The sequence below is a fragment of the Callorhinchus milii genome, unplaced genomic scaffold (genome assembly GCF_018977255.1).
Source record: "Callorhinchus milii isolate IMCB2004 unplaced genomic scaffold, IMCB_Cmil_1.0 Scaffold3, whole genome shotgun sequence".
In the NCBI taxonomy this organism is placed as follows: domain Eukaryota; kingdom Metazoa; phylum Chordata; class Chondrichthyes; order Chimaeriformes; family Callorhinchidae; genus Callorhinchus; species Callorhinchus milii.
In genome coordinates this window covers 61,070,008-61,196,784 of record NW_024704744.1, presented here as the reverse complement: position 1 = coordinate 61,196,784, position 126,777 = coordinate 61,070,008, and the positions used below count along the sequence as shown (strand labels likewise).

At 40.7% G+C, this 126,777-nt stretch overlaps 3 protein-coding genes across 5 annotated transcripts in view; all 3 read right to left on the bottom strand.

Annotated features, from left to right (window-relative positions):
- Positions 1-6,304: 6,304 nt before the first annotated feature.
- On the bottom strand, positions 6,305-80,527 carry fez2b (fasciculation and elongation protein zeta 2b). 3 transcript variants are annotated; one of them, XM_007898432.2, is made up of 9 exons: positions 80,147-80,527; positions 40,055-40,163; positions 33,223-33,339; positions 31,618-31,762; positions 24,005-24,273; positions 20,762-20,842; positions 15,704-15,779; positions 13,635-13,700; positions 6,305-8,857 (listed from the first exon to the last, which is right to left on the bottom strand). In XM_007898432.2, exons 1-9 carry the CDS (start codon positions 80,470-80,472, stop codon positions 8,841-8,843), a joined length of 1,206 nt encoding a protein of 401 aa, XP_007896623.1. In that variant the 5' UTR covers positions 80,473-80,527; the 3' UTR covers positions 6,305-8,840. The 3 variants fall into 3 exon arrangements, with proteins under 3 accessions (XP_007896623.1, XP_042188629.1, XP_007896624.1); XM_042332695.1 differs by having other exon boundaries at positions 40,058-40,163; XM_007898433.2 differs by lacking the exon at positions 20,762-20,842.
- A 21,001-nt stretch (positions 80,528-101,528) lies between these two features.
- Positions 101,529-115,288, bottom strand: LOC103181755 (sulfotransferase 6B1). Its single transcript, XM_007898429.2, has 7 exons — positions 115,014-115,288; positions 111,460-111,581; positions 109,095-109,184; positions 107,289-107,415; positions 106,864-106,958; positions 103,202-103,358; positions 101,529-101,615 (listed from the first exon to the last, which is right to left on the bottom strand). Exons 1-7 carry the CDS (start codon positions 115,195-115,197, stop codon positions 101,557-101,559), a joined length of 834 nt encoding a protein of 277 aa, XP_007896620.2. The 5' UTR covers positions 115,198-115,288; the 3' UTR covers positions 101,529-101,556.
- Positions 115,289-122,560: 7,272 nt separating this feature from the next.
- Positions 122,561-126,777, bottom strand: part of LOC103181756 (sulfotransferase 6B1-like) — an 8,178-nt gene continuing 3,961 nt past the window's right edge. The window contains exons 3-7 of the mRNA XM_007898431.2: positions 126,747-126,777; positions 126,258-126,384; positions 125,840-125,934; positions 124,705-124,861; positions 122,561-122,755 (exon numbers count right to left, since the gene is read on the bottom strand). The exon at positions 126,747-126,777 is cut by the window's right edge and continues 59 nt beyond it. Coding sequence (XP_007896622.2) covers positions 122,625-122,755; positions 124,705-124,861; positions 125,840-125,934; positions 126,258-126,384; positions 126,747-126,777 — 541 coding nt within the window. The 3' untranslated portion in view covers positions 122,561-122,624. The remainder of the gene's footprint in view (positions 122,756-124,704; positions 124,862-125,839; positions 125,935-126,257; positions 126,385-126,746) is intronic.

Sequence of the window (126,777 nt, the reverse complement as noted above, 5' to 3'; positions counted from 1 at the left end):
TTGCCTCTAGCTAACATGACTAAGCTATCCAAATAATTTGAAATCTTTCCAGAAAAACTGGAGCTGCCTCAGACTTACGTGAAATAGTAGAATTCCAGCTCCTCTACAGACATTTGGTTCAAATCTACATCTCCCAGGTGGTGTTTCAACTCCTCTTGAAGGTGACTAGGAAAATAAATGTTATGTTAATATATGAAAATTAACTAAATATTACTTAGGACAACAATTGTAGATTTCCCCTATCCTGAAGGCAATGATTTATATTGGGGGCAATTGTATGAGTTTTGGGAACCCGTCAGAACTCGAATGTTTAGTTGCCCATCTGGTATTAGTCCAGACTGACAAATGGGGCAGCCAATTGCACACAGCAGTGTCCCACATAAGCTTGTAGTGAAATCTTGTATGTTAAATTCCTGCCATTGCAGATTTTCGACCCCCTCAGCCCAATTATGTCCAATCCAGCCACGCCTGGGCACTTCCCATCAATGGGATCACGATTGGGAACGTGAGTTGATTTATTTCCTTCCTCAGTCTGTGGCCGACGCTACATGCAAGGATTCTTATTATGTGACACGGTTCCACGCAGAATAGCGTATTTACCCACTGAGCTACTGAAGGAGTCCAGACGATAATAATAATAAACCTTACATTTATACATATTTAACATAACAAAGAGCTTGGTAGTATGTTTGGTTATGTACAAATGTGCGTATATTTAATGTGCGAGACTTACTGATGATTGGTGATAATACTTTGATTGTGAAACGCATCCAAAAACGCATCCTCTTTGGGAACTGCAGGCTGTTGAGGTTCCTCACACTTGGCTACAGGCAAAAAACTCAAGACAGACAGACAGAATACTGTAGAGGAAAACATCTCAGTCTTTCTCCTCGTGTCCCAGCTCCACTGTGCTTCAGTGTTGTGCTGAGCTGTCCTTAGCACTTGCAAAAATTCCCACATTAATCTTTACTTACAATGGGCTGCATGTTTTTAACACTTGAAATTCCACCTAGTCTTAGCTTATAACATTTTCAATCATGTAGAAATGTGGAAAAGTCTTAAAGTTCAATCTTCATTTAAAACCTTTTTTTTAAAAAAATGAATAAATCTGACTTTCTAAATTAGGTTTGAAGGATTTTCCACAATTGTGTAGTATGTTAGATTTTAAGACAAAATGATCTTACAATCCTACACTAGGTGGAATTTTGGGCCTTTAGTGTTGAAAATATTATAAACTAAGACTAGGTGGAATTTCAAGTCTTAAAAACATGAAACAGGCTACAATCCTTTAGTGTGGAAGTGAGACAGACAGAGCTTCATTTGTAGTCTGTGCTGAGGTAACATGTCAGCTGGCCTGTGCAATAATTGTTTGCAGATACTGTGGACTTAAGAAACATAAGAGCTAATTTCTCCTTCCACCACTGAACCCCCCAAAGCATCAACAGTATAGGCAGAGCTGAAAGCCTAAATTTCAAGCTAGTGTACATTTTCAAGGCCGCCAGCAGTTGTCCAGTATGCACTCTCTAATACCTCACCCAAGTGGCCATTCTTTATCCATGAACCTAGAACCATTTTATGGGCTCCAGAGTTGTCCAGTAGCTGCTCTCCAGACCCTCACCCAAGTGGCCAGTCTTTGTGAGTTTAAACAATATGTGTTGAGAGACAATTCAATCATAGGGGGAATTGCAGTCAAGCTTGATCCTGCCCTTATCTGATTGCACACAAACACACATAACAACAACCACAAAATTACATTTGTAAAGCGCCTTTCACGTTGGGAGGACGTCCCAAGGCGCTGACATACACAAACATTCCATCAGTCAAAGCCTAAAATCCACACAAGCAGTTTAAGGAAAAATTTGCTTGTGTTGTTGCAGGAATTTGAAGCGCTAAGATTTTCTGGTGATAATAAAAAGTATAGCGTCTTTAAGTCAACCGGATAATTATACATCTCAAGTGATCTCACTGGTTCCACACTTGACTCAGACTGGAGCAGTGCTGCAGCTGCACTCAACTCACCATCTGCCAGTTGCCTGAGCCCAGGAGCGGCTGCCAGACAGCAATTATAATTGAAGTTCACAGAAATTTTAATTGAACTGGAATAATTCAGTGTCTGAGTCGTAAATGCAGACCTTTCATTTACAACTTGTGATGTATTACAATGGTATAATTCCTGCAAAGTTAATTGGACTTAATTTAGTAAAAGGAATTTGGGCAACATGGAAATTAGATTATGTAGCAAAGTGGGTTCACCTTTCTCCTAGTCATGGCTAGTGACTAGTTTTTGTCTGTGATCTTAAACAATATGTATTGGGAGACTATTCAATCGAGTCTGATCCGGTCTTCACATGTATGCAGATGACACAGAAATCTACTTTGCCTCCTCTAGTACCAACTCCAGGTCCGCTGACGTTCTCTCAGCTTGTCTGGCAGACATCAGGGCCTGGAAGAGTGTAAACTTCTTGCAGCTGAATGTGGACAAGATGGAAGCCATACCTTTGGCTCCCTTCAACGTCTTCACTCTTACGGATCTAAACTCCTCAACTTCCCTGGACTCTCCCTCAGACACACCAAACCAGTGCGGAACCTAGGCATCCGGTTCAAGCTATCCTTCCTTCCCCACATCCAGTCTCTGACCAGGACCGCCTTCCTCCACCTCCGCCACATTGCCCGCCTTCGACCGTACCTTACCCCAAATGCAGCCAAACTCTCGTGCATGTGTTTGTCACCTCCTGCCTGGATTACCTCAATGAACTCCTCGCTGGTCTCCTCAGCTCCACTATTCACAAGATCCAGCTCATTCAGACCTCTGCTGCCCGCATACTGACCCCGGACCAAACCCCGTACCCACATCTCACCAGTTCTGCTCAGGCTCCAGTGGCTCCCCATCACTGAATGGATCGACTTCAAGACCCTCACACTCGTGTTCAAATCCCTTCAGCTCCTGGCACCTCCCTACCTCTCCGTCCTCCTCATTCCCCAATCCACCACCCAGCACCTCGGCTTGACTGGCACTGGCCTCCTGCTCCTCCCTCGCACCCTCCGCCCGACCATTGGAGGTCGCGCTTTCAGTCACTACGCCCCCAAACTCTGGTACACTCTCCCTCAATCCGTCTGCCTTTGTTCCCTCTCTCTCTTCTTTCAAGTCCCGCCTGAAAACTTTCCTCTTCGACTATGCTTACAGCCACCTCCCGTCTCCCCCCGGCTTGGAGTCATGCTCTGCCACTGTTAAGCGTTCTGAGACGCTACCCTGGGTGGAGGGTGCTATATAAGTGCAAGTTGTTGTTCACTTGATGTGCCCAGACCAACACACTCACAAACAGTCAGCAGTGGTCACTGGATAGTGATCAGGAACAGGTATACATTAATCTTTTGTTTCTGTGGACCAGCGACACTGAGGGTAACTTTACCTCCACCCTTGCCCAGTCATCAGTTAATTGATTACAGACGAAAGATTGAACCTGTGTGTTGCTCAGTGCTGCACTAAATGGTGTATTTAAATACCAAGCCTCCAGGCAACCACAACTTTTAAAGCATTTTCCATTAGCCTCTAGGTTATTTTTGACCTCACATTATGTTAACAAGCCATTGCTTGTATTTCAAGGACACTGTGCTTTGTGCTATCAGGCCTGTTGTCTCTGGTCTGTTTACTTCACCTCAGGATATTCTAATCTCCCACAGTTATCATATTACAATTCCCTGCACTCTCTGCCAAATGAGGTATCTATGTCTTCACCTTGACCTGGTGCTCTGTAACAGATGCCAGTTATCACTGTTGTGGTTTTAGTGGTTCTACATTTTCCCCCATGTTGCTCTTTCCACTCAAAAAACAAAGGTTAGAAAATGAATGGCAAACACTGTGCCAACAATAAATTGTACTCAGCCAGCAACAGCAACAGTATGAGGAATCTATTTCTAACACTACATCTGTTTGAGGAGTTGAAACACTCACCTGGAAGAATTCAAAATTAGAATTGTATTAGCACCTTTCACGTTGGGAGGATGTCCCAAGGCGCTGGACAGTCATGATTTGGGGGACGGGGGGTGGAGGGTAGGAGGGTGGCTTAAGGCACGGTCGAAGAGGAGGATCTTGAGGTGTGCCTTGAAGGAGGCAAGGAAGGAAGTGAGGCAAAGGGAATGTGGGATGGAGTTCCAACGAGTGGGGGCAGAGCTGCTGAAGGCCCAACCACTGAGGGTGGAGCAGGCCACAGCCTGTTGAGTGGAGAGGTTCATATGGGGTGAGCAGGTCACAGGTAGGAAGGAGCAAGGCTGTGGAGGTCCCTGAAGGCGAGACGAGGATTTTGAACTGTATCCTCCCGGGGATGGAGAGCCAGTGGAGCCTGGCGAGGTGAGGGCGAGGGTTCTGGATGATCTGCAGGGAAGAGTTGGGAAGCAGGGAGTTGGCGTTGGCGAGCCTAGATGTGATGAAAGTGTGGATGAGAGTTTCAGCAGCCTGAGGGGTGAAACAGTGGCGGAGTCGGGTGATGTTGCGGAGGTGTTGGAAGACAGAGCGGGTCATGGCACGGATGTTGGGTAGAAACGACAGTTGAGGGGCAAATAAGACAAGGTTCCAGACTGGCTCAGTAAAGTGGAGTGTGCATCCATGGATGGTGATGCTGTCAACGCCTGAGGTGTGGAGGTGCTGACAGGAGCCAATCAGGAGGATGATGTCACCGAGAGGGAGAGGGAGCATATGGTTGTTGAAGAGGAGGGGACCAAGGACAGAGCCCTAAGGAATACCACACGAGACAGTGCGGGGAGAAATCATTTGTGGAAACAAAGTCTAATCTGATCAAGCTACAATTCAAAAGCTACCATTTTCTGATGCTCTGCTGGGTAGTTCAGTTATGTATTCATACAATTCACTAGCTCTGCCAAGCACTCTGACCAATGCTACCCTGCATGGAGGGAGCTATATAAGTGCAAGTTGGTGTTGTTGTTGAGATGGTTTAAGAGGTAGTATCTGACCACTCAAGGACAGAAGAAATATCATATTAGAGCAAAATCAATAAAATAAGTGTTTAAGAAAGTCAGAAGTAGGAGGGAAAGTAATGTAAATATTAATTTGTGTGAATGCAAGTTGCTATAAAAACATGAGAAGATCTTTTCAATAGCTGGAAAACGTCACTTTATCAATTGTTCCAAGGTTCTACCAAGCACAGTAGATCCAGCTTTGCATATTCAACCAGTTTATCTGCTCGCCTCATAAATCTCAATTCCTCTCTGTATGTGTTCTGATCCAAAAGGTTAGCTCTGCCAATCGACTAACAACCAGGTTCCTACTTACTGCTAGGTAAATTGGGGAAAAATACCTGAAGCCGCATACTGATGTTGTTGCTATTAAGAGCAATTGCAACAGCCAATCTCTACATTGCAACTTCTCCCGAACAGTTTTGAAGTGGATGACCAATGTATTGTGAGGAATGCTGGCTGGGACACTCCTTCCTCTTTCAGATAATGCCATAGGATCTTTAACATCTACCTGAACAACCAAACGAGACAGGTTTAATGTCTGATCTGAAAGTTGACACCTCTGACAATACAATGCTCCCCTAGTACTGCACTGGCATGTTAGCCTGGACTGGGCTCAAGTTCCAAATGTGGGATGTGAAGCCACTCTTCTGGTGTAAGTTTTGAGTGTTGATATTGACAAGTTTAATGGAGGGTGGCATGAATGTCAATTCTGTTCTTACTGAATATCTATGTAAACATACTTTTCACTGGGGTGGGGGTCACTGAACTGTGATCATTAACAACAGCCCAGTCTTAAATCATCAAGTCAATTGCACAGCCACCAAACACTGCCTAAACTGAATAGTCTTCTTCACCTTTAAACCACAATACTCTCTTCAGCAGCTGCTGCTCTCACCACAAGAACCAGATTAAAACATTACAATCAACAGGACTCGACAGAAAGCACAAAGGGAAGCAGCTTCATTTTCTTTGAAAGAGGTTCTGACAGCAAGATTGCTTTCATTAATAATGGAGGTATATACACAGAGTCCTGTCAACCTGAGTAAAGCTTTTGCTCTGGGTTTTTAATCTTCTGATTAGTGTCATTTGAAAACTTGCAAAATGCAAATGCATGGATTATTAAAATAAGCACCCACACAAATTGAATTTTGCATATTTACCCTGGAGTACAGAAACAAAAATCTTAGGAAGTATAAGTACAGCATGACTACATGTCTGAAAGATCCCCTTGGCTGTGGATTCTCAGAGGTTTGACATTTAGGTAATTTATCACAAGCCATCATTGTTTCACGATCACGCTGTTCATAATGCATACTCATCACAACATCAATGTGTAAATCAAGTTTATTTGTTCTCAAAGGGTTCAGTTACAAAATAAAATTACTGCCACAAACATTACAATCTGCCAAACATACAGAAATAATAAATTAAGACTACTGCAGCTCCTTAAAAAAACATAAAAATTAAAAAGAAAAAATCCCTCTCCACAGGGCCAGTTATTTTCCAACAGTAAAGTAAACCCATTCTTTATTACAGGACCATTATTACTATATCGAATACACAGGCATGCTTGGTTTAACAGATTCTGCAGGTACTGTTAGAGGCGATATGTTTTGATTAAGTACAAGAAATGATTGCTCATGCAGTCTATCTAGTAATTTAAACATGTGTGTTTTGTGCAGGCCTATATTTATTACTCGCTCCATATGACTGTATAGTACATTGATGAGGCTCTGCTTTTCACATAGTTAATGGCATTTTGGGTCGAACCTGCAAGCTAATTTTACTCTCTTTAAGCTGCACTTCAATTGAAAACATGTTCTAAGGAGCTATGGCGTGCGCTGGAGTCCACTGCAGTGTGCATGAGCTCGGTCAGATTTGAATGTTTGTTACCATGAACTTGGCAGTGTGTTACAAGATGGCAAAAATTAATGAAAAAAAGGAACGAAAAGATCTGCAACTTAAAAAAAATCCTATTTTTTGTCTTGCTGCAACCACAGTACATACACGGTTTACAATAATGGTTAGCATGCTGCCTAGAATACACATATGGGCTAAAAAACACTCACAATAACAAACTCGTACTTCCACAAAGAAGAAATACAATTCTTAATGATAAACCTATAACATTCATTGCACATGATTAGCATCCATTTGTGTGGCATGGTGAATTCAGGTCAGATACAGGATGAATCACATAACATTCCACAAAGAGCTCCATCAAACAGAAACCTGCGTAGTCTGCCAGCCAGTTCAAATCTTTTCTATTGAGTCCTAAGAGGAGAGTTCCCTAATAGGTGAAAAATTTGTGTTAAACAAGCGGTGGACTCAGGGATGTAGGTCTGCAAGAGCACCATCTGAGTGGCAGTCTTCCAGGAATGTAGATATCAGTATGCCACGTGAAGGTCAATGGAATATTGGTCTAAGAAATTGAAACCCATCATCTTTAAAAGCGATTAAAAAGGTTATTGGGGAGAAATCCTCAATGAGGTGGAAACTTACCAGACCCTGCATTTTGGGTGGAAAATTAGGATTTTTAAGATCACGTGACTATTGCTTATTCCTGTTTCTCTGCTTTTAATTTACTGTATACAACACCAGCAAACTGCATTCATACAGAACCTTTCACGTTAGGAGGTTGTCCCAGACGCTGGACACTCCGAGTTGTTGGGGGGGATTATAATTCATCATTTTGCCTCAAGCTGTCCTAATGCAACACTGAAATATGAATGTCCAATGTGTTTGCTCTAGTGTGGTAGACATGCTTGTCCTGTGTATGGTAAGTTAATACTTGATCTCAGTTGAGAGGCAGAACCTCCTCCATTTTTATTAGCTTTAATTTAACACTGATGAAAGTAATCAGAATACTTACCTTTAATAAGTTCCATTTTTTCAAACACAGAAGCAACAAAAAAAAGGAGGCCTATTTCTGTAGCTATGAAAATACTGTAAAAATACACTGAGTTTTAATACACATCTAATCAAATCTAATAAAAGTATTTATTTTTTGAGAGGAGCAAAATTAAATGTCAGTCTTTGCAGGCCAGCAACGGGAATTTTATCTAAATTTAATATGTTCAAACTAATGTTGCGTAATGCAATACTGTACACCAATCTGGTTGACAAATTGTCAGACTCGAATATCAATGGTTTACACTGTTGATATCGACAGAGTTCTTCCCTGCAATGATTTATCTGAAAACTATTATGACATTTGCAAAGTTCGATTAGATTTGCACTCCTGTTGTAGCTGAAGATTTGTGCTTTTTACATACTCAAGCGATGCTATTATTTAGCCCCCACCCCAAGGCTATTTGTGATCATTGTGATAAGAGCCTTTTTGCAACAGAATGCCTCATTAGTGCAGTTAAACCATTTGTTCCCTTTTTCAAAACTATTATAGCTGAAATAAATAATAAAATAATACAGGTTGCTGCTTGTTGGCTGGTTAAAACCGCTGAGCCTATTTACATTCACTTATGATAAAAAGGTCACTTCTCTAGGTGCTACACATTGTAAAAATAGATATTATGCCGCTAAAACAATACTCATGGTTGAAACTGTACAACTGTTCTTTTGTTCTATGCTCGGTTTGAAACGACCAGGTGAGTTTGCACTGGGTCATGTTAACACTTGCACCTGATCCAGTCTGCCACGAAAGGAAATAGAGATAAAATCTTCACAGCCACACGATAGAACTACTCTCCGAGTGCTAGTGGGATTAAATGAAGACAAGCTAAGCAATACGCTCTAGAAGAGAAGTTAGTTCACTAGGATCCATGGAGGAACAAAGATGTTTTCTTCTTCGTGTTCATTAGCAGAACATGGTGTCAATGTCCCTCTGTCACGAAGACCTAATGCTGACTTTAGGTTGGGCACAGAACTGCAAGAAAATCAACAATATATTTGTGACCATACTCTCACCATTATTGATATCAACATATATATATTTTTAAAAAACACTGCATATTGGATCCTTTGGTTGCAAGTATAGCTGCAATGGGTACAGCTATAATAATAATAATAATAAGGCTAATAATAATGGAAGGAAAGGATGGCTGTGGGATAGGCTGCTGGTCTGAATAATTCTCCATGCCCCGATTATCACTAAGGTCTTGGGCAGAAATGACACAGGGTCCAGTGAAATACTATAATCACACATAAGACACAGAACACGGGACAGTGTATATGCAGAGTACTTGGTTCTTACAGAAACAATTTGACTTTTTAAAGTATTTTGTTAAGATTCCCTGAAAATCGAGTTCAGCATTCTGCCTCCTTTCCATATCGACTCATTTTAAATACTTTTTTGCTTGCTAACCCTTCGGATACAAACCACACCCTTCTGTATTTGGCAGTAATTCCCATAATTGGTGAAAAGCTCCAGTTATTATTGTAGATATTAAATCTATACACTCTCTTTGGCCATTCTGAAAACTGGACACAGTTTGAGGTTGACGTGTACATGTACAATACAGAGAATACCTGTATTGGGACCCTGAAAACCTTAAGACCTTCTCTTCGACCCTGCCTACAGTCACTTTCCCACTCCTCCCTGCTCAGCATCAAGCTCCATCACTGTTAAGCACTCTGAGATGCTACCCTGCGTGAAGGGTGCTATATAAAATGCAAGTTATTGTTAATTAACCCAGATCCAACTGGGGGAAAATGTTTATTAGTCACATAATTGTTGATTTTGGGTGAAGAATGCTCTGTGAGTCTCAAGATAAATATTAGGGCATGAAAGTCTTAGGTGGGAAAATCAAGATCAGATTTATCTGATACAGCTATTGTCCAGTTATTTCACAACTTTAACTTACCAGTGGTTATGGTGGTGGAGGGGGAAGTTTTGTACGTTTTGTTATATCCAAGAGATGAGGTCAGGTCAGGCGGCGGAATTAAACAGGTCAAAAAAGCACCACTTTCTGCAGCTAACCACCCATAAAACTATACTCGTGCTTGTTGCACAGCCTTGGGATGTCCTCCAGACATGAAAGGCACTATATAAATGTAAATTTATATTGTATTCTATCCTCTGCCTAACAAGTACTGAAAGTGCAAGGGCACTTTTCGGTAAAGGAAGGGGGGCAAACAAAGATATTCCTTTAAAATTTGTCCACAAATAGGGAGTTGGGGGAGGGAAGAAAGAGTGATTGTGACTGAAAAACAATTTTGTTCACATCGCAGTCATAATCAACCTTAACATAACATAACCCGACTCTCAAAAACTAGACAAATATGGAACACTCGTTGAATCAAATATAACGGAGCCCCCTGTTTCCATACAATAAACACAAACCTCAGAGCAATCCAGCCTTTATACGAGTGCTAGCACAACACAAAAGCAAACAAAGAAAAGTCAGGTGAAAGAGCGAAGGAAAAAAAAGTAAATTCAACAGAAAGAAAAAAAATCAAGAAACACAACAAAAACTGGAGAGGATTAAATAAAACAGCATTCTGATCAGAATTCAAATACAGTGCTGCTTCAGACTCAACATTAAGATCATTAGCCCATCATTTCCCCCTGGTGCTGATGTACCTCGATGCAGTTAGTTTGTCCTTAACCAAAGAATGAAAGTAATTAAGAGTGAAATAAGGCTCCTGCATCAACTGAACTGTGCAATGGATTCTGAATTCTCATACATTTGAAACTAATAATCCAGTTAAATCTGATTAAGGTTTTAAATAATGAGGCAACAACACTTGCAATTACATTAGTTACAAACTGAGCCAACAGTAAAGTGCGACCGCACTTGTTCTGCAGAATCCGCTACAAACGCCCTCGTCCACTACAAACGTGCTACAAAAACATCCCCCTCAACTACAAACTTGTACACACAGTGTGCTGGGCCCCGGCCTCTGTGCTCTGTTTCCTCTGCACAAAATTTGGCAAATGTCCTGCAATTTAGGCAAATATTTCCACACTTTTCTATTTCGCCCACAAATATACAGTCAATTAACTTTACAGGATATTCTGTGAAGCTCTTTGAGACGTTAGAAGACGTGAAAAGTGCTATATCAAATGCAAGGATAATAATAATAAAAAATGTAATATTAGCCCAGGTCATGAATTGAATTAAGAAACTCGACCTGACCCCACATCAGATCATCTAGACAGCAGGCACCAGTGGGAACATTGGGTCATTCCATCATATTTGTGTGTGCATCAACAACATTTGTAAATATGCAGGTCAATATTTTCATTTATAAATATTGAAACTTACATTTTATCAACATGCAACTTTCATGGCATTAAAAAGGATAACAATTTATTTGAATACTTAATATACTTTATTTGGCGTTCAGTGCTATTCTTGACAATCACTCTACAATTAATGACCTGACAATACTCCTGACCACTGCTGAGGCAAGACAGATTTCATTCATAAGCAAGGTGATCTCACACATCCTTAGTAGTGTTAGTTTACAACAAACACAGACTGAAAAAGCCAACAAAAAGTAAAGAATGAGGTAATCCTTTTTATCAAAGGAATCAGGTATTTTTTATGAATCCAATGAAAGTCATAGCAAACAATTTGCTTCGCAATCTGAAAGTCATATTGCACACTCCAGATGCTAAAGTACCAGGGTATAATTATGTAGATCTGGAATATTTCCAGGGACCAGCTGAATAAATAGAGCTGGTTAGTGATTAAATAATCTACTCCCACATACCCATAGCAACAAGAAAAATAAATCTGTCTGCAGAGTGAGTTTCAAATAAAATGCCTCTTGTCACTTACTCTGCTGTTTTAATTTGCCATTTTCCTTTTATCTTCTTCGACAGACATTTTAATATTTAGCACTTGCTTTCTGCAACTGCCCAAAGGTATATTTACATTTAGTAAGCTAACACTGTAATCATAGCTTTTTTTGTTTTACAGCTACAAGGAGTCACAGTTACTGAGCAACGCATTACAGCTTCCAAAAAATTCTCATTCTGCATGAAGGGTACAGGGAAAAAATTTGCACTTGAAGCAGCATTATGGAAATTTTGCAAATTAAACATCACCTCTGCAGTCGTGTCACTTTGAAAGAAGATAAGTGACTTTGTTTGAAAGAATCACAGCTTTCATGATATTGTGTTTAACAAACCTTTTTTTTTGCATGGACCAAGGTTTTTCTAACATGATGTTGCTATTTACAAACAAGGTGATGATGTGATTTACCACAACACATTGTGCATGGCTTCATGAATCAAAGAAAATTCAACACAGATTTGTATGATTCAATTCCCCTGAATGCAGTGCCCGTGTAACCATGTGAGTGTTACTATTCTGAAACTGTAATATGCAGCCTGCTTGAGCCATCAGGATGTTCAGTTTAGGTTTTATAACAGGAGGTTGACTGGAGAGTAGTACGAGAATCAAAAGCGGCCAAAGTGTGTCTGGATTGTCAGGCAGCCCTGAGACCCATCATTGTGACAACCCGCATGGCACCCTGTGCTCTCTGACAGCAATTAGAATGACTTTGATGGTATTAACCAAGAGTTCCCCAGTGAACAGAAGATTACAATGGAAGCCTGTCCTCAGCAATGGGTAAGGAGGGGCACAGGGAAATTAAATGTCATAATGCTCCAGAAGAATTATTTCTTCCACAGCTAGAAAGAATGAGACATTGTAGATAAGATTTTTTTTTAAAAAAGGAGGAATTAAATTAATGGAGTAAAATGTCACCTGAGCCTAGATATACTCCATCAATGTTCTAATCCAGAATTTGACAAAATCTAAAATCTTTAAAGTTTGAAGCTGGTTTTCTATAAATTCTTGTAAGCCAGAGGAGCTGGATGTTGGTACAAAATGCAAAACTGTGTCTTTCAATCTTCAATAATACAGCAACTCACTGTCTATGTCTACAAATTCTATATAATGATTTTACCATTGAAACAAGATACACGGCCACTTAAGTACATTTCAATCATAAAATATTCAAGTATTCTTAAGACTTTGTGTGGGCATATATTATATGCTTATAGCTGCTACGATTCATTAGCAACACAAGGTCAGAAGGACACAATGCTATGTACCCTGTGCTGTTGATCACATACTGTACTGCATATTATCCAAAATGTACAATTTCATTATAAAAAAGAATTCTGCTTTATTAAAATGAGATATTTTCTGCAAGGCTTACTTTTAATGTTTTGGTAAAACTAGATTTTAGAAGGGTTTAATTTCAGCAGAGCTATTAATTTTAGGCATGTTAAACTTATACTTCATGCATTAAATTCACTTTACAAACACTGCTGAAGATGGAAATTCCTCTCGACAAACACAACACAAATACAAAAACACTCACTCAGTGACAGATGTATTCCCATGGATATTACTTTTGTAGTTGGAAGAAGCAACATTGCCAAAAAAATAGCTGATTCTAGTTGAGGTATTCACCAGCAGTTGTCACTATACATTATGTCAAAGAATATTTTTGTATTCCCAATTCTATACCGGCTAAGTCTATGGAAGTGAGTGAATAATCTACAAGAACCATCAGAACACGTGAAAAAACTAATAATCTAATGAAATATGAATCAGCAGAATTCTATTGTAGGCAACAATCAAGCAAAGCATTAAAACATGCCAACGTAAAGCAAAATGTTCATCAGCATTTATTAATGAACCAGTGAAAAAATGTTCAATTGGAAAGTAATTTGCACTCACCTTTCAGAATGTAGTCTGTCAGCAAACTTGGCACTTTCTCACTATCCTCCCTCATTGCCTGAAGGACTGAATGGGTTTGGAGTAAATTAGGGGTTGGAAATCAAGAGATGCTTTACAACAACAAATTACAATTGTATAGCTCCTTTCACACCAGAAGGATGTCCCAAAGTGCTGGACAGTCAGGGATTTGCACCAGATGGGTGTCAGGAGGGGTGGAGTAGGATGGTGACTAAAGGTGCGGTCAAAGAGGATGGTCTTGAGATGGGCGTTGAAGGAGGCCAGGGACAGATGAGGCAAAGTGACCGTGGGATAGAATTCAAAAGGCTGAAGGTCTGACCACCGATGGTGGGGGAGGCCAGGTGGGGGACGTGGAGCATGTCTTTACAGTTTGTTAATTAATTGAAGCACATTGAGATTTGTGTTTGGCATTTGATTTAATCTTGCAGTTTGGAATTTTATTTGAAAATTAGTTCTCTTTTCCTACTTGAAAGTGCTATTTGATGTGAGTTGGTGATGAGTTTGTAGCAACCATTTCCTCTCCTATAGCTGATGTTTATCAAATCGATTAATTTGTAAACGTTAATTCTTTACAGTTCAGAAAAGAAGAAACTAATCTAACTAAAAAAAGAAGAAATGCAGGTAAGCTAAAATCACAATCTGTAACTGAAGTTTGTGGAAGTGGTGATGAAAAAAAGGTCCAAATCAATAATAACTGTGCAGCCATTTCTCTAGCAACATAAACAAACTGAAAATAATTAATCATTGGTTAATATTCTGGGAGATACTTTGCCACTTTTAAAAGATGAGATTACAGCACCCCAGCTACAGACATTAGATATTTGCATGGTTTAGTGCAGCACAGATCAAAGAATGGAAGTACCAAATTGCAAAACAAAGGAGACACAGACCAAGTGTAATATGTTGCATAATAAGTGCATGAACTGAATGATCTTTTTTCTCCAGGCTGGGAGGAAGAACTGTTTTAGGTTGCTTGATAAACATCAGCTATGGGAGAGGAAATGGCTGCTACAAACTCATCATCAACTTATATAAAATAGAGTTTTTACATTACATTAGAATGAATATACAGCACAGAAACAGGCCATTCGGCCCAACTGGTCTACGCTGGTATTTATGCTCCACATGAACCTCTTCCTGCCCTTCCTCAAGTAAGCCTTCAAAGCATAACCTTCTATTCCTTTCTCCCTCATGGATCTATCTAGCTTTCCCTTAAATACATCTTTTCAAGAAGAGTACTAATTTCAAATCAAATTCAAAACCTCAGGATTGAATCAAATTCCAAATTCCACATCTCAAAGCGCATCACAGGGATGGAGTACTAGCCTGAGCCAGGAGGGAGACGGGTGGGCTAGAAGACAGGTGGCTAAAGGTGGTCAAAGAGATAGGTATTCAGCAGATTTTTGAAAGCAGATAGAGAGCGTATAAGGTGGAGGGATTTAAGGACAGTTCCAGAGAGAATGGGAAGGTAGGACTGCAAGAGATAATGGTGTGGAGTAACAATCAAGAAATAGTTTTAATAGCCTATAATCTCCACCCTGCTCAGATTACGAGGACACCCCAAAATGTTAGAAAGCTACCCCAAATCCATCTAACAACTGCTGAGAAGAAAACTAAGCAGCGTATGTTTTCCTTTTAACCAGTAATGCAATAATGAATCATCAATTGGCATTCAGATCTCACATTTTCCAAAGTAATTTTTTCTTAGGATCTCACAATTAATGATTATAAGATTTAAAAAACAATGCTTAAATTGCGAGAGGCACAACTCTCGAAATAGTTAAGTCTTCCAATTTCAGATGAATTATTTGAATAGTATGTTGAAAAACTCAGTCATTTTTTTAATTAATGTCTGACTTACTGTCTGTCATGAATGAACAAAAAATATGATTTGGGAATTAAGGCAGCCTGCGGATTCAAGGAACATGTGCTGTGTAACTCCCCTACTGGAGTGATCCACTCTAATCCCATTCCTCTACTCTCCTCAATTAAGGATGAATTCAAATTTTAGAACAAAATTAAAAACAGTTTCTAAAGTGGTTGATACTTACTTTTAGTCAAGATCTGAAGATCTTCTACAGATGGAGGGCCACCTTTCCTCTCGTACGGAATAACTGTTGTCAAATACTGTCATAGAAAGAGAACAAGGCTTAAAAGTCATAGAAAGAGAAAAGTAACAATAATTCCAGCCTGCTGGATGTTAATCCCCAGTTCGTAATATGAAGTAAAGGCTGCTTTATTAAACACTACTTCACTAAAGCCAAGTTCACTATTTGCTGGGAAGAGCACCACATACCTCCTAGTAAAGATCACTCAAGGCACATGAGTGACTTGAATGCCAATGGAATGTCAAATTATCACCCACCCTACTCAAGGAAAAAAGAAGTACAAGCACTATAATTTTACCTGAAGAGCATTTAACACTTATCCCATAAAACCTCACATCTGAAGCAAGCCAAACATAAAGAGAATGGTCAAGCTTTACAAATGGTATTCTTTAACATTTGCATGTTGTGGTGACGAGCTACATTGGAGATTAGATTTGTTTTCTGCACAACATTCTAGATACGTTCTTATACAAACTGACTCACTGGGGAAGCTTAACTAAAGCTGGTTTAAATCCCACAAAATGTTATTACTGTATTGGTTATTTGGTGCAAGAGGAATTGGGAAATTAAGGTTTTATTGTACTTGCCCTCAAAATTAATGGTGAAGCGAATTGCTACAGAGCTTAATGAAATTTCTGAAGAATTATACAAGAAAGCTAATTGAACGTGCTGTCAGATAAGATTAACTAGAAAACAAAGAACTAATTGAACTCTGAGTTCCTTGACATCACATTAATTAACTGCTATGTCAGAAAGGTGACTTCAGTTTTATTTAATAACATAACCAAGGCTAGCAGGCAGGGGATAAGTCGCTAGCAGTCAGGGGTAAGTAACTATCAGCAGAATGCTACACTGTTACTTCACAAAAATATGCAACAAAATTTGCCTGACAGGTAACACTTTCCATCATGTGGTTAATGTGGTGTTTAGATAACACAGTACATTTTTTCTATAAGTTCTCCTTGCAGTCAATTTATGCCAACACTTATTAAAAATCTGATGAATTAATCCATTATTAGATATTAGTTTATGATTGATAAAGAGATATCTGAGAGGATGCAGCTCAAAAACATAGCAGAAACATATAAATCACTAAAGGAAAAATATGCAGATGCTAGAAATCTGAAATAAAAACCGAAGTCGTTGGGAACACGCAGCAGGGCAGGAAGCATCTATGGAGAGAGGAAAGTGAGTTAACGGTTCGGGTTAATGACCTTTTCATAGAATCATAGAATTATACAGGAGGCCATTCGGCCCATTGTGTCTGTTCCGGCTCTTTGAGAAGAGTTATCCAATTCAATCCCACTCCCCCGCTCTCTCCCCATAGCCCTGCAAACTTGCCCTCCCCAAATAATTATCTTTTGTGATCGACCTGAAACATTAACTCACTTAAATCACTATATCTTTTCAGAAAACATTGACTGCGTATTTCCATTTAATAAAGAGTTATAAAGCAAAAGACAGTTGAATGGGCAGAGTATGTTAAAAATAGATGTACTACAGTAGTAGGTTATTTTTGTGGTAGACCAGCAACCCTGGTGATACTTTGAATTATATTCTCTCGGTTATTATTATTTAGTAAGTAATTATTTAGTGCCTTTCCTGTTGGGAAGATGCCCCAAAGGATGCTCCAAAGCACCTTCACAGTGCTGCATGGGCACCTGAGCTGGGAATGGGAGCTGAGAAGAAGGGTCAGATGACCAAAAGTGTGGTCAAAACAGATAGATTTTGAGATGTGGCATGGAAGAGGGGAGGGAGAGAGCAAGTCAGAGGGACACCGACCGGGGTGGGAGTTTCAGAGAGTGGGTACAGAAAAGTTGAAAGTCCGCCCATAGATTGAGGCAGCAGGCTGGTGTTCTCTGAGCAAAGGGTGCGACCGGGTTGGTAGCGTTGAGACATGCTCCCAGGTCTCGGCCAATGAACCCGAACCAGCAGCAGGGAGATTTACAAGAGAGCTAGGATGATGCACTATCCAGCATTTCTAATGGTATCATATGCCACAGAAAAATGACTGTTTTAAGAATATTAACCCTCTGGGGTAGACCCACCATGTTGAATTCATAGTCAGTAATTTGCAGTTCTTTAGAAGATTAAAAAACTTTTTTTTATGCTGTAGAAGTTTTGCAATTTGGTTGATAAACATAATAACATAGAAACTGGATGGGCCACTACCTCCTAAATAAACACATGTTTATTTGGGGCAGCTGGGAATGCTGTGGAAAATTATGCATCACTTAAGTAAACATGATTCCATTTCTACTTCCTTTTGTGAGCATCGTCTTTGAACTTGGAAACACAGGACAGCGAGATCATAACTGATATTTCAATTAGAGATTTCCTCTATGCTAAAGTAACACATAGCAACAACAACAAACAACAAATTTCATTTACATAGCTCCTTTCACATCAGGAGAACGTATCAAGGCACTGGAAAACATTGATTTAATAATGTTTTGCTTTTGAAGGGTCCTGTTTTACCACATTGCTTTCCCATCAACAATGAAACTTCTTTACCTTCATTTCCTTTAGGGTACTGCGAGGAAGAGGATTCTGAACCACACCTTACATAGACACATAAAAACCCTGTGCAACAATATCAAAACAAATAATGCATCTTTTATTTGGGCAATAACCACTGAGTCCTGTAGCTCAGTGGCTAGAGCACTCGCCTCGCAAGCGAGAGACCTGGGTTCGATTCCTGGCAGGGCGAAATGTTGGGCAAGTTTCCTTACTCCACACACCTCTGTTTACCTAGCAGTATGTAGGAACCTGATTGTTAGTCGATTGGCGGATCGCTTTTCCAGGGGTAATAATTCCTTCAAAAGAAATGATAATAAATTGGTCACTTCAATCCATGACTGTTTGTGGGACACAGTTGTGCGCAACTGGCTGCCGCGTTTTGCCCACCAAATATGCAGTCAATTCACTTTACAGTATATTCACTTTAGGTGCTATATCAAATGCAAGGATTATTATTATTAGCTTGATACATCGTGAGCTGTAAGTCTCCTGGGGCACACCTGATGGAACACAAAACTATTCAAACCCAGTTTCTGATTTACCAGATCACTTCACACTCATTCCCATTATGTTGAGTGTAATGGGAATGAAAAAAATCATGATCAAAGCACAGCATTTTTACAGTGTGGGTGTTTTCATTGTTATTCATGCTGAATACTGTTTTACCTAAACTTAAGACAAGAACATTAGTTCTAATACTGTCGTGTGAAAAAGAAAAAAAATTGTGCACCACCAGAAATTAACGCAGTCCTGTCACTCAAAGGCAGGTTCCAGACTTAAACCTCCAAATTTACAAAGAACAAGTATCTGATATTAGATGTGTCACTGGTTAGAGGTGTCAAGGCCAGTTGTTTCCGTACAGGAAATGAAAAATAAACTATAGGATCTCCCAGTGAAACAGGAACCTAATCTCTCTCTCCCTCCTCCAGCGCTTATGAACATACAACATGATTTTTGCTGATGCTCCTAATGTAACTGCTGGGAATGCAACCTATAGGCTTCAGAGATCTAATATATGTGGTGCAATTTGGCTTCAGTCCACAGACTTCAAAGGAACTTTAGATCCTGGCCAGATTCCCAAACTGCAAATCGTAAATTATGATATATCAGGAGCAGAAACCCTTTTCAAGTCAGCACTTCCTATTTTAGTGCTGTACAGAACAGGTCTCCTTCCTTGACAAAAGCTTTAGAAGTCTGTACTTTCAAGACGATGATGTTAAACTACTTCTAGAAAGAATGATCAACAATCTTTATCAATAACATTTTGCTGATGGTTGACACTTCAATTCTGAAAAATTCATCCATCCTCCTTCAAACCATTAGATATGATTCCTTGGGATCAGATGAAGGAAGTAACTTTAACAAGAGGTCTGAAATTCCATGGCAGAAAAGAGGTTTGCTGGATTTTCACTGAGGACGTGGACTCCACTGGCCAATTTCACACCCAGCCCAGTAGGATGCACGACTTGGAAGTTAAGATCTAATTCCTAATGGAAACAATAACTACTTTAAATGGAGACAATGATACTAGCGCTGTGGCACAGTGTAACAGAGTGTGGGAGTGAGGGAAGATACAGGTTTAATCCTTATACTGATAAATTGTTGATATTGCAACATTAAGTAGAATGATATGGCGTGGAAGCAGACCATTAAGCCCAACAACCTGTGCCGTTGTTTACACTCCACCGAGTCTCCAATCCACCTATTCCCCTCTCCCATACTCTTTTATTCCCTTTTATCTGACGTATGCATCAACTATCCTATTAAATACATTGATGCTTTTTGCTTCAGAAACAAACATCTCTTTGTGTGTCACTAGGTGGCACCATTTCAAACCAACAACCCTGCAAGTGACCATCTCCAAAACACATTTCTGACCTACTTTAAAATGATCTACATGCACCTCAATTAATTGGCGATTGTAGATTTAGTTCCTATATCTTCTACATATCTTACCAACTTGTTCAGAACAACAATGGCTGATTTGTTAGAATGTACAGAAATGTTTTCTGCCTCAATACAAAAATGCAGATTTATCCCAAACACAATACAAATTAACATTTATATAATACCTTTCACGTCAGGACGACGACAGGTAAATGATTCGGTAAACTACGTGCAGCCATTACCTGCAATTGGCAAGATCTTATTACTGGAATATTCAGTGATGAATAATTAAAGTGAAGTTGATCACAATGACACAATGCACAACTGGTATTTTAAGACAACGCACTTGAATCTTCATTAATAACATTTCGCTGGTGGTTGATGCATCGACTATGAAAAGTGAAAATTCCACTTCTGTGTGATTACCTTCAATGCTTAACCTAAATCTTTGAAAAGACACTTTTATTTTGCTAAAATACAGAGATGAGCGGCACAAATATGCACACCGCCTACTCAGCACAAAACCACAAATGTAGCAAGCAATAAATTCATGAATAGGAAGGTGACTAGGGGGAGGGAATTTAAAAAAGGCACCTGTTTTTCACCACCCGAGCTTCCAAATGTCTGGCGAAAGCCATTCTGAATAACATTGGAAAGTCCCTCCATGCTGAAACGCTGAAGCAGCAGAAAGCAGAAAAAGGACAGAGAAAGAGCTATGAAAATCACAGCCTCACTAACAACACTGCACAACAGGGAGAACATACAAGGAGGAACAAAAGCTACTAAGACAAACATTGAAATACAAGAGCGTTAGATTGAGATTAGATTCACCTTTACATAAGTAAAAATGATATTGTGTAATCAAACCATAAAGAAAATTCTTTCAGGAAAAACTTGACATATCCAAGTTTGTAAGTTTTACAAATATATATATAACTTTTATAACAGTTTTAAAACATGCCTGGAAACAAATAATTTTGATAAGCATGACATGTGACATAAAAACTATTTTTTTTCCTTTTCCTGTTAAAAGCCTACTAAACGTGTAAGATCTCATATTTTATAGCTAAAAGCGCCTGAGATACATCAGTTGTATCAGTACAGAATACATGCAATCTTAGTTCTGAATAGTAAAATTCAATCATTTCAAAGCTGCGGATAGTTTTTTCTTTATTTAAATGAAGATTTTCCAGGATGTAAGCGAAGGTTTTTATGAAAAGAACGGATACTGATCAAACTGCCTGGAATATACAAGGGAATGTTGCAGACCGTACAGGAAACATTTTAAGTAAATAAAATACATGAAATTGGACTCTCTTCCCTCCCACAATTGTCAGAATCAGATCAAAAATCTGAATTTAGGGGGAAAAGTATCTTATGCTCCCATTTCAAATCTAGAACTCTAAGTAACAGTTGCAATAATGCATTTGTGCATTTTTTNAAAAATGGAAATCTATAGCAGCTCATGGGAAAATGGTAGTATCCACATATGTCTGGCTTTGTGATTCTGACACATCACAGTGCCGGTCAATTCAGATTTTTTTTATTGTTGATGCGAGTGAGTATCATAACCATTTAAAGGAGCACTCCTGTGTTATATTATTATTATTTTGGCTTGAGGATGCTTATTGCTACTTGTGCAGAGAGGTGGGTATTGTCCATAATCATCAAATAAAATGGACAACAGATACTTTTAAGTAAGTGGATTGTGAAAACAACTCCTAAGTGATTGAAGCCTAAACTTCCAATTAGACATTTGCTGATAAGAGTCTCAGAGCTGCCCGTCAATCAAACCTGCATGCTTCAGTTGAATGCACTTTGTCAATTCTCAGCTAGATTGGGGGTCCATCTCAGGGAGAGTACGATTTAAATATGTATGAAAGGCTTAGTGGGGGAGGTGAGAGGAAGACCTGATCACCATCTCTAGCGTCCAATTCCTTTTTTCTTTCAACAAGGCACTGAAGGAAATTTTCTTTTACATCGAGAAGTTAACAGGCTTTTGTCTTTCACATACAATTTTAAACTTCATAGAAAACCAAACAACAACGCACCTCAAGTAACTTATTAATGAAGGCACGTTTAAATTACTTATCAATGAAGGTGAGTTGGTCTATAAAGTCTTAATGTAAAATAAAATCACTTATTACTATAATAATACTATATAAGTTATTACTAGGAAATTCAGCTGAAAAGCAGAACTGAATCTTGGGATTTGTGATGGAGGTCAATTTATCACCGCTGAAAATAAGTACAGTGGAGCAGTACAAAATGAGTTTGGGAATGCAGCAGATTGAATTTGAATAGAAGCACTGATATAATAATGATATTATTCTCCCCCCATGCCAACCTTACACCACACTATAATGCTACATTTAATCCATTAATGACAGGTTCATATTACAGAACTGTTTTGGATGCAATTCTGCGACATCAGCAAAGGGTCTGGGTGCTCTACAACATCCTTCTTTATATTACAAATAGGCTTCTGTTTTGGGATTTCTAAAAATAAAATTGAGGTTTTTCGGGGATTTCACTTTCTGTAATGTAAAGATTCAGACTCACCTGCGCACACAGAGAGATCCCTTCATTCATGCGCAGTACTCCCCTTCTTTCAGTTTGTGAGAGGAGGGAGACACTGCGCATGCGTGCGGTTACCTCTCTATCCTCCGAGTGCGCTGGCATGTCTGGTGATACATTTGTGAGAGGAGGGATGCATTACGCACATGGAGAAGAGAGTCACAGAGAGCGAGAGTAACCCATGCATAGTTGGCATCAGAACAGGTAACCATTTGCGGTGTTTTTCCAGTGGGTATTGAATAAACACCGACTTCAATATTTTCGTATCCGGGGGGTGGGGGTTTGTTGAAACCGAAAATCAGAAGCCGTAATCACAAATAAACATGTGCATTTGTCACGATGCAGTTTCCAGAGACCGTGCAGCTGGGAAAAACACTGTACAGGTCAGAACAAATTTTATAAGAACACAACAGTGTGCACGACTGAACAATTTTTGCAGTCTAACTGGTCAATCCCAGGCCTCTGCTGTCAACAGCAAATAACTACGCTCAGTGAAGAAAAAAAGTGCAACACAAATCTCAGCCTCACAGAGGTACTCAGCACCAATAGCCATCCACAAAGCAGAATGGAATGAATTTAAACAAAAATGAAATAAGTACCAATAGTAACGATATACTCCACAATATGTTTAACACAGGATGCCTCAGGCGTGTTCGTCATGAACACAATAGCACATTATTTTTCTAATTCTGTAAATAAACATTTCTCAGTGATCAGTCTGGGTTCGTTTGACAAATTCAGAATATTTGACACAAGAGCCACACCTGTTAGAATTAGTTACCCATTTCCAAACATTAAAATGTAAGTTGAAAACAGTATCCAATAACAAGTTCTACAGCTTTAAAATGTGTTAAATTCATGATTTCCCCTTCTCATTATCATTCTTAGCCTATGCCAGAAAACACATCTTTGACAGCTTACAGTCAAGTAATAGGATAACACCAGCTCCCCTGTCACAAGATCAAACACTTCTACAATCATAAAAATTCAAAATGATTGCTGCTCCCCACTCCACCCCCAGAGGATTGTTGTCACATTGTAAAAATGAAAGGTACTCTAACGTGTCCACAATACTGTTGTGTTTTTTTNAAACAGGACCGGGAAATGATTAATCACCCCCATCCTTTAATTTTACTCCATAATAACATTCCTTCCACAACCAGAAAGAAAATTATTGCTTCTTTCTTCCCAAAATAACCCGACAACTGAATCAAAAGCATTCCGCCCAATCCACATCAATCAGATTAATTTGCAACTCACCGTCCCTGGCATGTGACTTTTCTCCTGTTTCCCATTCTGCGGGCTGCTGTTCTTTTGTTTCTTCTTCTTCTTCATGGTTTCCCTGTGCTCTTTCTGCTTGTTTTGGACTTCAATGAGTATAGAGATGAAACTGTTCTTCACCTCCTTCTCAAATTCCAGCTCATCACGCAGTGCTAGTTGCTGGATTAGTTCCTCAGAGTAGTCTTTTATCGCAGTCTCAATCTCCTCCAGAAGCTCATTTAATTCAGCCATGGACAATCGCTTCACACCTGAAAAAACATGTGCCAAAACAAATCCTGATGAAATTTATGAAGATGCAAGAAGATGTTCCGTAGCTTTGCAAGGAAATCAAAATTTTGAGTTTGAGCACTGATGTTGACAAGATAATCTGCAAACATAGTAAAACTACTCAGTATTTGACATCTTAGAAAGAAAAATTCACTCCCAGCTACACATTGAGGTCAGAAAAAGCAAAATCTTCATGGAGTGAATATGTAGTGTCTGATAAGATTTTGTTCAACAGATGAATAAAGTTACTGAATGATGTAAGGGGAGAAATTCCATCTAAGTCTAGATTTACTCTATTTATGTAACATTTCAAAACATCCAGAATCTATAAGTTCTTTTCAGATCTACAGAAAACTAGCTTCAAAGTTTTTATCAATATTTCAATTGGATTCTTTATTTATCAAATTCTGGATGCTATTAATTGTTATAAAAATCTAGATCCAGGTGGAATTGTAATGATCTCATCAACACAATACTTACACTGAACAAAAGCCTACTGAAAGGATTGCAGAGAAAACAAGGATACCTCTGCAGACCCAAGGGAAATTAATGTTGTGGCCTTATGTCATATGCAGAATTGCGCATACAATACTGAACAATTAATTTACTGGTGAAATGCATACTTTACTAAGTGTTTTACTAAGGTTGATATCTTTGACTGTGGACAATTATCTAGAAACAAGTCAAGTCTAATTTTCAGTGTTGCTACTGAAAAAAGGCTTCAATTTCCAAACAATTCACAAAACAATTCCTTAGGCAGATGTCATAGGCATATATAGGCATACCTCATATAACTGCTGAAGTATATAAATCAAAACACCAGGGTCATGGATTTTCCCCACACAGCTCTTGTAATCTTGAGCCATAGGCAAGCTAAAGCCATAACAGATAGGGTGATCCTAGCTGGACATCGGAGGCTTGCCAGACAGTGCTTTCAATAGCAAACTATGTAGTTTGGGATGGTTAGACTCCAGCAGTATCCCAACTCACATTCTAGGCTCCCAAGCATTGGCTCTTGCCAACCAGAGCTTAGTGCTCTCCAGAATTACTTAAGCAGAATGCATCCCCCCAGGGAGACTGCATATTCCAATCCAAATACAGGAATTTCCAATTGTAGGTGGCATGCATGGAACTCTTAGTTTGGATAATCTTAAGCATGGTGATGGATTTCCGTAGAGACCCAGCTGACCCCCAAAATACAAATCTAAAGTTACAAGTAAATCAAGATAACAGTTTGATTAAATTTAAAAAATACATTGAAAGTTATATTAACAGATATTATGTGTCAATACAGTAATTATTTACTATACACACTTCAAATGATGTCCAGCATTAGGAATCAGTACTTGGCTGTTCTACTCTGGATCACCAATCCAGTCTGCCATTGTTCAGCTTTGTTCCTATTGAGTTTGACTGATTCAACTATTCATCATGGTTAACTTTAAATTTAACCATTGACAACGATAGGGAAAGGTTGCCCAAAGTCAAGTGACAATCTTGGGAGCAAGCAAGCTGTAAACACATAATTGGTTTGGACTGGGTCCTAGGGTTTATTTGGAACTTTAGCATGTCTTGGAGATGAAAATGTTCTTTAACAAGTGTTGTTTATAGCATCCAGCGTTTTAAAATGGTTAGAGCACTGGGGAAATGACTTTTCTGGTGATTGTCGAATAACAACCTATTCCAGATCCCAGTTTGCACCGGGAAAGGGCTCCTCCTTCTTCCCCTTTCCTGGCTTTAGTAATATCCAGAGACAAAATACTCCGGAATATATTGATATATGTGTGAAAGGATGAGTTGTTTTTTTCAAGGGAGTGCTGATCCCTTCCCCAGTTCTGCAGGATGAATTTAAAATGTAAATATTAGAACAAGGAGAGATATTAAATTTGTCAGACAACACAAAGGGCATGTTGTGAAACCAATCGTAAATTGAGCAGGCACCCTATCTCCCTGACTGTTAGAATATGACCTCCTTATCTTTAATTTCAGGCTGCTGTTTTACCACAGAGCCCTCTTCTGTAACAATTTATAGTCCCAGTGATTACACTAATGAGACAAACCAAGACTATTAATGCTGACACTGGGGAATTGTAGCAAAATGTGAAGGTACAACAGAGTATAAGAAGCTTTGTTCCATGTCCCTCTTTGGAGGCCAGATGATTATATAACCAGTTGTGGAAATCACCAAAACAACTTTCTTTCTCTTCCTTTAATAACTTAGAAAAGACTTCATTTTGGTTCTTTTGCTTCCAAAGAGCAATATAGATTTGAAGATACCAGATATAATACAGTTAAAAGTCAATTAAGTCAAGGAATAAGATTCATTCAACTCATTTCAGTATAGGTCCATAAAATCATCAAGCCAGACAACTGTATGTCTGAGAACGACAGTCTTAGTGAGGGGTGGTGAGGGGAGGGGGTTGTAATTTGCAAAACTCCAACAACTACTTTCATTTATGTAGAACTCTTCACATGCCTCTCGGAGCACCACATACTCAGAGCACGGTGTAACTGATCTTGCTTTGATATTCAGCCAAATGGAAAGTAAGGCTGCTTCATATAGCAACAGATTGTGAAACAGCCGTCAGCTATTGGCCTTTTCCCAGTTTATCTTGTAACCTGCTAAATTCCTGTACCTTTTCAGTTGCACCCAGGGGGGATTATTTCAGGAACAGATTCCTGTGGATTGGTCATGAAGAGCAGTACTGTCTTTTTATTAAAACTGATGAAGAGTGGTCACTGATGCACGCTACATGCATTGCAGCAGACACTCCCACAGTTCACAAGATCACATGATTGGTTTGGGTGACGAGGCCCTTCGGCCCATTCAACTTCATCCAACTAGAATACCAACTGTATCTCTGCTGCAGTGATTCAGTGCCTTAGGACTTCCTCCAAACATGAAAGACGCTATATAAAGGCAATTTATTGCAAGTGATTAAACTGTTCAGACAAAGTGTGAATTTCCTCCACACCATAAGTAGATCTGTAAAACGACTCGCTCTCATTCCTGAGATCCAGAAGGTGAAAGAAGCACTAAAGTCATAAAGCTTACACCAGCTTGAGCATTTTTTTAAAAAGATTTTCTCCACATCCAAGAAGAGAATCACTAACACAATATTGAATTATTTATAGTGTTGGGTTAAGCGTTTTCCTTACATTATTACATTAGTTGAGTAAGAGAATGGTGGCCAAAATAAAGATACGTGAAATAGATGGAGAAGCACAGCTGAAAAACAGGCGGTAAAGAATAAAAATGAAGGGTTGTTTTTTCACTTGACTGACAATTAGTGATTTGTTTCAGGAATCAGCAGAACGCCCGCTCTTCTTCTCTACAAAGGTCAATGACCTTGTAGAGAATAGTTGAGGGAATAATATCTAAATTTGCAGATGTTGCTAAATTTATGAGGTATTATTAACAGTGACAAAGATTGCAGGAAGCTACAGGCAGATATTGACAAATTACCAGACTAGGCAGATTTATCGAAAATGGAGTTTAATATATAATAAAAAGGTGTACTTGAGGAGAAAGACTGGGGATCAAAGGTATACCTTGTAAAATCAAATTTTCATTGCAGTAAAGGAATAGAGGGATCTACAGGTACAACTTTATAGTTTGTTAAAAGTGAGACTGAAGGCAGAGCAGGTCATTCAAAAGCAAATAGGATTCTGGGGTGTATATACCGAATGACTGAATACAAAAGTAAGGAAGTTATGATGAATATGGATAAGACATTGTTTAAAATATGCTGTACCCAGCTAAAATTTTGTCTGCAGATTTGGGCACCACATTGTTGAAAGTATATTAGAGATTAGGAGAGGGTGCAGTGCAGTAACACCAGGATGATGCTGGAACTGCAAGGATATAGCTTTGAGGAGAGGTTAGAGTGATTTGGACTTGATCTGTTGCAGCAAAGAAGGTTGATAGGTAAAATGAAGATGGCGTTTAAGATAACGAATGGGTTTCAGAGAATCAATCGTGAAAAACTCTTTTCACTGGATTTGAAGTGACGATGGCACAAATTCAAGATCATCACCGGGGTAATAAAAGGATAGATTTGGAAGAATTTCTTCTCCCAGTAGGTTATCAGAATATTTGCCAGGGTTTTAGAGCAGTCAATTAGGGACATTTAAGAGAGAATTAGAGAAGGAAGGGCATTAGAGGGTATGTGGAGGGAACTGGGATTAGGTTGGATGGCTTCTTGGTGGAATGAACACGGTAAAGAAAATTGTGAAGAATTTGTGTCCTACCCCCTCCACCTCTCCTGATCCCACCTCTGCTCGGGTCCAAATCCTTAACTATCCAGGGTCTTGGGACGTTCTCCCAACGTGAAAGGCGCTATACAAACGTCATTTGTTGTTGTTGTAGTACGTTTCTATAATTCATTATCTGTACCACATGAATCCTACCTGGTTATTGAGAATCATCTAGCTTTTCTAAGCATTTGCTTCAAATCTTTATTTTGGTTTTAATCTACATCATACAATGTGCAATTTTCAGTAGAACCCAGGTGAACATTTGGTTCCTATGCTCCATACCCCAGAAGTTCTCATCAAACTTATATAGAACTTTGAAAAAACATTTTTTGGTTAGCTGGATGTCTGACACATGCAGAAACCCGTGACCATGTTTAAGAGTATCCAAACTAGACTGAGAATTCCATGCATTTGAGCATGAAAGTAAGGAAAGTAAAATCTGTCTGGCAAGCTTTCCCATTGCTTGTCCAGCTAGGACCATGGTTAGGGTTTTGGCTTGAAGGGTTAACAGGAGCTAAATTGGAGGATTCCCTAGATATTTTAAATTGAAGAATGTGCTTCTTAAAAGATGGATTTCTTTAATTTCATGCTCACATTTTCTCAGTGCCTCAAGGCTATCTCTTCAATTAGATGCTACTTTTAGGAAATCATGCAGACCTCAAAAATTGTTATCTTTATCCAAATGTGAAAATAATCAACTTCTAAAGGCTTTCACTACCTGTCAGCCCGTGATGACTGATTTCAAGTCTGATGTAGTGAATATCATTGGCTTATTGGCTGGTGACCTGCTTGCTTCCCCACAGTTCACATGCAAAAAATGTCCTACTTTCTTCTTATTCAAATGATTGGAACAATTTTAATCTTATTGACAGTAACATATTCAAATCCATTTGAATTTAATAAATTTCTGCAGCATTAAATAGAAACTTTGCATTCTTTCAGTTTTTTCCAACTCTAACCCATCCATAAAGAGTCACTCCACTCGACAGCCATTTTCTTAAAAGTTGGAAAGAGTTTTGCGACGTTTTTGAAGTGATAAGTTTCCATAAAAATTATCCTTCTATAAAATTATTTTTGCTTTCTTTCATTGTTTTGAAGAGATAAATTTATAATAATCCAACCTGCTATCATAACTTTGGCAGTTTCCCAAACCAGTAGAGGTGAGACAGTGCAAAATATTATTCAGAGAGAATCCCTGAATTTTTGATTTGATGAATGTGGGAAACATTTACTCTATTAGAAGGGAGTTAGTGCCTTTCTAGTGAAACAAGTATTTTTAGTAACAACTTTGGTAAAAAAAACAATCTGCTGGTATATTAAAACTCCACTAAAATATATGTAGCATAAAATGAACTGCAAAACCAATTAGTAGTCTACAAGTCACCTTCAGCGTTGAACAATGTTTTTTGGCACCATTCCATACTTAGAGCTCAGTTTTGTAACCTATTAGATATACGCTGAATAATTTTGTCATCATCTGGCACCTTTCCACGAGAAAGCTCATGGTAGCTCCAGTTGGTAGACAGCAGGGAAGAATTACAACATTAACTGTTGAAGGTTTCACACTAGGAACAACATTTGAAAGTGTGTGGCTGGGTTATTCGCAAGTTTCCTCCCAGGGAAATAACATATTTCTAGTTGCTAAATCTGGTAACATTTTAAATGTATGTACTGAAATCTGTATTAAACGTAGAACTTAGACACAAATCATAGTGTAGATAAGCTTAAAATTATGTAGACTGCCAAGTCAATACAAGGAGAAATTAATGGTACTTCAAACAAACATAAACAGACCCAGATTATAAATTCCCCTTTGTTTTAATTTTAGCTGTAAAGAACAGAGAAAATGATGCAGGAGACAGCAAAAGACTGATTTTGTATGGTGTCCCAGTATACCCTTGTTAGTAAGCAGGACCCGAGAGACATTTTATAAAGACTTCATCACAGTCTACTACAGAATCAGCTTGAACTTTATATTGACAATGAAACTCTGGACCGTTAGCCTAGAATGGGAAGGATGCCAATCACTGCTCCACACAAAGACAGCCGCTCAATGAGACTTGCTGCATGCATCAATAGCAGCTCCTTTCTGTCCAGGAGACCTGACACAATGAATCTCCTACGGATTGCACTGCAAATCTCAAAACTTGGAATATTTCCTCCCTAATTAGCAGAATTTAAAAATTTTAAAAATTACCATAATGATCAGGGGTTGAACAAAATCAATTCAATACTATCAAGAAAGATAGACTGATACCCCCTTTCCAGGAACAAATGCACCGTGGCCAGTTGCTATTCATAAAGCCCACAAAATTTTGGTGTCAAATTGTTCCTCTCCTATGATGTACTACATACTATGAGTAGGAAATAGGAGGAGAGGCAGAAAATAAAATCACACAAAAATAAGGTTGGACACATTGTTATGCACCTCGCCTGTGTTTTATCTGGAGATAGTTGATGAGAATCCCCAAATGCAATAAATAAAGATAGGTGAAGAGAAAGTAGGGAAATCTTTATTACCCAACATTGACGGATGAGATTGCCGAAACTCACTTCTGTAGCTGAGAAAAGATTCCCATCCATTCATAAGTTATCTTTAATAATCCTTGCATTTGATATAGCGTCTTACCACATTGTTGAAATAGGGTATTTTAAAATATTTAAAGTATTTAAGATATGTTAAACCTCTGACCCATAATCAAATTCTGTGAATGCTCCCTCACTTACACCAAGCCCTACCTCACATTTCAATGCCACCATCAGCACATATTGCTCTCACCAGGCCCTGAGGAAACCACTAAAAGACTGAGTCAGAGGGTGTGACATTCACAAACAGATTAAGTTTCAGGTATTCCCAGCAGTTTAAAATTGTAGTTTTAACTGAAGCATTCAACTGTGGACATATCCACTGTTTGCAATATCATCCCTTTGAAACCAAAATCAGGTTAGGGAGAAAGAGAAAGAAATTGGGGGAGAGAAAGAATGAATCTCATTGTTCAAATGCTTTCAAAATCATTGTTCCAATAATGCAAATTGAAACTTTCAATACAGGCATCAAAAACACTTACGTTCTTCATAGCTGTTACTCGTGTTAGACCTCTTAAGTGTCTGAATTTCCTGGGAGAGGATGGAGAGGCGGTCAGACTGTGTGGGTGTGTCATCTTCCTCAGGGTCTGGAGACTCTTGCATCATTTCCTCAATTTCCTCAATCACCTTGTAAAGAAACAAAACAGCTGCTTTGAAATAAGACTTTTAGTGGAGGATCAATACACATCTTATTTCATTGTCTTTTAGAAAAATAGAGAGAAACTTACCTTGTTCAGTAACCAGTTCGCACCACAATGTTTTCATACATGTACTGACTATTTATACCATAAATAGGTCCATTTATCCATATGTTATCCTCAAAATGTACACTCATCCACAAACACTGTTCACTCCATTATTTTCACAAAGTCCATCCCCCATACACAAAAATAAAGAAAATTGCTTACAATCTCTAAAATTCAAACACAGAGAACTAAGAACAAAAAGTGTCCAGGTGCTAAGGAGATACGGTTAATAGTCTCTCAGGTAGTCTGACCTTAGCCTCCCAGCTGGAAGATAAATCGGCAGGCTGAACTAGTTAAACAACCGGGAGCTAAAGCATTTCCTAGCTTAAACACTTCCTAAGGAGTTACCATTCAATAAATGCTGAACAATTTCTATTAAGGCCCACTGATTCTTTAAGGACGGATTACTGATGAAAAAGCAACAAAATAAGTATTTGGCTCAGTTGCTATGTTAATTATTTTCAGTATTTTTCCTTGAAAATGCAAGTTATAAGTAAAAACAACTTGGATATGCAATTCCCCCATTTTCTATTGATTTAGGCAAGAAGATGATCTCCTCTTTCTCCAATGCCTCACCTGGCAAAAACACACAGCCATACGATATGAAACTGGGGCGTTTAGCCCGAGAGATGCCACATTTGACAGTCAATCTATTAGCCACAGCTGCTGAAGGGCTGCTCACATTTACATTCTTACAACTACCAGCAACCAAGGCCGTTTTGTTTATAAATAAAAGCCACACTAGGATTGTAGCCAACTAGGAAATGGACTTAATTTTGAGGGAAATTTATCCCAGGTGGCACATTTTGTCAACATTCAGTGGTTGGATTAGGGGACAAAAGTGAGAAGCTATGATGTCTGCGCTCACATAAAAGCTTGGATCATGCTACCTTTCTGATAAAAATAAACAATATGAATGTAATTTTGGCAACTTTGTCTTCAGGAGGGGGAAAAGAGGGAGAAAAAGCAGATTATTTAAATCAAGACAATTAATCTTTTCATCAACCAAAACTGCTTATTTGTTTCTTCTTACTAAAATGCAGCTTATAGGTATGATGGTGTATTGTAACCACACTTTAACATGGGTCTGTTTTACAGAAGACTGATAATATTGCAGCTAAACAAACTCAAAGGTGCAGTTTTAGTCTTAATAATCTGGCAACTGAAATCTTGATGGCACTTGCAAGTTAACACTTTGACCTGTATTACTGCTGCTATTTGTGTTGGTGAAACCTCAGTTCTGACTATTTATTAAATTGCTTTTTAAAATATAATTAAACCTGGTTGCCTTCTGCAGAGTTGGCTCTCAATATACAGATTGCGTGCTTGGATTACATTTACCTGCTCAGCCGTAAAGAGAGGCTCATCGTTTATACACGAAACAATGATGGAATGCATGTCCAGCTGCTCCCGAAGCTCCTCATCATCAGAGAGATCAAGGTTAAGGTTGTCGTTCAACTATAATTAAAGAGCATATTTTAAATCAAACTAACATTTTAACACACATTTGGTTTCAAATTTCACTTCATAAAGGAGCAGTACTCCTCTTTGATTCACTCTGAGAGTTTGTCATAACATTGGTACATTCTACACAGCTTTCAATAATAACTGCTTCATTCTAAATTACAATGCTCTTGCAAGTAGTGGTATAAAGAGATGAATCAGTTTGTATTCAATTTGTTAATAAAACTGTTCTACAAGCAAAATCCTATGTCTGCACAAGTTGAAAATGTAGTTTTTTTAAAGTTTACTTCAGTAATACTATGTCCTAAGATCACTTAAACTGCCTCATCACCTGTAGCATTTAAATATACATTTCATTCTGGTTATGTTGCTTTCAGTTAAGTTTATGTACTACCGTGGGACAGATCCGAATGGTTACTTTAATTGTCCAAAACCAAACCTCTATAATTAAGAGACCAGAAATGCACAACTGAGAGCAAGAATCAGCAAAATCATAATGAATTTTCTATTCTCATTTTACGTCTTTCAGGCCTGAAAACAATATTGCTCTGTGCTACATCCCAGGAGCTATTGCTGCCAGGTTCTGAAGCTAAGTTTGAAGACTCAACTGAAGCAAGCACATTTGGAAGCCCCATTTCTAATTTCCCCTTAAAAATCCAAGGAGATTTTTATTTTGCAGCTGATGGTGGAGAGGAAGGGATGAGGTACATGCAGGAGGCTAGAGCCAGCTAAGCAAAGGGGGCGATGTAGAGAGTGGGGAATAAACAAATCAGAGAGAAAGTGACATGACAATGAGTATCTTGAAATTGATCCATTCTGCAATAGAGAGCCAGGAGCTCCTTTAGCAAAAAGCAATGTTTACAATCTGGTAGAACTACCAGCTGTTTAGTTTTAAAAAAGTTACCTATTACAGTTGGAAGGGAAGTGGAGAACAGACTATTTCTTATTATGGCTGAATAATTATGATCTGAAACAAGAGCCGATATGACAGCTATTGTCTTAGCTTTCAGAACATACATTAGTGCATCATTCTTAAGTAATATAAATGATAATAATATTTTATAACAGTGGTATTCTTTTGGTTGAGAAATGAGCAAATTAGCAGCATCCGATTCAATGCGGTTCTCAGTCCTAAAGTTATACCTTTAGCTCAAGCTTCGAAAGGATTATTATCAGACGTTGTTAATAGTGGTGAAATGAGTTAACTGCACAGCTAGCATATTAAAAGTAACAGGAGCAATAGAAGCTTATCGTAATTCCAGTATTACACAAATCCAATCATAGTAGTTTCTCAAATTAGTACAGAAATGGCATTAGCTACTGCTGTTCAGGTTTGACTATTACCTAATAACAGAATGACAAATGTACTTTTCTCTCAGTGGGTTAGTGATATTTGCCACAATCACTTATTGTCTTTTTCAGTAATTTTGTGCTGAAGTAAACCAACAATTTGGAGAAATAATAGAAATTTAAAAATATAAAAAATCATAGAATGGTATACAGAAAGTGTTTAATATGATTTGTAATTTTTAATGACAGTGAATGTTCTTTATTATTGAATATGATATCTCAGCACCCAGAGCTACATTCAGGACCTCTGACTCTACTTATAATGTGAATGCCCACCCCCACCCCACCCCAGCATTAAACCAGGCTGATGTAAGGTTCAACACCTTCCTCTCACTTTTCTAATCAATCTTCATGCATGAATCCACACAGCAAGTGTCAAAAGGCCATTCAACCATGTGGAACATCAAAGTCCATCCTATCTTCACCGATCCCTGTCCAACAACAAGTACATCCAACAGTAAAAACCACCACCATCAACAACCAAAACAAGTGACCCCACCGATAAATTGTATTTATATAACAACTTGCATTTATAATAGTGCACCTTTTGCAGGGTAGCGTCCCAGAGCGCCCTTCTTGCAGGTAATATCTCTGAGCACTTAAAAGGCCAAGGGGCACTGAGGCCAATGCAACACCCTACATCTATTCAAGCTGAGATCAGCTAACTTAATACAGTTTAGCAGATCAAACCTAGCGCCTTCCAATCTATGGCTCAGCTTTAGTCCAGGCAGTGGTTTTACCAATTGAGCTACAGCAAGAGCCACAAGCAAAAGTATTGTTATGAATAGAACATCTGTAAAAGAGAAATAGGTAGCAGTAGCATGCCCCAGTGCAGACTTTTACAAGTTCGAAGAATGTTTCCCTGCATTTCATGCCTGACTGGATTTGTTAAACAAGATCTTGAAAAGCATTGTTTGTAAAGACTTGCATGTTCTGGTTAATATTAATAATAATTTGGTCACCCAATCCATGACTGTTTGTGGGACACTGCTGTACGCAATTGGCTACCGTGTTTTGCCCACAAAACACACAGTCACTAACTTTACAGTATACTCTGTGAAGCCCTTTGAGACGTCTTGAAGACGTGATAGGGCACTATATCAAATGGAAGGATTATTATTTAGACAAAACTAGAAATGCATAGACATTTCTTATGAATTTTGAACCATTTTGCTACTTGTCTTTTTAAGACAAATGTTTAAAAACAACAATCTCTAAACATTTCAAATCATTGTCATCACTAATAACTGAATAGGATTGCTTGTTTAAAGGGGGCTTAAGGATCACCTCCTGCATTCCGCATTAGGGACAAGGCTACGTTGCACCACTAACCATCAGAATTGCAAGCTAAAGAAGAGATCATAGCACAATAAGAGAGGTGAGCTACTGACAAGATAAGTGCATTCAATCCTCAAGTGGATTGAGCAGCAGAGCAAATTCAATTCAGCTTAGTTTGCTTTTTGAACACATCCTGAAAACCCTACTGTAGAACTGAAAATGGTAGCAGTCACAGTGGTGAAGTAATGTTGGCAGCAAGTAATTCTCAAACAAAAACGTATAATTCGAATTTTGGATTTTGCCTATTCTGAGTGGAATGCTAACTCTGTACCTTGGGAGTAATTGGAAGCAGAGAATTCACAAATCTCTCAGTGGCTCGCTCCAGACTTACCATCCAGCCTCAGGATGACTGCTGTATTTCGCTTTTATTAGATTCACTTTAATCTCATTTTTCTTTCATCACATAAACAAATCATTCCTACTGTGCTGAAGGGCCAGGCAAGAAAAATGTTCCTGAACAACAAGCTGTTGGGGAGAAATTCCACCCAGGTTTATATTTACTCTACTAGTACTGCATTTCAAAATGTACACATTTTTTAATTCAATCTTAACTTTGAAGTCAGGTTTCTTCAAGATGTGTGTGTATGTGCATCTGTGTGGAGGAGAAAATAAATTATTCCTTCCCAAAATTATCACATAGATGCATTATGAAATGTTGCAAATCTTACCTAATTGTTGCAAATTTCAGACAGTAAATCAAGTTCAATCTAAATTCAGTCTAAATTTGGGAACCATTCTTTTGTATTTCTGTAAAGGAATTACAGCAAGCTGACTTCAAATTTAAGATTGAATTTAACGTGTCAAAATTTGAATGGTTTGAAATTTTAAGATTAAAACCCTGTTGAGGCTGTTTTGGGCCTGTTTTAGGAAAATGGCACAATTCCCAAGATACTGTGGGATGATTTCAAGTAGAATAAGTAACAATAAAAATAATAAACGCAGGAATCATGTGAAGTCTTTAAACGATAGACAGATCAATATTTGGGAAATGAGGACTTTGAGGGTTAAAGAACGGGGTGAGGGGGTGGGAAATGAGATTAAAATATATTCTATGATCTACGAAAATGGTAGAACAGGTCCAAAGAACTTCTCCAGTAGTCCTACTTTCCTAGATTTAAATATTTCAATTTGTCTCCAACCACCAGCTATTAAATCCATTTTTTGATAAGGGCAAAATTTCAACCCACCAGAATAATGGTGAATCATAACCCAATTAGTATTGAATTTTCTACTTGGGTCAATCTTCTAAATAATCAGTTTGTCTTGGATAAACGATTTTGATGATGCACTGCTGCAAGTGAGTTCCTTTCCTCCGGCTGAAATCCATTTGGCATTACTCATAAGTCTACAAAACTCAGTGCGAGAGTAATGAAAACGCTGACTTTTAGACATGTGCCTCAATCAATGACTTTCAATTGGAATTTTACATCATGTTCCTAATATGTAATGACAACTAAACATTTAAAAAAAACCTCAATTGTATTTTATCAGAACTCATAAATCGTTATTTTGTTTTGTATCTTATTTGTAGTGCCTATGGGAAGCAGACAAAAAAATACCACGCTGGAGATTTTCATGTTTCAATGGACCCAATCCATGTTTCAGCATAATTTCTGTGAACAAACCAATTAAATAATGCTTTGGGAAGCATCCTTGTTTAGCTTCTTGAAGTAGAATGATTACCATTGGGCAACTTAAATGCAGGTCGAAAATATATAAGAAGTTAATAATCCCTGTGTTTGTTCACACCAGGAAGTGCTTCACAGGATTTACTATAATGTGCAGTGATTGTAATTTGCAGGTGAACATTTCAACTACAAAGTGAATGACCAATTTTATGTGGGGGATTGTTGGCCAGGACAACAGAAGAAGAAGAAGAAGGTCGAAAACAGTACCATGGGATCTTTATCTTCCTCCTGAACAAACAGATGAGATCTCAGTTTAATACCTCATCTTTGATGATTAATAATGTACTGAAACATATACTGCGCCTAAATTGTAAAAACAGATCACCACCAACTGCAATATAGAGCACAAAATAACGGGTAAAAAGTAGCCACTTTCCAGGATAGGTAAATTAAACATTCACAGGCTATTTATAAAAGTTGGTTAAGACCAGCCACATAAATGCAGCAATTTCATTCTAATCCATATTCTGTCGAACTCACTGCTTTGAGTTGATAAATTGAACAATTTAAAACATGTTTTACACAACCTTATAAATCAAGCTAGCTACCAGAATGTTTAAAACAACAAATGGAAGAGTTATTTCCAAGTGTAGTACTTCATAGATCATTACTTGGTCTGGTCTTATGGAACAGAAGAGTGCTTTTACTGGGAGAGCCCTTGAAGGTCAGCATTACTCAGTAAATTTTGAGCAGCATCACTCAGCAAAAGATCAAACAATAATTTGGGGATAATAGGTAGTTGACTGGGTTTTAATTTCTATAACAGGACTTTTTCATTGAGTGGGGGTGCAGCAATTTGAATTTAATTTCAATTTAAACAGCTTTTCATTGCGTCTGGAGGCTGCACGAAAGAGCTCCAACCAATGGAGATTGTAAAAAAGTGACCCAACAACCACACACTTGTGTTAGGAGGAGAGAAGACAACCATGTAACAATTTCAAAACACTTTAAACAAAGAAAGTTAACTACTTAATCTTATAGTTTGCCAAGTTGCATTTACTGTAATGTATAATACAGGCTCCTTATTTATGTTCCAGGCATACCAGTGGAGGTGCAACATTGCAAGCTTCTGCTGCTGTCAGAAGAGGAGTGCACAGTCATTACCAGTCCATTCAGGCTTATAATGAGGCATAGGACACTTTTCTTACATTTGATTTTCACAATATTCTCCTGAACCCTGACACTGCAACCACCAGTGAATTGATCAAAACTATAGCTATACTCCCTCCTTAAAATTTAAATGTTGAGATCAGTGAAGGATATATTGTTTTAAAACAAAAGAACATCCACAGGGGAAAAAGTCTACTGTAATGCCTGTATGGTTAACACAATACAGGTATCCTGACTGGTGTTCAATTAAATTAGGGACAATAACATTTTATAAATTAGAGACTACACTTTCCAATTAACAACAACAACAACAACAAGATTCCATTTATAGAGCGCCTTTCACGTCAGGAGGACGTCCCAAGGCGCTGCACAGTTGGGTCATGACCCGAGCAGGGGGAAATGGTCAGGGTGAGGGGAGGGAAGGGAGGGAGAGAGGAGGGGGAAATGGTGAGGGGAGGGAAGGGAGGGAGCGAGGAGGAGGAAGAGAGTCGAGAGGGGAGCTGAAGGCACGGTCAAAGAGAAAGGTTTTGAGACCGGCCTTGAAGGAGGAAAGGGAGGAAGCAAGGCGAAGGCACTGGGGGATGGAGTTCCAGAGCCTCGGGGCTGAGAGGCTGAAGGCCCGACCACCGATAGTAGGGCGGTTGGGGCGGGGGACGTGGAGCAGACCGGAGCCAGAGGAACGGAGGGTACGGGCAGGTAGGTAGGGGGATAGTAGGTTGGAGAGGTAGGAGGGAGCAAGGCCGTGAATGGCCTTGTAGGTGAGGATTAACTTATTTGATGGATTCCAAGCCCCCCAAAAATGTAAAGCACTGACTAATGCTCTAATGTGGGTCCAGGGGGCAATCATATATCCAACAGCAAATACCAAATGCAAAAGTCAAGCCCACTGCATGACGCAGTGGGTGTGCATTGGAGGAATTCAAGTTAAGCGAGGCAGGTAGAATTAGTCCTGCTGTTGCCAGATATACTTCAAAATCAATGGGAGTGAATTTTCAAACTTCCAGATTAACAGGATTTCGACCAGGCAGTGCCAAAGAATATGACAGGATACTAAAAAAAAATAAAAGGGTAAACTCCCCTTTTAAGTGCACCAAGGTATTGCAAAAAAATGCAGGGTACATTATTGCAATTCAATAGACAAGTCACATAACTTGAGATGAAGAGGTTATATATTGTGAAATACAACAAATTAACATATTACAAGAAGAAAATAATTCACTTACTGCCTTTTCTGATAGGTTCAACGTAGGTAGGTGCAAGGTTCGAGTATGGGATGTCTTCCAGTCCACAGGCATTACATTTCCATAGTTATCAGTCAATGCATTCCAAATCCTGAATGTAAAAACACAAGTAAATCCCATGAGAATGAGAGAAAAAACATGGTTAACCATGTAAGCAGAGTCAGCCTCACTACAATCTTCACACTAACAGAACAAGGCCTCTATTTATTCAAGTATAGAAGGTATAGTATCCCCAACATTTGCTGCACCTTTGAATTCTCTCCCATTCTTGCCCGACTCCAATGGCTTCCTATCCTTCAGAGGATCCAGTTCAAAATCCTGGTTCTCATACACAAAGCCCTCCATGGCCTCGCCCCACCCTACCTCTGTGACTTCCTAATCCCCTACCAACCCGCCCGCTCCCTCCGCTCAGCCGGCTCTGGCCAGCTCCACAACCCCCAACCCACCCGCCCCACCATTGGCGGGAGAGCCTTCAGCCACTCTGCCCCCAACCTCTGGAATTCCATCCCCAATCACTCCGCCTCACTCCCTCTTTAGCCTCCTTCAAGTCCCACCTCAAAACCCTCCTCTTCAACCATGCCATCGGCCACCCCTTTCCCCTCCCTTCTCCCCACCCCCCGACCCCAACTCGGGTCTGAAATGCTGTACACCGTCCAACGCCTTCTGACGTCCTCCCGACGTGAAAGGCGCTATGCAAATGTAATCTTGTTGATGTTGTTGTATTAACTAAACTCCATACCCCATCACATCAGTCCTCTTCATGCTCCACTGACTCCCAATCACAGAACAGATCAATTTCAAGTTCTTCTCACTCGTCTACAAATCCCTTCTCACCCTGGCACCTCCCTACTTTTCTGACCTGCTTTCTCCACACTCTACTGCCCGTTGCTACTACTCGGCTGACTGTAGCCCCCTGTTCATCACTTGCCCCTCAGCTCCAACATCAGCGGCTATGCTTTCAACCACCATGCCCTGAAGCTTTGGAACTCTCTTCCTCAATCTCTCAGCCTAGGCCCCTCCTTCCCCTCTTTTAGATCATGACTGAAGATTTTCCTTTTGGACTGTGCTTACAGTCACCTCCTCCCTCCCCATCGTTCAGGGTCAGGCTCCGCCGCTGTTAAGCGCTCTGAGACGCTGCCCTGCGTGAAGGGCATTATATAAATGCATGTTATGCTGTGCATCTTTGTATACCAAAAATGAGCTGGCAATTAGTTGTTATAAATCCTATAATGATTGCAATTTAAGAAGGTAAGGAATATTTTCTTTCTACCTCACTCCTCTCCTGAAGTCATTTCTTGATGATAAAATATAGTTGTATAGATGTAAGATGTCACAAGTTCAGTTTGAATAAAGAGGGCATTTGATCTCATCCTTCCAGAATATCATGCCTACCATCACTGCATCAAGCCGTTTTTTAAATGTCCTGGCTGCAAAAACCCTTCCTGGCAACCTGTTTCAGTGGTTAGTTGCCCTCTGGTTAAAGAAGCTCTTAGTATCTGTCCTGAAATTGCCCTTTGCAATCCTAAACCTGGTCTCTTGTTAGACGGAAGGAGAGGTAGGATCTGAACCATTCAAGGGCAGAATCACGAAAGTTGAGGTAAGAGGAGAGGCAGTGGAGGAAGATAGAGTGGTCAACGGTATCAAAGGCAGCAGAGAGGTCAAGGAGGACGAGGAGGCAGAGGGAGCCCTGGTCGCAGATGGACAAAATGTCATTTGTCACTTTGACCAAAACTGTTTCTGTGCTGTGGGCGGTACGGAACCTGATTGGAGGGGTTCATGAAGAGAGGGGAGAGGAATGAGTGAAGCTGGGAAGCAACGACTCCTTCCAGGACCTTGGAAAGGAAAGGGAAGTTAGAGATGGGGCGGTAATTTGAGAGCAGGGATGGTCCAGGAAGGTTTATTTTTTTAAGGGGAGGAGTCACGACGGCCATTTTTAAAAGGGTGGGAACGGTGCCAGTTGACGAAGAGTTTATAATATCTGTGAATAGTGGGGCAAGGAGGTGGAGCTGGGAGGTAAGTAGACGTGTAGGGATGGGGTTGAGGGAGCAGGTGGTTGGTGTCATGTGGGTTATAGTGGTGGTGAGAGAGGAGTGGGAGACAGGTTCGAAAATGTGGAGGGAGGGAAGGGTAGGGGCCAGGGTGTGAGAAGGAGATGGGGGCGGGGAATAGTCAGAAGGGCAAAGGCAGCTGAGTGGATCCCCTCGATTTTGGTTTTGAGGAAGTCCAGCATCTCCTTAAATTTGGGGCTGGAGGCTCCGTGACCACATCACTCCCACCCTCGCTCGCCTCCACTGGCTCCCCATCCCCCAGAGGATCGAATTCAAGATCCTCATCCTCACCTACAAGGCCATTCACGGACTTGCTCCCTCCTACCTCTCTGACCTACTATCCCCCTACTTACCTGCCCGTACCCTCCGTTCCTCCGGCTCCGGTCTGCTCCACGTCCCCCGCCCCAACCGCCCTACCATCGATGGCCGGGCCTTCAGCCTCTCAGCCCCTAGGCTCTGGAACTCCATCCCCCAGTGCCTTCGCCGCCTCCTCCCTTTCCTCCTTCAAGGCCGGTCTCAAGACCTTTCTCTTTGACCGTGCCTTCAGCTCCCTTCTCGACTCTCTACCCCCTCCTCGCTCCCTCCCCTCACCCTGACCATTTCCCCCTTGCTCGGGTATTGACCCAACTGTCCAGCGCCTTGGGACGTCCTCCCGACGTGAAAGGCGCTCTATAAATGGAATCTTGTTGTTGTTGTAGGAGAGGATGGGCGAGGCATGGGAGGGTGGGCGGAGGAGCCGGTTGGTGATGGAGAAGAGTAGCCTGGGCAACCACCTCCCTGTGTCATTCAAAAGTATGACTTTCACAAGCGCTTGTATCTTCTTTTATACTAATAAAACAACAATGTCTGTGTGTGTATCAGCCAAGATCTCAATAACCGATGGAGGACGTCCCAAGGCGCTGGACAGATAGTGTTACGGACCCGAGCTGAGAATCGGGGTGGGGAAGGGTCTGGGGCAGGGGGGGAAGCAGGGAGATCGAAAGCACGGTCGAAGACGAGGGCCTTGAGGTGGGTCTTGAAGGTGGCGACGGAGGGGGTGAGATGGAGGGACTGCGGGATCGAGTTCCAGAGGGTGGGTGCAGAGTGGCGGAAGGCCCGCCCGCCAATAGCGGGACAAGCAAGGTCAGTATTCTGCAGTTCTGTAATAATTGTTTTAGGATTGGTTTATTCCCATGCTTACAATTTTGCCCCTTGCATCCAAATTATCATTTGTAGTCCAAGGAAATCTCAGTGCTGTCCAATCCATTTTGATTTGTACCATGGAACAGCCAGACACACGTTCTTCTAGGTTAGTGAATCTCATCCACTGATTTGATGGGAAGACATAAAATGGAATGTTTTTTTAAAATATCTCATTCCAACATTAACAATATTAATAGTTTCTATATAAAGGTAGCACATCTCCAGCCAATGCTGAGTTAAGGTGTGTAGCACAGGAACGGAGTTAGGGGAGGGGAGAAAAGGAACAGAGACGAAATCAAACAATGTTATCTTGTATGGGCATTGGGCAAGGTCAACGTAAAACCCAGCTGGGTTAGGGTCCTCTATCCAATAGTTTGCAAATACTCCCTCATCTAAATTCATAGCCCCTTGTGAGAGGTATCGTGGAGCACTCACAGAACCAACCCTAGGATGAGTTCATGCCATCAGATGAGGAGAGAAATGAAGTGCAAAAAAAATTCTTTGGAGAGGGCAGAACTGTGCTACATAGTGAAGACACCAAAAGTACTCGAGGTATGATGTCACACAAATCTCCTTTCGTGTCCAAATAGTGTATCCATGCAAATTTTCCTGCAATTTTGTAATCTCTGTCACATCAAGGACCTGAAATTTCTCATATTCTAAATCTAAGTAGTCCCAAATTAATTTCATATACTTAAGTCTATTTAGAAAACAGTCTGGAATTTGGTCTTAATTTGGAAACTGATTTTTCCCCCTTTTTAAGTACTGTAGAAAAGTACAAGACCGAAATTAAGACCGATTCCTGTACAACCTTAAATTTTAAGACAATCTTCAGCCCAAGAATTTCATTGTGATGTTGGACCATGGAGATTCCACACCAATGCATTTACCAATTTTTTTATACTTTGGTAACTGTAAGACAAGCATTTCAAAACCAATTTAATAATCCTATTATTTAAACTACTAAGTTTACACTCTCGCCTCTACCACCTTTTTGTTTACTTTTCTTTTTGTTCTTTCCTGTATCATTATCTCACTGCTGTTACAATTTTTCATCAGCGTCTCTCATTTGCACATTTCTTTTGTTCCCTCCTATAACTGCTACATTAAGCACCAAACCTGCAGCTGTTTTATACCAACAACAAAGGAAAAGATAATGGATAGGACAAATTTAATAGGTATAAAAAGGGATTTTCCAAAAAAAGGGATATTCAAAAAAGGGATTTTCAAAAAGAGGATTTTAGTGACAAAATAAAATGACAATTTTTTTCTCATGAAATTCCATTTTTTCATGATACAATTTCTGATAAATCCATAAAAATTAGCAGATTCTAATGTGTATTTTTTTCTGAAATGGTAATTATCCTTTATGTTAGGGGTCCTTGTGTGATAAGCATTGTACAAAGCATGCCTTTTACATTAAGAATTACTGGATCCAAAAGATGCTTCTTAAAAATCACTGGTGATTGTTGCAAAAAGAAACACTGATCAAGCTGAACATTGCTGCTGCTTGTCAGCTTCAAAGCCATAATAATCGGTAAGTACAGACAGGAAGAATAGACTGCTGGGGATTTCTGGCAACAAGAACAGCTCTTTTGTGGTAACATAAGACAGTCAATATTAACAATATTTATATTTAGTTGAGGGTTTATATTTTAATCCTCAACTTTCCTGCAACAAAAATGATTGAGGTAGGACTGTGCCAATTAAAGATTAATTAGTATGGATGTTTAAGAGAAAATTGTGATCAGCTTGGATGTCTGGCACATGCAGAAACCCATCACCATGCTTAAGAGTATCCAAACCAGACAGACAATGTAATGTCATCTAAATATGGACATTTCCCAGTTTCTAGAATGGAATGCACTCTCTTCCTAGAGGGGAAGAGCCCTGCTTAGACACTTCTGGGGTCCCAAAGCCTCACAAGAGCCCAGGCTTTGGGACCCCGGATTGTGAATTGGGCTACTATTGAACTAGATTGCCATTAGATGCACTGTCTGGCAAGCTTCCTGTTACTTATCTGCAGCACCAACCTACCTGTTAGAGCTTTGGCCTGCAGGGAAGAACATTTGTCCCAATAATTGGTCTGCTGATGAGCCAGGCTCGCCGGTCTGACACCAACAGTGATAGCTAGGAATACTGTATACACCCATGATGTGGGTTTCCATGCACCTTACTGATCATTAGTTACCATTGAGATAGCATTTGGTACAGTTCCCAGGCTCTTAAATTGGAGGCAGTTTAAACTGGAGGTTTCCTGAAGGAAGTAATCCTGCTATCATAGTAATTAACAAAACATTGACATTCTTTCAGTCACTTGGGTCCTTTCTACTCATGGATCTTTTTCTGCCATAATTGCAATTGCTGCCATTTACTGGAAGCCGAACCCTCAGCTGTAACAAGTAAATCACCATCACGTAGGCCTTTGAGACAGGTTTTGCTCTGCGATTGCTTAAGCCTAAATAATGGTAGTGAAATTGGAACAGAAAGGCTGGAAGATAATCTGCTTGACATTTAGGTGCAACTCCGTGCCTGCTGAAATCGGTTGATCGGAGTAAAAACATAATTGTATCATTGACACAGTAATATAGTACTACAAGTTCCCCAAGACTTTTAAAAGCTGTGGCTACGTTACAAGCAACCTTTATATGTCAACATTGCCAATCAGTCACCACTCAGAGTGCAGCAGTGGTGTAACATAAAAGCACCAACAATAAAATTACATTTGTGTAGCGCCTTTCATGTTGGAAGGACGTCCCAAGGCGCTGAAAAGCAGCATAAGCTTCAAGTTAGTCAGTTTGATCCTGTTCTTCCTAAGATATCCGATACTACAAGAAATACAAATAAGCACATTATCCACAAATACCTTTTCACAAGAGTATAGCGCTATTCGGGTTACCCCATATAATGCTATTCAAGTTACCCTAATTCCCACCTGAAACAAGACAGTGTAAGAAATGATGAAAATTGATAGCATGCACAGAGCTTCAATGCCCCAAGAGCTCCATCGATATGGTTGTAAAACCAATGTCAGTTATGGCAATGCCCAATTAGAATCCATTAAAGCAGTTAGTTGAGCAATTAATAGCAGTTACTTAAACAACATGCTGATTAATATAGGGTTCATTTAGCAAGACAATTCCTATTTCTATGCACATTAAATCATTAAAATGCAACCTCCTCTGGTTATAATGCTTCATTCCACCCTTTTGGTAATTGAGTTAACTCCCGAGCAGAAATACGTAAAGTAAAAGGACAAAGAAAAACTGCTGCCAATCACCACCCGGAAATGTTCAACCACACAGAACAGCAGGTAAGGTTGGTGTGGTTTCCTCTCAGAAGCATCCACAATGGAGGAGAAGGGAATAGAGGGGTATGGGAGAGGGGATTCGGTGCTGTCAAAGCTCATGTAGAGCAGAAGCGCAGACAAGTTGGGCCGATTTTTGGAAATTCCTTGTACAGTATTTCAGTATGGATACCTGCCCATGTCATACTGTTAAAATATCAATTATTCTTTTAATATTATCACAACCACCCAAAAAAATCTAATTACTGAGGGAAAGGGAGTGAAATCGCACAAAGAATTGCTGCAATGGAGGGTAAAAACTTACTACAGGCATTTTATGACATTCAAAAAGCATGAGATGTTAAACTGAGTTCTTGAGTATGTTTTAATGATTCAGGAGGATATCAAAGATCCATCACATTATTTTGAAAAAGAGAAAGCTTTTCCAATATTCTTAACCAATATTCTTTCCACAATCAAAAATCCACAAAAAAATCAAATTAATTTGGTCATTAATCTAACTGTGATTAGTTGCTGTCAGATTATCTGCCATGTTTGCCTAAATGCACACTGCAGAAATACACTGTGTGAAATTAGATACTCAGCATGATAAGGCACTACGTCATATGTAATAAGAATAATCCTTGCATTCAATATAGTGGCTTTCACATCGGAGAAGCATCTTAAAATACTTCACAAGTATAGGAATGACTAAAACAACACCCTGCTCGCCACACTCCCCAGCATTGCATCTTAGTCAAAAACAACAATTTGTATTTCTATAGCACCTTTCCATAGGGTAACATCTTGGTTTGCTTCACAAAGATAAAGTTGGATGGCGAGCAAGAGAGGAAGGGGAGGTTGTGTATATAGACATAATTTAAAGACAAGAAAGGGACAAGACAGGTAGAGGAAGAGAGTTCTCTTAGGGGTATAGTTGCTTCAGGCTTAGCCATCAAACAATGTCTCAAAGGGGGTGGTAGATGCACAGCAAGTGTGAGGTTAGTGAGGGGGTGAGCAGGGAGAGGGTAGAAGAAGATCACAGAGATTGAGAGATGCTGGGGCATGAACCAATTAATAGGCAAGGGTGAGGACCTTAAAAGTTCTTAAAAATATATAAACACCAAGTTGGCAAAGGCATCCTTTGGTTGCACAAGTCAAGCAAACCAGAAAGTCACAGGCTTGATTCCCAATTTGTGTCATTAGCTACCTTAGCTGTTGTAACAATTGGAATGCCAAACGGCCTTAGCGTCCCTCCTCTTTGGAGCATGAAAATATATTTACTCGGATCCCTCTCCCAATCGCAATCCTGTACCCTTGCTGCAATGGGCACTTACGTGGACATCAACAAAAACAGGATCAGGCTCAGCTGTAATAATAATAATCCTTGCATTTGATATAGCGCTTTTCACGTCGGGAGGACGTCCCAAAGCGCTTCACAGAACACACTGTAAAGTGAATTGACTGTATATTTGTGGGCGAACGCGGCAGCCAATTGCGCACAGCAATGTCCCACAAACAGTAGTAGATTTAAAACGACCAATTTATTATTGTTTTGGGTTTTGGAGGGATTACTATTAGGCTCTGTGTGGAGTAAGGAAACTTGCCCAAGGTTTCGCCCTCTGCCTGGAATTGAACTCAGGTCTCTCACTTGCAAAGCGAGTGCTCTAACCACTGAGCTACAGGACTCCACAAAGGTATCTAGGTGCATACATGATAAATCCATGGCAATCAATTCTGTTCCTTTCAGCAGGAATCTCACGTAAAAGATCACCAACTAACCCTGGGATGACACAAGAACACTGGGTGTGTAATCCAGCGAGTACCTGCCTGGATAAACCCATTGAACCATGAGGGAGCTACATCAGCTGCTTTTCGACAACAGCCCATGCCCATTTCCTCAGTACAAAACCTCTTCTTCCAGATGATTGCCAGGAAGCATTTCTTCCATCATGTTATTTACCAGGAGATGCAACTTAGTTGATTTAATAACTGAAGAAAATGAGTAAGTTGGAATAGCGGGAAAGCAAGTTTGACCAATTCATACACAGGCGTTGGCCTGTTGGCCCGTTGCCCTGCTGCCCGTGTAATAGATTCAGCTTATTATTTTGAACTAGGTTTGTTTTGCTCAATATCTGAGGTATGTGGCAAATCTATGACTGAAATCCTACCCAGGACTTCACAGCTTTGACAATGTGTTTTGGCTGAAGGAGTAGAGGGGTACTGGTGATGTCTGTAGATCTGTACCCCAGTATGACTCTTTTGCCTCTAAGCAAGAGGAAGAAAATCCATAAAAGACTTTGGGTCTGAAGGAGGCTTTACATTTGATGCATCAAGTATCCCTAAAAGACTGAACACATTTCTCTTGTAGTTATGAACATTTTTTTAATTCTCTTCTACTCACATAAAACAAATCTAGCAGGCAAATCAGCATCGGTAGAACAGAAAAAAAAAATCAACCTCTGTTCAACAAACACTCCCAGAAGGAAGAGGAAATAAACCCAAGAAAGTTACTAAATTTAGTCACATCAAAAAAACAAGAGTTTAGGGCCAGATACATCATTATGCTTCACTTGGCAAGTCCCAAAGTTCAAAGAATATAAGACAATGCTCCCTGTCTCTTATGCTTCTGTATTCCTTCAGTTAAAAATCTCTCTCTTCCTCGCTCTTGAATTTGTCCACACTATTGTTCATGTTGTCTCAATTATCTCCATGTACAGTCTGTTCCATATATTCACCACTCTGTGTCATTGAATCTAAGTTGACTGTTCACCGTCCTTCTTCTGAACTGGATTATGTGCTTCTATGGGATCGAATTTGTGGTTAAGTCAGACTTATCGTTTGCTATTATTTCTGTTTAACCAAATCTTGTTTGAGGCTTATTTTCTCTAGTGTTACATAACTATCCTCAGCTCTCGCAGTGAAAGATATAAACCAGCACCACAACCAACATAAGCACAATAGTTGTAAAATACAATGAATATATACAATACAGTAGCTAGTTACGAATTTGATCACTGAACTATAGAAAACTCTTTCAAGAGATTATATAACAATAACAACTTATATAGCGTCACGGAGTGCTTCACAGTGGCGGAGTCTGAAAATGAGCCAGGAGAAGAGGTAAATGGAGGTGACCGTAAGCATGATCGAAAAGGAAGGTCTTTCGGTAGGATTTGAAGGTGGGGAGGGAGGGGGCAAGGCAGAGCGATCGAGGGAGAGTTCCAGAGTTTTGGGGCATAGTGGCTGAAGGCACAGCCACCAATGGTAGAACTGAGGGCACGAGGGACAATTAAGAGTATCTCCCTTATTCTGGAGTCCCCCACCAGAGGAAATGGTTTCTCTATATCTACCTTATCAAATACTTTTATTTTAAAAACTTCAATTAGAACATCCCTCATCTTCTGAACGTGAGGGAATACAGACCAAGTTTATGCAACCTGATCTCATAATTTAGCCCTTTAAGCCCTGGTATCATTCTGGTGAATCTACTCTGCATCACTTCCAGAGCCAATATATCCTTCCTGAAGTGCAGTGCCCAAAACTGAACGCAGTACTCCAGATGGGGTCTGACCTAAGCTCTATACAGTTGAAGCATCATTTCCTCTCCTTTATATTCCAGTCTCCTTAAGATAAAGGCCAACATCCCATTAGCCTTTTTGATAATTCTTTGTACCTGTTTTTAGTGATTTTATGTATGTGGATATCCAAATCCCTTTGTTCCTCCACAGTTCTTAGTTTCTCATCATTTAGAAAATATTCTGTTTTGATATTTTTGGATCAATTGTGGATGACTTCACACTTCCCTATATTGAATTCCATCTGCCACAGTTTTGCCCACTCACTTAATCTGTCTAAGACCCTTTGTAACTTCCTGCTCCCATCTACACAATTTACTGTGCCTCTTAACTTTGTGTTAACTGCCAATCTTGATATATAACTCTCTATTCCTTCATACAAGTCATTTATCTATATGATAAAAAGCTGAGGCCCCAGTACAGACCCCTGGGGAACACTGCTTGTCACGTCCTGCCAACGAGAGAACGTTCCCTTTATCCCTATTCTCTGTTTCTTGCCTCCCAACCAATTACCGAGCCACATCGCAAGGTTACTTCGATTCCATGCACTTTCTTTTTTGCTAATAACGTCTTGTGTGGAACCTTATCAAATGCCTTCTGAAAGTCCATGCAGACGACATCCATAGACACTCTCTTATCCACCATGTTAGTGACCTCCTCAAAAAATTCAATTAGATTCGTCAGACATGACCTACCCTTCACAAATCCATGCCAACTCTCTTTGACTAGCTTATACTTGTCCAAGTGCTCAGTCACTCTGTCTTTGATGAGAGATTCCAGGAATTTCCCCACAACTGAAGTTAAGCTGACAGGTCTATAGTTACCTGGTTTCTCCCTCCAATGAAGTGACATTTGCAATTTTCCAATCCAAGGACACAATTCCTGAATATGGAGAGCTTCGGAAAATTATCACTAACACATCTGCAATTCCCCCCACCCCACTCCACTATCCCTAGTTCTTTTAATACACTGGGGTGAAATCCATTAGTTCCTGGAGATTTGTCTATTTTTAGTCCCATTATTTTTCCATTACCATTTTTTAATTTATTTTATATTTATTTTGCACTTTTATTTGTTATTTTATCTTTTATTGCACTCGGAAGCTGAAGTTAGTGCAGCATTGAAAGCAAACTTTCCTGACCACGTGTTCAAGGATTTTCTATTTTCAATGAAGCTTTATCACATTTGTCTGTTGGTTGGCAATGGAATTATCAAATCCAAATGATTAGATTATCAAATACAAAGGGGTTAAACAACAACATTACAATTGTATAGCGCCTTTCAAATTGGGAGGACGTTCCAAGGTGCTGGACAATCAGTGTTTCAGACCTGATTATATATTATAAATGCGTGTATGAGGGTTCCGGTGGCCTGTGGTGTGAGACAGTGGTGGAGCCGGGCGATGTTGCGGAGGTAGGGGAAGGCAGAACGGGACATGGCATGAATGTGGGGTAGAAAGGATAGTTGAGGGTCAAACAAGACCCCAAGGTTCCGGACTGGCTCAGTGAGGTGGAGTGTGCAACCATGGACGGTGATGCTGTCAGTGCCTGAGGTGTGGAGGCACTGACGGGAGCCGATCAGGAGAGCCTCGGTCTTGTTGACGTTCAACTGTAGAAAGTTAGTTCTCATCCAGGACTTAATGTCTGACAGACAATCTGTCAGGACAGCAGAGTTCCTGGAGTCAAGGGTGGAGTGGGGTGGGGGGGTGGGGGAAGAGACAAAAGCGGTCACAAAAATGTATTAAAATTAAAAATTGGTAAGATACTTTCAATACTGCTGCAACATCATTCTCCCAGTGCAATAACAACAACAACAAAATTACATTTGTAAAGTGCCTTTCACATCGGGAGAACGTGCCAAGGTGCTGATCAGCTGGGGATCAGAACCCGAGTGTGGGAGGGCAGGGTTGGGATGAGGGAGGGCAAGAGGGGGTAGGAGGGCAGCTGAAGGCACTGTTGAAAAGGAGGGTTTTGAAGGAGGCGAGGGAGAGAGCAAAGCAAAGGGATTGTGGGATGGAGTTCCAAAGGGTGGGAGTAGAGAGGCTGAAAGCCCAGCCGCTGATGGTAGGGCGGGAGACATGGAGCAGGTCGGAGGAGGGAGGGGGCAGATGATCTGTATATTCTCGTTTATTCAATGCCATGGGAACAATAAAGGCACTATATCAAATGCAAGGGTTATTATTATTATAAATTCCCTTGTGTCCTACATGAGTAAGTGGTTTGCTTTTTCAGGAAACAAAACATCTCTACTGTGAAGATTTACCAACTCAATGAAAGTAAAGCAATTATTTTTGTAATTATCATTGTGTTAGTTGTGAAGCACAATTGTACCAAAAGTAAAATGTATTTGGCCATACAGAGCATAGTACTGTCACTTTAAGATTTCTACTTCACCAGGAATGCTGCTGTGTTGTTCGTACAAAGAAAACAGCCCTAACGGGTACCTGCCCACAGCGAGCGAGCGATCGATTGACAAGTCAACTTGCATTAGGAAGCACTTTTTTATAAAGATAATTTCAAAAACAATTGCAAAGGTCAGTCTATGAAGCAGATTTAGTGCAAACCCATGTTGTAATTTGAGTTTAGTATGCAGAATGTATGCAAGCAGCCAAGGGAAGCTTTCCTATTTTTGCTGGAAGCTCTCAGCAGATAGCTCCACAATAATGTTCTTTTGCTCACACATGTACAATATTTTCTCTCCCTTCTAGATTTTAAATTGCATTGCACTGCACACTGGAGGTCAGATTGTGAGAGATTCCCATACTCAATTAATCTTCTTGTGTCAGAAACCACAGCAACAGTAAGATTCCACAGAAAAGCATATAGAGATAATGAACTCCCCAGGAATTCAAAGGAAACTATGTGTTTTTATTGTTTTATTATCTATGTATTGTTTACAAATTGACTCTTTTAGGCGTTTTCATACACCTCCTGTGGTACACCAAATTTCCTAAAATATGTATGCTCTTCATTCAGGGAGAGAGTAAAACAAAGAAACTTAGCCTTAAAATTAGAGCAAAGACAACAGAACACAATCACACAAAGGATTGTGAGAACATGAAATGCACTGTTATGAAAGGCCATAGGTGCAGAATCAATTGTGCTGTTTAAAAAAATACAGTAGATAGATATCTCAGAAGAATTTTAAAATGTGGGGAAATGGGATTGAAAAATTTGACTTAATCTAGTAAAATGGCACAACAGGATCGACAGGCTGAATGGCCTTCTCCTGTTCTTATGTTATATAGAAGTCAAAGCACAACTCCGTTCTTAAACAAAACAGCAATTGAAGTAGATACATTCAGAAGCAAACCGCCTTAAAATTAAGTTACTCATCGCCATTCAAAACATCAATGGGTTAACCAGGCAGCTCACCAAGCTGACTAATTTTTAAAAGGTAAAACATTCTCTTGGTAACGAAAATATATGTGTACGTGCACGTGTGAAGTAGAACTAATACTGTAGAAGAGACATGTCATATTAAATCAAAATGTTATCTTCCAGAAGTGATTTAATAATATGGTTTACTTCACAGAAAAAAGGTTCCAATTGCTATGTGTAGGCAATGGCCTTTGAAAAGGTGGGAGGTCAGGAGTGGGAGAGAAGGGCTGAAAAATATTGTATTTGTGTGTATTAAATGAGGATTATTAATAAACAAAAAACATTATCTGTGCACATCAAAGCATCAATTGAATAGAGTATACTCATTAGAGCGGTAAAATGAACAGTTATACAAATGCACAAAACTTTTCAATGGCATCACATACCTGAGGCAATGTGGTATTTATAGTCAAGCGGGAGTTAAATCAGTGTTATACAATCTGTGATGAAAGCAGATAACTTAAGGGCAGAATTGTTCTACAAATCATGTCTACTCAAATACTTAAAACGTATTCAAAGAATGGCAGCTCTGCTGCAAAAAAAGCCTATTCAAGCGACACTTCCAAAACCCAGTTAAGAGATTGTGGATTAGCTTAGTCCATATTTGCAGATAGAAAATAAGTTAAACCACAACATCATGTGTAAACAATGTGGAGCTGTGCATAATCGTTTCAGATAAAAATCAGAGAATAACTCATTGAACTGTCCTTCATTGCTGTTGGTTCTTCTACTCTCTTTTCCCTCCAGTGAAGTCCTTAAAATTAGGCTACGTGGCACAGGAAATACTATCTTTAAATAAATTAATCAATTGAAGGGGAACTTCGCAGCTAGCTCTGTTGATATTCACATGATCATAGAAATTACAGCATAGGAGGAGGCTGTTTAACCCATCTACCCTAAAATGGTGCCAGTTTCTCCATTGGAGCTAACTACTCTAATTCCCTGCTCTTTCCCATACCTTTCTACATTTTTCCTCTTCAACTATTTATCCATTCCCTTTCAAAGGTTGTATGGTCTCAGGTACAATGTCCATGTGTGGCAAATTTTATATTCTAATTACCTCTGTGCATATCCATCCAGGTGGCTTCCAAGCCCTGAATATATGAAAGTGTATTCACAAACACAACCTCCAGGTAACACCTGACAGCAACTGTCGTTCCAAGCCCCAGAGTTTTCTCATCACTCTCTGACAGGCATCCGCCTTCATCCTTACCATCAGGGAGAGAAAGGAGGGAGGCAGACAGACAAAGAGGCAGAGAAAGAAATGAGAAAAACATGAAAATAAACACTTAAGTTTTAAATAAAAATCCAGGCTGGAATCCATGGAACCGTAGAAGGAAGAAAAAACTGCAATATTTTCAGGAAATTAGACAAATAATTGGCAAGGGACAAAATGCTATACAATTCTAAACACAGCTGGAGGGTCCGGTAGATTTTTATATCCCTTCACTGAGTCAAAGATTTAAAATGCTGGCTTCCAGGATAACCAGGAGATAAATTGTAGATGACAAAAAAGAAGTGAAGAATAAGCTGCAAACCCACAGACCACTCAAGCAGGAGCATAAATCATACCCTTTCACAATAACACAAAAAAACTATATAATCTGATTAGATTTATTAGATACAACATTTAACGACATAAATAGGCAAAACAAACTCAGGCTCGATTGTTGAAAACCATTCCTATTGTATACATTTCGTATCGTCTTTTCTGACAATTTTTACAAATTTATTTCACAAATGCAACAAAAAAGTGCACGTTTTAATACAGTTTACTCCATATTTGCTCCAACTGGATGTGATTTTGTTATACTCAACAGCAGTTAATGTACAAAATATATTCCCTAGAACTAAACCGCTATCAATTTTAGGCTAAACAACTTTGGCCTACAATGAGATGATAACAGATTGTTTTCTCAGAAAGCACAGTAAATTTCTATATATTACACCCTGCAAGCACGTTCCATCCACAAAAACATCTTTGAAACAAACACATTCACTTGAATTTCAGGCATAATGAGATGGCATTATGTAGAAATATTCACTCTAGTTCCCTATAGCAATTAAGCATATTCCAATTTCCCTGCATCTCTATTGTGTTAATGACAGCAATAAGGCCTATATTTCTGCACATTAAATTATTAAATCTTTCAGAGAGTTAACAACCTTCAAGCCGCATAGAATTGATTTGCTGGTTCTTGACAACTGTAAATAGAGGAGCAAGAGATTTAAAAAAACATCTGTCAGCTGTCACCAGTATCAGATGGGGGGGAACAGAAACCTCACAAAAAGGTTTTAAAATAAAATGCATATCCCTTCACAGGCAACTCTTCCAGCCACCCAAGTATCCGTCACCTTGCATAAATATTTGCTTGATCCTTTTACCCTTTTTAAGCTTTATACAAAAATATTCATAAGTGGCATAAATGGAAACAAAAATATACTGCTTGTAAATAATTATGAATTGAAGATACACAGGACCAAAGATCACCAAATAAAAATGAAGGAATAGGCAGTAGCAAATTAAATGTAAAATAAATAAACTCAAAAAAAATACCATTAGTGAGCAAGATTTATATTTTTGATTCAGTTTGAAGCATTCAGTTAAGACATCTTAAAATGGCCTACTGCATGGCAACTTACACACGACACCAAATTCAGAGAGTGAACTGACCACAGGCTAGTACCAGCTCTTTCCCAATTCAACCGGCCCCAAGCCAGCCAGAGACCGTGCACTTTGTTTTGTCCCAAGCTGCCCAGTCCACCAAATTCATAACGTGTTTCTGGAGCCATTTGAAGCCTGCTCTCCATAAGCTTAAGCACCTTAAGTAACATGCAGCTGCTATGAGAGAAATCAATAGAATTTCTGCTCAGGTTCTGAGGCGAAATGTTTACAAGGGTCAGGGACTCTGGCACATTTCATGTGTGTATGTGTGTGTGCGTGTGTGTGACAGGCAAAACGTACAGAGAATACGCAGAGTGGTAAATTTATTATGTCAAACTGTCTACTGCACTCCACATCAACATACCATAACAACACACAACTTTTCCATCCCGTTTCAAGAATTATAATACTAGGACATTGCCACTTCGCTTTTAGTGGAACCAAGGTAGGAGGAGTTTACTGCTCTTAGGTACACATAATACTTTTTTATGTTGTACTTCAAATCATGAATATATTTTTAGATGCTTAATATCTGGAATCTGCAGGGATGTATTTTTCAAAAAATATACAAAGCAGCAGTTCATACTCTCTCCAACGTTGACAAAACTGTTACTTCAGGAACTTAAACAGCTAGATTTTATCCATCAGACATTTAGGTGAGTACAGCAGCAACCCAGCCGATTTGCCATAAATATATGATTACTGAAAAAGAGCATTTTGTTGCTGTGAAAATACAGGGTGAAATGTTGGGCAAGTTTCCTTACTCTGCACACACACATACATGCCTCTGTTTACCTCGCAGTAAACAGGAACCTGGTTATTAGTCGATTGTCGGATCGCTTTTCTGCAATTGGCTGCCGCATTTCACCCACAAAATAAAGTGTCGATTCACTTTTACAGTATATTCTGTGAAGCGCTTTGAGACGTCTCGAAGATGTGATAAGGTACCATATCAAGTGCAAGGATTATTATTATTATCATATTAAATACTAACAGCAAGCCTTCCAGCAAGATATTTTATTTTGTCCATATACATTTTGAATAAAACAGATGGCTAGAATTATTAATCATTGAAATTTCCGGAAGCGGTTGTTTCAAAATTCCAAATTAAATTATTTTCTTCCCTCCTGAAGGCATTTGACTCCATTTTGCTTCCACGGGGGTACAATTTCCTGAGGCACTGATTGCTCCTTGAATAAGTGGCAATTCTTTATCCGTAAGCCTTGACAACGAGTGTCAGGTTAATCAAACTCCTCACCCTAACTTCAGCACTGCAGACATTTATAGCGCCCTTCGTGCCACCTCCAGCTGTTAAAAACGTCAGCATTGTCTGTTTAAGTCACCTACTCACTGAATAAACACATTAAAATATTGTCAGAAATGAGTTTAACTTTTACAAAAGGAAAATCACTAAAGTGTCATAACAATGATATGTTAGAAAACGGATGGCCAACTTGCCATACACAGGCCGCTCTGGCCTATATTTTTATCCTGCCTTAAATTTTCATATAGTTCTTGTATACAACAACAAAATTACATTTGTGTAGCACCTTTCATGTCGGGAGGACATCCCAAGATGCTGGACAGTTCGTGTTTCGAACCCGAGCTGGGGGTCGGGATTGGGGAGGGTGGAGTGCAGTGGGGGGAAACAGGGTGTTCGAAAGCATGGTCGAAGAGGAGGGTTTTGAGATGAGTCTTGAAGGAGGCAAGGATGGGGGGCGAGGCGGAGGGACTGTAGTAGGGAGTTCCCGAGGGTAGGGGCAGAGTGGTATAAGACCCGCCTGCCAATGGTGGGGCGGGCGAGGCGGGGGACGTGAAGCAGGCCGGAGCCCGCTGAGCGGAGGGAGCGGGCAGGATGGTGAAGGTTAGGAGGTCGCAGAAATAGGGGGGAGCAAGGCCTTGGAGGGCTCTGAATGTGAGGACCAGGACCTCGAACTGTATCCTCTGAATGATGGCATGTCAGTGGAGTCAGACGAGGATGGGGGTGATAAGAGTCACAGAGCCTGGTGTAGGAGGGGACACGGGTTGCAGAGTTCTGGATGATCTGCAGCCTGTGGAGGGAGGAGTATACTCCTTAGTGGAAGTGAATCTTTTCTATAAAGTAACTCCATGCTGTTTCACTCAAACAAAGCAAGCAAATACAAAGATTGTTTATTAATCTCTAGACTTCTAAACAATATTTTATTTACCAGATACTCCAGAGGTGAATGAGAAGAAAAACTGGCATAATCCAGTGTCAAATATCAGTGCCTAGAAATGTGAGGTAAAATAGAAGTGATTTGTATTTGCCTTATTAGAAGGTAAATGTTGTGTTGTGGATAACTTCCATTTGTTGTGCTGTTGACTTGTTTGGAGGTAACCATTTCCTACAATGTAGTACTAAGCAAAAAAAAAGAAAATGCTTTCAATAAATGTTTTTCAAATGACTGCAAGGAATAATTAAACATAATGGGATTGGGAAAGAGCAAGCAATCTATCTTACCCTAGGAAGTACACTCTTGTCAAGTAAGGGTATTTATAGCTATCGTGAGCAGCATATAGCAGTCGTGATAAATGGTACAGCTCAGACCACCCACTTTCTATTTTCTTGATTATGTACGGGGGGGAGGGGTGGCAGCGAAGGGGGATGGGGAAAACAAGGGATTGAATCCTAAATCACTGAGAAAAAATACTATCTGAACAACTCACCAATAAATAAACTAATGTATAATCATAAAATAAGAAACACCGACCCTTTATGATTTAGGTTTTCTGTTAAATCAAACAGCAAAGGAGAGTGCAGTCAGCCTTATCATCACTGTTATAACAAAACAGGTGGACACATACGCTTTATTATTAATTTATTTATTATTTATTATTAATTGTTTACTTAGTAAAATTATTTTTTAAAGCCTAGTTGTAAGTTTTGCAGCAGTGGTTACCAACTACTTTTCTTGGGGGAGCAGGATCTCCCTGGCGCTGAGCTGGCTCAAGGTGACATGTTTGGCAACATAATGTCAGAACTAAGTAGATCCTTGGTATTGCTGAGCAAGGCAAGACTGCAATAATAATAATCTTTACATTTGATATAGCGCCTTACCATGTCGTGACTGTGTCCTCCCGACGTGAAAGGCGCTATACAAATGTAATCTTGTTGTTGTTTTGTGGGAGAAAGGTGGAGGCCAATTGCATACAGCAGTGTCCCACACGCAGTCATGGCTTGAGTGACTACATTATTATTATTGTTGTAATATTTACATTATTTTCATCACTGTTTAACAATAACAATCTTCTTTCAAGAAATGTCTGTGGGGCATCCTCAGGGCTCAGTTCAGCCATTGCTTTCAATGGTTCTACTCGCTGGCGTCTTCATCTCTTTCTCTCCCTCTGTTTTTTTACTTTCTTTCACTTCCTCTGCCGATGGCTTTTTATTTTCTTTCTCTCCATCCGCTTCGCTCCCTGCATTCTCATTCCCTTTCTCTACAAGGCTCTGGTGATGACCAGCCAGCCTGGATCTGTAGAGTTGTAACTTTTTCGTTCGTCCCAACAGTCGTCTTACAAACAAACCATACACCGTGGATATAGCCAAAGTAAGATTTAATTGCAATTGCAAGAGCTGAATCAAGAGCAGTCAACAGTCTCTAAGAAGAGCACCGGATAGTCAAAAGAATGAGCTGCTGATGGTCAGTTAAAGCAGCCTTTTTATCCCCAAAAAGTGCTGAAGGTTGTAATTCATACAAAGGCAATTAAAATAGTATTATCAATCATGTGGCTCCAACAACTATTCGAATGGTGACGTCAATCAATCCATATCTCTTAACAAGGTTAAATGTCGTCTACTGATTAGTTTCTATTCATGCTGATTATTATTCTTTAAGAATCAAGAAAATACAATTGTCATAGAGTATGTACCTGATTAATACATTAATACCTGATTAATGTCTAAAATACACAAGATATATTCTAAAGCTATCTAACAAGAATGTAACCTTTAAACCTATAACACAGAGTAAGTAATAATGAAGGAAGGGGGCCCAGGTTAGGGGATGATTCAGGGACTTTTGAGGCATAAGCTTATCTCCAGATTGGTGTTTGTGTCAGACAATGTCTCATTTATTTCAAGGTTTGCAGAAGTTACTGTTTCTTCTCTTTGACCGAGCCTTCAGCTCCCCTCTCGACTCTCTTCCCCCTTCTCGCTCCCTCCCATCCCTCCCCTCACCCTGACCATTTCCCCCCTCCTCGCTCCCTCCCCTCCCCTCACCCTGACCATTTCCCCCCTGCTCGCTCCCTTCCCTCCCCTCACCCTGACCATTTCCCTCCTCCTCGCTCCCTTCCCTCCCCTCACCCTGACCATTTCCCTCCTCCTCGCTCCCTTCCCTCCCCTCACCCTGACCATTTCCCCCCTGCTCGGGTCATGACCCAACTGTACAGCGCCTTGGGACGTCCTCCTGACGTGAAAGGCGCTTTATAAATGGAATCTTGTTGTTGTTGTTGTTTCCCTGCTTCTGTGAAATGCCCAGATAAAGATGCAGCTGGCATTGTGCCGAGTCCTCGTATCCCAGGACTTGCTTCTGTTCATCTAACAGTTGGTTAAAAGGTATAAAATTATTCCTAGGTATAAAAGATTTTTTCTACAATCTCACAGATCATAGACAAAACATGTGACAGGCAGACCGGCAGCACGGATTCTTTTCATTCAGCTCCTGTTAGCTGTGCCAACCAAAGTCCTAACGGGTAGGGTGGTTCTTGCTGGACAAGCAGAGGTTCTTTCAATGGCAAGCTATGTAGTTTCAGCTGGATAAACGCCCCAAAACTTTGAAACTCCCTCCATTAACCCCTCTACCTCACCCCCGCCTTCCCCATCTTCAGGTCGCGCCTGAAGACCTTCCTTTTCGACCGTGCCTACGGTCACCTTCCCCTCCCCCTGGCTCAGCCTTGGGCTCCACCATTGTTAAGCGTTCTGAGACGCTGTCCGGTGTGGAGGGCACTATATAAGTGCAAGTTGTTGTTGTAAACTCCAACAGTATCCTGACACACACTCAGTCTCTCTTCAAACTGCAAGTAATACTTCCTAGAATCAGGTAAACATGGTGCATCCCTCCAGGGAGAGTGCAGTGCGTATTCCATTCCAGACACAAGGAAATTTCCATGAGTGGGTTACATACATATGTGGAATTCTCAGTCTGGTTTAGGTACTCGTAAGCATCGTGATGAGTATATGACACACCTATCTGACCGAAAGAAAACAAAACAAATGTAGGTGAAAGTGAAAGAAATATAAAAATCCACATGTTTAAATGGTATTCTGATGGCATTCCAGTTAATTGGCAGCAGATGGTACAATGGTTTAAATTGGATCTGGTTCAATAACAAACACGGGTTCTTCAACTCACAATATGTTTCTGTCTTCAAGAACAAGATTCCAGTTATACGCTGATGAGACCTAAATGAGATCAGCAGCTGCTGGCTATACTAACACGTTGATATTATATCTGACTATCTTGCAATCAGATTTATATTGTGTTATAATCCTCAAAGGACCAATATATCTGTTTGAAAAAGAAGACTATTCAATTATCGAACAGCAGGACCTACATGTGACAGGTTTAAAGGTCAAAGCAAACTGTGGGTTTGCAAGGAAGCCCACACACAATGAGTTCCTGATCTTGCCCGATTTGTCACTGGAATTTTTCAACAATAACAAATACATTTATACAGCCCCTTTCATGTCAGAAGGACATCCCAGGGTGCTGAACAATTTCTGATAAGGGTGAGACAATAATAATAATCCTTGCATTTGATATAACACCTTATCACGTCAAGACGTCTCAAATACTTCACAGAAAATCTTGTAAAGTTTTGTCCACCAAATATACAGTCAATTCACTTTACAGTATATTCTGTGAAGGACTTTGAGATGTCTAGAAGATGTGATAAGGTGCTATATCAAATGTAAGGATTATTATTATTCCTAAATCTATTATTATTCTTAAGGTGGAGTCCTGTAGCTCAGTGGTTAGAGGACTCGCTTTGCAAGCGAGAGACCTGAGATCAATTCCAGGCAGGGCGAAACCTTGGGCAAGTTTCCTTACTCCACACAGAGCCTAATAATAATCCCTCCAAAACCAAAACCAATAATAAATTGGTCATTTTCAATCTACGACTGTTTGTGGGACATTGCTGTGCGCAATTGGCTGCCGCGTTCGCCCACAAATATACAGTCAATCCACTTTACAGTGTGTTCTGTGAAGCGCTTTGGGACGTCCTCCCGACGTGAAAAGCGCTATATCAAATGCAAGGATTATTATTATTATTATTAAAGTGAAGTGTATATTTTATGCGCGAAACAGGAATCCAGTTATACGTTGATGACATCTGGCTTGAAGGGGCTACATAAATGCAAGTTGTTGTTGGTGATGGTGGTACGCAATAACAGAAGTAACACTTCAACAGGCCATTCATGTTATTCCACCATTTTACTGGTTCATAGCATTAATCCTATACAGTAAACTCCTGATAACTAAGGAAAAGGGGCTCAATGACAAGTTATGTATAAATACATAAATAAGTGTGGGCAGGATATTGACAGCACGATGACTTAAATCACAGTGGCAAGTTAAGCCAGGGTTCAGTTACCAGGAGTTTACTGTATACTGCCCTTTCCCCATATTCCTTCAATACTTATTTTGCAAGTATCCATTTTTTTAAAACCATTCTAATTGATTCTGTACCTACTTATACTCCAAGTATTACCTGATCTTAAGAACATTTGCAAACAAATTCAATTACATTTTATGCACGCGCTGGAAATTATTCATTTGCAATGAGGCAGAGAGACAAAATCTATGCGGTTCTACTAAAATCATACACAAACGCAAATAGTATTACAAGATTTCTTTCCATTTCAAATATCTTGAAAGTCCAATAATACAATATATTTGTGGATTCATGTGCTGCTTAAATGGTAGTAGTGACCTTCTTCCCATACTGTGACTCCAGGACCTCAGGAAGGTCCATCTACAGAAGTATAGTACAAGGGAGACATATTCGGCATTCTATGTGCATTTCTTCAACCCCTCCTGCCAAAAATAAAATTATGGACATTTCTATAATATAAATCATGTAACTTTGATGCCCCTAATCTGTGAAATTCCCTGCTCAATCCTTCCACCTCACCACCTTTATATCGATCTTTACATTCCACCTTAAGCTTTTCGACCATGGTCACCTAACCTGTCCCCTTCTCCATCACTCAGCATCTAACCCTGCCACTGAGACCTAGCCTGCATGAAGGGCGTTATATAAATGCCAATTGTTGTGTACTATATTTTTGCACTGAACATATTTCCCCTTTAAATTGGGAATTTTAGAACTAGTTCACATCATCATGCCATTTTATCAAGAAAATTTCTCGCTTTGTAGATTTTTCACATGCAAAAGATAAAGAATTGCACCCAGGGTCAGCACCAGGCAATATCAAACAACAACAGTCAAATCCAGTGCCAACACCCTTCTCAAGTGCTCTGAAACACTACCCTGCATGAAGGATGCGATGTAAATGCAAGTTGTTGATCTCCTTCTTCTTCTTCCCATTCATAATATGCTCTTATTAAAATGTGAACTATCTTCAGTCAAGCAAAATCAGTTGCGTGTTTACTAAATGTACAGCGATGAGCTGATATGGATCTATCAAAAATAATAGATTTGTCAAAGTATAATCTGTTGTTTATTTAATTAGATAACATTTAGCAACTGGCTAAATCTTTGCTCTATCACACAAAAAAAATCACTAAACAGTGGTTAAAGCAAACAGAAAATGCAATGATACAATCATATCAACACAAAGGGGGGGGGGATTTGTTTTGCATCATTAACACCTCTTTAACCCATCGTCCCCTGTCCTCTACCCCATTTTCTCCTTGGTCTTCCTTGCCCTGCCTCCCCCTTTTTGTTAGCCCTTAAAAGCCTCTCTCTCCAACATGCCCCAGTTCTGACAAAGGGTCGTGGACCCAAAACACTGACTCACTTTCCTTTTTCCATAGATGCTGCCTGACCCGCTGAGTGTTCCCAGCGACTTCCCACAGAATTTACAAAACACTTTTTAATACAGACTTGAATTCAGAATTAAGGGTATAAAATGATTAAAATTCAACACACTTTAATCCACATAAAATTAACTGATTTGGGCTTCTATCCAAACCAAAACTAATTTCTGCTTCAGAATCTGTCCATTGGTAGTGGGAGTCAGAAATAATGTCTTATTTATTCTTGCCATGGTCCTGTAATCAGCCTGTAAACAAATTTTCCTAGTTTGTAGAAGTGGAAGGACCACAACTGCATGTACAGTATTTTGGGAGACCTTTAGGCCAGCCATGATTTCAAATTAGTGATTGTTAAAAGACTCTGGGAACTGATGCTAAGCTATGCAGCAGCATAGTCCTAAAATTTGCAAGGCTGATCATCCAGTGATGCCCACTGGAATGTATGCACGTACAAACTTCAGGTAGATGATGGCTGAAGCAAGGTCAGCTGTAATGTCCCCATGGTTGAAATCCTGCCAATATTCAGCATCTATGAAAAATAATTATAGTTAATATGATCTGACAAAGGTGGTTGTTGGTACCAGAATAATTGTATCGCCACATGAGTTACCACTTTCAAAAGCCATAGTGAACAGATAAAAGACAAAACTGAATTGCCTTTCAACATTTATACTTTTTTAAAAAAAACACAAATTTTCAAAAGAATGAAATGCTGATCAGATGCATCTATTTCTAATTTTCCCTGAAACAAAATAGAAGATTTGGGGGTCGCTGATTAATCTGATTATAACTCCAGATACACAAGCTGTTTTTAAATCGTGACACTCCTCTGGATTTTCTATTCTTGCTTCGTCACACTCTTTAGTTTTAGCTACTGGGTAGATTTAACACACATTTCAAGCAAAATTGTGAATATTAATTTACACTGCTTACATCTTGACAGACCCATTTTGTGAGCCCAAAGGCTTCAAACCTTGCACAGCAGTCTCATCCTCCTCATGGGAAATAGATTTCAAACAGCATGCTGAGGAGAAAAAAACCATTTATTTTCAATGAATAGCACACTGATCTCAAACAGGGACCTAAGAGAGCAGTACACTTAGAGGAATACTGGCATTGCAGCTGAGGAATGAAAAAAAGGAGCTTGCGATTGACAGTAGTAGAGCCAAAAAATTCTGGCTTGTCTTTTAATATCTTATAAAATGAAAGGCACTAGTCCACTAGTTTTTATTTTACTTTGCAGACCCTGTGAAGCGCTTTGAGGCATTCTGATGACATGAGAAGTGCAAGGATTGAGAGAATTATTATAATAAGACAATAACACAATCAAGATCAGCTCCAAATGCTTTTCTTTCAAACCCAGTTTGCACCCGTGACGTTTATTTGAAACGTCCCTTTATATAAAAAAATGATGTAGCATTTTATATCATACTCTCTAACGTACAAATATCAATTGTTGTGTCTTCTCAATCAGTAAGAGCCCAAATAGCATGTTTTGTAGAAGCATTTGAGTGCAAGTACATGGGAGCTCTACCTCCCTATTCCACAGGGATTTGAGAACAAAACCTTATGCCCCACAAAATATACACTCTCAAAATAACTTATGGTACATCTCTACTCTATGGCCTAAGAATAATGCAAGAGCAGATTCTTCTACACAGTCAAAGATGCCAAAACTTTAATGTCAAATGTATCACAGCAGTTGCTATAGTTTGGTCAATTCTCAATTACAGCATAGAGATACAAGTATGACCTGTAAAAAAGGGTCAGATCACAACCTAACCATAAAAATGGATAATAATATCCTGGGAAACCCAAACAGCCTTTTTTCAACCCCATAACCTTGCATTTTCTTATAACACTGCATTCACATGTACTCATGCAAGAATGCCAATGGTGAATAATTTTGGAATTACTGTAACTACTAAAGCACAATTTCAGCATCTGATTTAATTTTACAATCCGCTGAGTCTGATGCCAAATTAAATTGGGTCAGATAAACTATTAATGTCATGCCAAGTCTGAAATGGGAGAAGGAAACTAAAAATTAAACCAATGCCATAGGCACTAAAATAGTCAACACACATTCATGTGAATACATACATCAAATGAATTCACGTGCTGTATGTTAGACATCCAGTGAAATTCAGATGCTTCCAGGTCACATTTGTACTAATTGGCCTTTGGTCACCTCTTATAACTGCATGTAAAAACATAGGATAGATATTACATGAGAATTATGCTTCATTAAAGTACACAAGATTGGATATTCCAGAGATAGATCATTAAGCAAATTTAAGTTGTGCTGTGCACAATTGGCTGCCAAGGTTCACCCACAAAACACACTTTACAGTATATTTTGTGAGGCGCTTTGAGACATTTTGAAGACATGATAAGGCGCTATATCAAATGCAAGTATTATTATTATAATAAATCAAGCAGCATTCAACCATATGATATTCCTACTTCTCAAATTCAAAACAAGCATTGAAAAAATGAATGATTAAGGGCAGTTTGATCAAACTTTGTCACATTCCCGGAATAATCTAATATTTCAATAACGTTATGTAGAATTATTTACTTTGTGCTGCTCAAATAACCACAGATCGTTTTGTACTCACACAACCTATCCTACAATAATCTTCCACTTAAATAAATTGGAAAAATATTTACACACACACCTAACTAAAGCATTGTTTTCCAGTGGAGTTCTGTAGCTCAGTGGTTAGAGGGCTCGCCTCGCGAGTGAGAAACCTGGGTTCGATTCCTGGCAGGGCGAAATGTTGGGAAAGTTTCCTTACTCCACATGCCTCTGTTTACCTAGCTGTAAGTAGGAACCTGGTTTTTAGTCGATTGTCGGATTGCTTTTCCGGGGGTAATAATTTCTTAAAAAAAAAAAAAAAAAAATTGGTCACTTCAATCCATGACTGTTATTATTATAAAGTTTCACAAGGCTACCATCTTTATTGCATTCCTGAAGCCAGTTGCTGAAATGGGAAAGATCATTGTCTGACCTCAGTTTCTAGGACACTGTTCCATTACTTTGAATGGGTATTGAAACCAGGCTGTATGCAGACATTGCACACTTTCACGTTCAGCCTCAGAAAAGAATCAAGGATAGTCGTCCCACTCAATTACAGATACACCATGCGAATATAAAGCTTTATTCTGGACTATTTAGCATGAAAGGGATGAAAGGAGTGCAGAATTAAAATATATTCCCCCCAACCCATACTACCTAGACACCATATGACCAAATTGATAATTTAAGCACTAAAACTGCCAAGCAGGAAAATGCAACAAGAAGATGCACAAGATTTGCAGGAAGCCAATACTTTCCACAAACATTTTTGTAGTCAGTCAGGTGTTTAAAATAAAGGAAAACCCATCACAATGCTTAAGAATGTCCAAACCAGACAGAGTACCCGGCATGCCACCTACCACACGGAAATCTCTCGCTGGAGGGGCCATCCAGTTACCTAATGTTAGTTACCTAATTAGGCACAGGTTGCCAAGAGTCAAAGCTTAGGGACCTCAGAATGTGGGTTGGGATAATGCTAGAGTTTAACCGGTAAAACCACATAGCTTCCATTGAAATGCATTGTCTGGCAAGCTTCCCAAAGCTTGTCCAACTAGGGCAATCCTAACCATTTGGCTTGCAGGGTTAACAGGAGCTGAATGGGAAGAATCCCTGCACCCACCCAATCTACCCTTCAATTTTTGCCATTGAGCCACACTAGCTGGTCCGTCACTGCCCTGGAGAAATGTAGACCCACCTGTATTAGGAACTGAACTACTGAGAACTACACAGAAGATTGATTCAATTCCAACATCCATTGTCAAGCATGTCACCTTAGAGCCAGTTCAGCTCCAAGGAGACCCCAAGGAAGGACGGTTAGTGATTTGGGATCTGAGAAGCACAGGTTTGAGCCCTCACTAGGTGGTTGGCAGGCCTCAGGAACTCCCTGTCTGCTTGCTGGTGAGTAGCACATCTCAGCATGAAATGCCTGAGAGCGTTGCCACCATCTTCCTGCCCACAGCTCAGACATGCATCCTTACCCATTGAGCGATAGTTCCACCAATAAATGGAGCAGCAGCTGTTTACCGCTCTGAATACCAATCAATCCACAGATGTACCGCCATGATCTCCAGGTTCTAATCCACGTCCCCTGGCAGCCTCAACCTCAGGGAGAAGACTGCCAGTTCACAGAGTGCAGTTACTGGATAATAGGGAAAACGTTACCAGTAGTGAGAGCTGAAAAGCAGTCGGTATGAAAGTTTAAAATCTCAGAGAGGGAACCAAAGAGAAAAATCTAACAGTTATCTTCTAAAACTTTTTTTAAAAAGGTGAAAATCCTAATTTTTCAACTTCTTTTCCTCCCATCATCTGAATTATAAATTAAAGACATCAGAAATGTCTGAGGTATGGGTTTACGCTAAGGATACTATCTGGCACACACTCGACCGGGCCAATATAACCTCCAGATTAATTGGTCATTCACGTGAATAACAATGACAGCGCTGGAGTGTGGAACACTTTTCTGTTTCAGGCACCCAATGTCAGCATCAAGTACTCAGTGGTCAGCTACAGTACAGCAAGATGCAAAAGTAAATTTCATATTACTCTTCCTTTCCTTCCACCTCCCCCCAACTACAATCCTCAACCCGGCACCCGCGTTGCAACTGGTTGGAATTTTCTGCTTCCCACATGGGGATTCTCTGAGCAATATTACCAATGAATTCCAAAGTAAGGGTCCATTCCCATTGGTTCTGGACTGAGATTGCCAATGTTGTTTAACACAAAACCTTTACTGCCAATAGAAAAAAGAAATTCACATCTTCAGTCTGGACTGGATTCAAGGCCAGGTGAAAATGCAGTGCAACTGCAGCACCCAGTTTCTCTACACCTTTCTAATTTTCTAATTTAAATAATAATATTTATATTTGATATAGCATTTTAGATCATCAAGACACCTGAAAGTGCTTCATAGGATCCACTGCGAAGTGGAATGACTGTGCATTTATAGTTGAACTTGCAGCCAATTTGCACACAGCAAATGTCCCATAAAACAGCCATGACATGAATGACTATTTTTTAAACTGGGGGCAATTGTCAGCCAGGACACTGAAAGAAACCCTCTTTTCAAACAGTGCATGAGATCTTTAAAGTCCACCCGAACAGACAGAAGAAACTCAGTTTTTAAAGTGTCATCTGAAGCAAGGCACTTCCAACAATTCACTCAACACTGCTTTGGATAGTCAGCCTATTTATGATTCCATTTCAATGATCAATCAAGAAAGCACAGTGCCTTGTTAAACACTGGGATATCAGCTTTGCACAAGACCTGGGCTGGTTCAAATCCAATTAATTTGTTCCAGAGGAAAGGGCTCAAGCAACTGAGACAAACATAATCAGTATTCCTCTCAATGATCTACTAAATCAATAGAACATTGTTTACCCCAAAAAACTAATAATATTGACTTATGAGAAATCCTTTATAGTCAAAGAACTGATGCATCTGCCAAGGATAGCAACCACTGTCAGAACAGATTCACTGTATGGATGCTGTGTAGCTGGAATGCACACACCAAATCACACAGCAGAAAAGCCATCAGTGCATTCATCCGCAATTCAATTGCCTAAATGTCAGAAATATTCGGTGGTTTTCTGGGGGTGCGAAGACACAACACAACACACAATGACACTAATGTTTACCAAGTAGTCTAATTTCAATCTCCGGTCTCAGGGGTGAATAATAGCAACATATAGCACCTTCCACACAGGGAAGAGTCTCAGAGCGCTTAAAAAGGAGTCCAAACCCATTGTATCACTCAGTCCTCCATCATAGAATTTTCCACCCCCAATTAATAACACACCAATAAAACTGCCCTATTTTTTGGTTATTTGCTTTAACAATTACCACTAGGGAATTTTACTTGGCAGTAATGGAAATGGCAGCAAGGCTTTGACAGTAAGCCAGGAACTAACTAAACAGATTGACAGTTCATACTCCAATGGTCATAAGTTTGACTTTTAGTGGCACTTGATGCTCAGAGCTGCAAACATTTGGGGATTTCATTCAATTTCTCTGTCATGCCTCTAGGTACATTTTTCTGGGAAAGCAAAATTGCTGTATCCACCATGCGCTACAATAAGCACCGTTCATCATCTAAGTAACAAAGTGACATTAACATCTCCACTTTAGCCCAGTCACCTGCCCTTTAGCTGAATGCAGAATGCACTGAGATGAAAACCAAATCAACTTGGTGCAGGATCAGTTTAATAAGCATAGAGCTGTTGGATTGATGGAATCCATTTGAAAGCAAGCTTTGGGGCAATGACACAGTTTATTTAATAGCAAAAAAGTCATCTTAATTTAGTAGTTCGGATGCTGAGTGAGTCAGGAGCATATATAACGATCTAGATTCCATAAAACATTAAATGATCCCCAAACCCCCAAAAAACTTTGTAAAAAGCTATTTCTATGTATTGAATATATCTGTGCTATCACAGAATTCATATTCTAGACATGCATCAATTTGTGTCATTCCTGCTTTTTTTACACATAGAAAAGAAGCCTGCTTAGAAAACACAGGTAATTTTTAAAAAATTCATTTTTCTCACAGAAGGCCATAAAATTTACAGTACAGTAGAAGACAATTCGGCCTGTCATAGTATATAAACAAATCCATTACAAAGGAGCTGCACATCCTCTAACCAACATCCTCTGCATTAGTTCCAGATCAAATACAGAAAACAAGCAGTATAGTGGGACTATAGAAAAGCTGTGCCTTCAGAACACTTTTGGTGACCCTGGCATAGGTGTTTTTCTGGTTTAACTACATTGTATACATATAATTATTATAGTCAAAATGCAGCAGCCCGTTGTCTACTTTCATTCACAACTAAAGGAGAAATCCTTCGTCTCATTTCTAGGTCATTAAAGCCATCCATCCACCTACAGAATAAAATATTACAGTATTCCTTGGTACTTTTGAAATAAATAAGTAAAACACATGTCGCTGTCTTTGTTACTCTAGATCAATCAGCTGGAGATGCTCCAACAGCCCCGCCGACAACTGACGAATCTCATCCAGAGAGAGCAACTCAATTGTAATATCATTGCTATTCTATTCAAGACTTCTATTCAAACCCAAATCCTTTGAATGGACATCCTAAATACACCACCATTAATGCCAAAAGGGCAGTCTAGAATACATTCCTAAGGGATTAATATGTTGACTAATGTGATGTGGAATGCTACCCAATCATAAGGCTTCACTGTATAAATCATGATGCCCGTCACTTTTAAAAGATGACTAACTTAACTGCCAATATACAGAGATATATTGTAGAAATTAATCTCCTTATAGAGAAATATTGAAAAGATTTAAATAAAACTGGAGTTCTTGAGAGAATAAGAACACACACAAATCATTTGGGTGCCTCACATGCTTAAACTGTGCAAATGGCACACTGTAGACAGAAAATTCAGACTTCAGTCTTCCTCAGTTTTTGTTAAATAGGAATCTGTATCAGTCAGTTTGTCACTTGTGCTTTACAATGTACACTTCCAGTACAAGTAGCTCCTGCATCAAAGGAGAGTGGTGTTGTAAGCATCCCAGATAACAGATCCACTACATTACAAAGAAATGATATTGTTTGTGTTCAGACCCAATTTGACCAAAACAGCTTTGCTATAAAATAGGAACGACAATGACAGCAAATTACATTTGTACAGTGCCTTTCACGTCGGGAGGCACTGGACAGGCAGAGATTTGGGATCAGGGAAGAGACCAGGAAAGGTAGGGTAGGAGGGTGGCCGAAGGCATGGTCGAAGTGGATGATCTTGAGACGTGCCTTGAAGGAGGCAAAGGGACTGTGGGATGGAGTTCCAAAGGGTGGGGGCAAAGAGGCTGAAGGCCTGACCGCTGATGGTGGGACAGGCCAGGCGGTCATGAAGCAGGCCGGAGCCTGCTAAGCGGAGAGAGCGGACAGGTTGATCTGGGGTTAGCAGGTCATAGAGATAGGAAGGAGCAAGGCCGTGGATTGAACTCCATTCTCTGGGGGGGGGGGGGGGGCAATGGAGCCGGGCAAGGGTGGGGGTAATAAGGTCACAGTGCTGGGTGAGGGAGAAGACATGAGTTGCAGAGTCCTGGATGATAATGCATACAGTTAAGCTGTAATGAATGCCAACCAACCTTTTCACCTAATGCACATTCATCGCAAACCTCAATACACTTGGAAAAGGACTACTACTAACTGTCATCGTTCCAGTATAAGAGCACTTCTCAAAATCATCAATGAAAGCACAATATCTGATTCAATGGAATTAATCAATGCTCCTATTGCATTATTCTTCAAGTACATGGGACGTCCTCCTGACGTGAAAGGCGCTTTATAAATGGAATCTTGTTGTTGTTGTACATGGTGATTTCCCCCCTCACCCCCACCAAAGCACTTACGCATTTGTTTTCAAGTAAAACTTACTTTAGTAGTCTCAATCATATCATTTCTGTTCAAAACTGACTATAATTTTAGACACATTGGCAGCTGGTTTTGGTAATGAGGAAAAAAAATCATACCAAAGAAATCTTATTCTCTGCTCAAGGCAGGGCAAAGACACATTGTTGGGGAAAAGTACATAGAGCTTTCCTCAGCACTTAAAATGATGTTAACATACAAAATCAGAAGTCATCACTGAGAGGTGGGAGCTGTGCTGACTGACTACATTTGAGTTTTTACACAGATTATATAAAAGCTGTACGCTGCTCAGCTCGCAACAGGATAGAAGAAAAAAGATTTGCAATTAAACCACACTGAAAACCATATATTGAATACTAAAGTATTTTTAAAAAATTCATTGGGCAGATGTTCACTTTAATTAAATTTATAATGAAGGCAGATATGGACTGAGTTCTCATTTAAGCAAAAATGACAAAGAAGCCCCAAGGCTAGCCTATTTGTGCATCCAAGAAAAGAAACGGCTACATTTAATCCTCAATTGTATCTTTAGAGTATAACGAAGCGGCGACTCCACAAGTGAAGTGATTCATTCTAATCTTGCAATAAAATTACTCAGCACTGTATTATATCTTGAAAAATCCCAAACATAATTCTAACCTATTTCTCTATCAGACTTCCCTTTACTTATTAATATCTACCAATGCAATATTAATACATTCCACAGGTCACAAATCTTTATACTCAATCAATGACCCAGGAAAAATCCAAGTAAAATTATTTTGAGACATTCTGCAGACCTGAAAGGCGTCACATAAATGTAAATTGTATTGTATTTGAATGCACTCATTTGTGTGCCAACAAAAGTCTTATTCATTCAGCTGCTGCAGGAGAGGGAGAGGAAAATAAACAGATTTTCAGCAATGTGAGTACAAATACATCTGTACAACAGTGTAGAACATATTTTCATTTGTATATATCCTAATAAATTGGTTATTGATAAACTTTTCAATATTATGTGGCACGACAAATTGCAGCTAGCTAGTGACAACTTCAACTTTGGTATGGAGTCATTTCCGGCAATCAACAGGAGTTGTTTGAAGCTAAGATCCAGAGCATTTGAGCCAACAGATTTTCAATAGTCTAATACAGGGTGATCCAACTGGCAGCACATGGGCCGCTTCCAGCCCAGGGGATGATTTCAATCGGCCCACGAACCATTTCCAACTTTGTTGTCCAATGAGAAAATACAATAAATCACTTAGGTAAGGTATTAATATGGGTGGGAGCAGTGGCACTTGCAAGAGCGGGGGCAGATTCAGGATCGAAGGACATGGGGGGGCGTCAAGGTCAGGATTTGGGTGACTTGGCTCCACCCCTCTGGCTCTCCTAACATGGCTAGCAGACTGGGTTACCAGTCAGTCAGTGGGCAGGTTGTGAGCAATATACAGTTTTTAATTGGCATTTGGTTGTCGGTCAGGGTCAGGGGGGGCAGGATGAGCCCTGCTGACCTCCCTCACTGGCTTCACCACTGTGCAAGAGAAACTTTTTGTAATTCAGAACTGAGTTGATCGTCACAAATTGGGGTCAGCTGCTTGCAGGATAAATTGGGCATTAGAGACCATTTTGCATATCCCAAGTAACTTAAATTCATGTTGACTTTGTACATTCCTGCTTGATGCCAGTTTTCATTCCTTTGGGGGTAATATACTTTGCATTAAATTCAATCAAACCCTACGAGTTTTGTCTATTGTTTTAAAATTTGTATGAATTTTTACATTGCCTATTTACAGTTTGCATTGTATCTAAAAATATAGTGAAATTAAGTAAGTTACACAATTTAAAATATAGGATTTATATATGCTTCTCAAGGGTTCTTCCCTGGGACGTCCTCCCAACGTGAAAGGCGCTATACAAATGTAATTTTGTTGTTATGTTTCTGGAAGGGAAATACAAAAATATTGCTTATGCGGCAATCTGGAATCCGGCACTCAGCAGCCAAAAGGTTGGACCATCCTACTCAAATGCGTGCTTCAGCAAGTAAAATCCACATCCAAATTTTTTTTAACGTACAAATGATAGAACTTCAAATAGCAACACTGCCTGGAAGTGACTTCCACATGAGGTAAGCAGGCACTAATTGCTGGCACTGCACATTTTTAGTTAAGAGTCTTGTGATAGAGCTCTAACAACTTTGTGGTTCGTAGAATAAATATGAACATGCCCTGTGATGATATAGCGCCTACAATCTGACACATTGCTCCAATGTGATGGAGAATGGATGAGCACTCCAATACAGACAGAGAGACATTTCTATGCATGGGTGGCAAGCATATGTGGAACCCTGTCTAGGTTGCATACTCTTAAGCATGGCAAAAGGTTCCTCAAGTATCAGACAACTGTCAGCCCACCCACAAAAGGATTCTCACCTAATTTAGTGGTCTTAAAAATACTGATGTATAACAATAATACATAATCTTTACATCTAATATAATGCTTTCCACATCAGGAGGATGTCTCAAAGAGGTTCACAGGATTTACTGTATTACAGCTTAATGACTGTGCATTCTGTAGGCAAAAACTTGCAGCCAATTTGCACACACAATGCCAGGAGAAAGGTGTCTTTTCTTTTCAATATGACAAACAAAACTCTAGTATTACACTATTGGAAGCGTAGGTTAGTCATTTGCCAATCAGGAGGGAACAAAAATCAGGAGGCACAGAAATCAGGAGGCTAGTTATCCCAGACTGATCTCAAGCGGCTACCAACAACCTCTTCAAAATAGCCATTAGGAGACAGACGCCTGGGAGCACAGAACTGATTTGCCTGAATGAGATAACACAAGCAACATTTTACTGTGATTACAAAGTAAGCACTAAAAACTAAAAAACGGTGAAATTTTCCTAGCAAGTAATAATTACACTGCATCTCTGAGTTGATAGCTTCCTAGCAACTCCCTTCATTGGTAGGAAGTGTCACAGATTTCAGCAATCTTTTCAACTTCCAAGCTATTGTTTAATGAAACACAGCAATTTTACTGCTCGAGAAAAGGTGGTGGCGTCTGGCAGGATTACTCTGCATCTCATTTTTATCCACAGGAGACTGACATTTTGACATGTAAAGATTTAATTCTATAGTGCTGGCATTATAATAATCCTGCCATATTATACAATAGATAAGGGATTATCTTTGGCAAAAAAAGAGCAGAAGTTGGCAGTGTTTCTTTTTAAAAAAAAAGCATTGCAGTTGACTGGGCTGATTTCTAGATTTATTGAGTTATTTGATACTTGGAAAAAAAATTCACCACCAAGAACATGAAATAAAACTCAATAAAATTATCCACTGCAGTCAGTTTCTCTTTAAAAAGCAAAATAATTGAAATCATCATAATAATAATCCTTGCATTTGATATAGTGCCTTATGATGTCTTTGAGATGTCTCAAAGCGCTTCCCAGAATATTTAGTAAAGTGAATTGATTGTCTATTTTGTGGGCAAAGGGTTACTACAAAACCATTTGTAGTAGAATCACAATATTCGTAACAAATAGTTTCATTTTTCTTTATTTCAATATCCCTAACAAAGGGGCATGAATATGATAGCCACTAATAAATCTGAAAGCATTTAAGAGGAACTTCTTTATACAAAGGGTGACAATGTGAAATTCACTGCCAGAAGCAGTAATTGAAGCAGAATACATCAAATTATTTAAGAAGAAACTCGTATATACACAAGGGAGAAGGGAATAATGGGGTAAGGGAAAGGGCAGGCTTAGGTGTGAGTTATTAGGAAAAATGGAGGCAAAACCAGCACCAACTAGTTCGGCTGATGACCCGTTTCAGTGCTGGAAAATCTATGTAATTTTACATTTTTAAAAAGTGAAGCTGAACACATGCTACTCTTTCAGAGCTGCCATTTTACACACTACTTTTTCACTCACTTGCTCACGGACCGCATTACACAGACAAGTTAAGTTAACCTCATTATAATAACTGACCCTTTGTTGACAGAGGGGTCAAGACAAACTGGGGTCAGGAAAGCACTTTGAAAAAAGACTCTCAAAAGAACATTATAATTAAATAAGCAATGTTGCTCTAAGAGTAAATTACTTTACAGATGGAAAAAGCAGACCCTTGTCACAAATTCACTTTTCCACAGTTGTTATTTGAACCCAACATAAATTGTTCACTACCATGTACTTCCCACATTATGTTACTAAAACATAAGTTAAATAATAATATTTGATTGTTGAAATTATTCTCCATAGCAGCAGTCACATAACTACATTCACATTTGCCAGTAAACTAAGGAGAGCAACATCTTATTCTCTTTTTATGACAGCCATTACCACATTCTGTTCTCTTTATGATTCAACTATGGATCATTAATGGGACAGATTATAGTACAAGAGGATACAACTTCACTATAGATCAGTAGTCTAGTTCAGAATTTTTAAAAAAACAGAAAATAATGCAAGTAGCAATGCAGGGCCACAGAAAATGGGAAATAAAATACAAGGGGCTCAAGTCAATTTACTTTATGGTTACCAAAGATCTCCAAAGTATTGTTCTTTCTGGGGCAGTTTTTTTGGAGGGCCATGAGCTCCAATGAACCAGAACAAGGCACCGCAGCAGAAACGGTTATAGTCAGCAGCCAGTCACCCAACAACACTAGAATTGTAATCTTAGCATTTTTCACTTTTTATAAGATACAATTCTTTTCTAGATGAAGATTAAGAGAATTTGCCATCTCATCAGTCTATAAAAACACGTTCTGGTATTGAATAATCCAGCATACTAGAGAAATGACTAAATACTTACATTTCTAACCATCTATCAAAGAAAAATGTTCTCCCTCGCACTCCATTACTTCAATTACTGCTCCATATTCATAAGGGAAGACAAATTTATACTATGCTTTGTCACAACATTTATATCCCCCTTTGTCTCCACTGACTTCAAATACCTATTGGGTGGAATTAATCTTTCCATTACTTGTGTACCACAGATCTAGCAAATAGTTTCCTTATTTTAATTACCTTAATCTACTGTTTTCACCTATACTATACAGAATAATATACAAAGCAGAAAAATAATTCAAGCTATAAAGTAATAAACAGATAAAAAAAATTATCCTTGCATTTGTTAAACACCTATAACTGAAACGTTTCCAAGGGCATCAAAGGGAACTGAAGAAATTCACAGAGAAAATAAGAATAAATTAATATTTTTTTTAAAAAATATTTTTTTAGGTGATGCCAACCGCAGTCGTATCACCCTGGAGGTAGTGGTCTCCAAAGTATGGGGGACAGTAACATGCAGGCAAACAAAAATTATAGTAATTATACTGCAAAAATATATTAATCTGAGCATATACTGGAGTTTAAGAGTTCATGAGCAAAAAAAACCCAATCTCTCCCCACGCCCCCCATAAAGATCACTTGGGTGAGATGAAGAGCATTCAATGCCAGTGAAACCTTGCCTCAAGTAGAAGACAAAAATAAAATTAAAATGTTTTTAACAGAGAAGGGGGAACAACAGGGCAAAGGAGCCCTTTTTTAAAGCAATTTTGACATTTATTTATAATCTTCATTTGATGCACCAAATAAATGGAAAGTAAACAATGTAGGCATGTTATAAATTAATACAAAAGATCATGAAAATGTATATGAAAGATTAATATCTCTAGATAATAATAATTTACTAAATGAATGGAAATATCAAATCTAAGAAGTTAGCATGTAAACTTCATGGCGGCACTGTAGCATGGTACTGTTAATAAACTAACATAATTGGCTAACACACTATCAATGGTGACAACCACTATAACTTGAAAACAAATATGAAATAAACACCAGTGCATTTGGAAGCAGTGATTAACTGTACAAAAGATGCAACTCATTCATCCGACCTTCACAAAAATAATCCATATAGTTTCTAATGCAGATAAACAACCGATCAAATGCACATCACAGGTTTGCTTTCAAGCAAGAATAATGCAGCACTCAGCATTTACATGTTGTGGTTCAAGATTCTATCACTGACAATAGTTGACACTGTAACTGCTTAATGTAATCAGATATGCACCTGTCATGGAAAATTATACGTATGTACAGTAGTATTTGTAAAACTGTAAATCCATTGTTAAAAACTATATGCTACTGATTTAAATCAAAGTGATATACGTTTAATTTCCAAGTACTGTGTATATTTGATCTAGATAGGTGAATAACAGTATCCACTGCAACAACAACTTGGATTTATATAGCGCCCTCCACGCCGGACGGCATCTCAGAGCGCTTTACAGTAACAGATCCCGGCGCCGAGCCAGGGGGAAGGGGAGGAAGGTGACAAAGGCGCGGTCGAAATGAAAGATCTTCAGCAGAGACCTGAAGATAGGAAGGGAGGGGGCGAGGCGAAGGGAGTGAGGAGGCAGTTCCAGAGCCTCGGGGCACAGTGGCTGAAGGCACGGCTGCTGAGGTTGGAGCGGAGGACTCGGGGGACGAGGAGGAGGACAGACCTGGAGGAACGAAGGCAACGGGTACTGTGCTGAGAAGAGAGGAGGTCAGACAGGTAGGGGGGTGCAGAGGAGTGCAGGGACTTGAATACAAGAGTGAGGATCTTAAAGTCGATCCCCTCTGGGACAGGCAGCCGGTGCAGTCTGGCAAGGACTGGGGTGGTCAGGGAGCGGAGTTTGGTGCGGGTGAGAATGCAGGCGGCAGAGATGTGAATGATCTGGATTTGATGGATTCAATTCTAGGTTTGTGCTAAAACTAGAAATGTAGAATTTAGCTTCCCCTGCAGGGTGGTAACATAGCTCCACTGTGCTGATTATTTGAGGATTATCGTAACCTTGAGCACAAATTAACCTGTAAAACCACAGATGACCTGCAATATGACGCACCGTAAATAATGCCTGCGTTTTTGTCACGCAAACCTCATAACACTCTTTAAACACTGCAACCCATTGAAATCGTTGTTCTGGATCCTCCTCTCCCTTTACCCCACGGAGTGCGAGTTACGTGCTTGGCACAGAAGTTGGAAGCAGCGATTAACCCGCAAGGCGGGGGGAGGGGGGGAGGTCCTGCTCTCAATAACAACGAAAAGCAAAAATGCACATCTGCATTATGTAGTCTGAACAGAAAATCCGCATTTTGGATCTTCTGCCCCTTCACCTCCTTCCCCCCTCCCCCCCACACACCCCTCCCCCCCCACCCCCGTCCCCCCCCCACCCCCGTCCCCCACCCCCCGTCCCCCTCCGGATCGCCGCCAATACGGTAAATCGTCAGCAGTGGGAGCAGACACTGGAGGGGGAGCCATTGCGACCCGGAGTGTCAGGAGGACAAGTTTCCATCGTTCATTCCGACACTGCAGCAGCTCCAGCTGCGACCTGCCGACAACTCAGCCTCTCCCTCCTCCAAACAACACACACACACACACAATGGCACTCACTCGTCGTCCTTCATGATGTTTTCCTCGGAGATGGGTTTGACGGGCGCGATGTTCTCGGTGTTGGTGTTGTAGTTCCGGAAACACACGGTCAGCTTCTCGTCGAAGTCGTTGACCAGGTCCTCCATGGACTTGAAGCTGACGATCTCTCCCGAGAAGTTGTCCAGCTCGGAGAAGTCCTCCAGCGTGCCCTCCAGGGAGCCCACCGCGCCGCTCTTGCCGGCCACGCCGTTGGAGTTGACGTGGTCCAGCGTGTGACCGTCCTGGCAGGGCTTGAACTCGTAGAAATCCTGCCAGTCCTCGTCGAACTGCGCTAAGGGAGCCGCCATGATCGCGGGGCTCGAGCGAGCGCACCAACCGCCTCGCCTTCCGACACTCGCGCCGCGGAGCGCGCACACGCACGCACGCGCCGCTTTCCCCCGACGCAGAGAGCGGCGCGGGCGAGCCGCTTTGATTGACAGCGGGTCGAGTCGGGACGGTGTTGTCTCCCCGCCCTCTTATCCGCCGGTTGGATTGACAGCTGCCATAGCAACAGTCGGGGACGGCGGGCGTCCGCGGCGGTGGCTCCTCCCCCTTCCGTTCAGCCGCCGACCTCATATAGGAGGGGCGCGACTACGCACATGCGCAGAGCGAGCCGGAGGAGGGAGCGGGGAGGGCTCCGTTCTGCCGTTATGATGTCACTTGGTGAGTGACAGCAGAGAAGTTACGCCCACTTTGTCTACGTCACGAACCACAAGGGCTTGAGAGTTGTTGCAGGTCCAAAGGTAAACAAAGTGCTCCACGTTGGCCTCTGCCTATTGCACATTGCACCGGTCTGGCTCGGTCATCAGCATTCTCAGTCAGAAGATTGTGGGTTCAAATCACCCATGCTGGGATGTTGAGCTCACGCTTGCTTGGCTGATGTTCCACCACTGCACTCTGACGGCGTTGCATCGTTCGGATGAGACGTTAAGTCGAGGTGTTGTCATGTTGGAAGTTAAAAATCCCATAGCACTAAAAAAAAATCCTCGCGTTTGATATAGTGCCTTTCACTATATTATTATTATAGTGCCTTTCGCGTCAGGTGGACATCTTAAAAGTGCCTCATAGGATATGTTGTAATGTGTCGTAACCAATACAGTGAGGGCTCAAACTTGGATTTGTCAAATGTCAAATGAACAACTAGTAACTATCCTCCTTTTGGAGGGGGAATCGAGTCAGCCCTCTGTGGTGGTCTTGGTAGTCCCGGTCCTGAGCCAGACCGGTCCCCAATACTCCAGGGCATTGATGATGACAGATCAGCCAGCTTGGCTCTTTGAATGAACTTGGAGGGACAGACCAGTCACTGGGGCAGAGATACAATCCACTCCGCTGAGCGGAGGGAGTGGACAGGTTGGTAGGGGGGTTAGGAGGTTACAGAGGTGGGGAGGAACAAGGTCGTGGAGGGCTTTGAAGGTGAGAACCAGGATCTTGAACTGTATCCTCTGAGTGATCAAAAGCCATTTGAGCCAGGCGAGGATGGGGGTTATAGGATCGCGGAGCCTGGTGCGGGAGAGGACACGGCTGCAGAGTTCTAGATGATCTGCAGCCTGTGCAGAGAGGACTCAGGGAGGCCGACTAGCAGGGAGTTTGTGTCGTCGAGCCTGGATGTGATGAATGAGGGTCTCACTAGCCTGCGGTGAGAGGCAATGCCAGAGCCGGGCAATGTTGCAGAGGTGGGGAAAGGCGGAATGGGTCATCGCACAGATGTGAGGGATGAAAGACCATTGAGGGATGAACAGGATGCCGAGGTTCCATATTGGCTCCGTGCAGTGTTGATTGCATCCATGGATGGTGATGCTGTCAGCTCCCAAGGTATGGAGCCGCTGACAAGAGCCAAGCAGGAGGGCCTCGATCTTGTTGACATTGAACTGAAGAAAGTTAGCTCTCATCCAGGACTTGACAGGCAGTCTGTGACGACAGGAGTGGTCCTGGAGTTGAGGTGAGGTGTCTACAGATGATGTCACCAAGAGGAAGAATGTAGATGTTGAAAAGGAGGGAACCAAGGACAGAGTCCTGAGGGACGCCACGCATGATGGTGCGGGAGCTGGAGGAGAAGCCGTTAGTGGCAACAAAATTGAGCCGGTGGGAGAGGTAGGATTCGAACCAGGCAAGAGCAGGTCTGTGAAGATTGAGCTGAGAACGGTGGTGTAGGAGGATAGAATGGTCGACAGTGTTGAAGGCAGCAGAGAGGTCGAGGAGGACAAGGAGGCAGAGAGAGCTCTGGTTGCAGATGGACAGAATGTTGTTAGTGACTTTGACCAATTATCACAAATACTATATTTTTAAAATATATTTATAGTATGTTGCTGATTGTTTGTTTGACTGAGTATTAGGCACAGTTTACATTGAAACAAGGAAACAATCTTGCAGTGTCTCATTGAACTTAAATAAAGAACATTAACAAAATGAGGCCTAATGGGTCCCAAGATATATTAATCTTTACTGCAGGCTTCGGAGCATTTATTTCTTACTGATCTTGCTGGATGCAGCTCCTTCACAGGAAGTGTGAAGGAGCTGTGCTAATCTTGTTTGGCTTCTCTTTCATATTTTGACCAAAGCAGCAGAATCAAGTTTAATTTGTTTGTTGTTTTATTTTGTGTTAAATATAATTTGAATTGGTGATATTAATTGTATAACATTCTGTAGAACCCTGATAGGGCCTTGGGTATATTGAATAAAATTGTAACCTTGTCTTGGTTGCTCTCTCATTCAACAATCAATAACAAAGTAGTAATCCTTTTTGCTGACAGAATAATCACTGATATTACCAATCATTCAGATGAAAATTCCTGGGGAAGCAACGATATGGAAAAGATAGAAACTAGCTTCCTTAGCTTCTGCCAACATCTCCTCACTTCCAGCTCTGAATTCCTCAATCTGCGCAGACTCTCTCTCAAACTCATCAAAACAGTGCACAACTTTGATGCTCAGTTCAGTCCTCAGCTCTCCTTTCTACCTCATATCTGGTTTTTGACCCAAAAATGCTTTTCTCCATCTTCATCACAACATTCCAGTTCCCCTCCTATCTCACAATGGCTGCCCAACCCATTATTTGCTACCCCTCGTCTGAGCTCTACCAGATACCCTTGGAGCTAATATGGAGGGGCTGCCTCCCCTACAATGAAGAAGGGAGTTTCTTCTGGTGTCCTGGCCAAAAATCCAGCACTCTCATCTCTGAGTCAGAAGATTGTGGGTTCAAGCCCTATGCTGGGACTTTGACCTCACGGTCTAAGATAACACTCCAGTGCAGTGTTGGGGAGTGCTGCATTGTCAGAGGTCTTTTGTCCTTTGGATGAGAAGTTAAACCAAGGCCCATCTGCCTGTTCGATTGGACATTAAGGGTCCCATGACACTGTTTGAAAAGAAAAGGGTTTCTCTCAGTATCCTGGCCAACAATCCCCCAGATGAAAAAAAATGGTCATTCACTTCATGGCTGTTTGTGGAACATTGTGTGCAAAGTGGTACTGCATTCACTGTACTTTTCAATAAATTCCTGTAAAGTGCTTTGAGATGTTTTGGCAAGTTTTGATAACATGATATGGCACTAAAGTATATCAAATTTCAAGGATTATTATTTTGAAAAAAAATGGTCAGTCACTTTTGACTGTTTGTGAGGCATTGCTTTGTTGTGCAAATTGGCTGCCACGTTTGCCTACAAACAAAATGTACAGTGGCTAAAGTCTACACTTTGAGACATTTTTGTAGCATGGTAAGATGCTACATCAAATACAAGGATTATTTATCATTGGGTCTACTTCTGTTTTTGCCACAATTTTTTCTTTTCCATCTGAAATGCCATGTTGTGTTTCCCATACAATTACATTCAGGGATTAGAGGCTTCTTTTCATTAAATTAGCGAAGATGATTGGCAATGTGTTCTGAATTAATTGTTCACCTGATTACTCCTGGGGCTGGGAGAGGAGCTGTATGTTTCTGATCTGGCAGTAAATTACCAGGAATTTTGCTAATTTACAGTTAAAATTGCTTGAATGGCCACTGATTGAAAATGGACACCAACTTGCTTGAAGAATGTATGCTAAGGGGTTATATTAACAGACTCATTAGTATCTCAATCTGCATTAAACATTTACTCCTTAGGTCTAATTTTGTTAATTACATTTGGTGCAGTTCACTAACTGTTTATTGCAGGGTATATTTTGCTGCATCTGGTAAGACGATGGGCTGCAAGTTTCAGTTCATAAATGGCATAATTAGTTCAAAAAGGATACTGCAGTTTTTCAAACTGTACTCTGACACAGCCACGGTATTGTAAATAAAATTAATCCCTGCCCCCTTACCAGCAAAGATCAGAACAAGTTGACATCCTTTTGCTGGGCCAGCAAGCAAATGAAGGGAATGTGGTGGCATAAATCAATAAAATGTGGGTTGCTCCCTATGATTCTTGGTTCAATTGGTAGTACAGTACCTTTATCTCTGGATCAGACATCATGTGTTCAATACCATGTCAAGATTTGAGCTCATAGTCTAGCTGTTCTTCCCCTCCTGGAAAAGAGAAGCACATAAATATTCCTGTACAGTAGGAATAGGACCACTTAGGTACACAAAGGAAAGTTGAATCATAGCAACAAGTACAGTAAATCTCACATAAGTCTTATCCTTATAAACGGAATAAATGCCTAAGTCATACATTCACCTGAGTCCCATTCAGCTTCCTATGAAAACCACTTAGATGTCTTTATACTACTCATATTACTCACCTCCTAACTCGTAAAGCTCCATCACTCCCATGCTTACTGGAAGCCTTGAAGTGTGTTAAATGACATTATTTCCCGTTAAAGCAGGCACACTGACCGACCGGCTGCGGTGAATTGTGGGGTAAGTAGTCTTCATCTGTCGACGCATGCGCAGAAGAACTTAATTTCCCACGATTCAATGCAATTCAAATTTTTGCCAGAAAATTCTCATGGGCTGATGTGTCGAGAAGCATTGAATTGCGACAAAAATAGTCTAACCTGTCACTGCATGCAGACTTACCAGCTGCAATGACAAATTACCACATGCGCACTTACCACCTACATTAAATCGTACATGCTCAGTGTAGATTATTGATTAAATAAGATTTCTACAACTTTTACAGTTTGTCTACAACTCAGACTTTGCCTAAGTCATATTAAATGCTATGGTCCTGACTGATATGTGAGTGTGACTGTAATACATGAAACAAACACTGTACAGACAGTGATATATTAACAAGAGTGGAAAAGGTAAGGTATTAGAATTGAAAATAGCAGATTTGTAAAAGATTATACATACCATAGTGGGAGAGTGTCTTAGATACTTTTATAAGGTTTCAGCTCATGCTGAATAAATTATATTGAGGCTGGCAACCCTCTGGATCTGGTGGGCATTGCATTTTTTTCTCTGTATAAATAACCATTGATTTGTATGCCAAGTCTGTCGCCACGTGTGCAATATGTGGCTGACTCTGGTTACATCATGAGTGACAAATTGGGCCCAAGGCATATACAATTCTCGGTCAAGTTCTACGAAAGGCTAAATATGAACCTGTAATTGGTTTAATTCCAAAATTATTTGCCCATTTCACTTGCTTTTAACAGTGTTAGAAATATTATTACATGTTCCTTAAGACCTACTTTTATTGCTGGAACTAGCATTCTGTTGTTTTTAACTTGTTAACAGATGCGCCAACAAAAATGACAAATGGTTGTGAATCAGACAGACAGACTTGTTCTCCCTATTTTAAACTTAGTTTCAAGTTTTTTTATTCCCATCAAATGCTTGATGGGTTTAGTTGGTATTCCGATCTGCTTGGAAGTGAGATACTCTTTAGAATCACAGCTTGTAAATCCTTCTTTATTATTATCTGCTGCAGCCAAATCTCCTATCTGCTCCAGGACAGACATCAGAATTTACAGGGAAGCCTGTGATCTGTTTGGGAAGAGAAGGATAGAGATAATAAATAGTCACTCTTGGTAAATGTGCCTTTGAGAACAAAACATTTCTGTGTTGTAGATAAGGGTATATTCTAAATAAGGTGCACAATGCACACTTGCAGACACCTCAATGCACACTCTGGGGTCCCCAAGCCTTGGGATTTGTCAAGCTCTTGCCAAAAAGCACCTAAACCAGTGGTTCTCAAACAAATTTCAATGTGCGGCCACCAACAATTCTATCGGCCACAGTGCTAGTTTTTCCCCAAAATACTTAATCATATGAAAAATAAAGGAAATAATGTATAGACAAATCCACAACTTAAATGATTTTCATTTATTTCAATACATTTGACATACTATGTTTGAGAAAACCCTTTTTTCACAAAGCCTTGAACAGACAGTAACAAGAACTGCACAATAAATGTGCATAAATAATTATAACTGCTAAGCTGATTACAGCTGTACCAACAATTCAGGATAGTGACGGTGATCCGGGCGGAGGGGGGTTGGGGGGGTGGAGGAGGGACGGCTACCCTACGGTCTGTAGGTATATTTTGTATCTCTCAGTAGTTTGGTTCAGAAACTCTTCGGAGTGAGTGAGTTTGCAATGTGTCAGATTCATGGCTGATCAAAAATAAGTGCGAACTACTCATATTTCCTTATCAACCTGTCCGGTCTCTCCACTCAGCAGGCTCCAGCCTGCTCCATGTTCCCCGCCCGTCCCGTCCCAAGATCAACAGTTGGGCCTTCAGCCTCTTTGCCCCACCTTTTGGAACTCCATCCCACGTTCCCTTTAGCTCGCTTCTTCCCTTGCCTCCTTCAAGACACGTCTCAAGACCCTCCTCTTCAAATGTGCCTTTGGCAATCCTCCTACTGTCCCTTGCCTCCATCCGCCCTGATCTCAACCCCCAGCTCGGGACCAAATCCCTGACTGTCCAGCGCCTTGGGACGACCTCCCGACATGAAAGGCGCTATACAAATGTAATTTTGTATTTTATTCATCCAGTCACTTTACGACATGAGTAAAATGAGTTTCATTCCTCACACTAAAATCCTTTTCCTGAATGAGCACGAAAGTTTCAGACAAAAAAAGCAAATACTTATTTACTGCCCATGTATACTGTTCAATACATTTACATCCTCATTCAATAAAGGATGAGTATAGTGGGATCTGTCAAGTCTGAAATAAACAGAGGAAGCCTTTGGAACCTGCCACTGATATAGTTTCTCTCTCAGTATTTGATTTTTGCATTACTGCAGAGATCATTACACTCTCACCTGTGGTAGTTGTAGTTACATTTATATTATTCCTACGTAAATCGTTATTCATTATGTTTTGCAACATACAGCAGCCACTATTACTTCAGGAAGATTCACTCTCCTGTTTCAAGCTGATCTGCAGCGCTATTCATTAATTGTGGTAAGAATCATAAGCATAGTATGTAAAATGAAGAAAAGCCAATGGAGAATTACAACGGTTCACTTAGAGAAACACCTCCCATTATTTAAAAAGTCCTATTTACATCTATTTGAATTATTATATCTAGTTAATAAAGAAAAGGGAAAAAGCAGTATCCCAACACTTGATGTTTCGCCAACAGATTTTATGCTATCAAAGGGATTAATGGTATATGTCAAAAAATTCTTGAATATAAATTAATTCAAAAAATTTCGCCTGATTTGACATAGAGCCAGAAAATGTGAGTCAGCAATAGCAATAACAATGTAAAATGTGGAAGAGGAAGCAAGATGTTGCTGTTGATTCTATGGAGGAGCGTGCCCTGCTCTCGATGAATGGATGGAGCTTGCTTTCAATTGTTGTAAGAGTCTTATTAAGTGAAAAAATCAATGGTCCATACACTGGTATTCCCTCAGGAATACTCACAATCGGATCTAATTTGCGATATTCACAAATGCCATTCAAAGCGATGGGTACAACTTCTGTCTGCGAATATGCAAAATATCTAATTTATGCTGGTCACACAACGGCTAATTGTGATTTCTAACAAAAAAAAGCAAAGCCTACAATAACACAAAGAAGAGAAAACCCAGCAATAACCCTTTCCTTTCCCCATCAATACTGATATCTATGCACTCATCTGGACATTCCTTGCTATTCTAACAAATGGCTTGCCTGTCAGACGTTAAAGTAATATATGTCTGTGTAAGGTCATCCAGCTACTGCCTGGTCCAGTCAAATTAATTTACAAGAAAATAATATAATTCCTCATTCAGTAATTTAGCTCTGTCATTTTCAGCTATGGTGATGCAACTTGAATCTTTTTACTGATAAATTTAGTGTAGCATTAGAGGCTCATATGAGGAATTGAATAATTTTGTATGATGGTTGTTAGTTATCTCAGAGACTGAGCACCTCACCTATGAATGTAAAGCTAAGCTTATAATGGTCCTTCTTCAATTGCAAAAGCTTTAATCATTTGGGGGACTGATTGTAAACAAGAAAACTTTTCAAATGTGTGATATATGTGTGATTGTGGAGTCCTGTAGTGTATTGGTTAGAGCACTCGCCATGCAAGTGAGAGGACTTGGGTTCGATTGCTGCTGAGCAGGGTGAACCATAAGGCAAGTTTCCTTACTCCACACTCTGTTTACCTAGCTGTAAGTAGGAATGTTGCTAATTGCTAATCAATTGACGGATCGTTTTTCCTTTCAAAAACTAAATACCTTAATACATTTTTTAAAAATTTGGTCACTCAATCCACGACTGTTTGTGGGACACTGCTGTGCGCAACTGGCTGCTGCATTTCACGCACAAAATATACAGTCACTTTACAATGTATTCTGTGAGGCGCTTTGACACGTCTCATCAACGTGATAAGGTGCCATATCAAATGCATGGATTCTTCTTAATATTATTATTATTAAAACAACTTATCAGTGTCCACCTTATCGAATCCTTTAAAAATCTTAAACACTTCTATCTCAAATCCAGAGAGAACAACTCCAATCTGTCTGTTAAACAGGAAATCTCTTCAATGTGGGAATTTCGTATGTTACACAACAACAATAGCTTTTAAAAGGTGTCATCCTGTGAGTGTCAGTGGCATCTATTCCAAGTTAATAATTTAGACTTGAATCTGTGATATTTCAAACATTCGTGAATTTAAAAAAAGAGTAAGAAAACTGGGTCTCAAAAGTGCTTGTTGTTAAGTTTTTGTATTATTTTGACATTTCATTATTGCTTCAGTGTGAAGCAAGGGAGCTACTTCCGCTGATCTGTCATCTCATGATTTATTAACAAACTGGCATCTCAGCTTTTGAGTTGTTTTTTTTCAGCAATAACAGCTTCTGATCTATATTATGAAAATTCATATGACAGCTGTTAAAAAAAATTCTGCTGGAAAGTTTTTGAATGTCCCTTTTAGATCTTTTTCAAGAGTCCAAGCTTTGATCCCATTACAACCAAACAGCATATGTATGAACCCACAGCCAAGATGATATAACGCAAAATGAAGAATTTCACTGAATTAACACTTTAATCTTTTTTAAATTCATGAATGTTTGAAATATCAACTCTTTCCCTCCAAAAAGATCTAGTGCGATTTCTGTCTCATTTGTCTTATTGGTTTTGTTTTCAACTCACTTTAACACTAACATTAATAATATAATAATAATAATCCTTGCATTTGATATAGTGCCTTATCACATTGTTGAGATATCTCAAAGCACTTCGCAGAATATACTGTATCCACTGCCTCACCTCCTTTGACCACCTTAGTGGGACCGCACTCACATGGTTCGAGTATGACATAACCAACCGCCTCCATTTCATCTCAGCAAATGGTTTCTCTTTCCGTCCCCCCCCACCCGGTCACCTGCGGGGTACCCCAGGACTCCATTGTCTTCTTTTCCTTATCTATATGCTCCCTCTGGGCAATGTCATCCGCAGACATGCGTTAAACTTCCACACGTATGCGGATGACACACAAATCTTCTATGCCTCCTCCAGCATCGACTCCAGGTCCGCTGATGTTCTATCAGCTTGTCTGGCAGACATCAGGGCCTGGATGAGTGCAAACTCTCTGCAGCTGAATGTGGACAAGACGGAAGCCATACTCCTTGGCTCAGGTCGACATCTTCACTTCTACGGATCTGAATCCTCAACCTCCCTGGGCTCTCCCTCAGACTCACCGAACCAGTGCACAATCTAAACGTCTGGTTCGACCCCAAGTTGTCCTCCCCCACATCCAGTCCCTGACCAGGACCACCTTCTTCCACCTCCACCACATTGCCCGCCTCCAACCGTACCTTACCCCAAATGCAGCCGAAACCCTCATGCATGTGTTTGTCACCTCCCGCCTGGATTACTCAAACGCATTCCTTGACAGTCTCCCCAGCTCCACTATTCAAAAGATCCAGTTCATTCAGAACTCTGCTGTCCGCATACTGACCCGGACCAAACTCCATACCCACATCTCACCAGTTCTGCCCAGGCTCCACTGGCTCCCCATCACCATCAACTTCAAGATCCTCACACTTGTGTTCAAATCCCTTTACTCTCTGGTACCCCCTTACCTCTCAAGCTTCCTCACTCTCCAATCCACCACCCGGCACCTCCACTTGACTGGCACTGGCCTCCTACTCATCCCTCGCACCCTCCGCCCCACAATCGTAGGTCGCGCTTTCAGTCATTACACCCCGAAACTCTGGAACACTCTCCCTCAATCTTTCCATCTTGTCCCCTCTCTTCCCCTTTTTATGTCTCACCTGAAAACCTTCCTCTTCGACTGTGGTCTCCGCCCCGGCTCGGGTCAGGCTCCGCCACTGTTAAGCGCTCTGAGACGCTACCCTGTGTGGAGGGCCCCATACAGGTGCAAGTTGTTGTTGTTGTTGTTGGCGTGAATTGAATATATAGTGGGTGAAACATTACCAGAACAAGATTGTCAAATATCAGAAGTAGCATTATTAATGAATAAAAATGAAAACGTTGGGGCTAATTTACAGTATTTCCTTAAAGGATTCATTCATAGAGACACCAAAAACAATTTTATAAGGAGCTTAATGTACAGTTCAGGTCAGAAGTGATAAGCTGAAGCTTTCGGCCACCCTCCTACCCTCCCTGCCTTCCACCCTTCCTGATACCGAACCCCAGCTCAGGTACAAATCCCTGACTGTCCAGTGCCTTGGGGTATCCTCCTGATGTGAAAGGCGCCATACAAATGTAATTTTGTATTTTGTCTTGTAAGATGGGGTCAGAAAGTGCCCTCTATTGGAAGGTGTGAATATTGCAATACTACAGTATAAAAAACCTTGGGCGTTTAAAGCTGCAATGTTACATTTCATTGGCATGTACAGGCAATTCTGAAAGCTTTGCTACTTCATAAAAATCTCAATCACAAAAGATCCTGCAGTGTTTAATAAAACTACAGTGTAGTAGTCACTCCAGTGCAGTATTAAAATTCATTCTAAGAGGTACTGTCTTTTACATGAGACTTAAACTTATGGTCTTTCTATTTGTTCAGGTATCCTCCTGGGGAGGAAGCAGGATCCCTAACGAACACTGTGGGGTCCCAGACATTGGTTCTTGCCAACACATTATACTTCAGATACAGGGAGATTTCCATGTGTAAGTCGCATACGTATGTCGTTCTCTTAGGCTGGTTGGATACGTTTTTGGTGAGTGGGTTTGTCCCAAAGTGCTTCACAGAATATATTGTACAAACAGGGACAAACTGACTTGATTCCGTGCATCAAGACCTCATAAGCAAGTCAATCGGCCACTTTGCCTATCTGACCAGGCAAACCTGGTGTCAACCAAGCGTTAAGGTAATCCATGTCGTGGAGTCCCATAGTGTTGTGGTTAGCTCGCTTGCCTTGCAAGTGAAAGGACCCAGGTTCGAATCCTGGTGGGGCGAAATCTTAGGTGATTTTCCTTACTCAACATGCCTCTGTTTACCTAACAGTAAGTAGAAATCCAGTTGTTAGGCGATTGGCAGATCACTTTCTAGAGGTAATAATCCCTCCAAAATTAAAAATAATAATAATAATTTGGTCACTGAATCCATGACAGTTTGTGGGACACTGATGTGCACAATTGGCTGCCGCATTTTTCTCACAAAATACGCAGTCAATTCACTTTACAGCATATTCTGTGGAGCACTTTAAGACGGCTCAACAACATGATAAGGCGCTATCTAAAATGCAAGGGCTATTATCATATTTCAGTTTTTTCCACTATTTTTGCGGGTGGATCGAACTCCACAGAATCTCGCCTCTGCAATGCCGCTCCCAGCCAGCAGAGAACTGAGGGCGGGCATTTCTGCATTCAGGGGCATCTATCCTACATGAATAAATCACAAGGAGTTTCGGAACTGTAGACGGCTCCTCCAATCCCGGACCTTAAGCATGGCGATGGGTTTCCAAGTGTCAGACACTCAACTGATCAAAAAAAAGTTGTTCTAACAGACTATATCTTTGAATACTGAAACACTGCAAATTGAATCTTTATATTTCACTCATGAAGAAGATAACTTGAAGGGCACTGCAATTCAGAATTACAGATTTTAAACCACTTTTGAGATTAACTGGGTTTTAACAATGATTTATTGACACTAAACTGTTAATGAATATTACTGGGATCTACTGCTTCTTATCTTAGAGCTACAGTAAATCAGCATGTCTGTTGGACGGGTTAATTGGAATAATCTCAGCTCACCACACTGAGAATTTGCATTAAGCTAACAGAGCTAAACAAATGGACATGTTCTAGGACACTGTACTGGAAAAAAATAGAAAAAGGTGACTGTAGGAAAATATCACCGTTTTGATGAAACACCAAAAATGGCTCAATATTTATTGTGAAATTGCGTTATTTACTTTTTTNGCCATTCTCATTCTTGAATTTTCTGATTTGGACATCAAACCCACAAAGCCTTCCCCTGACCCCTCTCTATCACTGGTGATTTTTTTTCTATTTTGTTGTTGTTTTACTGTAAATGACACTGGTTGCTCTGTGATGCAGCATTGGCACATCATTGTACATCTGAATGAAACCACACTGTGTGATTTCACAAACATCTCATACCAATGTCTTCCTTCTGAATGCTCTGGAGCCAGGTCTGCTATGGCTAATGTGTGATTATGTTTACCTTACAAACAAGCAACAATTGTCATAGGAATCTTCATGAGCTTTCTATGATATATTTGTCACTACCAATACCAGTCTTATCAATTTACAGGAATACATATTGCCCCATCTTCAATTGCTATGTGTGAAGTAAATGAATCATCAGGTTTCTGGTACAACTGGTGGTTCACTGGGTTTATCCAATAAGTTGTTGAGCCATACAGACTAGAATGCTCCATGACCCTATCACTCCCACCCTTGCCTGACTCTACTGTCTCCCCATCCCCCAGAGGATCGAGTTCAGGATTCTCGTACTCACCTTTAAGGCCATCCATGGCCTTGCCCACTCCTATCTCTCTGACCTGCTGACTCCCTACCAACCTGCCCGCTCCCTCTATTCATCAGGCTCCGGACTGCTCCATGTCTCCCACCCTACCCGCCCTACCATCGGTGGCCGGGCTCTCAGCCTCTCTGCCCCCACACTCTGGAACTCCATCTCACGGTCCCTTCGTCTCGCTTCCTCCCTTGCCTCCTCCAATGCCGGTCTCAAGAGCCTTCTCTTCGACCGTGCCTTTGGTCTCCCTCCCACCTCTCTGCCTTCCCTCACCCCTACATCACCCTCCCTTATGCTCGGGTCTGACACATGACTGTTCAGCGCTTTGGGACATCCTCCCGACGTGAAAGGCGCTCTATAAATGTAATTTTGTTGTTGTTGTTGTTGCTTCCAGGGCTCAAATTAAATTCATGGTTCTTTAAATCCTAGCCTTACAAGTAGTTTTTCAATTGGAATGAAGAAGGCCGTCCAGACTGGTGAAGGGTGAAGGTGATCCATTGACCTGGGCAGCCATACAGTGCAGTGTTCTGGAGAATCAGATTCTTAATGTGTCACACCACCATAGGAGCCTTTGTAGCTGTCATCAGATTTTCTGACACGAATGTCTCTGAGTGGTATTGCAATTCACCAAAACTAGAATTCTGAGAAAGGTTGCAAATAAGATCTTGCTGTGTAATCTGTTATTTCTTTCTACCCATTATAAAAATTGGATTAAGTTGCCAACTCTTAAATTCAGTTAAACATGATGTCTTGAGTATTATCACTGCAGTTTCCATCAAGCTGCCCTGTAGCGTATCAAATTAAAAGCAGCAGTGAATTTTACACTCACAATAGTGGCACAGTAATGGGAGGCAATGGCAATACACTGGCCAACAATCCGCCAAATAAAATCTGTGATTCACTTCATGGCTGCTTTGTGGGACATTGCTGTGTGCAAATTGGCTGCCACGTTTGCTCACAAAATCCACAGCCACTATACTTTACATGCTGACTGCTCATTTATCTTCTCAACTCTTCTCTCCACAGGTTGCGGATTATTCAGAACTCACTTTTAAATCCTTCCTCAGTTATGCTCCTCCCTACCTCTATGACCTATTAACACCATACCAATCTGTCTGCTCCCTCTGTTCGGTGGGTACTGGCCTGCTCCATGTCTCCAGCCCTGCCCACCCCACCATTAGTGGTCAGGCCATAACAATAGCAACTTGCATTCAGAGACATTTAAGGGGGGACCTAATAGAAATGTTTAATATTATAAAAGGTTTGATAAGGTTCAATGTAAATAGACTGTTCCTATTTGTTGGGGAGTCCGTAACCAGGGACACAAATATAAGATAGTGACTAGGGGATCTAAAAGAGCATTTAGGAAGAACTACTTCACGTAGAGGGTATTGAGATTGTCGAACTCACTGCCCGAAGTGGTGGTTGAATCAGATAGTGTAATTGTATTTAAGTGGAAGCTAGACCTTCATATGAGGGAGAGGAGAATAGAAGGGTAAGGGGTATAAACATTGCCATGGACTAGCTGCACACATGGCCTGGTTGGGGCGAAACCTACGGCAAGTTTCCTTACTCCACACACACACGCCTCTGTTTACCTAGCAGTAAGTAGGAACCTCTTGTTAGTCAATTCGCGGATCACTTTCCAGGGGTAATAATCCCTTCAAAAAAAAAAGATAATTTAGTCATTCAATCCATGACTGTTTGTGGGACACTGTTGTGAGCAATTGGCTGCCGCGTTTAGCCCATCAAACACTACACTTTACAATATATCCTATGAAGTGCTTTGAGACATCTCGAAGACATGATAACGTGTTATATCAAATGCAAGGATTATTATTTTCCATGCTGTACATGTTTGTAAATATTTGTATATAGTGCCTTCCTGCAGGAAGCACCCTAGATTGCAAAAGGACACTTTCAGAATGACCTGGTTAGCAACACAATTGCACATAAAGTGTTGATGCATTGTTACATTCCCCCAGATGACAACCAGGAGATGCACAATTTCCTCCTTTTTTCCTTTACTGGACTATTGTTTCAGGGGCATAGTTGCTCTCCAGTACATTGCTAAAATAGCTAATATTTATGTGCAAGATCTAACAACAACACCTTGCATTTATATAGCGCCCTTCACGCGGAATAGCGTCCCAGAGTGCTTGACAGTGGCGGAGTCTGACCCTGAGCCAGGGGAACATGGAGGATGTGGGGAGATGACCCTAAGCACGATCAAAAACACGGGATTTGAAAGTGGGAGGAGGGAGCAAGGTGGAGGGATTGAGGAGTGAGGTCCAGAGTTTCAGGGCATAGTGGCTGAAGGCATGGCCACCGATGGTGGAGCAGAGGGGACGAGAAACAAACAAGAGGCCAGAGCCAGCCGAATGGAGGCAGCAGGTGGTGGAGTGGGGGGTAAGCAGATCAGATAGGTAGGGAGGTGAAAGGGCATGAAGGAACATAGGAACAGGGCCATTCAGCCCTTCGAGCCTATCTTAAATCGCTCAATCAAATCATTCCTCTAAACTCAAGGGAATAAAATCCAAGTTTACGCAGCTTTTCCTTGTAACTTAAACCTTTTAGGCCTAGTAACATTCTGGTGAACCTGCGTGCACCCCCTCCAGGGCCAATATATCTTTCCTGAGATGTGATGTCCAAAACTGAACGCAGTCTCCAGATGGGGTCTGACTAACGCTCTCTACGGCTGAAGCATCATTTCTTCCCCTTTGTATTCCAGATCTCTTGAGACCAACATTCCATTAGCCTTTTTGACTACTTTTTGCCCCGGGAACTAGTTTTAGTGATTTGTGATATGGACACCCAAATCGCTTTGCTTCTCCACAGTTCTTAATTTCTCCCCATTAAGAAAATATTCTGCTTTATCTTTTTNCGGTCCATAGTAGATGATCTCACACTTCATTATGTTGAACTGCATCTGCCACAGCTTTGCCCACTCACTTGAAATGTCTAAGTCGCTTTGTAACTTCCTACTCCCATCTACAAGTGTCATCTGCAAACTTGGATATAAAACTTTCTATTTTTTCATCCAAGTCATTTATATATATGGCGAATACCTGGGGTCAGTACAGACCCCTGGGGTCTTGTCACGACCCACTAATCAGAGAACGTTCCCTTTATCCCTGCTCTGTTTCCTGTCTCCCAACCAGTTACCAAGCCACATCACAAGGTTACCTCCAACTCCATGCGCTTTCATTTTCGCTAATAATCTTTTATCTCTTAACCTTATCAAATTCCTTCTGAAAGTCCATATAAATGACATCCATAGACACTCTCTTATCCACCATTTCAGTGACCTCCTCAAAAAATTCAACTAGATTAGTCAGACATGATTTACCCTTCATATTCATACTCATACCAAGTGTTCAGTCACACTGTCCCTGATGATGGATTCCAGTATTTTCCCTGGAACTGATGTTAAGCAGACAGGTCTTTAGTTTTCTGGTTTCTCCCTCCCTCTCTTCTTAAATAAAGGGGTGACATTCGCAATTTTCCAATCTAAGGGCATAATTCCCAAATCTAGTGAAGTTTGGAAAATTATGATGAATGCATCTTTAATTTCCTCTCCTATTTCCTTTAACACCCTGGGGTAGAAACTATCAGGTCCTGGAGATTTGTTTATCTTGAGTCTCATTATCTGCTCCATTACCTTTTTTATTGATATTAATTTCATTAAGCATTTCTTTTTGATTTATTTTTAGGTTCCCCTGTATGGCTGGTATTTTGCCCTCATCCTCTATTGTAAAACGGTAGCAAAGTATTTATTTAACAAGTCAGCCATTTCCTTATTTTCCGTTATAGTCTCACCTACATCTATCTTTAATGGGCCCACAATCCCCATTGACCATTCTCTTCCTTTTAATATATTTATAAAAGCTTTTTCTATTGGTTTTAATACCTCTTGCAAGTTTTTTTTTCATATTCCCTTTTTGCTCCTCTTATTACTTTCTTTGTTTCCCTTTGTTGCCTTTTGTAGTTCTCCCAGTCCTCTGCATTTTTCTTGCATTTGAGTAAACCTTTTCTTTTAGCTTGATATATTCTCTAACCTCATTTGTCTGCCATGGTTGCTTAACTACACGATTGGAGCTTTAACATTGTAGGGGTACATACTTGTTCTGTATTGTATCAAATACTTTCTTGAATACTTCCTATTGTTCATCTGCAGGTTTACCCACTAACAGTTCAGCCCAGTTAACTGTGGTCAATATATTTCTCATCCCATCGAAGTTTCCTCTCTCTTCTCCCTATCAAATCCAATGTCAAATTCAATCATATTATGACTATTCGCAATATGTTCCCGTGCTGTCAGATTGTTAACCAGTTCTGGCTCATTACTCATCATCAAATCCAGTATGGCTTGTTCCCTTGGTGGTTCTAAAGCATATTGTTCCAAAAAAACTGTCCTGAATACCTTCTAGAAATTTGCTACCTGAGGTATCCTGCTTCTCCCAGTCTACGTGAAAATTAAAATCTCCCATTATAACCACATTGGTTTGCTACATGCTCCCCTGATCTCTGCATTTATACATTTTCCCATTACATCACAACAACAACAACTTAGATTTATATAGTGCCCTTCATGCCGGAATGCGTCTCAGAGTGCTTTACAGTAACAGATCCCGGGGCCGAGCCAGGGGGAGGGGAAGGAAGGTGACCAAAGACGCGGTTGAAAAGAACGGTCTTCAGCAGAGACCTGAAAGTAGGAAGAGAGGGAGCGAGGTGAAGGGAATGAGGAAGGGAGTTCCAGAGCCTTGGGGCATAGTGGCTGAAGGCACGGCTGCCGAGGGTGGAGGGGAGGACTCGGGAGACGAGGAGGAGATCAGTCCTAGAACAAACGAAGGCAACGGGTACTGTTTTGAGTATCAAAACTTTTTTCTGCCCCCAACCTCTGGAATTCCATTCCCTAATCACTCTGCCTCGCCCCGTCTCTGGAGGCCGGTAGACTACTCGCAACAGAGTCTTGCCTCCTTTCCTGTTCCTTAATTCTACTCACAGTGTTTCCACTACCTGATCGCCCTTACTGAAATCCTTCTTTTCCACTGCTGTAATAGTGTCTTTTATCAATATTGCTCCTCCTCCTCCTTTCCCAATGTCCCTGTCTTTTCTAAAGGTCTTATAGCCTGGAATATTCAGCTCCCAGTCCTGCCCAGCTTGCAACTAGGTTTCCGCAATGGCTACTACATCATACCCTTTGTGCTTCTAACTCACTTGTTTTATTTCTTATGCTACGTGCAGTTGTATAGATAACTCTTATTTGGGTAACTGTCCCCAACATGCCTATACGTCCTGACAATGTTCTTCTCATACTTTTTGACTTGTTACACCTTTTGTGATAACTTCCTAGTACCTTTTTCTTTTCTTGCCTTATATTTTGGTTTCAACTTCCTCCTCTCCCTCCCACTTACCGATTTAAAGCTTTTGTACAGTCTTATTTATCCTTTTCACTAGTACCTTGGTCCTAGCCCTGTTCATGTGCAGCCCATCCCAGGAGTACAGCTCATTCCTGTCCCAGTGCTGGTGTCAGTATCCCATGAAATGGAACCTCTCCTTCTCACACAACTCTTTCAGCCAGGCATTCACTTCCCTAATCTGTTTATCTATACTCCAATTTGCACGTGACTTGGGTAGCAATCTGGAGATTACCACCTTCAAGGTCTTGTTTCTTTTAATTTATTCCATAGCTCTTGATACAGCTTTAGCGGGACCTCCTTCTTGCTCTTCCCTATGTTATTGGCGGGAGAGCTTTCAGCCACTCTGTCCCCAAACCTCTGGAATTCCATCCCCCAATCGCTCCGCCTCGCCCCCTCCTTAGCCTCCTTCAAGTCCTGCCTCAAAACCACCCCCTCTTCCCCTCCCCTCCCTTCTCCCTCCCTGACCCCAGCTCGGGTCTGAAATGCTGTACACTGTCCAGCGTCTTGGCACATCCTCCTGACGTGAAAGGCGCTATACAAATGTAATCTTGTTGTTGTCATTGGTTCCGCCCTGGATAATGACAACTGGTTCTTTCCCCTCCCTTTCCAAGTTACTTTCCAGCTGCTTTGAAATATCCCTTACCCTGGCACTAGGAAGACAGCACACCCTCCTGGACTCTGGATCTCGGCTGCAAAGGATACCCTCGATCCCCTTAATTATTTAATCCCCTATACCTACAACATTTCTATTCTACTCCTCCCCCACTTGCACTGCCTTCTGCTCTAAGGTGCTTTGGTTTGCATTCAGGCCTCCTTCCCCACAGGCTTATTGTATGTGTTGGACAGGACCAGTGCCTCCTTCTCTGGCTCTGAGTAAATGCTACCCTGCTGGCTATCAATTTCACACTCCTCTTCCTGTACCTCTCTGTGTGACATGGCTATGTTCTGAAGTAAACTATCCAAATATTCCTTCCCCGCCCTTATGCGTTGGAGTGTTTCTAACAAGCACTCCAGGTCAAAAACCCTGAGCCAGAGTGACTCAAGACATATGCATTTCTCACAGATGTGACCATCAGGGACAGTCTTACTGTTCCACAAATTCCCATATACTGCAGTCTTGACACACTACCTGTGTTGCCATTATCCCTTTCTAGCTTAGACTCCACTTAACATTTAGGAATATTTATATGTACAAATATATTTAAATTTATGAGGTTTTACCTTCGCCTTTTATTTGTTTTTAGTTATTTTCCCCTTGATCCGAATTCTCACTCTCACTAAATTCCTCAACAGAATTCTCACTCTGTTCCCTCACTCAGTTCCCTCCTCACACTGTTGATCTCTCTGCTCAAGGGATTTGAAAACGAGGATCTTGAAATCGACCTGTTTGGTAATTGGGAGCCAGTGGTGCCTGGCAAGGACTGGTGTGATGAGGGTGAGTATATGGGCGGCAGAGTTTGGGATTAATTGAATTTTGTGTATGATCGAACCTGCTGCCTAAGTTGCGCACGGGTTCAAACACGCTGGCAGGACATCAGCGGACTGGGAGTCGCAGCTGGAGGAGGAGGAGTAGATTTAGATGCAGCCCGCAGATCTTTCTCAAATAGGGCATCCGGCCTGTGGCAGCCAAAAGGTTGGACCTCCCTCCTCCAAGGAGTTAAATTTAGCACACCTCATCACTCCTAGATCAAAATTTACAAAATGTGAAAAGAATACCACAGATAAACATGACATTGAATGCTCTTATTTTATTTTTATGCATAATTGTCTTATAAAAATGATTTTATTTTAAAATGTTCAAAGAAATTACATTGGCATAAATGATCACAAGACAACAAAGCCAAGGACACTTTTTCTCAGTTTAATCAAGTGACAAATAACAATGTTACATTTATATAGTGTCTTTCATGTGGGGAAGACATCTCAATGTGCTTCACAGACCTGACTGGGAGCCCAAATGGGGGAGGGGGGCTGAAACAGGAAGGGGAACTAAAAGCATGGTTACAAAGGGAGAACTTAAGGCAGACTTTAACCGATGGTGGGGGCAAAAGAACAAAATAGCATTTCTGTACTGAACCATACACATTCCAGTTTAGGACATATCATGTTGTCATCTCAGCAATGTAGTCTGTAGCCCTGTGGTCTCATAATGCTTATTGAGCATTACTTTTGATACACTTAATTAGTAAGCAATCTCAGTGCAGCGGTAAGATCTTAATGCGACCATTAGTGGTGGTGTGGTGAGTAAAAACAAGACGTCTAAATTGCAGTTTTTCTTAATGTGAATAAATGCCCCAAGTCTTGAAAACAGGAACCCCTTCCTGTAGCTGGAAGTGCATCCTGCTGACCTGTGAGATATCCACTCCAATCTATTTCCAGAGCAAAGGTTTTTCGAGTCGACGGAAATTCTGAAGAAATTCCCTTAAAAATATGGTAAGTAAGACCACAAAGTAATTGAATCAAATGCAAATAGGCAACTAGAGTTCGAGCTTTAGGTAAAAAAAATTATATTTTGAAAAATTAATCCTTCACCGATGATCATGATCATTTCACAGTGTTGTTGTTTAAGCTTTACAATAGATGTTATATTTCAGTTTGGCCCCAGCTTTGTGCCTGCCAGCACTCCTCAAACTTTAAATCCATTTCTTGGCTCTGTTTTTGGTGAAATGATTTTTCCAGTCTCCAACTTCACCTGGAAGATTTAATAAAATTAAATGGCTGAAAATTAGTGGGGTATTTTCTGATATTTGTTAACATTTTGCACTAAGTTCCTCAATAAGGATAAACCATGAGATAGGAAACCAGAGCAGAAACTGGGGCGATTTTTTCCCCTTCTTAATAATAATAACAATTCTTACATTTGCTATGGATGCTAATAATAATAATCCTTACATTTAAAAAAAAGTGTCTTTCACGCTGGGAGGATGTCCCAAAGCTCTTCACAGAATATACTGTAAATTGCAGTGACTGTATTTTGTGGGCCAATCACACATGTATTCATGAGTTCTGTCATTTGCAGGAAAGCACCAGGGGTTAGATTTTCGTATGGTTGTAACTGGAGACAATGGCAGGAAATTAGCAAAAGTAGCAGAGGATGATTTCATTCATCTCCAAGTACCGGAAACAAGGAGCTACCACAAGCCTCCTTATTAAGGCTTTGGCTTACAATGTTAAAGACAATAATATTAATAACAATAATCATTATCATCATCAACTTTGCTTTTGATATAGTCATTGATATGTCACAGGATTTTACCATGAAGTATAGTGAGTGTGCGTTTCGTAAGCGAATTGTGGAGGCCAATTTACACGCAGCAATATCCCAGCAATGAAGTGAATGACCAACTTTTTTTAAGGGATTGTTGGCCAAGACACCGGTAGAAATTCCATCTCTTTTTGAACAGTGCCGTGGGATCTTTTATACCCGAACAGGAAGACGAGCCTCAGCTTAACGTCCCATTTGAAGGACGGCACCGCTGACATTTCTGCAGTTCCAAATTTGCTTTGGATTACTTAGGACCTGCTTGACTTTTACAGGTGTGATCCCTCTCTCTCCCCAAACCACCCTTCACAATTTAGCAAGTTATTTGGGAAAAAATTGAGCTTTGACAAAAATAAAACTATTACACTTGTGTAAAGCTTTCAAGTATTTTGAGGGGTTCTCTTGACATAAAAGGCACTAGTTAAATGTAAACTGTAATAATCATCATCATCCTTGGATTTGAATATAAATGAAGTTTGCAAAGTGCACTGGTTGCTTTTGCAGCCCACATCGAGAGTGTGGCAGACAGCATCCTCAGCACACAGCACAATACAAATGTCTACAGACCTGATTGTCAATAAAGGCTCTTCACCAACGAAAAACTACTGCCCCTTAGTGTATATTCACACAATCTGGTTTGATTGCTTTATAAGGATGCCATTATATATATTTTTTAAAAATGTACATTGAGGACACAATCAAAATATAATCATGCAGAATGGACATGTATCTGCATTTAACCAATGTAACACTTTAAAATAAAGTACTTGCTATGAAAGGAGCACTTTAATTAATTGTATGCAGATATTGTATTGTTGAATAAATTGCAGGTTGTGCTCAGTGAATTGGAAAGCTAGACTATAATATTGTTGTCAAAATGATGTATGATGTTGTTTATCTGCTGCTTTGTATAATAAACCTCCGCTCTCTCAAAACATTATTCCACTGCAAATAACAAATGTTTCTTCTCTTTCCCCAAAAGGTTATGTTCCCTACAAGTGAGAATTCTCATTTACCTTTTCGGAAGATATATTTGCCATAGGAAGAATGTGTTATCTGGGAGTTTTCACTCATGGACTTGAAGGTGCCTCTTCCAGCAATTTTTTTAATCTGTTCCTCAGTCAGAGAGAAACCGAAGTGCATTGCCATCTTCTTCACACCCTCTTCTAAATTCTGAAAGAAGAAACATATTAATAACCACATGAAGAAATATAGGAGTAGAGAGGGATCCTTTTGACCCCACAGAACTAAAAAGCTTTATAATATTACATTTATAGTCCTGTGAGAGGAGGGAGCCTGGCCAATGATCCTCCAAAATAAGATTGGTTATTTGTTCCATAACATTCTGGGACATTGCTGTGCACATTTGGACTGCTATAATTGCCTACAAATATACAATCACTCCACTTCTCAGTAAATCATGTGAAGTGGAGTGACTGTATATCTGTAGGCTAAGTGGAATGTTCTCATGATGTGACAGAAGCTATATTAAAGGCAGGGATTACTGATTGATTGATTGATTGATTGATTGATTGATTTAGTTATTTATTATAATATCTCTATCAGTAGACGAACGGTGTGAGGGGAAATCTGATTTAGTAAGCTGCTCCTCAATGCACGAAGCTGAAAGCATCCAGTTACCACAAACACAAAATCCCAGCAAACTCTTCAATATATTCCAGTGAGTGGGCACTGTGGACAGGAACTGTGCATTCCTGACTGTGATCAGACCTGAAAATTACTCAGCCTTAAACAAGAGTCACTACGCTTTACAGAAAAGCCTCCCAATGTGAAAGGCACAATAATAATCTTCCATTTGATAAAGCGCCCTATCACATTGGAGACATCTCAAAGTGCTTCACAGGATTTCACTTGAATTGTAGTAATTGTTTATTTTTGTGTACAAATGCAAATGTTAATTTGTGCACAGCAATATACCACAAACAGCCACGATGTGACTGACCAATTTTATTGGAGGAGTTGTGTAACTCTGTCTGTCCAGCCCCTTGTGATGTCCTCCCGACATATACAAATGTAATTTTGTTGTTGTTGTGGGCCAAGATTATGGAAGGAATTCCCTTTTTGAATAGTGCCATGGGATCTTTAATTAATCTTTCATAAAGTTGGTCAATCACTCCATGGTTGTTTGTTGAACATTGCTGTGTGAAACTGGTTGCTGTGTTTTCCCCAAAAATACACAGTAAATCCACTTTATAGTATAACTGTGAAGCTCAACAACATGATAAAGTGCTATATCAAATACAAGGCAGACAGTTTGACACCTTATCTGAAGGATGTCCCCTCTGAGAATGCAGCACACCCAGTATTGTATTGGAGTGTCAGCCCAGACTATGATGTCAAAGTTCTGATGTGGGGTTTGAACCCCCGAACTTTTGACTTAGAGGTGAGAGTGCTAACCATTGAACCAGGCTGACAGAGCCTGACAAGACTTCACCTCTAACAATGTGCAAGGATTGTTAATTTTAATGACTCAACAACAAAATTACATTTATAGAGCTCCTTTCACGTCGGGAGGACGTCCCAAAGCGCTGAACAGTCAGGGCCCGAGCATGGGGGAGGGATGGTGTAGGGGTGAGGGAGGGCAGGTTGGGTGGGAGACATGGAGCAGACCAGAGCCCACTGAACAGAGGGAGGGGGCAGGTTGGAAGGGAGTCAGCTGGTCAGAGAGGTAGGAGGGGGCAAGGCCATGGATGGCCTTGAAAGTGAGGACGAAGATCTTGAACTTGATCCTCTGGGGGATGGGGAGCCAGTAAAGTCAGGCGAGGGTGGGAGTGATTGGGTCACGGAGCCTGGTGAGCAAGAGTACATGAGCTGCAGAGTTTTGGATGATCTGCAGTTTGTGAAGGGAAGAGTTGGGAAGGCCGATGAGGAGGTAGTTTCCGTAATCGAGCCTTGATTTGATGAATGTGTAGGTGAGGGTTTCGGCAGCCTGAGGGGTGAGGCAGTGACGGAGTCTGGCAGTTTTGCAGAGGTGGTGGTAGGCAGTGCTGGTCAGGGCGCGGATGTGGGGGAGAAAGGAGAGTTCAGGGTCAAACAAGACACCCAGGTTCCTGACTGGCTTCGTGAGGTTGAGTGTGCAGCCGTGGAGGCTGATGCTGCCAGCACCTGAGGTGCAGAGGCGCTGGCACGAGCCAATCAGGAGAGCCTCGGTCTTGCTGACGTTGAGTTGGAGAAAATTGTCCCTCGTCCAGGACTTGATGTCAGACAGGCAGGCGGTCAGGACACCAGTAGTCCTGGAGTTGAGGGTGGAGGCAGAGAGATAGAGTTGGGTGTCGCCTGCACACATGTGGAAATTTACCCCATGTCTGCGGATGATGTCACCAAGGGGGAGCATGTAGAGGGTGAAGAGGAGGGGACCGAGGACAGAGCCCTGAGGAACGCCGCACGAGACGGTGCGGGGGCTGGAGGAGAAGCTGTTTGCTGCGACGAAGTGGAGGCGGTGTGAAAGCTAGGACCTGAACCAGTCAAGGACAGAACCTTGAAGGTTGAGGTGGGAGAAGAGGCGGTGGAGGAGGATTGAGTGGTCCACAGTGTCAAAGGTGGTGGAGAAGTCGAGGAGGAGAAGAGCCAGAGGGAGCCCTGGTTGCACATGGTCAGAATGTCATTTGTGACCTTGACCAGAGCAGTTTCCATGCTGTGGGCAGCACGGAAACCCGATTGGAGGGAGTGGGAGGAGAGGAAAGAGCGAAGCTGGGAGGCAATGGTTGGATAGGAAAGGGAGGTTTGAGATGGGCCAGCAGCTGGATAGCTGTGATGGATCAAGGGAAGGTTTCTTCAAGGTAGGGGTGATAGTGGCTGTTTTGAGGGGAGAAGGAACAGTGCCAGATGACAGGGAGAGGTTAATGATGTTGGCGAGTAGTGGGGCAAGGAGATGGAGCTGGGATTTAAGGAGAGGGGTGGGGATGGGGTCCAGGGAGCAGGTGGTGGGCTTCATGGAGGATACAGTGGTGAAGACAGAGGAGGGGGTGACAGGATCAAAGGTGTGGAAGGAGGGATGGGTAGTGATCGGAGTGTGGTGGGAGTGGGGGGGGTTGGGAGGGGTTGGAAGTTGGGAGGGCAGTGGCAGCTTAGCGCATTCCCTTGATTTTGGACTCAAGGAAGTCCAGCATTTCATCTCAGTGAGAGTCAGAGAGTCAAAGAATCTGCAAGCAAGGAGGGCGGAGGAGCTGGTTGGTGGTGGAGAACAGGAGCCTGGTGTTGCCCTTCGCCTCCAGGATTAACCTGGAATAGAAGAACGATTTAGCTGAGGCGAGCGCGGAGCGGTAGTTTTTAATGAGGTCCAGCCAGATGTGGCGGTGGACCATTAGGCCAGGTTTGAGCCAAGTGCGTTCGGCAGCCTGCACCTGGCTCTTAAGCGAGTGGAGGTGGCTGGTGAACCAGGGTGAGGATCGGGAATAGGAGGCAATTCGGGAGTTGAGGGGGGCAAGGACGTCGAGTGTGGTGGAGAGGGTGCTGTGGAGAAGAGTGAGTGCAGCGAGTGGGTTGGTGCGAGAGGTGGGCCAGAGGGGGAGGAGTTCAGAGGACTCCAGGGCAGCAGAGAAGGACTGCAGGGGAATCTTCTTCCACGGGTGGTAGAAAATGGTGGTAGGTTTGGAGGCAGTGGAGAGAGGGATATGAGAGTCAATGCTCTGTGTGATTAGGAAGAAAGCTCTTGTACCTCTTTCAGTTCTTCAAAAGTAATTAACATCACATTCTCATCATCAACGTGTTGGTTCCAGTTGAGTGCGTAATCAAAGTAGGAGCCCATGAAAACTGGTAGAAAGAAAAAATGTTAAAGAAACAAACAAAAAATTTTATGAATTTTTTAATTGCATTTCACAATTATGGTATGATTTCCATGTGATTCACAATTAGAGGATTTTTGAGGGGTAAAAAGAAATCTACAAGGTTAAACATTCACAGACAATCACTACTGCTGCAAATTCAACCATTATTTATACAGTCACCATTGCCTGCAAATACACAGTCCATCCAATTCTTAGTAAATCCTGTGAAGCCCCTTGAGACATCCTTGGGATATGATAAGGCCTTTACCAAATGTTAGGTTTATTATCATTATGTTATTACTGCCAATACATGTACCTTCTCCTGTCATGTACTTTTTGAAGAACTCATCCCAGGATGGAAAGCAGGGCAGTAAAGGATTGTTCTGATAGAAGTGATAGTAGGAAACTGCATTGTCCTTGGGATTACGAAGCAAAACAAGAATCTGTGGAAAAGTGATTAAACAAATCTTGTCTTAATCTGTTTATGAATCCAGCCCTTTGTAAAGACTAAAAGAACATCACACTCAACTCTGCATTTACATGCATCTTGTGTGTCAGTCCAACTCATATAGAATCATAGAATCATACAGTACAGAAGGAGGCCATTCAGCCCATTGTGTCTGTGCCGGCTCTTTTAAAAGAGCTATTTAAATCAATCCCACTCCCCTGCTCTTCACATAGCCCCACAAACTTGCCCTCCCAAATAATTATTGTATAGTCTAAGCTGATACTCCATTTGTAGTGTGCTGTATTGTTGGAGGTGCCGTCCTTCACATGAGACGTTAAACAGAGGCCCCGCCTCATCTGCCTGTTCAGGTGGACCTTAAAGATTCCATGGCACTATTCAAATAGAAAAGGGAGTTTTTGGAAAAGAAGAAGGGAGTGGCCTGACCAACAATTCCCCAAATAAAATTGGTCATTTACTTATGGCCGTTTGGGAGACATTGTTGTGTTCAACTTGGCTACCACTTTCATCCAGAAAATACACAATCACTCCGCTTTACTGTGAAGCATTTCCTTCATTCCTTTCATCTTTGTTTGTTTCTTTAAAATGCTGTACTACTGAAGTCTTTGAATCCTTCCTGCATTGAGGTAACCTTCACTGAACCTCAGTAGGAGATTTGACTACAAGGGGTAACACAACCATACCCAACATCCATGGACCAGAATCTCTAACAGAGGTCACTGAACATCGATACAACAACAAGATTACATTTGTAAAGCGCCTTTCACGTCAGGAGGACATCCCAAGGCACTGATAAGGCTCATTTTAATTTCCCTAAGAGGATGCTAAGGTTATAACAAAAATGTATATTGTCTATCTGAACAGGAAGGATTGAGCTAGAAGTATAGGTAGGATAGGAAAAACTGATATAAATTGCATCATGTAATATATACTTAGATATATTCTAAAATACACAAGACCTCGCAGTCAGAGATAAAATAATAACACAAAAAAACTGAGAAAAAAAATTAAAACTAAAGTAATGGAAAAGACCAATTTGTGGTTCCAAATTTAAAAAAGTTTTTTTTTGTTGTTGTTGCCACATTATTTTTTGGGGGGGCTCTCCTATCGTTGATGAGCTATATTAAAGAAAGCTCATCACACATGTATGGCAGTTACATGTGCGCTGTAGTTACACCTGGTGACTGCGGCAATTCCCAGTGTTGTTGTGGCATTGTGCGTCACAGAGCACACAGCACACAGCAAGCACTCAGGCGAAGGCAAGCAGCAGAAACAAGATGGCGCTGATGAGGTGGAAGTTGCCTCGAGTGGCATTGCCATTTGGCTGCTTTTCCTGCTGCTCCTGGGCGGCCCCACTCTGGGCGGCGCTATGTTGGAGTTGGGCTGGTGGCAGTGATGGTTGGCTCGACTAGCAGCAACTAGCTGGGAAGGGTGAAGCCTGGGGCTCCAGTTGGGGATTCACCCAGGGCTAGAGTATACCTCCTCCCCCTCCCCCTTCCATTATGTATATAATTTTACATAATAATAATCTATCTTCAATACCAATAAAGACGCAATGTCTCCCTGTGTGTCAATCTACATTCCATATTGAATCCTTTGGTTACAAGCGAAGCTGCAACAGGTCCTGCTGGTATTCTAATAAAGTGACAGTCTTACCTTTGGTTTCTTCTCACTAATGGACTTTGGCAAGTTGTCATAGTGACTGTGTGTTCCATAGAGTCGGGGAGAAGGGTGCCTTTTCATCTCCTTCAATAAATAAGGAAATAAGCTTTGAGGAAGACACAATCTTTCAAGCTATGGGAAGAAAGAATCATTTCCAGCCTCAAAGCAAAATTTTGATATTGAGGAAATAATAATAATCCTTGCATTTGATAAAGCGCTTTTTACGTCTCCGAGACATCTCAAAGCTCTTCACAGAATATACTGCAAAGTGATTTGGCTGTATATTTGTGGGCGAAACACGGCAGCCAATGGCTCACAGCAATGTCTCACAAACAGTCGTGGATTGAATCAATTTATCATTGTTTTTTTTCTTGAGAGATTATTATCAGGCGCGTGGAGTAAGGAAACTTGCCCAAGGTTTCTGGAAATTGAACCCAGGTCTCTCGTTTGCAAGGTGAGTGCTCTAACCACTGAGCCACAAATACTCAAATGTTAGGACTATTGGATTCAAATCCTTAAGCCAAGTTATCAACAATAGTAGAAAAACCCTCTGAGTTTTTTTACACAACAAAAATGTAGAAGCAAGGAATTTGTAGTGAGAATTTTTAAAATTCCAACAACAATAAATTACATTTGCACAGTGCCTTTCATGTCAGGAGGACGTTCCAATTTGCTGGACAGTCAGGGAACCGCACCCGAGCTGGTGGTTGGGATCAGGAGGGTGGAGGGTAAGGGGTAGTAGGAGGGTGACCAAAGTCACGGTTGAAGAGGAGGGTCTTGAGACGAGTCTTGAAGGAGGCAAGTGAATGGGTGAGATGGAGGGGCAAGGGACAGGGCAAGGCAATTTATATAAATTGTAACACCATCATTACATTTTATTCTACACATTTCTATTGCTCAATTAGATTTGTTTTAAGTTAACCGTTAAGGTGCAGGTGACCTGAATATATTGCTGACTTGCGGTTTTGGTGTGAAGGAAAAAAAAGATTTAAAGAGAATTAGACTGGGAAGAAAGGTATCAAACAGAAATAACATTGGTGAAAAAAATAGAGCCGATAGAAAAATAACAAATCAGATTTTTAAATACATTTTTTTTTAAAATAAAAGGAAAACTGTTGGCGTACAGGTCTTATAAGCCACAAGCTTGACCTGCATTTGGATTTTGCTGTCCTTGAAGAGAGATGAGCATGACCAGTGTGCTCTTTGCCCCTTCTCAGCACAATCCTTCAGGACAGTGTACAGGCTGAAGTTGATGTCCACTTCGATCCCAAGGTACCGATACCAATCAACAATTGAGACTGACTCTCTTTGTATTTTCCAATCAATACCCTTGATATCTTCTCTTGGGCTGTGCAGAACCATGATTCCACACATGGGGGCACCCACCACCATATCCCACTGGGTGTCCTACGTTCAAGATGGTGGGTGCAGCAGAAAAGGTCTCACTATCATCCACAAACAGTGCTGCAATCCTGTCAGAGAGGCCTGGAACAGATACATCAAATCCATCCCCCTCAATGGCATCCAACACGTCATTTATTCCTACCATCGAATAGGATGGTTGACAAGGGGTAGCCTCGCCTTACCCCCTTTCTGGGGATGGCCTCAGTTAGTCCACTGTCAACTCTAACACACATGTATTCCCAAGGCTTCCAGTTTCATCATGAATGTTGCATGAGTCACTAGGTTGAAAGCTTTGTGGAAGTCGATGAACGAAATGTAGGTGAGTTTTTCCTTGGCTTTACAATGTTATATGATCTCATAAAAACCTTGAACGTGTCCAACGTATTGGTATTGGGAATGGAAATCAGCCTGCTCCTTCTTGATTAAACCACGAACCTCCAATGCATGCGATAAACGCCCAACACTGGCACGAGCCCAGAAGGTTACCTCAGGCATTACCGATGACAGACTTCAGCCAGTGGAAGAAAGATTTGGGATTGTTCTTGTGTAGTTGTGCTCCCTTTTGAGGTGATGCAACCCATTGATCCTGCTTTTATTTTAAACTGATAAAACGACAATGTCTGTCCGTGCTTCAAGAAGGATCTCAATAACCAATTGACATAGAGACATGATTTAAACCTCATCGGAAAGGTCTTACACCTAGGAGTGACATGCACTTGTTTTTCGCTGCAGTTATACCCAGTGGCCACCGAGTCAAAGTGGCTCTGTGGCATCCTGCGTCATCCTGCGCCCATAGCCAAACAGCAGCGGGAACAAAATAAAGAGCACAGATGGAGCTAATCCGCGGTAACAACAACAAAATTATACTTTTAAAGCGCCTTTCACGTCAGGCTTCATGCCGTAACTCGCCTTCTGAGGTTAAAAATATTAAACTATGAACTTGCTTCACACATACCTCAAATTTCTCGGGAGCTCCAAACTCCAATGTTGCAAACTTTCTGGTTAATGCATAGTTCTCTTCTTCTTCGTCATTTGCATGGACAATGTCCCGAAGTATATGATGTATCCAATTAAACCCTGGTGTGTGCAAACAGGTTAATGAAGAAACTGAAATACTGTGTAATATTACTTGTTACGTGTTAAAGTCAGTCAGCAAACAGAAATCCCCAAATAGCCTTTGAGGAAATTGCTTATTCTTTTCAACATGAACTCGAGCCAGAATGGAGTCCTGTAGCTCAGTGGTCAGAGCACTCGCTTTGAAAGCAAGAGACCTGAGTTCAATTCCAGGCAGGGCGAAACCTTGGACAAGTTTCCTTACTCCACACGCCTTATAATAATCCCTCCAAAACCAAAAACTATAATAAATTGGTCATTTTCAATCTACGACTGTTTGTGGGACATTGCTGTGCGCAATTGGCTGCCTCGTTCGCCCACAAATATACAGTCAATTCACTTTACAGTGTGGGTTCTGTGAAGCGCTTTGGGACGTCCTCCCAACGTGAAAAGCGCTATATCAAATGCAAGGATTATTATTATTATAGAATATCACATTGGCTCGAGTTTGAGCCAGTTCGAGTCAGTTTGCTCTCAGGTCAAATTGGTGACACAACAGCAGGTTGTTTGCTGTGGCTGAGATGTTGTTATCAACCTCCATTCACTCTGAATGTATTAGAATCAATGAATGGATCTAATGGCCTGTGCAGCTTGGACTGAACAGTTAGACCATTCTCTTTGACCGTGCCTTCAGCTCCCCTCTCGACTCTCTACCCCCTCCTCGCTCCCTCCCTTCCCTCCCCTCACCCTGACCATTTCCCCCTTGCTCGGGTCCTGACCCAACTGTACAGCGCCTTGGGACGTCCTCCTGACGTGAAAGGCGCTCAATAAATGGAATCTTGTTGTTGTTGTTGTTGTTGTTAGAGTACATGAGGCAGGGGTAATTATTTATTTTCATAATCTGAGCACCCACTAGCACCACAAGAGTCTGTTGGAAGATGTTCCATCTTGCAACAGACCTTAAAATCCTGTAGTTTGGAGCTGATTTTGGTATTGTACTTCCGATGAACTGAAAATAAGAGCTTTTTATAAGAAACACCATAAGAGTAAAATTCTTTGTTTTTTGCCTATCACACCTTAATACGTTATTTTACTTGTTACATATTAAAGTCATGTAGTTGTGTTCAAATCCCTTCACTCCCTGGCACCTCACTACCTCTCTGACCTCCTCACTTCTCAATCCACCACCCAGCGCCTCCACTCCACTGGCACCAGCCTCCTGCTCGTCCCTCGCACCCTCCGCCCCACCAACGAAAGTCACTCTCAGCCACTACGCCCCAAAACTCTGGAATACTCTCCCTCAGTCCCTCTGCCTTGCACCCTCTCTCCCCTTTTTCAAGTCCTGCCTGAAAACTTTCCTCTTGGCTGTACTTATGGCCACCTCCCCCCACCACCCCCCCGGGCTCCACCACTGTTAGGCACTCTGAGATGCTACCCTGTGTGGAGGGCACTATATAAATGCAAGTTGATGTTGCATTACCAATCTGTCTGTCTGTCTGCTTCAGGAACACCAGTCGAACGTAACAACTTCATCACAGTATCATAAGAGAGATTCAGTCCATTTGATCCCTCCTTTCAGAGTAACCACCTTCCCGTCCTGCCATTTGCTGTTCAAATGCTCCGAGATGTCTTCCGGCGTGAAGGGCTCTACATAAATGCATGGTCTTTAAGATTCTGAAGGAAATAGATAATGTAGACCTTGATAAGCTGTTTTATCGTGTACTGAACTGTAGAACCAGAGGACATGGCCTGCGATTGAAGAACAAATTCAGAACTAATCTGCAGAAACTCTGAAAAAACATAAAATACTGCAGATGCTGGAAATCTGAAACAAAAACAGAGATTGATGGGAGTAATCAGCAGGTCAGGCAGCATTTATGGAGAAAGGAAAATGGGTCAACGGTTCAGGTCCATGAGCCTTCGTCAGAATTTCATCACAGCTGCAGTTCTGTGTTTTGCGTCTGCGGAAATACCACTTCAGTGAGTGAGTAGTAAATATATGGAACAGGGAGACAGCAGAAGCAGAAAATGTTGTTTGTTTCAAGGGCAAATTAGATAAGTTCTGCTAGAAAGTAACATTGTTTGGGTCACAGTATATAGCTTGAGACATGACATGTCAAGCGACTGCCAGGATGGTGGAAGGCGAACTAGATGGTCTTTTTTTGCCTAGCAAATTTTTATGCTATTCTTAACTAACTCAGATCCCATCTCTCACACCGGCTTCACTTTGTCCCCACAAATGGCTGCTCCTCCAACCCCCGCACCGTCTTGTGCAGTGTTCCTCAGGGCTCTGTCCTCAGTCCTCTCCTCTTCATCTGTACATGCTCCCACTTGGTGAATTCATCCGCAGACATGGAGTCAACTTACACATGTATGCAGATGCCACCCAACTCTATCTCTCTGCCTCCATCCTCGTCCCCAAGACCACTGATGCCCTGACAGACTGCGTGTCAGACATCAAGTCCTGGATGAAAGCCAACTTTCTACAGCTGCACATCTGCAAGACCGAGGCTCCACTGATTAGCTCATGCCAGCAATTCCGCACCTCAGGCACTGGCAGCATCGGCATCACGGATGCACACTCCACCTCACCAAGCCAGTCAGGAACCTAGACGTCTTATTTGACCCTCAACTGTCCTTTCTCCCCCACATTTGTGCCATAACCCACTCTGTCTTCCCCCACCTCTGCAACATTGCCCGACTTTGCCGGTACCTCATCCCCCTGGCCGCCGAAAACCTCATACATGCCTTCATTACAACCAGGCTCGACTATGCCAGTGCCCTGCTTGTCAGCCTTCCCAACTCTTCCCTCCACAAGCCACAGATCATCCAGAACTCTGCAGCTCATGTCCTCTCCCACACCAGGTTCCATGATGTCATCACACCCACCCTCACCCGGCTCCCCATCCCTCAGAGGATCGGGTTCAAAATTCTTGTCTTCACCTTCAAGCCCCTCCATAAAGTTACAGAAACTGGTGTTAGGCACATGTTGCTAATCACCATAATGAAGACTGTAACAGTAGTCACAGCACAAGAAAAACACTGATAAACACTTTTACTTTTAACAGGTTGGAAAACGTGTTTAGCTTGTAAGAGTAAAAACAAACAGTTGGATAGTGTGAAATAAAAGTTTGAATGTAACCATTGCTTTCATTTTAGGGAGCTCTCAAAGAAATAAAGAAACTCAGTAATGTTTTTTGCAAAAAAATGTTTTTAGTTTTTTAAGAGTTGGAAGTAATTAGAAGGTTATGCTTGAAGGCTTAGTTGAGGAAGAGCAGGAGGAGGCTCATATGGAGCATAAACACCCACATAGACCAGTTGGGCCAAAAGGCCTGTTTCTGTGCTGTATATTCTAATGTATTCAATTACTTGATCTAAATAGTTTACTTTTGTTTAAAAAGGTTCACTCTAATAACACTCTGGGCTTTTATCCCCCTTAAATGCCGAGTTTCTTACCGCATTTGGGATAAGCTGCAAGCAACACATCCTCTGTCCTGGCCTGGAAAGTGCAGAGCTCGGTCAGTGTCTGCTTTGAAGTGCGCATTGCCGGGTACAGCAACCCCTTGTACCTGAACACCAGCTCCTCAGAAGTAACAGTCTTGGCTTTCTCAATCACCTTGTCCACCCACTCACCCGCCATGTCTCGTGGCTGCTGTCAGTGCAGGCAGAGAGTGCTGATTGCTCGCTGCTTTTGTAGGGAATCCAGCAGAGCTCTCACTTCCTCTCACTTCCCTCAGAGTTAAAGGGTCAGTGTTGCCCATGTGATTGGTGGGAACTTTGCCAAGACTAAGCTAGTCTAGAGCAGTTGCCACCTTTTTGGCCTCGGGACCAATTTGTAACCCTTGATGGTCTGTTGCCACCGGATCCAGTAAATAGTTTTGGTGCAATTTTTGTTTGGGGGGTCACCATGCTTAAGAGTATCCAAACCAAGCTGAGATTTCTATGCATCCCACCTATACATGGAAATCCCAGAGATTGATTGTTGCACTGGTATGCCTGCACTCTCCCTGGAGGGATGCATCCTGGTTACCTAATTCCGGAAATTATTAGGCCCAGGTTGGCAAGAGCCAAGACGTGGGGACGCCAGAGTTTTGGGGTACTGCTAGAGTCTAACTAGCTAAAACAGCATAGCTTCCCATTGATATTGCTGTCCAGCAAGCTTTCCTGCTGGTTGTCCGGCTAGGACCACCCTACCCGTTAGGGGTTTGGTTTCAGGATTAACAGGAGCTGATTGGGTACGTGTCCCTGCCTCAATGACTGGTTTGCTCTTCCAGGTCCTGGCAGGCTGGTTGTGCTGTCATCAGCAGTGCCCTGGAGCACTGCGGACCCGTCTGGCTCCAGAATTGGACCACCACAGATGGTTGCTCGATTCCGACATTCCATTGCCAAACATGTCACCTTGGAGCCAGTTCAACTCCAAGGAGACCCCACTTCCCCCGCCCCCTACCCCCAAGGATAATCACTAGTTGGTCATATGACACCTGACTGACTAGCGCAGGTTTGAGCCCACACGATGGTAGGTACCAGGAACTCCCTGCAAGCTTGTTGGTGAGCTACACAGCTCAGCTTAAAGTGCATGACAGCATTGCCACCATTTTCCTGATGGTGGCAATGGGAAGATCCCTTCTCATTGAACGATGGTTCCACCAGTTGGAAGTGCGGAGCTTAGGCAGCTGCAGTGTACATCTCTGCAAGTCAATCATGGTGGATTCCAGGAGCTGGATGTATCATTGCACTTTGGCTCATCTCAAAGTGCTCAGAGACCCTACTCCAGGTGTAGACTGCTATATAAATGTAATTAGTTGTTGTAGCCTGCTCTCCTTCCTTCCACAATAGTAACATTTCCTACCATCACCAGCAGCACGGAATTCAATATTTATCTTATTGATTTTAGTTATATCCTCCAATACTGTGTTCTAATACTGTTCTTAAACAGATACCCAATAATTATATTTTGGAGAAGTTAATTGATGGAGAAATTTTAGCTTTTGGTGGGAGTCTCTTCATTTGCGTTCTGAGACATATGAAGAGTGCTACACAAATGCAAGGTGTTGTTGTTGATGTATATTCATTGCTCTCTGAAAAAACCCTTTGATTTCTAGTTGTGTTTGGGAGAGGAATGGCTGCAGAGTTCTGAATGATCTGCAGCCTGTGGAGGGAGGAGTTCATAGAATCATAGAATTATACAGCACAGAAGGAGGCCATTTGCCCCATCGTGTCTGTGCCAACTCTTTGAAAAGAGCTATCCAATTCAATCCCACTCTCCCGCTCTCTCCAATAGCCCTACAAACTTGTCTTCCCCACATGATCATCTAGGTTGGGGAGGCCAACAAGCAGGGAGTTTGTGTATTCGAGCCTGTATTTGATGAACGCATGGATGAGGGTCTCAGCGACTTGCAGTGAGGGACAGCAAGGTCAGAAGATCAGTTTGGATGAAGAAGGACCTTTGGTCCAACCAATCTACTCATTCCAGAACACCCACCCTACCTTCCTCCCATCACAGCATCAAGATGTTTTTTAAATACGTCCTCCCCATGTGAAAGGCGCTTTCCAAATGTAATTTTCTATTGTAATTTTGTATTGTAGTGTCCTGGCCTCAACTACCTTTCCTGTGTTTCCAGCAGCAGTTTTTGTAAATATAAATTTAAGAAAGAATCTATTTTCTATCTTCTACATACTAATAAAACAATGTCTGTCTGCACTTCAAGAAGGATCTCAACAACCGATTGACATAGAGATATGATTTATACCGCATCGGAAAGGACTTGCTCCAGGAGTGACAGAGGCATATTTGTTTCCAGGTATCACCTATCGTTTATGAGTGATGACCTAAAATGTATTTCAGTTTTGCGTTTTTTTCTGCAGTTACACCTGGTGAGAGCCGAGTTAAAGTGGCTCCGTGGCATTATGCGTCACAGAGCACCTATGTATGTATGCATGCACTGCAGTTACACCTGGTGGGTGTACCGGCTTACCCTGTGGCATCCTGCATCATAGAGCACCCAGGTAGCCAAGTGATGGCGGGAACAAAATAAAGAACACAGACTAAGCTAAGCCACAGCAAAAACAACAAAATTACATTTTTAAAGCGCCTTTCCCGTACCAGTGATTACAAATTATATAGCTATATTTATCATTATAAAGATGCCTAAGTGAAAATCAAACCTTTCAAGGATAAGCAAAAATCCTAGACAAAAGAAAGAAGGCCCATTAAATGAAACTGACGAACAAACAACAGCGCAGCTGCACTTCAAAGCTGAAAATTAGTTGCCCACTCAAAGAACAGCAAAATATATAAGGTGCTATATCAAATGCAAGGATTATTATTATTATTATGTAGTTCTTAAATTCAAATTCACAATCTTTCAAGTATTCAGTATTCGGGGCTCCACCAACTCCCACAAGGACTCTTCACATAATATTGGCAAACAAGTGAAATGACAAATCGTCCCATTAAATCTGTGATCATAACGCCCTTTGTCAGTGGTTTTAGCTCATAACTCCACGAAAGCTGCATGTTTGCCCTTTTTGACCATTCAGACCCGACCCCACATGAAGACCGCTGTATAAAAGTTGTTGTTGTTATTGTATATCTGCTGTAAATGTACAAGGACAAACGGTAGATTGATTCACTCCAATGTCTAAGCAGTTTCAACATGAAATCCAACCATATTATATTTGGCAAAGGTTCTGATTGGTTACTGTCTAATTACCTCTGGATAAACATTCAGGGGTCAAATTTGTGGTATTGCTAAACTCATCGCATTCCTTAACTAAGGAATGCGGCTAAAATGTGTTTGAAATACCGCCTGACTTCTGAATAACAATAGATATCAAAGCAAACTGAAAAGCCGGAATGTTGAATTACACTTAGTGAAGCTGCTGTTTTGGACACTGGCAGCATTCTTTCAGAGGTCGCTTTGCAGCATATCAACAGCAACAACCACTTGCATTTCTATACCTCCCTTCATGTAGGGGAACGTCTCAAAGCACGTATCAACTTGTTTAAGCCGTCACCCTGTAAATCAACATTGAGAGGCCCTAATGCAGGACCAAAAACTTCAACCCAGCCCCAAAAGCACTTGCGACTTAGGTGCAAACCCTGGACTGTCACGGGGCCTACAGAATTCTTCCCAATGGGAAAATGCTCTATAAATTTGTTCCATTTAAACTCGGACTCCACTGAGCAAGAATAGTTCATCAGAACACAATAAACTGTAAATAAATATAACTTTATAGTTAAGCAGATAATTTATTCAATAAAGTGGGAATTGTGTGAGAATAATACAATCAAAGGTATTGCAGCAGGATTAGTTTTTCTCTGAGTGTCTTAAAGATTCAGTGCTCTGGATGTTATCTTCCCTCTGCGCCAATATCCCATATGAAGGCGTGTTTAAAAAAATGCAAGCTATTGCTGTTGTTGTAAAGGATAGAGGTATAATGCAGACAATGAAAGTGCTTTGCCACTTTTTTACTCATAGACTTGGATGTGCCTCTTTCAGTGCCTCTTTCAAGCTGTTCCTCAGTCAGAGTAGAAATGCTGACTCATATATGAGTAAAAACCTCCATTCGGTATTATACACATTGTCTTTGGCAGCACTAAGCAGTAATGGAATTTCCAACCATAATCACACATCATCCGAGGCACTGCATGTAACACGGAACAGAACTGTTATTGCATAATGTGGCAATATCCCAGGATCACTTCCTATTTTGAAATCCTATGGTGTCACAATATGGCTTAATAGGCAGGTTTCCTCTTGCCATCAGTATCAGCTTAAAAATCAAAGGAAAACTTTTGGTATCATGCTCCCGGTTATTTTGTAGAAGAACTCAGCCCATTCTTTTCAGTGTATTGCTGTAGGTGTTTATGTCCATTCCTGCCTGAGACCTGATTTGAAGATTCCTCAGTGTCTGTGTGGTTAGGAAGAAAGCTCTGTTCCACCTCTTTCAGTACTTCAATGAGAATCATCACACTCTCATTGTCAATGTGATTGTTCCAGATGTGTCCAGGATCCAAATAGGAGCCTCAGGGAACTGGTACAAGCAACAAGAAAATGTCATAAGAAATAAACAAATGCATTTTGGGTAAGACATCTCAATCATGTAAAGACGAGATTAAGATAATAATAATAATCCCTGCATTTGATATAGCGCCTTATCACGTCTACAAGATTTATCAAAGAGCTTAACAAAATATACTCTAAAGTGAATTGACTGTATATTTTGTGGGTGAAACATGGCAGCCAATTGCACACAGCAGTGTCCCACAAACAGCTGTGGATTGAGTGACCAAATTGTTATTTTTCTTAAGGGATTATTACCCCTGGAAAAGCAATCCACCAATCTACTAACAACCAGATTACTTCTTACTGCTAGGTAAACAGAGGCGTGGGAAGGAAACTTGCTCAACGTTTTGCCCTGCCAGGAGTCAAACCCAGGTCCTCTCGTTTGCAAGGCGAATGCTCTAACCATTAAGCTACAGGACTCCCTGTAAAGATGCAATTGCAACACATTGCAGAACCTCTTGTGCAATCAAGTGCAGCAGGGATATGATGATATAAATATGGGGTAAGATAAATACTTCTGAACATTATTCTAATTTAGGTCGGGCACTGACCAAAGTTTGGCCTAAAGTGCAGATGATCTGGTAACGTTAAGGAAAAGGTTTGTGATTTCATTAAGATTGCAACTACAGCCAAGACATGTTTTGTCTCCTGTCATAAACTTTCTGAAGAACAAATACCATGAATGTAAAGTTATGATAAACAACACTCACGTCTGGTTTTAATCTGTTTCTACCATCAATGCTTTGTAGAGAACCAAAAAATTAACAGACTGTGCTCTGCATTCACATTCATTAATTTTATTAGCAAGAAATATGCAGAGAATCGACTCATAATTCTTCTAATTCTAATCAACAGGTAGCTCAAGAATGCTGGCATCATGACTAATGTGGATTCTTTATTCAGTTCCTGCAGTGAACTACTAGCAAATTAAGAAATACTCACTTTATTTTTCTCTCTGTCTTTAAGTTTAACTAATCAAGGGGATTTGGGATGCAACCTGTTCTGTAAAACTGTTAATTCCCCTGCTGTTAAGAGCATGTATTGAGAAAAGCTCATTTGGTCTTCAGCTCATTCCTCCTCCCATCCTTGACCAATCTCTATTATGGATTCTACTGAACCCGTTCAATTGCCCACGGAGAAGTGATGCATAAATACTGCCTGATGCCCAAAGATTCATATTTTTCTAATTTTCCATTACTCAACTCAGATCTGCAAGAATACCCTCAAAAGAACATAATCCATTGCTTCCAGTGAACACTTGATCCATTTAGTCTGTATTTATCTCTTCTAACAACAATCCTTCTCTCTCCCAAATATTTATCACCCATCACCTTATAACACAACATGTTGGAATAACACAGCAACACACTGCCTCAAAGCATAGTGCTGTGTTTGGGCCAAATGTTAAACATGTAGACAAATACCTTCTTTGATAATAACTGCGTACATGTTTTGTGGTATCAATGGAGAAAGTGAAATGTGTTTCCAATCAGAGCAATACAAGTGGTAATAGGGATGTAATCGGTTCCCTAAAACTATGTCAATTTATTGGTGCCACAAATAGCCATGAAATGAATGACCATTTTTATTTTGGCCAGGACACTGGGAGAAACTCCTTTCTCGATTTGAATAGTGCGATGGGATCTTTAAACTCCACCTGAATAGGCACTGGATTTTGGCTTAATGTCTCAACCAGAGGACAGCACTTCCCACAATTCAGCACACACCTAGCACTCCATTGGAGTGTCAGCTTAGACTTGATGAGTAAATAGCCCGTCCCAATGTGGCAGCCATGTGATGATAGTGTCTGATAGTGAGCAATATTGGTCTGTAGTTTCTGGGGTCTGAGTTGGACCACTTCTTGTGGTTGGCATTATCGTTGGCGTTTTACAATTGGATGGATGCAACAATTCTGCTTGCACAAATAATTAGTTCAAGCCCTACGGCAGAACTTAAGTTTACAGTCCAGGCTGACATTTCAGTCTAGACTGAATTTTCAATCCTGGCTGAAATTTATCCCAGTGTCCTGGCCACCAATCCTCCGATTAATTGATCATTAATTTCAAGCACTCTGAAACACTACCCAATGCGACAGGTCTTATATGAATGCAAATTGTAGCTGTTGGCTTTTCTAGACCTTGCTACAGTATATGCAAATTGGTTGCCACATTTGCCCTTGTGTGCCAGTTAGTAGCATTCTCACCACCCAGTCAGAAAATCCTGGGTTCAAATGCACAAGACTTGAATTTACACTGTAGCCTGACTCCAATGCAATGCTAGGGATGCTGTATTATCGAAGGTGTCAGTCCTTAGAATGAGACATTAAACTGTCTGCCTATTTAGTTTGATATTACTTGAAAAGAGAAAAATATTTATTTCAGTGTCCTGGTCAACAATTCACAAAATAAAATCACAAGACAACTGGTCCACAAAGCCAAAAGAATCTTCACGCTGTCTTTTGAGTTACCGGATCTTTCTCAGTTTGAATCAAGTGACAAATAACAATGTTACAATTATATAGTCAGGAAGACATCTCAAAGTGCTTCACAGAGCTGACTGGGAGCCTAAATAGGGGAGGGGGGCTGAGACAGGAAGGGGAACTAAAAGCACGTATACAAAGGGAGAACTTAAGGCAGACTTTAACCGATGGTGGGGGCAAAGATAGCAGTTCTTCACTGAACCATACACATTCCAGTTTAGGACATATCACGTTGTCACCTCAGCAATGTAGTCTGTAGCCCTGTGATCTCATAATGCTTATTGAGCAATTACCTTTAATACACTTAATTAGTAAGTGCATCAGATCTACACCCGGAGCAAAGATTTTGCGGATCGATGGAAATTCTGAAGAAATTCCCTTAAAAATATGGCAAATAAGACCACAAAGTAATTGAATCATGTGTAAATAGGCAACTAGAGTTTGAGCTATAGGTAAAAAAAAATATTTTGAAATATTAATCCTTCATTGACGATCATGATCATTTCACAGTGTTGTTGTTTAAGCTTTACAGTAGATGTTATATTTCAGTTTGGCCCCCAGCTTTGTGCCTGCCAAGCACTCCTCAAACTTTGAATCCATTTCTTGGCTCTGTTCTTTGGTGAAATGATTTTTCCAGTCTCCAACTTCACCTGAAAGATTTTTAAAAATTAAATGGGTGACAATTAGGGGGTATTGGATGGTTTGCTAATGTTTTGCACTAGGTTAATCGATAAAGTCAAATTGTGAGATAGGAAACAGGAGCTGAAACTGGGGTGATTTTTTCCCTCTACTTTTAATAATAATACTTGCATTTGATATACACTTTATCACTTTGTTGAGATGTCTTAAAGCGATTTTCAGAATATATTGTAAAGTAGATTAATCGTTTTGGGGGTAAAACACGGCAGCCAATTAATAATAACAATAATAATCCTTGCATTTGATATAGCGCTTTTCACGTCGTTTACAGTCATGGATTGAGTGACCAAATTATTTTTGGGGAAGGATTATTAGCCCCAAAAAGCAATCCGCCAATCGACTAATTTACTATTACGTAAACAGAGGTATTAATAGTAATAATCCTTACATTTGCTAAGGATGCTAATAATAATAATCCTTACATTTCACAAAGTAAAGTGCCTTTCATGTGGGGAGGATATCCGAAAGCTCTTCACAGGATATACTGTAAAGTGGAAGTATATTGAATGTGTGTTTTGTAAGCAAATGGGGAGGCCAATTTGCACACAGCGATGTCCGAGCAATAAAGTGAATGATCAATTTTACTTGGGGGATTGTTGGCCAAGACACCGGTAGAAATCCCATCTCTTTTTGAACAATGCTGTGGGATCTTTAATACCTGATCAGGAAAACGGGCCTCGGTTTAACGTCTCATCCAAAGGACGGAACCTCTGACATTCGACTTTCAAAATTTGTCTTGAATTAGTTTGGACCTGCTTGACTTTTACAGGTGTGATCCTTCTCTCTCCCCAACCCACTCTTCACAATTCAGCAAAATATTTGGGAAAAAATTGAGCTTTGCCAAAATTAAACAATCACACTTGTGTAAAGCTTTCAAACATTTTGAGGTGTTCTCCTGACATAAAAGGCACTATTTAAATATAAACTGTAATAATCATAATCCTTGCATTTAATATAGCACCTTATCATGTTGCCGAGACATTTAAAAGCGCTTCACTGTAAAGTGGAGTGACTGTGCATTTTGTAATAATCATATCATCATCCTTGGATTTGAATATAACTGATGTTTGCAAAGTGCATTGGTTGCTTTTGCAGCCCACATCGAGAGTGTGGCAGACAGCATCCTCAGCACACAGCACAAATGTCTACAGACGTGATTGTCAATAAAAGCTCATCACCAGCGACAAACTACTGCCCCTTAGTGTACATTCACACAATCTGGTGATAGATTGCATTATAGAGGTTCCATTATATTTCAACATCAACTTGCATTTATATAGCAAAATATACACTCAATTCACTTTACGGTATATTCTGTGAAGCGCTTTGAGATGCCTCGAAGATGCGATAAGGCACTATACCAACTGCAAGGATTACTATTATTAGTGGTAGTATTATTAAGGCAGCTCTCATGCAGGGTAGCATCACAGAGAGTTTTGTAAGTTGAGACTCATTTATTATCCGCTGATGTACAGTAAATGGAGGACTGTTTCAAAATACAATCATGCAGAACGGACATGTATATGCAGGTTGTGCTCAGTGAATTAAAAAGCCAGACCCCAATATAGTTTGCAAAACAAAGGCAATGTGTGATAATGTTTGGTCACTCAATCGATGACTGTCCGTGGCACACTGCTGTGCGCAATTGGTTGCTGCTCAATTGGTATGTTTCACCCACAAAACATACAGTCAAATTACAGAATATTCTGTGAAGTGCTTTGAAAAGATTCGAAGATGTGATAAGGCATTATATCAAATGCAAGGATTATTATTATTGTTTATCTGCTGCTTTGTATAATAAACCTCCTTTCTCTCAAAACATTATTCCAGTGCAAATGACAAACACTTCTTCTCTTTCTCCAAAAGATAACGTTCCCCATAAGTGAGAATTCTTACTTACCTTTTCGGAAGATACATTTGCCAAATGAATAATGTGTTATCTGGGAGTTTTCACTCATGGACTTGAAGGTACCCCTTCCAGCAATTTTTTTAATCTGTTCCTCAGTCAGAGAGAAACCAAAGTGCATTGCCATCTTCTTCACACCCTCTTCTAAATTCTGAAAAAAAACATATTAACAACCACATAAAGAAATATTCTTCCTTAAAAAGTTTTTTAATATTACATTTATAGTCCTGTGAGAGGAGGGAGCCTGTCCAATGATCCTCCAAAATAAGATTGGTTATTTGTTCCATGACTTTGTGGGACATTGCTGTGTGCAAATGGGCTGTTGAATTTGCTTTCAATCACTACACTTCTCAGTAAATCCTGTGAAGTGGAGTGACTAACTGCAGGCTAACTGGAGTGTCCTCATGATGTGAAAGACACTATACTAAAGGCAGGGATTATTTATTTATTTATTTATTTACTTCGTTAGTTATTATAATATCTCTATCAGCAGAAGAAGTATGCAGGAAATCTGATTTAGTAAGCTGCTCTTCAATGCATCAAACACAAAATCCCAGCACACTCTTCAATATATATTCCTGTGAGTGATTGTGCATTCCTGACTGTGACCAGACCTTATATTTAGAATAGATAATTACTGGAATGCATTGCCTGAAAGGGTGGTGGAACCCAATTCGATGACAACTTTTAAGAGAGTAGATAATTATTTGTGGAGGATAAGTTTGCAGGGTTATGGGAAGATGGCGGGGGAATGAGATTATTTGGATAGCTCTTTTCACCGACACAATGGGTCGAATGGCCTCCCTCTGTGTTGTAGAATTCTATGATTCTATGAAGACGCTACAACAAATGCAAGGATTATTAATAAACTTGAACAGGCAGATAGGCCCTCGGTTTAACATCTTTATTGAAGGACATCACCCCTGAGAATGCAGCACTCCCAGTATTGTATTGGAGTGTCAGAGTATGATGTCAAAGTTCTTGAACCCACAAACTTCTGACTCAGAGATGAGAATGCTGTCATTTGAACCAGGCTAACAGCCTGAAGGACGACCCCTCTGAAAATGTGCAAAGATTGTTAATTTTAATGACTCAATGCTCTGTGTGATTAGGAAGAAAGCTCTTGTACCTCTTTCAGCTCTTCAAAGGTAACTAACATCACATTCTCATCATCTATGTGTTGGTTCCAGATGAACGCATGATCAAAGTAGGAGCCCCAGAAAACTGGTACAAAAACACAAATTAACAAGTTTACTGATTTTTTAAATTGCATTTCACAACTGTGCTATGATTTTCATGCAATTCATTTAGCAGTCACCATTGAAGGATTTGGGGGGGGGGGGCAAAAAAGAAATCTACAATCTTAAACATTCACAGATGATCAATACTGCTACAAATTCAATCACCATATTTACGATCACCATTGTCTGCAAATAAACAGTCACTCCATTTCATAGTAAATCCTGTGAAGTGCTTTGAGGCTTCCTTCCGACATAAGCCGCTTTACCAAATGTTAGGTTTATTATTATTAGTGCCAATATACGTACCTTCTCCTGTCATGTACTTTTTGAAGAACTCATCCCAGGATGGAAAGCAGGGCAGTAAAGGATTATTCTGATAGAAGTGATAATAGGAAACTGCATTGTCCTTGGGATTACGAAGCAAAACAAGAATCTGTGGAAAAGTGATTAAACAAATCTTGTCTTAATCTGTTTCTGAATCCAGCCCTTTGTAAAGACAACAACAACAAAGTTACACTTATAGAGCGCAATTCACGTCGGGAGGATGTCCCAAAGCACTGAACAGTTAGGTGACGGGGCCCAAGCATGTGGGAGGGATGGTGTAGGGTGAGGGAAGACAGAGAGGCGGGAGGGCGACCAAAGGCACGATAGAAGGGAAAGACTAAAAGAACATCACACTCGACTCTGAATTTCCATGCGTCTTGTGTGTCAGTCCAGCTGAGTTACAAGGTTGTAGGTTGTACATCCTCACCCCAAACCTATAGCCTTAGTAGCCTTATAAAGTGACAGTCATACCTTTGTTTTCTTCTCACTAATAGACTTTGGC

Coding starts and splice junctions, on each gene's coding strand:
- fez2b (XM_007898432.2), bottom strand. CDS start 80,472: ATGGCGGCTCCCTTAGCGCAGTTCGACGAGGACTGGCAGGATTTCTAC. Junction 40,164..80,146: donor AACATCATGAAGGACGACGA/GTGAGTGCCATT, acceptor TTTTACATTCAG/GATTTGGAATGCATTGACTG. Junction 20,843..24,004: donor AAAGTCACATGCCAGGGACG/GTGAGTTGCAAA, acceptor CTGCTGCTTCAG/CGTTTCAGCATGGAGGGACT.
- LOC103181755 (XM_007898429.2), bottom strand. CDS start 115,197: ATGGCGGGTGAGTGGGTGGACAAGGTGATTGAGAAAGCCAAGACTGTT. Junction 109,185..111,459: donor GAGCTCCCGAGAAATTTGAG/GTATGTGTGAAG, acceptor TATTTATTGAAG/GAGATGAAAAGGCACCCTTC. Junction 103,359..106,863: donor CTTTTGAAGAACTGAAAGAG/GTACAAGAGCTT, acceptor TTCTTCTTTCAG/AATTTAGAAGAGGGTGTGAA.